The sequence below is a fragment of the Schistosoma mansoni genome, chromosome 2, assembly GCF_000237925.1.
Source record: "Schistosoma mansoni strain Puerto Rico chromosome 2, complete genome".
Taxonomy (NCBI): Eukaryota; Metazoa; Platyhelminthes; class Trematoda; order Strigeidida; family Schistosomatidae; genus Schistosoma; species Schistosoma mansoni.
The window spans coordinates 24,365,657-24,509,835 of NC_031496.1; the positions used below are offsets into that span (position 1 = coordinate 24,365,657).

The 144,179-nt window shown below is 36.5% G+C and overlaps 6 protein-coding genes and 3 non-coding genes across 10 annotated transcripts in view; 5 read left to right on the forward strand and 4 right to left on the reverse strand.

The window, feature by feature from the left end:
- Positions 1 to 3,554: 3,554 nt before the first annotated feature.
- Positions 3,555 to 26,998, forward strand: Smp_135140 (putative high voltage-activated calcium channel beta subunit 1; the record flags this gene model as incomplete). Its single annotated transcript, XM_018796168.1, has 12 exons — positions 3,555 to 3,563; positions 4,025 to 4,135; positions 5,786 to 6,092; positions 8,562 to 8,637; positions 10,790 to 10,869; positions 12,647 to 12,774; positions 14,158 to 14,297; positions 17,151 to 17,269; positions 20,508 to 20,755; positions 22,973 to 23,203; positions 24,916 to 25,594; positions 26,718 to 26,998. 12 exons carry the CDS (start codon positions 3,555 to 3,557, stop codon positions 26,996 to 26,998), a joined length of 2,409 nt encoding a protein of 802 aa, XP_018650407.1.
- Positions 26,999 to 28,587: 1,589 nt separating this feature from the next.
- Smp_tRNA_01789_Pseudo_TTG.1.1 lies at positions 28,588 to 28,654 on the reverse strand. Its single transcript has one exon. It is a non-coding gene (tRNA).
- A 2,568-nt stretch (positions 28,655 to 31,222) lies between these two features.
- Smp_135130 (hypothetical protein) lies at positions 31,223 to 37,703 on the reverse strand (the record flags this gene model as incomplete). Its single annotated transcript, XM_018796169.1, has 4 exons — positions 37,601 to 37,703; positions 34,771 to 34,872; positions 33,037 to 33,286; positions 31,223 to 31,413 (listed from the first exon to the last, which is right to left on the reverse strand). Exons 1-4 carry the CDS (start codon positions 37,664 to 37,666, stop codon positions 31,223 to 31,225), a joined length of 609 nt encoding a protein of 202 aa, XP_018650408.1. The 5' UTR covers positions 37,667 to 37,703.
- Positions 37,704 to 47,553: 9,850 nt separating this feature from the next.
- Positions 47,554 to 67,591, forward strand: Smp_135120 (putative ribosome biogenesis protein bop1 (block of proliferation 1 protein)). The gene is made up of 12 exons (XM_018796170.1): positions 47,554 to 47,627; positions 47,661 to 47,963; positions 47,995 to 48,096; positions 50,440 to 50,841; positions 52,094 to 52,365; positions 55,451 to 55,801; positions 61,048 to 61,192; positions 62,510 to 62,707; positions 63,831 to 64,158; positions 64,735 to 64,819; positions 66,194 to 66,301; positions 67,348 to 67,591. The coding sequence occupies exons 1-12, from the start codon at positions 47,571 to 47,573 to the stop codon at positions 67,508 to 67,510; spliced, it is 2,514 nt and encodes an 837-aa protein (XP_018650409.1). The 5' UTR covers positions 47,554 to 47,570; the 3' UTR covers positions 67,511 to 67,591.
- Positions 51,733 to 51,805, forward strand: Smp_tRNA_02127_Pseudo_GTC.1.1. Its single transcript has one exon. It is a non-coding gene (tRNA).
- A 1,337-nt stretch (positions 67,592 to 68,928) lies between the features above and the next one.
- On the reverse strand, positions 68,929 to 116,310 carry Smp_023940 (hypothetical protein; the record flags this gene model as incomplete). Its single annotated transcript, XM_018796171.1, has 18 exons — positions 68,929 to 69,057; positions 72,072 to 72,158; positions 74,109 to 74,156; positions 76,404 to 76,640; positions 77,878 to 77,965; positions 78,624 to 78,772; positions 79,209 to 79,385; positions 80,742 to 80,881; positions 82,363 to 82,517; positions 84,182 to 84,444; positions 87,655 to 87,936; positions 89,948 to 90,769; positions 92,789 to 93,343; positions 100,201 to 100,577; positions 100,938 to 101,289; positions 102,654 to 102,857; positions 104,856 to 105,200; positions 116,263 to 116,310. The coding sequence occupies 18 exons, from the start codon at positions 116,308 to 116,310 to the stop codon at positions 69,028 to 69,030; spliced, it is 4,359 nt and encodes a 1,452-aa protein (XP_018650410.1). The 3' UTR covers positions 68,929 to 69,027.
- A 12,826-nt stretch (positions 116,311 to 129,136) lies between these two features.
- Positions 129,137 to 131,472, forward strand: Smp_023930.1 (hypothetical protein). Of its 2 annotated transcripts, none has more exons than XM_018796173.1 (2): positions 129,137 to 129,425; positions 130,932 to 131,472. In XM_018796173.1, exons 1-2 carry the CDS (start codon positions 129,190 to 129,192, stop codon positions 131,017 to 131,019), a joined length of 324 nt encoding a protein of 107 aa, XP_018650411.1. In that variant the 5' UTR covers positions 129,137 to 129,189; the 3' UTR covers positions 131,020 to 131,472. The 2 variants fall into 2 exon arrangements, with proteins under 2 accessions (XP_018650411.1, XP_018650412.1); XM_018796172.1 differs by having other exon boundaries at positions 129,146 to 129,425; positions 130,958 to 131,472.
- A 6,934-nt stretch (positions 131,473 to 138,406) lies between these two features.
- Smp_tRNA_02254_Gln_TTG.1.1 lies at positions 138,407 to 138,476 on the forward strand. The gene has a single exon. It is a non-coding gene (tRNA).
- Positions 138,477 to 139,029: 553 nt separating this feature from the next.
- Positions 139,030 to 144,179, reverse strand: part of Smp_135110 (putative at-rich interactive domain 3, arid3) — a gene marked incomplete at both ends in the record, with an annotated part of 37,712 nt that continues 32,562 nt past the window's right edge. Inside the window, one exon of the mRNA XM_018796174.1 lies at positions 139,030 to 139,127. Within this exon, the coding sequence (XP_018650413.1) occupies positions 139,030 to 139,127 (98 nt within the window). The remainder of the gene's footprint in view (positions 139,128 to 144,179) is intronic.

Here is a 144,179-nt window from a genome sequence, read left to right on the forward strand (position 1 = left end):
GACCATTTTAACTATATATGTGCACGCAGAGGGTCATATGTATTGTATGTTTATCTAGTAATATGTGTATCACATGTTCACTGGAAAGGAGATTTGTTAATAAGAAATATGGTGGAAAAAAATAGAGGGAAAAATATTTCCCTTTAAACTTTGGGTAATTGAGTAACATTTAGTTCAGAAGGGGTTTTGTGGAGAATTTAGAATTTTCATAGTTGAAATCATGAGTCAATTGAAGCTAGACCACCATGGAAAACCTGGAAGCACTGGACGGCTGTTTCGTCCTATTATGGGACTCCATTTCGCCGTCTAATGAAAACTTTCCTGATAACGGGATTTCATTATCTTCATATGTAATTGCGTAGCTAATCTAATGATATTTGAAATGTACATTTTCTTCACTAATATGGCAACTAAATGAATGATTGTGAAATACCTCGAATTGAATGAATTTTGACTTATACACTAATGAATTTCGACTGAGTGATCTAGAGATTAAATGCTCACATACGAGATTAAAATTCTTCTCTTCGATCTCCAGTGGTTTCGTGAATAAACACTCCTGAGGTATCTCATGCTAGGATAGAACAGATTTTGATCGCTTCACGGTCTTTAGCGATTATCTTACTTACTTTCTTACTTACGCCTGTCACCCCTCGTGGAGGAGCATAGACCGCTCACCAGAATTCTCCATCCAACTCTGTCCTGGGCAATCCTTTCCAGTTCTTTCCAGTTGTTATTCATCCTTTTCATATCTGCTTCTATTTCCTGGCGTAATGTGTTCTTTGGCCTTCCTCTTTTCGGCTTTCCTTCCGGATTCCATGTTAGGGCTTGCCTTGTAATGCACATTGGTGATTTCTTTAATGTATGTCCTATCCACTTCCAACGTCTTAGCGATTGTCTAGTTAACATCAAATTGTGATGTAATTTTAAAATTCAAAGATTTCCATAAACCCTTAAACTTTTTTTGAAAAATCGAATGAAAAAAGACAATACGCCCACTATAATACGTGTGGTATAATATCTCCGATGTCAGAAAAATGAAAATAATTTTGAGAAATCTATAAATCAATATTTTGTGCTTTTTAGTCAGATAAAAATTATAACAACAATATAAATATTCACATAGATCATAGAATACTAACTAAGAATTAATGATAGATTTTGTTTTTAGAAGGGGGTTTTGTGGAGATTTTAGTAATTTTATATAGTTGAGATAATGAGTCAATTGAAGCTAGACCACCATGGAAAACCTGGAAGCACTGGATGGCCGTTTCATCCTATTGTGGGACTCCTCAGCTATATAAAATTACTAAAATCTCCACAAAACCCCCCTCTAATAATGATCATATGCTCACTAGTGACTGGCTCTATGAGGTATCTCCTGGAGTTCTAGTGAGAAGCAGTAACCAGTGGAGTTCAACCAGGTCTTTTGGGAGATATCAACTCACTGAAGACATTGGTGAATGGTTGATCAATTTCGTGGGTTGTTTGAAGTTAGACATTAACACCGTCGGATGCCGGCTCAGTCGTTCTAGAGGTTAAGTGCTCTGGCGCGAGACTGATAGGTCCTGGGTTTGAATCTCGCGAGGTGGGATCGTGGATACGCACTGCTGAGGAGTCCCACAAAATGACGAAACGGCCGTCCAGTGCTTCTAGTATTTCCATGGTAGTCTAGCTTCAATTGAATCATGATTTCAACTATATGAGATTTTGTTTTTACAAAAGATAAAATTATTATTAGCTTGATTCAATATTATATTTTTGGTACAATACAGAATTCTCAGCATAAAGTACTTCAAAAAGTTTCCATTTCTTACTTCTTCGTCTATACTGACGATAAATATTGAGTGATCGCCAGTTAGAAGTTAGCGGTCTAGTCAATTGGCATCTGAATAATATGCGTTCTTTTCGCCGCATATTGCCTGCGAGCGACCACAATATCTCTGATTAGGCCTTTTGTAACCTAAGATTGTGCACTTTTTAGAAACGCACCTGAATAGGTAGTGCGATTGATAGGCATAATGATGCCTTCAAACAAACAAAGAGATAACTTGTTGAAATATCTAGATGAGAGGAACAGGTATCCCAGATGTTTAAGCAGGCCGCCAGTCTGATAGTTAAAACTTGCAATTAATTAATATATTTCTTTGAATAAAAAAATATTACCACCGTCTGTTGATTTCATCAACGTACTGCAATATATGTTCATTATTTTTATGTTAAGTAAACAAGCCTAGAGTTTGGGATAATATTGTAAGAATTCAAAATGTCGTTTTTAGAAATAAGGTGACAGTGAAAACTTACAAAAACGGAAAACAAAAACAAAAATAAGCAGAGATGGATAGTGGCTAGCAGTGGAATCCAAGACGCGCGTTTCGTCCTATTTGGGACTCGTCAGATGGATGTACCTGCATCTCAGAATTGATGTTCACTCTGGGACTCGAAAATATTTGATTGCATATACAAGAATGGTAGAGAATGGTATTTGAAATTGCGAGAAGTTTAATAAATGAATATACCAGTATAGCTATGTCACCATAAGCTTAGAACAATTAAGTTTTAGTACATTTAACTTGTCGTTAGCAGTGGAATCCAAGATGTGCATTTATTCTTATTGGGGACTCATCAGCTAAAAGTATGTGCTTCACTTTGTAGTTATTACTTCAAACAACAGGCTAATACAAACTCTTACTTATTAATATTGCAATTACTGATCAAGTTGAAGGTTATCTGAACTCAGTAGTTTTATGCATAATGGGTCGGTGTTCGAATCTGTACAAGCATCAGCACTGAGATTTAGTTACACCCATTTGACGAGTTCCAAGTAGAACGAAACACTCATCATAGGTTTCACTCCTTACCATAATTTAGATATACCAAGACCTGTTATAAATGGTTAATTTCAAGAGATTCACACAGAATCCCTAATGCTAACAATGACTGATCAAAATTCAGTCCTGATTACCAACAATGGGATAACACAAAATCTCACACATTGATACAATTAACTTCTTTTCGACTAGAAGAACTTTATCCAATAAAGTTACAGATCTCTATCAGTTCAACAAGAATATTTAATCATTTCCGGAACCAATAATCAATCGATATAAGTAATTATTACAAAGTAATTAGTCTTAATAACTAATTCTTCGTGTGTTTATCGATCATTTTCCTAAAAATAACTCGGACCAAATAGTCAAACAAAACACTGAAGCCCTTTTAATTTCGATAGTTAGAATTTTCTACAATGGACTTACTATTATATAGTTGAAACCATGAGTCAATTGAAGCTAGACCACCTGGGAAAACCTGGAAGCACTGGACGGCCGTTTCGTCCTATTGTGGGACTCCTCAGCAGTGCGCATCCACGATTCCGCCTCACGAGATTCGAACCCAGGACCTATCAGTCTCGCGCGTGAGCGCTTAACCACTAGACCACTGGGCCGGCATCCAGCGGTGTTACTATTATTCAAAAACAGGGAATATTTGACTGAGCAGTTATTTTGTGTGACTACATTATGAGGTTCTATAAACCTATAATAATTGTATGGCCAATGGCTAAAGTGAGGCATAAACAAATAACTGAACAACAAGATGTTTTACGTTAAAATAATAAACGTTCGCATCGGCTACAGCGCGAAATATGTCCAATATACATTATTTGTAAATTTACAAGATCATTTAAGGAATGGATGAAAAAGATTCATTGTAAGTTGTCGATTTACAACCGTTTTCCAAATCTTAACAAAACATTATATAACTTCATTTTTAAATGAAAATGATAACCAGAAGAGGGTTTTGTGGAGATTTTATTATTTTTATATAGTTGAAATCATGAGTCAATTTAAGCTAGACCATGGCACACTGCTGAGGAGTCCCACAATAAGACGAAATGGCCGCCTAGTGCTTCCAGGTTTTCCATGGTGGCCTAGCCTCAATTGACTCATGATTTCAACTATAGAAAATGATAACCGTTTAAAATGTAGAATGTATTGGATTTGACTTTAATTTTTTTTGTTTACAGAGTTCAAGACGTTCCAGTGAAAGTACTAGTTCAGTTGATAGTGAAGTAATTTTAGAAGCTGAACGTTTAGAATTAGAACGTTTAGCTTTAAAAGAACTTGAATTAGCAGTTGTAAGTTAAAACAATTCATATTTATTTTTCATTACTTTTCTTTCCTACTTAATTGTACGTATTTATTATTGATAACTGACCACCAAATAAAAAGCCAATTATCATAGCAGGGAGTATAAAAAAATCATCCTCTTTTAGCTCGAAAATTTGATTTCAGTAAACTTATAGTTGACACTTTAGATGAAATTCATCTTATTCAATGTTATTTCTGTATGTCTGACCAGAACTGCTGAGGAATTAAATAGTAATATAATGTGGTTGGAGGTAGTCAGTAAGAAACCCTAATTTTATAAAATGAGTTGTGTACCTGTTATAGCCGCTTCTCAATGTTGTTTTCTACGGGATGGTGTTGCCGACCTCACTCCCAACCCTCCTACTTTACCCGGGCTTGGGACCGGCAGTAGCCCTAGTAGGGCTACACTGCTCCGAGAATTATAAGCAGACATAAATAGAATGAATAACAACTGGAAACAACTGGAAAGGATTGCCCAGGACATAGTTGGATGGAGAATGCTGGTGAGCGGCCTATGCTCCTTCATGAGGAGTAACAGGCGTAAGTAAGTAAGTACATGCTCCATATTATTGCTGAGCATAGTTAACATTAATTTAATACAAGAATATTGTATCTTAAATAAACATCACACTAAAATAAATCCATATGATACTGATACCACACTGCAAAATAATACATATTATTACACTGAGTAAACAACGTAATTTTACTTTTTCATCTCTCCATATCAGTACTTAAAAACCTTTTATTTGATATCTGAAAGTAGATCGTCTTATAATTTTAAATCTCATGCTGTTTAGTTTGTATGATTGATCGAGCTGACCTAATCCATAAAATGTATCAACTTTGCTGAATAATTTGGTATTTTTGACAATGCAAAATTGTCTTTAGTGAATTTTGGCAGATAATATGATTTCGTGAAGATAAATTAGCTTGTATTCTTAAACACTTCTCTAAGATATGCAATGATCGCAAACAATCTCAAATACTATAAGCAAAGATGGATAGTGGCTAGCAGTGGAATCCAGGACGCGCGTTTCGTCCTATTTGGGACTCGTCAGCTGGATGTACCTGCATCTCAGAATTGATGTTCACTCTGGGACTCGAACCCAGTACCTTTCGCTTCAAACGCCATCGCGTTATCCACTGAGCAACTGAGTCCTGATAGCCACTTGCTCGTGCGATGGAGTGAAGTTTAAATTCACTTGGTATTACTTGTTTGAATCTTCCCATTGATGTTTAGGACTGAAACTAGTCAATCTCTAATTGGCATATGTGCATACTGTGTGTGTTGCCTATCCGTCCTTGCTTATAATGCTTGTGAATTAAGGCAATATCGAGGCAATACGCACAGTATGCACATATGCCGATAAGAGACTTACCATTTGCAGTCCTAAACATCAATGGGAAGATTCAAACAAACAATACTAAGTGAATTTCGAAAACTGTTTTGATTTTCATAAATCAGATAGAGTACAAGTCACTTCAAAGACAAAATTTAATCATTATTGACGCGTATTAATCAAAATGAATTATGCAGCTTTATTTTTCGATAACATTAGCCTTACTTAATTTCTTTAAATTCCTCTAAAGATTTTTCTTCCTTAAAATTACTTTTTCTTTTTCATTATATCTAGTCTAAACCTGTAGCTTTTTCAGTTAGAACTAATATAAGTTTTGATGGAGCCTTATATGGTTTGGATGCACCATCACCGACTAGAGTTGTTAGTTTTGGTATAAAAGATTTCCTACATATTAAAAAACGTTTCAATCAAGATTGGTGGATTGGTCGTGTAGTTCGAATAGGTAGTCCAATTGGTTTTATACCTAGTCCATCTAAACTTGAAGTAATCAATAATATTATTTTATCGGCCATTACCACTGCTGCTAATACTAATGTGGTACACTTTGCCAATGAAATTCAAAATCCGACAACTAAACCAGGTAGACAGTTTGTTTTTCTTTATTTCCTTTGTCATTTTACTATTGTTATTGCCCATATATGTTATTCCTTTCACACACACATAATTTCAAGATACTTTACATCATGAATTGAGTACAGCTCGAAGAATACTGAAAACTAGATCATTTAAACAGTTGATTCTTTTTAGTTTACCGCTTCATAGTTGTGTACATAAGTGGCTCTAATAAGGAACTAAACTAGGCCTTGGGGTAGTTGCATTACTCTAAGATTACTGAGTTGGGAGTTAGAGATGTGAACTACTGAGCTCTGACGCAGTGACCTACAGATAATGGGCTCTGCACAAAGTGTCAATCCATTTGGTTAGATACCTAAAGCGTTAGTGAATGACACTGTCAGGGAGTCTCAAACTATGTGTAGTAATCTCCTAGTCCCACTCAGCCTAAATCGCGGTCTTATAACCCTTAATTCAACCAGCTATGCAAATAAAAAGACTGGGAATTCTTAGAAGGCTTTATTTCAAAGGTCTAATAACAATCTACACAGCCCACGAGTATATATATGGCATTGGAACGAACCGCCAAATGATATGTTGATGTTTACTTACACTTGAAAGCCTACTCAGGCTTGAATTTTTCACCTGCTACGTGGACCTGAGTCATCATGTGATTTGTCTGACCTTGTAGTAATATATTTGATGTCTGAAATCGCAAGATCTGTCGCCTTTACCTCTAGCTGCTCGATTTCAGAAGAGGTCAGAGTAGGTCGACAGGAAAAAGTAGTTACTTATCCAAGGCTTTCAACTTCCCACTGTTTTTTCATATGATATCATTCCTCGAAAAAATTCATCACAAATATCACATCTTGATACACGATTTTGTTTATCAACTCAAAACTATTCAATGTAGCAGTTTAAACTGAAAAAACAGGAATGAATTAGAATCTTGCTAGATTCTCTACAACCTTTAAAACTTGTAATATTCAATTATATATACAATAAATGGAGTTTAGCTTAGCTTTATACTTACTTACTTACGCCTGTTACTCCCAATGGAGTATAGGCCGCCGACCAGACCAGTAAGTAAGTAAGTAAGCTTAGTTTTATAGTAATGCAGTTGGTCAGAAGTTAGTTTAAACATACTTCAAAATATTTAGTAAAGGTTTATTTGATCTCTCGTTGCTGATATTCAGGACATGTAACAAAAGGCTACATCGAAAAAATCCATTCAGGATACACTTATACCGAAAGAGAAAGACAGATTGTAGTCCTGAATATCAACAACGAGAAACTACAAATCCTTATTTATGACTTCAAGTCTACTGAAAATGTTAGTATTTTATTGGATAAAGAGTTGGGGTTTGAAGTGAAATTACATTGTTCGAGTTCCAATATGAACACTAATACAAGAATATGAATATATACAGCTGACTAGTCCTAATTAAGACGAAGAGTGTTGATCATGGATTTCACTACTAGCTAAGATTTAAATGCACTAATGCATATCGAAATACTTTGGTGAAAATTATTTAAACTCAACTGACTTCGAAAAACGTTGAATACAACTTTTTCATTAAAACAGTAAATTCTTTGTTTGTGTTCAAATGACGTTTGTTACCAGTGCAATTCCAGTACATGCTGTAAACAACGACTGATAAGGACTTAAAATATAGAATGGAGTTGTCATTTTATTTTGTTCATACCGTTCTTTTTTTTAAGCAAAATAAGAACAACGAGGCCTGTAGAATAAAATGATTTCATCATTCTATTTGAGTGTTGTGACATTAACATTACTTCGGTTGAGCTCCGCTAGTTACGGTTTCTCATTGAAATTCCAGGAACTGCATCTGAAATCTAGTCAATAGTGAGAAAAATGATTACTATCAGTACAGAGTTTTGTGGAAATTGATTTGTTAGAGAAAAAATCTCAGAAAAACAATTGATCGCGTAAAGTGTTGAGCTTTTCAAGTCAGTTGAAGAGGAATAGTGTTGATGAAACTTTGCAAAAAAGACTGATACTTTGTCTTAAATGTGCTTACAATAAAAAAACTGGATGCCAGTCCATTGGTCTAAAGGTTAAGCGCTCTATACGAAACCTGAAGTTTCTGGGTTTGACTCGTGGCTAGCTCCTGGATGCGCACAGTTAAGGAGAATCATACCGGGATGGAACAGGTGTCCAGTGTTTCTTGATTTCTGGTGGTTATCTAAGAGAAACCAGTACAAGTTGCAAATTAGAAATATTCAACAATTTGCATAAACATATACTAATAATTATTTGTGTCAACTTTGTTTAAAAAGGAAAACCTTATCTGAAATTTGGTTTCTTTTTTATCATGAAATGTGATTACATCAGGAAAACTTATAAACTGTAAATGATTAGATGACCGTTTCTTCCCACGTTTTTGGGACTTAATAATAATAAACATCAAAATTTCATTTTATGAAATAAGTGATTTATATTTTTCACAATTTTATTTTTGTTTGCATAAACCAGCTCCTGTTGGTGGATTCGGATCTGCAGACACAACGTTAGAACGCGGAGGAAATCGTGGATTGTTGTTGTCTAGCGAGTAAGCATTATATATAGTGAACGAGAACTGAGGCGGTCTAAACCAATTTATTGTTTTACTAAAACTTACACAGTGTTTCCATAGCATATGAAAATCATACATTAAATACATTTGTTTGCACATCTTCCTTTAGTCTTCACATAAATAATTCTTCTTCCTTTCAGTTCGATTGTTATTCCGACTGCTCTCTGTTTGCCTACCTGTTCTCTTCAATTCGCCCTTACTTTCGGAGGCATTCCACTTTCGATTACTGAAACATACTACTTATCTGTTATCATATGTAGCATATACCACACTGATACCTTGACACAGTGACTTGACATGTTAATTCTTGTTGATCCACATAAAATTCCTCTGTTCATAAACTTTAATCAGGACATGGGGAAAAGAGCCAAATGTAATCTTTCCCTCCTCATACGAACTCAATAGAGCTCATATTACAATTTACATAGATTACAAGTTCACAACGAATTCTAACTAAGAAATTACAACTAGGAAGATTACAGTCCAACCTTAGATAATAGACTTACAATTAGCTTACTACAATTTGGTAACGACAAACTATATGATAGTAATTAACAGGTAAAATGAAAACTTACAATTAGGAGAATCTGAAAATCGTACAGATTAAATAAACATCGAAATCATAAGGGGTTTGTGGAGATCTCAGTATTTTTCATAGTTGAAAACATGAGTCAATTGAAGCTAGACCACCAGGGAAACCCGGGAAGCACTGGACGGCCGTTTCGTTCTGTTATGGGACTCCTCAGCAGTGCGCACCCACGATCCCGCACTCGCGAGATTCGAACCCAGGACCTATCAGTCTCGAGCCAGAGCCCTTAACCGATAAACCACTGGGCCGGCATCCAACGGTGTTAATGTCTAACTTCAACTAATCCACGAAGTTGAGCAACCGTTTTACCAATTGTCTTCAGTGAGTTCCTATCTCACAACAGACATGGTTTGAACTCCACTGGTCCCATAACAGGACGAAACAGCCGTCCAGTGCTTCCAGGTTTTCCATGATGGTCTAGCTTCAATTGACTCACGCTTTCAACTATGGAAATCATAAGTATTAATTTCACAAAAAGTAGCTTCCAGGATAGTGATTCTCATTCCTTCATTTCATCCTAACAAAAAGTCTCATTATTATTAATCGTATGCACATCTAATTATTTGAACATCTTATGGAATTGTCAGTAAAAGAATTGAGCTTATATGTTTATTTCAATTACTAGTCTTTAAGTCCTAGTACTGTATTTGTGGAATTATTACCAACGAAGAGAATAGATTACAATTCATTTGAACAAATGCCACAATTAAAGAGTACACATTGTGATTGGAATGACTTTCATTACATTAACTGTATTCCTACTTTCTTGAATTATTAAACAAACTATATTTATTTAGTTGAAGGAGTTTTGTAGAGATTGAGCTAATTTACAGTTAGTATTTTTCACGGATTTATTTCAGTTGAGTTATCATTGAAAACCCGGGACAACTAGACAGCTATTTTGTTTGCGAGTGATGTTTCTCAACAGTATACACCCATGACTTAATCAGAGATTAAATCCAGGACATTCCAAAGTCATTGGTGAGCTACTGACTGATATTTGATATAACTGACCTCCACTGGTCACAACTTCTCATAGGAATCTCGGAATTACGTCTGAAATAAACCAGTAGCGAGCACATGACTGTTAATATAGAAGTTGTTTGCTAAAGCTCATTTTTGTTATATTGGTGATTGGCAACTGATTAAGTCAAGTTGCCATTTGACTAGTAATTCGGTTGAACACAATATAAGTTATGTTAACTGGTGGTCATTTTAATTCAATTATCATTTATTACGAATAAAGAGATGTGGAGATTGTTGAGTTTCATTAAAATCATAAACCAGTCAGTGTTAAATCAACATAAAAAACCAGAAAGCGCTGAACTGCCGTTGTGCCCTAGCATGAGAACCCTCACAATGTGTGTCCACGACCTTAAAAGCCGGAATACAACCCAGGACCTTAGGTCTTGCATGCGAACCCCTCAACTCTAGAGCACTGATCTGACACCCAACTGTATTAATGTCTAACTTCAAATTATTACGAAATATAAATGATTGTTTTAATTGTTAGCTATTTTAATTTTCAATATTTACTAGTGTAGATCATCGTGGACCAACTTTGAGTGCTAATCGTCAAAGGCAATCGGAATCACCTCCAGTTCATAAAAATTGGAAAGGTAAATTTCAAATTACGAATGGTGTAATGTTCGTTAAAATGAAATGATTTTATCAGAAGGAGTTTTGCAGATATTATAGTAATTTCAGCAGTTGAGATCATGAGTCAATTGAAGTTAGACTACCATGGAAAACCTCATGACTCATGATCTCAACTATTGAAATGATTTTCTTAAAAAGTAGTAAATTATTTGAACATCTAATAACAGCAACCATAAGCGAATAATGTGATTTCAATAAAATTGCTATTAGGTTTTATTTCCCAGTATTAGCTTGCATCTCTGAAAAATGTCAACTTATTCAAAGCTTACAAACTAGTCACTAGTGACGACAAACTAAACTGTACAACTAATAATAGTAGAATATACTTACAACAAAACAGAACCAAATAATGCTTCTTTTCAGATATCTTACTGATGAAATATAACACCAAAATAAAGAGGGAGGAAGCTTATAATGGTTTGGAAAAACAGTATATCTGAATGTGAGCTGAGTTAGAGGAATGTGAGTCTTATGGTCTGGTTATTCATAGGGCCAGGGAGAATTTCATATCTGATGTACCTGGGTATGATTACGGTAGTTGACTGAGCATCTTCAGCTCGTAGTGTTCGTCATATCTAAGAGTATCAGTAACAATGTTAAGTGTTTATAAAATCATTTATTTTAGGCAGTTATTTACCACAACAGATGTTGGAAGATTGAGTCGACGATCAGCTGACTGCATTATAATTTTATGGATCAAATGTTTGCTACTAAAAATAATAATGAGTAATATAAAACGATAAAATATGATAACAAGCCAACTAACTTATGCTTCTAACTATCTAGTCTGAAAATAAGAAAATAGAATTGTTTCAAATAAGTTCTAACACCTGACAGTATATGTCATATTCTTTCGGTGTCAATTTTTAAATTTTGCGCCCTATATATGTGTTCAGTAATGTCAGCAGAATTCATTATGAGTTTGAAATACTGTAATATTTAGAAACCCAATTATCCTAAGGTTCAGTTGCTATATAGTTGCACGGGGACAAAAAATATATTTAGGATGAAGATATATGATTTGTAGCTTTTTCTTATGTATTACAGTCAATCACCTCAAGGCCAAATGAAAAGTGAGAGATGCCAAAGGGTGGACGTTGTTGGTCAAGATTTGGCCTAACTATTCATGGGATGCAGATACTATCTATTGATTGGAAATCTGCCTTGATTTTCTAGGGACATATATCGTTATCAAGGAAGGGGTTTGTGTACATACTTTGATTCTGGTTAGCTAGTAAAAGCTTTCTAATCACTCTTGGTTTTCTCACTCAAACAGGTGGTTAGGCTAACTTAGATATCAGTATAATGCTTCTTCTTTTATACATATTAAAACAAAAGTAAATCTCTTATTTTGCAAAAAAAGAATGGTTATTTTTAGGCGGCATTATTGATATCTTACTAATGCAGTGTTATTTAAGATGATGCGCCGGTAGAATCTTCATTGTTTTGATGACTGTACACATTTGGTACATATAACAGTTTCTATATTGGAAAAAATTAATCATTGAGAAAATTCATCATCTGTGATAATAAGGCGATAAGTGAACAAAAATCTTAGCTTACAAAATCCTGCCATATTTATGGCTTTAAAGTTGAATGATTCAGATCATAGATTATGGTAAAGCCACCCATTGATTTTGCTGTTTATTAAAACTGCATTCACTACTTATATCTAAGATTAGTAGTATATGTTATAGAAAATTTATTTTGCATGTTACTGAAAACTATGTTATTTAGATGTCGATGCATATGATGAAGATGATTTACGTGATACACCACAAACTGTAGAGGTACCAGGACAACCAACTACCAAGAAACCCCAACCTGTTGGGCCTGGAGTTAAGAAGAGACCATTCTCTAAAAAGGTAACATTATGCTAACTAGCTGTTATTGTTTTTATTATAATTTCTATATCAAAAACACTTGTTTTCCATCAGCAACTTTCCCCTCTATAAAGATTGAGTCAAGATTTACGATTTCATTTTTGCTATTAGTTTATGGATTTATTCATACACAATCAAACCCTGGGCGTAAGTAAGTTAATTCAAGTTGTGACACCATATCAGGACAGCGACGTGAATTATCCACCGAAATACCAGAGCAGTGAAAGTGGTAACAGTGTCAGTGGTAGTAAAAAATGTTAATCATAAACAATATGACCAGAGAAAAAAGGATGGACCACCGTAGTAGAAATGTGAAATAATTTTGGAACCCAAGATTTAATAGAAAACAAAGAGTGAATGCTTCTGTCTTAATTCGACCGATACTGAGCCGTGTCACCCTACATCTCAAACCTCTGATCACGGTTATCCTGTGGACCTGAACCAGATATTCTGAAACGGCCAAAATGGCTTGGACAAGTGGTCAGTGACTGCATGGGATGGTGCCCCGTTTTAATTTGGTTGTCCCTAGCTTTCTTCTAACTTACTTCTATACAAGTTAATATCACTCGTCAAGGTACATGGTAATCAGGTATACTTAAGACATGTCTCAACCAACTGAGTCAATGAACGCTTACTACCTCATGAAGTTATATGGTATATTTGAGTAATACATTGAGTCTTCTTTCAACATTGCCAGCTTGATAATCCTGACGTATGCGAGAGACACTACGAATGTGTCTGTGAATTAATATGAACACCCAAAACTTTTTCAAACGTCATAACATTTATGTTCTCTTCAAGGAACAAGTTATCGTAAGGATATGTTTGGTTATAAACTAGAATCGTTATGACAAACTGCTCATACCCAAGAGGATTTGGGGATGTGTTTCTTACTGATAAAATATGCGATGACCAGTTAAAATTAGAACCTCAGGTTCGTCATCCAGAAAGCTACTTTTCAACCTCAGTTAGCTCACTGCAAAGCATGAATATCATATCGTAGATTCTGTATTGAGTTTCAGACGAAAAGAAAGCCATCTAATGGTACCGAGTTGTCAACTAGAATGCTTTCACCATCAGATCTGTTTTTTAATCGAATAATCTTTTTAAAGACCTAGAATTTCACTGTTGAGGTTTTTAGATCGTCATATCATGAAATCTTTCATTTGGATTATACGTTCCCGTTATTCACCAATGTTATTTTACCGCCTAAGAGATTTATTATTCATTTAAAAACCTTTCGGTCTATGTAAATGAGTACCAAACATGAATATGATTTACATGGCTCTGTTTTGGTATTACAGAACTTCTTATGTTTACAATACTTTAGTTATATTCGTCACTATTTCTTATGTATATTTACAGAATGAATTTGTACCTCCATATGAAATTGTACCATGTATGCGCCCTGTTGTATTTGTTGGTCCAGCTTTGAAAGGTTATGAAGTGACAGATATGATGCAGAAAGCAATATTTGATGCAATGAAGAAACATTTTGATGGAAGGTTTGTATATTAATGAAATATCTATAATTAATTTGGATAGCTATTCTGTTGAGCAGTATGTTTTTACCACAAACAACATCTTATGAGTACATCATTATCATTTGGTATACCTAAATGTAAGAAAGCAATGTGTGTACTGACATCTTAAAGCTATTCGTCTACCGTTCAATATAAAATTAGTACTAATCATACATTGTTATCGGTTGATCAACCACTGAAAATCAGGAGGTACTTAACTCTTGATTCATCTTATCTTGAAACTCCTCAGTAGTGAACATATACAACTCTAAATGAAATCAGATCTTGTAGTAATTACGATATGTCTACACCACTGGGTTGGAATCCAGATGTTCATATCCTCAACTTTAGTCAAATCGTGGGATTGCACGATTATTATTCAATCCCATCAATAACGTTTACCTGATTATTGACAAGATTAAAACCTATGGTTCATAGCTTTTCAGAAGAACTTCTTGAATACATATTGCAGCTAGTCATAACTAAACACACGAATATAATTAAGATTGAGCTTTCTGAATTCTGTTTCCTTTGCAATGTGAACACAAGTGAACCATTTTCATATTCACTCTTTTGACTGTTCAAATAATTCCTAACAATTTATTTCGGAAGATTATATTTCTAAGATTACTTACTAGTCCTCAAAATGTTTGTTATCAGTTGGTCAACCAGAGCATAATGGAATGTATTTCTGTTATATCGATTGAGTGAGTGCCCAGTTAATGTATGTGAGTGATATGACCGCCAATGAGAGAGGAGTGAATTATCAATTAGAGCAATGATACACAAAAGCCGTATGAGCAGTCTGGAGTACTTATAAGTCCTGCTTTCTGCCTAGCCCAGCGAGTTAAGTTCATAACACCAATAACAGCCTCTGTAATATGAATCATTATATTTCAAACATACTGGGTTTATATACCAAACAAACTGACCCCATCGTACTATAAAATAGAAAATAACATTTGTACAATATTTAGCCAAATGTGACTGTGAATAGGGGAAACAGTAATTAATGGAGTAGGGATAACTCAAGAATGGTAAGTCGTATAATAATAGTCTATGGGTCAAAATAAAGCTCATAACAAAAGGAACATGAATATGAATAGTTAAGTTACTTAGTGATTGTACAATAGGAAATATACATATCACATTGGTCCATAAATAGTCCTCAACAGTTACCATTCATAAATCTCCACGGGATACAACAATTTCTGAATTAATATTCAATAGAAAAGGAATTATTTACTATCTGTAAACATTTTATGGAATCAAACCACTTCTTAGTATACACTTAACCTTGCGAAATCATTCATTTGAAGACTTTCTGTGACGATGTATAGTTTTTTTCAACTTTTTGTTAGTTCTATAAACGTATTAAAGCAATGACAAAGATTTGTGGCTCAGGTGGACCATTTTAATAGTGTTTCATCCTCTAAACTGTGGGGTTTAAGCATAAAACTCTAAATCTGAATCTGGACAACACTATCAGTACATACTTTAGACGCATGTGGACTGTTCAAATATCTTCTTATATGACTAACAGTTTATCCTGTTGATGGAAGGGATAACCGAAGGTTTATGAGTAAACCTCCCTGACTAGAGATCAACCTATAATGGAAAAAATATTAAGTAGAACGCTAATGAATACTGACTGAAGCTTTATTTCAACAAAGCAAAAGTGATTATGTTTACAAAGTATAATGAATTTACTGTACTTCCATGTTTTGCTTCCGTTACGTATGAGATAATAGGTTTAGTTCGTTTGAAGTATTTCTATAATTGTAAATTAAGTAACAAACTGTTAATTAGAGCGTAGAAAATTGTTCAACAGATTATTTTTATGTAACTGGAATGGATGGAGATGATCTTGAATACTGTTATAACTGATGATAGTTGTCACTTCTTAAGGAACCTGAAAAAGAAAATGGATTAACGATGATGAGTTGACCTGAGAGCATGACAAAATAACCGGATGAACAACGGCTTAAGGACGGTCAAACATGGCCTTCTTCTGAAGAATTATTGATGTATTGACTTTGTACTTTTCAGACATTTAAGCGAGCCGGGGAAATCCGTGAACCAAGTTAAGATGTGCTATTTTTGGGTTCTATATTTTCTGACCTTATCCTTTTGTTTTAGGAAGGAGGCATCTCTGGAGATTCTGGTTATCTTTAAAAAATTTCGTATTGCTACCATATCCAAGTACATATGGTACTATTGTAGTGAACAATAACACCAGTTGGGGACAATCGAACGTACGTAGGCATAAATTACAGAATATTTCATTAAAATATGAGAACCATATAATGAACAGTTAATTTGCAAAATAACAATCAACTGTCTCAATTTGACTGTTTCTTCTGCAAATATCCATCCATCGTCTCTGATTATAATTGTTCATGCATTTTCGTACCAATTGCGTGCCGTTCCCGTTCTCTCCTTATCGATCTTCTACTGAAATACATTCAATGCTCGACCATCACCATATACTACTTATCAGTAACCCACACCACACTACAACTTCTCTATTGGACCTTACGTTTTTTGCGTTTAGTCTTACTCCTTTCCAACCAACCTGTCTAGGATTGTAGAACTTAAAGGTACAAGCTTTCTAGCTAATATACCTCGATTGAGTAATCGTAATATGTAAACCCATTTACCGTATCCAGGCAGCATCTACGTTCAGAAATCAGAATGCTACTTCTGGTGTCTTAAAAATGACTAACTAATGTTCACAGTGTATTAAAATAGTTTTCTCTTAACAAAATTGTAGATTACTTGGTGTAATATTAGATGATATAAATTCTTCCCTATTAACTATTACATCTATTATAGAATTATTGTTAGTCGTGTCAGTACAAATATATCATTGGCTAAACGTGTTGGAGAATTATTACATTTGGATAAAAAGAATATTTTAGAAAAAGGACGTAGTCGACAGCTTGTTTCCTTAAGTAATTATTCTTTTTTTTTTGAAAAAAAATTTATTTTATAATGAATGTTGAAAAATTATTATACTTCATTCACTTAGTCCCAGAGTGAACATCAACTCTGAGATGCAGGTACATCCAGCTGACGAGTCCCAAATAGGACGAAATGCGCGTCCTGGATTCCACTGCTAGCTACATTATAATTCATTGCTGATTTAATTGAATTAGTTAATGAGCGTACAGATTAAGAATACGTTGTCTAATATAATGAGACGGAAATAATGATTTTACTTATCTAATGAAATCTTAAATGTTTTGTAATCGCTATTTTCGGATTTTAAGCGCTCGCGCACGAAACTGATAGGTCCTGGGTTTGAATCTCTCGAGGCGGGATCGTGGATGTGCATTGCTGAGGAGTCCCATAATAGGACGAAACGGCCGTCCAGTGCTTCCGGGTTTTCCATAGTGGTCTAGCTTCAATGGATTCATGATCTCAACTATTAAAATTACTATAATATACACAAAACCCCTTCTGATTTTAAAATTGTCTATATTCAAAATTAAATCCGTTTCTACTGGTGATATCTTCTAAAGTTAAAACAAGTCTAACACTTGTATTTTGATAATCTTTTCAAGATTTTTGTACTTACTCGTCGAAATATCAATAAAACATCATTTCAAAATAACAAGTAAGGAAATTTTTTTATTGAGCATTCATACCACACAGGAGTTTCTATCATTTACTGTATTAGTAATGCCAGTCAGTTACAACGTGGAACTTCGTACGTACGTACATTAGTTACAGTTACCATACTACATTAACACAGAGATGCAGTTGTTGATTCAAATCCCATAGTGGTAGAAGTAGTAAGAGTATAAACAGTAATGTGAAAGATTAGGGTTTGAAGATGTTATTCAGGGAGTATAATCCAACGAAATAAATTTGAAAAGAGAAAAAGGATAGGGACATGAAGAATTCAGAAGATTAGAATTTGGCAGAACACAAAAAGTGGATGCACCTTTGCCATTGCAAACGATTTTGAGCCATATCATTCAAGGTCTCTAACCATCGATTGCTATCATTTCGCGAATCCCAACCAGGTAGTCTACACCTACCAGCATGGCTCAGTCCACTTGTCAGCGACTTCATGGATTTGTGCCACGTTTTGGTCTGGCCGCGAAGAATATTCAAGAGACTAAAAATTCTATGTGATTTTACTATCATATTTGATCATTTTCTACTTACCGATGCCGCAACAAGTTTATTGTAAGGAATTTATTAATTTATTTCTTACTGATTATTTCATAGACTGAATTGCCATTCACTATTGCATTTTGAATTACTCTCAAAAAACTTAAAATGTCGCTCTTTCGATTTGGAATCTGTCAGGGTTTATTCTCATAATTCGAATAGGAGTTCATTCGCGTAATGAAAAGCCGGCGTTCATCTAAAAACGCAACATATTTATGCAGCGCAAATTTCGAACAATCTAATCCCTCACTTACTTTTCAACGAATTTCAAACAATAATTGAGATAGGTCAAACGTCGATATAGTACGCACGGCGTTGAGTCACTCAGATTTTTATTAGGGAATCGATCGAGATTACAAATATGAACCACTCTACTCAGTATCCTCTTTAGATAACGTGACCTATGCTCAGTTGTAACTCTGTTGCTACAAACAAAACAGTTCTTTAGCGCCTCAAAACTTCCAATGTTTCTAAAATCCGTGGTAGTCTATGATAAGAATTATTTCTGAAGTATTTTAATTTTACAATAGATGGATTGTAACTAGAAGTGAAATACAGTACAAGTGCTTTTTCATCCTATTCAAGACTCATCAGTTGGACGTACCTGTATTCAAATGTCGTTTGTCATGTTCAGACTCAAGCACAGTGTCATTCTCTCCGAAGTTCAACACATTCTCTACTGGGCCAATAAGTCTCGAAAGCCATTAACATGTTCAACGGAACAACTTTTACTTACTTAATTACGCCTGTTACCCCTCGTCGAGGAGCATAGGCCGCTAACCAGCATTCTCCATCCAACTCTATCCTGAGCCTTCCTTTCCAGTTCTTTCCAGTTGTTATTCATCCTTTTCATATCTGCTTCTAATTCCCGGCGTAATGTATTCTTTGGCCTTCCTCTTCTCCGCTTCCCTTCATGATCCCAAGTTAGCGCTTCCCTCGTGATGCAGTTTGGTGATTTCCTTAATGTATGTCCAATACACTTCCAACGTCTTTTCCTAATTTCCTCTTCAGTAGGAAGCTGGTTTATCCTCTCCCATAAAACGCTGTTCCTGATAGTATCCGGTCAGTGAATGTTGAGTATCTTGCGTAGACAACTGTTTATAAATACTTGTACCTTCTTGATGATGGATGTAGTAGTTCTCCACGTTTCATCTCCGTACAGTGGGACGGACTGTCTTGACGTTCGTATTGAAGATTCTCACTTTGAAGTTGGTTGACAGTTGTTTTGAGTTCCATATGTTATTCAATTGTAGAAATGCATTGCTTGCTTTGCCAATCCTCACTTTTACATCTGCATCCGATCCTCCTTGTTTATCAACAATGCTTCCCAGTTACGTGAATGTTTCCACCTCTTCCAGAGTTTCACCATCAAGTGTGATTGGGTTGTTCTCCGTGTTGTATTTGAGGATCTTGCTTTTTCCTTTGTGTATGTTGAGACCTATTGGTGCAGATGCTGCTGATACATTTTTTGTCTTCGTCTGTATTTGTTCGTGTGTATGAGAGAGGAGGGCTAGGTCATCTGCGAAGTTCAAGTCATCTAATTGATTCTGAGCTGTCCATTGTATTCCGTGTTTCCCGTCAGATGTCGAAGTCTTCATAATCCAGTCAATCATCAGAAGGAAGAGGAATGGGGAGAGTAGACAGCCTTGCCTGATTCCGGTCCTTACTGCAAATGCATCTGTCAGCTGTCCTCCATGCACCACTTTGCACTGTAGTCCATCGTATGAGTTTTGGATAATGTTGACAATCTTCTCAAGAAATCCATAGTGCCGAAGAAGTTTCCATAATGTTCTCCTATCCACACTGTAAAACGCCTTCTCATAGTCAATGAAGTTGACGTATAGTGATGAGTTCCATTCCACTGATTGTTCAATTGAGTGTAACTCATCAACTTAGACCCTTTCTAATAATAATGATATTTTCAAATTAATGTTACCCAACAATTTGATAGTTTTATCTATCTATCTATCTCTATATATCTGCTTTATTCTTTTCATTCCTTTTAACAAGTTGAAGTTCAACAAGATTTAGAAAGAATATTTCATTTGGGTAGTAAAATGCAATTACTTTTATTAGATTGTGATACAATTAATCATCCAAATCAAATTACTAAAACATGCTTAGCACCTATTGTAATTTATATCAAAATTACTAGTATACGTGTATTAAATCGTTTAATTAAAAATCGTGGTAAATTACAAAAAAAGAATGCTGGTGTACAAACTGCCGCCGCTGAAAAACTATTACAATGTTCACCAGTAAGTTATATATATAATACTGATTAATTATATAACCACGTTTAAGTAGTATTTTTTAGGTTGTATTGATCACAGATTGATCTCAGTTAGATAGGGGCTATTTGAAAACCAGAGAGCATTAAACAGTGATTTCCTCTCAGTAAGAGATCTCTCATTAGTAAACAATGAAGACCCCACCAGGGGTCAAACTTTGACCTTCAGGTTGCGTTACAAACTCCTGTCCATTAGACGAGTTCAACGCTATGATGAAGCAGCCATCTAATGCTGTTTGATTTTTAATGTTACTCCAACTGAGATCAATCTGTGAGGAATGAAACCTACAAATTAGATCTATTTCTACATAACCTATTCAATTAAGGTAGTCATCAAAAAAAATCAATTTTTTGCCTAGGATTCACTGATTCTCCAAGGGTTGGGTTGTATTAGTGTTCCTAACATAAATGGTATCTATTAAGTCTAAGTACATAGACCTATACTAGATCATTGACTTATACCCATTCATTCATCTGTTTACGTAAATATTTAGAGCCAAGACATCAGTTATACTTTAGTTTCATTCATTTATAACAAATAAAAGCCACATCACTCAGAATTGAAAGTTTATGTTTTTAATTCCGTCAATGTCATCGGTGTATGATGAAAATTATCTTCAAATTAAATTTTTCACAAATACCACCGAATCAAAATTATACTATATGAGGTTAGATAATTCAATAAACACGTGAGATACTGACTGACAGCATTAATGAATCGTTGCACTTGTGTTGGAATAATAAAACAAACCATCTCCAATCACCAATTGGATGATAACATTTAAGCTGTCGTAGGCAAAGTTCATGAATTCGATCACTCACAATTTGGAGATTACTAAGTAAGATCAATGGATTAAGAAACAACTGTCCAGCTCCCTAAGATAAAACAATGTTCCTTTTAGGTAATATCAGTTCATGATGAAAAACAGTGTGAAATCAAAAAATCATCTTTATAGTTCAACATCTTTAAGATAATCATGACATATTGTGACATAATGAATACTAATTAGTTAGAACACGTATTACATGTGGTTAGACTTCGTCTACCTTGATATGGAATAATAGCTGGTTTATAATTTGGTTAAAGGCTAAAAACATCCAAGCAAAGTTATGTAATCAGTCTATGAAATCGATAACCATTGGACTGAACCATTTTAACAAAAGCATACTAACCGGTTGTGTCAACAGGGCGACTGTGATCAGTGGTTGAAGAATTCAGGTGACATGACTAAGAATCATTTATAGTGACCATGAAACATTTACTTTTAACCTAGTTCTAGATCTTGAGCTCAAGTATCCCTTCATGTATATAATAATATATATTCTGAAAATAATAATTACAGTATTCACTCCAGTTTGCAGGCATGGTCAGTTTGATATAAATAGTAACATTGTATCGCTTTGAGCTATATTCATGATGTTTATTATTTCACATTATCACTAGCACTACATTATTTCGGTTAAATATTCCACCAGTATTGTAGTTTGACAACTATTAACCAGTAACACCATCTATAATCGAATCGTTCCCACCCAATTAAAATCAGAAGTCAGAAACGAAGAGGTTGGAAAGATATATTTGATGTGTTATCAATATATATCGAGAAGCGACTGTTCTAATCTGGCTAGTGATCGTAGGAGATGTTTACCACGCTGTGTTGTAACGTGATCTGGTGCGGTTGCATGACCGAAAGCCCTCAGTTAAACAAGTCCACTAAAACTAATGTGGTCAGCATTCCATGTCGAACACCTGAAAAGCTATTGATTTTTGGGAATTATTTACAGCTACACGGTTTATTCGGTATTCATTTTTTGAGTTTCATCTTGTCGTGCTAATGTAACGTAACAACTTTTGCTAAAGCTTAATTGTACCAGGCTCTACATTGATTGTGACTAACATATTGACAACCTTTTCAAAGGTCGAGTTTACAAGGATAACTTCTCTTGGCAAGCATTTCACAATCAAGCCACAAACGCTGATCGGTACGGTTGAGTAGTTGTTAAGTTTTTTTGTATAAATTAAAAAATTTCAGACATAACCAGATCAAACACCTTCTCTCTTCAGTGAACTTTTTTCAGTTACACTTTAAATATAATTATATATATATATATATATATATATATATATCATTACCACTGAAAATCTGGTCAGCCAATATATGTGCTTTACCTTTTGCATTTTTAGGAATCATTCGATTACGTAATAGATCAAAATAATTTATCCACTGCAACAGAAGCACTAAGTCATTTCTTAGAAGGTTATTGGGCAGCAACACATCCTCCTTTAATAGTTAGTAAAGCTGAACGTCTTCTTGGCTCTTTTTCTGCTCCAGTGCCTGAAACAAAAGAAGTTGACTCAGATCGTCCACTTGTACCTATGACACCTGGTCATCCAGGGTTGAGTGTAGTTACCAAAGTAAGAAATAGGGATTTGATTTTGAAGAAATCATATTTTTTTGCTAACAGGAATGCTTCATATTACTGAACTTTTACATTTGTAAGTTTTATATTCTTAGTGTCAAAACTTGGATTTCCTAGACAATTTCAGTTAGAGTTAGACTTGTGCACCAACGGATGCAAGCACAGTGGTCTAGAGTTTAAGCATTTGCACGTGAAACCGGAAGTCCTGGGTTTCATTCCTGTATGTTAAGGGGTTTCATACCGGGACCAAACTGCCGTTCAGTGCTTCCAGATTCGAAAAGGTTGTTTAACATAGATTGGTTCGTGATTTCAGGGTAATTTCAGTACTTAGTATTTATTGATGGCATTTCGAAAATATAGCTCTAAGGATTAGCCACAGAGTTGTGACCAAACTCATGTTTGTCTGCTTCTTAGTGCATGATATTGGTCTAATGTTTATGACATGTTAAGTTAGAAAGGGAATATAACAATAAAATGGAATTTGTTTGTTATAAACTTTTAAAAATTTCAACCTAGAAACACTAAGAAATATAACCATAATTTCTTATCTCAGTCGGAATAGTTCACTGATAAGATTTCAATATACAATACGTGACAACTTGGATTCAAATTCCTGATAGATTACAAGTTTCAGAATAAATTCTGTTTTAAAGACTTATAGTCAATAGTTTATTGTATAATGCAAAACCACAGTGGTTCGGTAAAATATAAAAATCATACACCCCCAAATGCCCTGGTACGGCCGAGAGTGGGGAGAGTCCGCTCTCACTCTCCGAATGTTCTCACATGGCCACGCGTATATAGCCTCTGACAGGGAACTCATACTCACTGCCTTCTCGTGGCGGGGTAGGGTGTTGTTCACGAAAGTGAGAGGACGAAAAGCGAATGTCCGGCGCTCCAACCAGGTCGGTGGACACGGCGAGTCCACCTAGGGGAGTTCGAAAACCCTGATTCCAAACCAATCGTGGACATGAGCTCCAGTATCCTGAAGGAACAAATGGCGTATGAATCATTTGTTGGTCACCGGTAACCATGGGACTGCATCTCCTCACGATGCTCCACTGCTTTGTGGATCAGATCTTTAGGTCAAAGGCTCGGGGTGTGGACCCCTAAGAAAACCACCTGCTTCAGTTTGGGCACCTTGGCAGTATCACAGCCCTCACACGAATCGAATGAGATTTGTGTGGCGCACATGTATCTGGTGCTTCCTAGTAACAATATTTGTGTTTAAATAAATAAATAAAACAGCTTCTTTGAGTTGTCCTTCATATACTCCACTATCCCTTTAATTCTGTTGTTATTTTAAATTCTCTTCGATTTCCTTCCTGTTCTTTTCAATTTAATATTCTGCTACCGGGCATATCCACTTCCGATTGGTGCTACATACTACTTAAGTCTGTCAGCATAAGTAGCAGATACCGCGATAATAATAATAATACTGATAACAACAACAATACAGTTCATTCCGATATACAATCACTTGATCTAATGTTTATATTTTACAAAATTATCTAAATTTGTGAATGAAATCAATCAGTATGGAAAAGTAATTGATTGGATTGAATCTGCACTAGGAACTAAAAGAGATTAAACTAATTACTTTTACCTAGTGACTAGTTAATGTATTTGATACATCATTACCTGTTATTATACACTAACAAAGTATTAATCAAAATTAAAATATTTCCCCTATTTTTTCCACTTCAGTCTGCATTAAGTGCAGGATTTACTAGTCAAGAAATTAGTGAATTAACCGGAGCAAGAGCAACTGGTTGGTTAACAGAAAATGGTGGACAAGTAGAAAATGAACTTGGACTTACTGGTGTACATCATGCTGGTAGCGTTGGTAGTGAATTTCATAATACACATTTTGGCGGAAGAAAACTTAAAACTGATCATAATAATAGTCCTGATGGTCTTAACACAACACATTATTCAGATGATGAAAATGAAGGTTCACGTCCAAATTATCCTCGTAATGGTCGATTACATATGGGTGCTGCAAGTGCAGCGGCAATTGCTGCTGTTGCCGCTGGACTTACACCTAAAGTTCACTCGTTACATCCATCATTATTTCAAGGTGAAAATAAACGAAATGGTTCAGTAATTCGTGATATAAATGGCAATACTACACATGAATCACCTGGTTTAACTATGGGTTTAGGATTGGGTATAGCAAATGGGGTTGCAGCCACTATCAGTGCTGCTCTGTTTCCCAGCCATAATAGTACTAATCATCATCAGCATCATTCAGCAGAGAACTATCATCAACCAACATCAAGAATACCACCTCCAACAATTGCTGCCGCAGCTGTAGCGTCTGTAGTTTCACCACCGTTAAAAGACTTGGGTATTCATCAAGTGGAAGGAAGTGATGGAACACAAGGTAAGCAAAATTATTCCTCATTTTCTTCTAGATATTTTTAAATCTATATATTTACCCTTATATATTAAAATGTATATTATCCTATCAACTAAAAGTCTTTGATGGTAGCATCTGTGAATTTTACATTAAATGACTTAATTTTAAATTCTTGGGAGATTGCGAATTTTGTTAAGGTTGCGTGTTATATCTCATAATATGAATGAAACATGGATCAAACAAAATCTGGACTAGTAAGAAGAGTCGGGATATTTCAAAATAACCGCTGAAAAAACTGTGATAAACATTCAGCTCTTCACCAAGTAGACTCAAAATAAATAAACAGATAAATTATTATTGATAGAGCAGCTTTTAAAGGATTGTTGAATTTTATAATTTATATCAAGGACGGGCCTAAGTTAGACAACAAATTAAAATTAAAAGTCAATGAATGGACTTGACACGCATGACATTGATCACCACCAAGTGATCAATCAATTGTGATTACATCTCCGTCCTATAGAAGGTCGGTCACGACCCGAATAGCTCAGTGGTAACGTCTCTGACTGTGAAGCTGAGTGACACGGGATCGAATCCGTCAGGGAGCACCAGTCCCCTCAAGATTACAGGTACACCTTTCTGATGAGTGCCAAGTAGCACGAAATTCGGGTCCAGGGTTTCCTGTTGACCACCTCCAACCACCATCGTATCTCAACATAGTGTACACAGTGTCGAGCCACCTAGACTAGTGGCCACACTGCGACTTGATCGATAGCATTTGATCAGCACTAAGACGGACTTGACACGCATGACATTAATCACCACCCAGTGATCAATCAATTTTCATGGTTGCTTCTTCCTAGTAAGGTACGAATAGGAAGTGAGCATCCACGACCCCATAGGGTGTCGAACCCAGGACCTTTAGGTTCAATAGTTTGTAGTTCAAACTTTAACGAATTCAGTATACTGCGCAACTATCATCTGTTCTTCTGAGAATTAGAGTTTCGGAAGGTCAACATTCGAAGATCATTACAAATTCTGTCAATCTAAATCCACCTTATATATATATATATATATATATATATATATATATATATACGTAGATTGCACTTTCACACATTCTTATATGGATTTAATTTTTCTTCAGTCTATCAAAGTAGATCAGCTCGTCAAGCAAAGCAACGTGAAGAACAATTAGCACGAGTAAAACAAGAAGTTGAAGCTAAAGCTTTAGCATTACAAGCTACTGCAGGTGGTAGACGAAGACGTCGAGATAAAGAAAGAAGACAAAGAAATCCTGACGGTTATTGGGATTCACATGATGAACGTTATCATGCTCATGGAACAAATGATTTATCACAACATTCTCATCAATGGAATGGACCACCTGTTCGATCTATGGCAAGAGCATGTCCACCTGATGATTGACTGACTGATTATTTATACACTTATTTCAATAAACAAATAACTTCAATGATTGATTCCTGCCTTTTTTTGGTAGTAACTTTTCTATTCTATACATTGCCCATTTACAAGAAGTGTATCAGTATACAATTTAAATCAAAGGCCAATTCAGTGATTCTGCAAATATATTCAAAATGTGAGGAACTTGTTTAGAATATATATCCACAATGAACTCATTTAGTATTATTTGTTTGAATCTTCCCATTGATGTGTTAGGACTGCAACTGGTCAGTCTCTAATTGGCATATGTGCATACTGTGCGTATTGCCTCGATATAGCCTTAATTCACAAGCATGGTAAGCAAAAATGGATAGTGGCTAGCAGTGGAATCCAGTTTGACGCGCGTTTCGTCCTATTTGGGACTCTTCAGCTGGATGCACCTGCATCTCAGAGTTGATGTTCACCCTGGGACTGAAACCCGGTACCTTTCACTTCAAATGTCATCGCGTTATGCACTCGGCCACTGAGTCCTGATAGCTACTTGCTAGTGGCACCTTCTTTTGACATACAACCAACTTTCTTTATAAACTTGAACAAAGGCAGAGCAAAAAACAAGCAAAGTAGAATAAAATCAATTTATTTTATTTTACAGTTTCTCTTCAACTGGATACAATCGTATATGTATGACATAGTAGATATTGATGATTGAAATAATGGAACGACAACGATTAATAATATTAAATATATACGTAAACAGAGATGAATGGGGAATAACAGTGAAATCCTAGGGACGAGCTTTTTGTTCTATTTTGGACTTATCAGTTGGATGCACCTGCATCCCAGAGTTGATATTTATTCAGGGACTTGAACCTAGTACCGTTTGCTATGGACGCTGCTGTATTATCCATTTAGCCACATAGGTACATCCATCTGACAAGTCACACAAATAGGGAGAAAAAATGCGCATCTCTAGGATTTCACAGCTGACCGCTAACAATCTCTGCTTATATATGTATACATGAATAAGCATATATGAATTCATTTAAAGATAAATATTGAAAACATGTAAATGATTGATGATTACGTGATTCAAACAGGCTTGTAAATAGCTGAATAGAAAGTACAAAATAAGATGAATGTATATTCTCCTGCCCCAATTACTGTAGTTGTCGTTGTTGTAGTTTTATTCCTGCATTTGTAATGCATTTAAACTTCCGTTTTTCCTTTAAAAAAATAATGAAATATAACTATTCAAGTAATCTGTGTGATGAACTAATTTAGCAATTGAATAAGTGAGTAGTAGTATGATGATGATGATGACGACGACGACTTACATACACCGTTCATTTTATTTATAAAGTCATGTACAATACAATAATCATTATCGATATTAGAACATTCCAACTAAAATTTATGTATTTGTTCAGGTTTTCTGATGTATTTAGCTTTTTCCTGGAAAACAAATTTATAGAATTAGGATTATGGGATTAGTATGACAATGATAAAAATTATTGTAAGCAAAGATGGATAGAGACTAGTAGTGGAATCAAGGATGCGCGTTTCGTCCTATTTGGGACTCGTCAGCCGGATGTACCTGCATCTCAGAGTTGGTGTTCACTCCGGGACTCGAACCCAGTACCTTTCGCTTCAAACGCCATCACGTTATCCACTCAGCCACTGAGTCCTGATAACCAATTAATATTATATTAATTAATAATAAGTATTTATACTATTACAAACTAAAGGAATATATTATTCTCAGAAGGGGGTCCTGTGTAGATTTTAGTAATTTTATATAGCGAGACTGGTAGGTCCTGGGTTCGAATCTCGCGGGGCAGGATCGTGGATGCGCACTGGTGAGGAGTCCTACAATAGGACGTAACAGCAGTCCAGTGCTTCCAGGTTTTCCATTGTGGTTTAACTTCAATTGACTCATGATCTCAACTATATAGAATATATATTATTTATCAATAGTTAGTGTTGGACAATCTAATGACAATTGTCATTTTTACTGATTCATTTTACTTCATTGTGAGTTGCAGAAAAATAAAAAAAAACTAATCGCAATAGTTTTCTCCATCAAACAAGTAAGTGTTCAACATCTTAAACAAACATCTTAACTTATATTTATATTATAATTCGTAACAATTTGAATTTTCTTGTCGTTCATATTCAGGGCTGATTTCTTGATCTTATATGTATGGCATATGGGTACTTTGAGAGAATGAATGAATTTTACCTGTAATTAGAAGTCAATGATACTTTTTAGACAGTAGGATTCAAGACACATGTTTCAGTTTGTTTAGGATTCGTCAGCTGAGTGTACTTGGATTCCAGATTGATATTCTAACCCAATGCTTAACATTTCAAATTTTAATGTGTTTACCTACTAAGCTACTGAGTTATGATAACCATCATCTTGTTTAGTAGACATGATTTCTATTTTTATTCGTGAAGGTTGGTCTGTTTTCCTTATGTTGATATTCAGAACCGAGCTTAAATTTTTTAAGCAACTACTTAACAAAATTGTAATCTATTGAGTGTATCAACCACTTCACTTATCTTGGAAATCACATCGATGTTGGAAGGTTGGTGTCTGACGAAATCTTAGCATGAATTCAGAAAGCTCTCTTGGCTTTTATCGACTTACATCTTTTGTGCTGAAGGAGAGATGTCCGTTTGTCAACCAAACGGTGAGTATTCTGCACGATAGTCCGCCATCTATAACTCTGGTTGTGTAAATAACCTATGAAGGTGGAGGACGTGCGTACATTGCAGGATATTGGTCATAAGTGTCTTCGATGCATCTCTCACCTATTGTGGAATGAACGGATGGACATTGTCGAGATTAAGTGTGAGACATTAGGTAAAAATAGCAAATCCTCTGGTGAGGTAGTAAGCCTTTATCAACTGGGGTGGTTAGAATATAGATCACATTTCCCCAACTGCCGTTTGCTTTGACGCATGATGTCTGGTCTTTCTTTTATCATTGCTTCTACATCATTTTGGTCTCCTTTTTTGTCTTCATCTCGTCGTGAGAATCGGGAATAAGAGTACAATAAGGCCATTTAATTTTTTAGTACTCATCTGGTGTAATTTCGACAATTAACCCACTATGTAAAAGTATGTGTCAGTCTGAGTGAACGAATGTCTACACCTCAATTTCTATCTATCCTGCCGTCAGTTGTAAATACAAACAATCAATAACTTACCCACATCTGATTAGCTTCATAAAATACTTATGGATATTTCGACTTGTAGCTTACATACTGACTCACTTCCCAGTGTGATTTTCCTCTTGCATGCTTGCGTATTTTATTATTTATTAACAATACACTCTTCCAACAACTAGTGTTATGGCTTTTGAATAAATTCAAAGCACTAATTGGAGAATTGGCCTGCCTAAATATTCAGTTAATGGGATTTCATCAATCGGAATCAAATGGGGAATAATTAACGTCAACGGGAACTTGTACAAACACACATTTATGCTAAGGCTCTAGATTGATTGGATTAAAGAAGCGCACTACATAATAAACTGATGATTTGCACAGTTATATACTTTGCAATTCGGTTTGGAAGTTCATTTATTTATCTATGGTTCATCATGATTTGTTAACAATCACAGTGACAGTTAAAGAAAGTGAGAAATATTTATACAAACAGACATATGTAATAACTATAGAGCCTAGTACAAATGTGTAAGCACAAGTTGCCACACCTGATTAGCAGGACGAAATGCAAGCGACAAAAGATATCGGAATGATGTAGTAGTTATGATAAAAAGAAAGATTACACATTAGGAATATGGTTTGGCAAGACAGAGTGGAAACTATACATGAAGGGATACTGGAGTTCAAGATCTAGAGGGAGATAAAGAGTGAATATATCTGGTTTACTGACAGATTTCGACTCATCACCTAAAATCTCCAACTACTGATCGTGTTTTTCATCCGGACCCGAACCAACTAGTCTGCACCTGTCAATACTGACTCAGACTGTTAGTCAACGACTTTATGGACTGATGCCACGCTTTTGTTTGCCCTTCTCTAATTTTCCTTAATCTACTTTTGAGCTAACAAGCATCGCACGTCGGGATAGGCAGTGGTTAGGCGTTCGTAAAATATGTCAATAAAGATTTACAACCTCATTAACGGATCTGGTACCATTACCAAGTAGCCCACACCTAGCTTCAATATATTCATTCAGTCGTTCCAAAAAAAATATTTGGAAGTTGACTGGAAAAAATTATCCATCGGTATTATTATTTTCTCGATAAATGATCTTGTTATATGCGAAAATGTGTATTTGAACCGGTATTTCTATATAATTAGCAGATGGACTCACTCTTTCTTGATAACGACGTTCATAATAGTCTAATTCTGATTCTCCTGGACGACGCATCTGTGACTCAACTTCATGACGCTCACGTTCAGCGCCTACAATTTAATAATGTAAAATGACTATTTTACTATTTATTAAAATGACTAGACTTTTAAGACAATCATCACCAATTTTTTATTGTATCATTGAAAAATACAATTCAATAAGAGTGTTACCAATTAAACGATAACAGAATAAAGTTGATGACCAACATACATGTTCGATGTTTACTGTACTCTAATATATGATAGTTATAAGCTACCGAGAAGAAACATCGGACTCTAAAATATTTTGTTGGTTAGAACTCATCAACAAGGGATACAGATTGAATAACTATCAACATACCTATGCTTGAGACAATGATTGATAGTAGGTCGAGTTTCATGAAGGACATCAGTCCCATCAAGATTATAAACACATCTTGTTAATGAATACCAATTAGGACAAAAGCCATGTCTATGACATCTTATCGACTGCCTTTACCTACCTAAGCTCTAAGAAAAGTGCATTCCAATGTTAAATCACTCTTTATTTTCCCTTAAACCTTGAGATTGAAATTGTTTCATATCTGTCTTTCTTCCTGTACTATATCCTTATATACAACCTTTCTTTTATATACTGCCACCACTAAATTAATTACTTCTATGGATTCGATGTTTATCTTGTTGTGCTGATGAGATATGGCAACTTGGACCGATGCATATGTGTGCCTGATCCTACGTTGTAGCTGACTGACTGAATGTAAAATCACTTGGACTAAATAACATATTGCAACTTCATGAATGAAATTTTATCGGAATTGAAGATTAAATAACATACTATTGATTATTATTGAATGATCAGTTAGTGTGTACTCGGAAACACTTATACCGTTCTATATTGTTCATTGCCTAGCTTTTAACGTTTCTTCTATTGTGCTTTTCTGTAATATATATTTTACTTACAAACACAAAACTTAGAAGATAACCGTGTTCTAAGATCAGAATGCCTAATAATCACTAAGGTTCTTAAAATCGACAGTTCAAAATGGAAATTTTGCAGGCCAAAATCCTTATAGAACGTTGTTTTTGGTGCTCATTCAATAATTTAAAATCAATGATGCTCACACGCGATTATGCCTGTTTCTTCGAAAGTAATTGGTTTTAACTCTAAAATAACTAAACACTTATAGTTGAAAGCGTGAGTCAATTGAAGCTAGACCACCATGGAAAACCTGGAAACACTGGACGGCCGTTTCGCCCTATTATGGGACCCCTCAGCAGTGCGCATCCACAATCTCGCACTCGCGAGATTCGAACCCAGGACCAACCAGTCTCGAGCGAGAGCCCTTAACCGATAAACCACTGAGCTGGCATCCAACGGTGTTAATGTCTAACTTCAACTAATCCATTTATATGTTGTTTATGTCCTTTTGTTTGTCTACTACATGTCGTTGTTTAGAGTACAGCTATACTCTACATATAACTCTTTCGGTATATCGATTTTAAACAGTTGCTTGGTTATATAGATGAAAAAGCATTTGAGAAGTCTTTAGGTTAGACCATTTTTTATGACAAGATCCTGGACATTAGTGATCAAAATTGTATTGGATTTCATAGTCAGTTTTATCGAATAATCCAATTGGTTTGATGTAAGTGAATAAAATATACTTTACCTCAAAAAAAACACAACTAAATTACCTTTCATATCGTTAACTGCCAACTTGTAATTAAAAACTCCTTGTGTATGACTACGGAGAAATGGATTATCTACAGATGTAATTGATTTATTCATTTCTTCCTCTGATAATAATTTGCCTGCACCACTTGTATCCATACGTATTATACCAGGTGCAAGTGAACTAAATCCAGTTAATCCGCCCATAGCTTGATATGGTGAAGTCTGACCTATTGGTTTACCTCTACTATGACGTTCTTCGGCAGTTTCCATCTGATTATAACAAAGTAAGACATAAAGAAATTATAAAAAAAAGCTAGACATTTTAAAATAACTTTTGCAAATATTTGCTTATCCAGTGCTTAAAGAAGTTTTTCGAATGTCGTTCGCCATTTTTGTGTATGTTAGGATTCACGTACAAAACACATTTAAAGCTTTAATGATACATCTTACATATCTGGATGTGTCTCTTGGGACTGTACTAGAAACAGATTGAGTTCTTAAGATACTTAAGCTTTTTTGGTTCTTCTTCATCTTGTATCAGACATATATGAAATTAAAGTGTTTGAATGTAAAGTGGTCAGTGAAAGTATAAGAGTTTTCAAGTGTCTTCTATAATATCGATTACTACCTCAACATACAACAAGGAGATGCTCTGTATGTATTAACAGCAATCTTCAGTATGATATCACGTGTCGAAATTAGTTTCAAGTTAGAGATTGTTACCTTTCAGCGTACAGTATTTTTCTGTATAATTGACCGAAGTTAGAGATGTAAAACTGGTGAACTGGAAATGGTAATGATAACTTCAAGGGTATAACAAAATCCTATACTCACTATCGTTTTCTTGAGCTGTTCAGAATTACTGGATTCTGCAATAATGAAGTCTATTAAAATGTTCAGTTATTTATTTACTAGAATACCAAATTTGAGAGAACTCAACTTTCACCATTATATCCATAATCCTGGTGAAGCTTTCATGATTTATGTCTATTTCATAAACGAATCAAAAGAAATAGGGATCAAAATTTCCCAGCTAAATTCATGTGTCAGTAAATCATTTGTTCAATTCTTATTAACGCTTAACTTTCATTGGATAATGATAATTGTTTACTTTCCTCTCGAATTGAATGGATGTAAATTTGACATACTGTGGTGTGGGCTACTCATATCGACATAAGTAGTATTTATCGTGAGTAAGGAATAGGATATCTGACAACAGAAGATTGAGAAGATCAAAAAGAGAAGAACAGAAATAGAAAGCAATTAGTGTGGAAATTCAAGAACAATGAAGCCTGAGACAATTAACAAACATTTTTCAAATAGAGTATCAGAGTATAGTTTTTGTATTTTACCGAGTAACTTTGTAATTTATGCTATAACACATAGTTGGTTGTCCTCACCTGTGTTCTTAGTCACTACAAAACCTTTATTGTTATTATCGGTCTCAAGTGAAGCCGAAATCAGAAGGGGTTTTGTGGAGATTTCAGTATTTTTCGTAGTTGAAATAATGAGTCGATTGAAGCTAGACCACCATGGAAAACCTGGAAACACTGGACGGCCGTTTCGTCCTACTATGGGCCTCCTCAGCAGTGCGCATCCACGATCCCGCTCTCGCGAGATTCGAACCCAGGACCTACCAGTCTCGAGCCAGAGCCCTTAACCAATAGACCACTGAGCCGAAATTATTGTCTTCTTTATAGGTGTCAAAATAGAAATACTAAGCAACACTAAACTAAATTAAAATTCAAACTCACAATCATTTCATGTTTATGAAACTCGATACCACAGTCACATCGCATACTTGTTCTGAAACCATTGCAATTGCAATTGGACTTTGAACAAAAATAAGGTGTTGCCTAAAATTAAATAGAAGGTAACTCGATAAAATATTCTGAAAGAGTAGCTTAATTCAACCACAGAATATCCCTAAAGCAATCGATGCTTATTTTAAAATTCATATTCAGCTCACTTTATGCTAAAACTAGATCTTGAGACTTAGTAGGAAGCTATCACTGAAAATACAAGGAAAATCCTACTACTTCTGTAATTGTTCTTAATATCCTGGTGTTGCATCCGGAGATATGACCTTGAGAATATTAAAGCTGAAATAGTCGTGTATGGAAGGAAATTCAAAGAGATGATAATGAACTGTATGCTTTAGTTTTTACAGAAAATTAAGATCTATAATCCTAACTTTCTATCTTCGGTTCGAGTCTCAGTTTAATTCACTCTAAGTACCTATATAGTGTTCTTGACACACGTAGAAGACAAATTTGACTAGATAATTACGAACTTGGATACGTGTCAGAAACATAATTTAGAATTTCATTGTTCATGTTATTCTATAGTGTGCTACATATAGATCTTCCATAGATTTATATGTTTAAAGATAGTTTTTAGCTTACTCTAGCAATTTTCGACGTTTGGTTCTGTGGATCGGACATACATTTAGAAAATCACCAAACTGCATCATGAGGCAAGCCCTAACATGGAATCCGGAAGAGAAGAGGAGAAGAGGAAGGCCAAAGAACACATTACGTCGGGAAATAGAAGCAGATATGAAAAGGATGAATAACAACTGGAAAGAACTGGAAAGGATTGCCCAGGACAGAGTTGGATGGAGAATGCTGGTGGGCGGCCTATGCTCCTTCATGAGGGGTAACAGGTGTAAGTAAGTCTGTTTTATTACTATAACACAGGGATCAACTATAAACTGACAAAATTGACAACAGCTATCATAAAAGCGAAGTAGAATAGTGAAGTAGAAATTATTTCATTAAGTCTACTTACGTATGGAAGTGTAGTTACGATTACAAAGCTGTTATGATTGTTTGGAAGAATAAGTGTTTACAATACCAGTTTTAGGTTTATGCTCCCGGCACTTTTCTCTTTGATATTACTGATGATATGGTAAGTTCAACATCAAGGATAATATATTTTGTAGTCGCTATACGTGATCGGTTTCAAAGAGATACATAATTTGTATGCCTAAGTAAAGACCACTTCATTCCATTGTTTACAATTTTTGAGTAGTATATGAAAAATTATAACAGGTTGCTATTTCTCCAGAACCACACAAATGGACTAATATAAGATATTTTAGTATGGTTATTTTTTTGGAAGACGAATAACCTCATAAGACCTCATAAGAATTAAGTTAATGTTGTTAGATCAGTGGACTCTAGTATGATTCTCGTAAATCAAATAGATGTTGATTTCAGTAACATCACTAAATTCTTCAACATGACAATGAAATATTCCCTAACAGAAAGATAACTATCGTAGTTTGAATCACGAACTGACCTTAGTTAGACCACCTTTGTAAACCATGAAGCACTGAATAGCTGTTTCGTCCTAGTGTGGGACTCCTCAGCAGTGTACACCCACGACCCCGTCGCAGAACATTGAACCCACGATCCTCAGTATCAGTAGACAATTGAGCCGCCGTCCAACGGCGAAAAATTGGACGCAATAATTAATCATTTTAACCAGAATGATATCAATCTCTAGTTTGACTTCATTTATCCCATAGTGATAGGCCTTGATCAAAAAGTGATCAATCATTGTTTATTAAAACTTTACCGAATATTATTATGGTAGATTTTTATCACAGAATCATACAAAATATGATTTTACCAATTCACCTATTTATAATTATGATTACCATAAGAGTAAATCGACTAAAAACAGTGGTGGCTTAAAAAGGAAACTTATTTAATGGAAAGTCTATATTAGAAAATTTGTAACATCAGTCAAACAGTAAACATCATTGGAAATAACTTCATCAGTCTTTAAAATAACTTCGTATAACTTTTAATTCATACGTTTGTACTATTTGTTTGCACGCGTATACTGTAAGCCGTGCTTCGCTAATCGTTCACCTCGATAACCGTTATAATACCAATCTTAACGGTGTGTAAAGTCAGAAAGCAAAGGGTAGCGGCAACTACAGTATTATTGACTAATGACGCAGGCCAGAAAGTTATAGGCATATGAGCAAATATCAGCAAGTGAAGCATAAATGACACACATTGGAGATGGCGGGTAAGCCAACTCGTTTTAATCAAGCGTTAGTCAATATTTATAGTCAGACAAGAATAAATAGGATAAAAAGGGTACACACACCTACGCTCATATGAAAATGGTCAGGGTCAATAAGTGAATAATGAACAAGGTAAAAACATGACTCATGATGGATAGGTGAATTGACTTGTCCAGAAGTAAGAATAAGGTATATGGGCTCAACATAACAACCGATACTACAATACTACACACAGGATGCTTATATTATTTTAAATATATATATTTCACAAATCATTGAGTTCTTAAAAGAATTACCCAGTATTTACAATATTTCATCCTGCAGATGGTAAGACACTCTACACTGCTTACATGAAAACAGTGCCTCTTTAGCAATAATAATATTAAACGCAGAAACATTTGTACTCTGAAGCTATTTTTCTACGTTGTATGCTCACAAATAATGAGGATTACTCTAATAGTCTATAAATTCTTTAGAAAGAAGTCTAGGGCTATTTCTTGCTAGCTTGCTATTTATAACCAATAAAAGTTTGTAAAACTAACCACATTGTGATCGGTTGCATAATGTTTACAATGACATCGTGCAACTTGACTTCCAAATTTTGGCATCACATGAAAACTCAAACATCTACAATGTTTACATGGTAACTGTATGGGACATTGTGTAGGTATTATCTCGAAATCTGTCTTATGTTGTATAAGGCTATGAAAAAAAGAGAAAAAAAGAATGGATACAAAGTTCATAACATAAACTGAGTCAAACTGTATGCATTTATGATACGACCTGTAGTTCACAAAACAAATGTAGAAGTAAAGAATTAACCCAGTGGTGCGCGTTCTAAAAAGAGCAGTGATTTAGTACTTGTTAAAAATTACCTTTGCTTTTGTGTATTTATTGCATCAAAAGCATATTCCATCGACTGTCACTTGAATTATTGTGGTTAGGGTTTGAATTTTTTTCAAACTCGTATTGTGGTACTCTTTTTTAGATGATTCTTATACTAGTAATTACTCTATGTATTTCTGTCAATTTTTCCCCTTTTAATCTGTTTATAATGGTCGATCATACCTATAAATGTGAACAATTAAATTGTTTCTTACCTAGGAATGAGGGAATGCAATGTCATGAGTGAAAAACGTGGTTCCGCAAATAAATGATGATCGAAGCATAACTCACATTAGCTTTGTACATTTTGTTGTTTGAGTAAGACATTACTAATCCAGGGGGCAATGAGCCTTTTGGAGTCGGCCAGCAAGAAAGCTTCTGGTGGCTGCACTGATAACATCAGTACTGATAGCAAAGAATGTTTCAGTGTAGTATGTGCTGCTACTGGACGAGCCAAGCGCCAGACTACAAAACATGGAAAAGCCAAGTCTCTTAAATAACAAACAAAGGGTGAAATACCACTAGATATTGGTGGTCGCCATTCTATAGTAGTACCTGAAGATTCAGATAAAACCATCACCATCCCAAGTAGTCCTGATGTGACTGTCTTGAGTGACAGGGAGCGGACAATATTACGGAAACGAAGAAGAGAAAGGAAATAGCCACAGACAGCACCTATTTGAATTACAAGTCTTAGGTAGACTCACACTCTGAGTCACACAGGACGCTGCAAAAGTCCCCAAGTAAGATAACTTAACCCTAGATTGACTGGAAAAAGCCTAATTTAATCGAATATTGTTGCGGGTAATTCGCTAAAAGCAAACGATTCCGATCTAAAAACTAGACACATATGATTTGGAAAAGGCCTGAGCACTTATTCGTAGCATCTTACTGGATAACGCCGCATTTCACATGAAAAAAAATGATGGGAATTGATAAGAGAACCGACAAAAATGTTGAACTCCGAACATTTAGACTCCTTAAGGTAATCCTAGGGTTAGGGAAACAACGATAACACCTACATTCAAGATCTGACATGTCTCTATGAGATAGAATAAGAAGAAAGGCTGTACTACCTGAACTATAAACGCCTGGACAAAATGGAGAAAAGATCTCCGCTTAGTGGGTTTTTGAGTAGTCAAGTTTTGGAAGCGAATGTTATCAAAGCCTGTACAGACAGATCGTTCCTTTTAGGAGTTTTATTTGAAAATGTTCATATTCTAGGAAATCAATTCCATGAACTAAAGGTATTAGTAGACGGATTAAAGTCACTCATCGTAGCCGTAACCAAAACTTGACTAGTCCATGACTTTGACGTCACTCTAGAATTGTCGGGACACAATTACCTGAGAAGTGCTAAGAACAGATACAGGAAAAGGATGGAATTCGTATATACACAGCCAATCATATAAATATTCGTTCCTTTGTTTGTGAATTACATGATAGTGGAACATGTGAAGTTACTAGCTGTGAACTCACTCTTGAAGGTTGTACATTTATATTCGGTGCAATCTACGGTAGCCAAATCTGCTTAGCTGACAAAGAAATGTTCAGGGTATTATAGCCGACTTTCGTGAGGCCGTATTAGGAATATAGGATTCAAGCAGCGAGTCCTTGTTTCAAGTATGAGGCGGATATTCTCGGACGAGCCCAACGACGAGGGGCCAAAATGGTGAAAGTTCTCGTTAACCTATCTTGTGAAGGAAGACTGAGGTGCCTCAACTTATTTCCGTTATCTTACCGCAGATTATGGGGTGATCTAATATTGGACTATCGTATAGTAAATAATGACCTTGGTATTAATATTTATAATCTCTTTCTTCCGTTTAGGACTGATCATTTGAGAGGACATTCGAAGAAAGTTTAGAAACATAGACCAAATTGTCTATGTCTGGAGTTTCATTTTTCGCACCGAGTAGTGAACTACTGGGATTATCTACTCAAACATGCAATATCAGCACTTTCTGTTGGTATATTCAAAATGAGACTGGACCTTCACAGTGTTACGAATTGTAAGGGTAAATATAAATCGGTTGATCTCTATCCTTACTACTGAAGACAGATGTGTTGGGTTTCGAAGAAGGGGTTGGTTAATTTAAATACTCGGTGTTCAGCCGTTTCGCCTATTGAAACTTAGCGGACCAGGTAGCATAACTAACGCTCCATAAAACGTGCTGATGATAATTCAGAAAAGTGATTGGCGAATTAGTATTTAGTGTTGGTAAGGAAGAACAAAAATACAGCAATTAACAACAGCCAAACAAGAAGAAAGTAAAGGCAGAAGCTGAATACACTGAAGCAGTCGATCAAGTGAAGAGGAGTATTGGAGCCGACAGGCAGAAATATGTGGGAGAACTAGCGAGGACGGCGGAAAAAGCTGCAAGAGAAGGGAATATGAAACAACTATATGATACAACGAAGAAATTGGCAGGGAGATATAGTAAACTGAAGAGACCCGTCAAGGACAAAGAGGGAAAGACAATCACGGAGATTCAAGAGCCGTGGAAAAGATGAGTAGAATACTTCGGGGAACTGCTGAGTAGACCAGCCCCATTGAATCCACGGGACATCGAAGCAGCGCACACAGACCTACCTATAGATGCCACTCCACAAACGATCGAAGAAATCAGGATGACGATCAGACAAATCAATAATGGGAAAGTATCAGGATCTGACAATATACCAGCCGAAACACTGATGTCAGACATGAAGGTAATTGAAAACATGCTCCACGTCCTATTCAAGATGATTTGGGAGGGAGAACAAGTGCCAATGAACTGAAAAGAAGAGTACCTCACCGAGATACCAAAGAAAGGAGATCTGAGCAAATGTGAGAACTAAATTGGAGTTACACTCCTGTCAGTATCAGGAAAAGTTTTCAACGGTGTTGCCCAACTTTGAGGTCTACAGGTCGGATTCCATATGGGTTGGTCGTGCACAGACCAAATTGCGAAACTACGGATCATCGTTGAACAATCATTTGAATGGAACTCGTCACTATACCTCAACTTCCTTGATTAAGAGAAGGCGTTCGACAGTGTAGACAGAACATTATAAACAGTTGCATACGCAAGATACTGAATGTTCATTAGCCAGGTATCATCAGCAACAACCAGGTTCCATCTCAAGAGGAAATCAGGAAAAGGTGTTGAAGGTGGATAGGACATGCACAACGAAAACCACCAAACTACATCACGAGGCGAGCCCTAACTTGGAATCCTGAAGGGCGGAGCAAAAGAGGAAGGCCGAAGAACTCACTGCGTCGAGAATTGGAAGCAGACATGAAAAGGATGAATAGCAAGTGGAAGGAACTTAACAAAATTGCCCAGGACAGGGTTGGATGGAGATCGCTGGTGGGTAGCCTTTGTTTCTCTACGAGGAGTAACAAATTTAAGTAAATAAGTGAATAAATATTGTTATGTCTTCTCATTATAGTAGCATACATACCACTAAAATTGCGGCGAGACTATAATTATAATTATAGTCTCACCAAAATTGCTTAGCAGTGTAAGTCATGGAAGGATAAAAAACTGTGTGAATTTTGTCTGATAGAAACAGTGAATGTAAATTTAATAACAAAAAATTAAACAGGTTAACCTAAATCTGTCCAAAAGTTTTATGATACATTACCGGTGTTGGCAAAAGCATTCACTTTGTGGGCCGGCAAGTATGCAATCCACTCCATTTGGATTCATCCACGACACGAAAATTCTATTTTGCCGTCTCTTAACTCAATACAATTAATCAGTTTTGTATACCATTGGTAAGTATTTGTTCTTGTAAGCTTCATATTGCTTGGGTGTAAAAGGTTTTCCATCATCATCTTCGCCCACAATTCTGCTCTAGATTATAAATGACATCGTATAAAAAGCTACCGTCTGTACTCCTCATACGCATCGATAGATTTAAGATCTTCGCTATCAACTTTAATGGGACTTCCTCCAGGATTCATGTTTGTTCCATACTATCATCATAACAACTAAAGTTGATTGACTGATAAAAACAAATCTATGAAACCATGGATACATGGTGTATTAGTATAGCTGTTTGATTCACTGGCTCCAATACGTTGGTATTAGAGAACTCAAACTGATCTCTGGAAGCGTTTGAAGTAAGTAAAGTGATTGCAGATGACTTCAGATTCGGATTTGTGTAATAAGGACATGAAGCCCACTACCTATGTTATTCCTCTTCTAGTATACTTCTGTGAATGTCTAGCATTCTCTTTGACGAGTCAGTTACAGGTACAGACATAACTATTTCGAGTAACATGTTCCAGGAATTGATGACTCGGTGTGAAAAGCTATATGCCATGGGTATTTCGATCGTTCTTGGTTTTCATTCTGAGACATCCCGATGTAGTTGTAAAGAAAAGAGCAGATTCATTAGATCCAAGATCGTTTCTTAGTTTTCTATAGGTCAAAATCAGATCAACTATTTATCTGCGATAGCACAGAGTAAAAAAGGTTTAGCCTTTTAAGCCTCTCTTTGTATGGTAAACCCCGAAGTTCTGGAATTTGACGGGTTGCTGCCCTCTGTACTTTTTCAGGATATCGAAGTCACCTTTTAAACAGGGTTTTGTGGTCTGAACGCAGTTTCCGAGCCTAATTCTTACTAAGGTTGTGTATATCGTAGTGAAATATGTAGTATCTAACTTGGTGAACGTCCATCTTAAAGCCTAGAGAGTTCTAAACTTCTTATCTGCAGCCTCCTGGCAGTGGGCTGTGGTCTTAAAATCATGACTCATTGTCACCTTAAGATCCTTGTGAGACCGGACCACAGGTATAGGCACTTCCTCTATGTTGTTCCTATCTACGTTTGTATCCACAAAGTGCATGTAGAGACACTTCGTCTCGTTGATAAGCATCAGCCACTCTTTAGACCAGCTAATCGAAATATTTGAGTCTATCAGGAGTGCTCATGCATCTGCGTCTCCTGATATTTATCTCCAGGTTCATACATTATCAGCGTGTAGTAACATTGGGGACTCAACTATACTTGGGAGTTCATTTACATACAGTAGAAAAAGTAAAGGACCTAGGACAGACCTTTGTGGTTCTCCACTAAGTACTGGTTTCCAGGTGGAACACTTGGAATTTACTCTCACTTTCTGTCTACGACCTACCAGGAAGTCTTTAAGTCATTTTAAGAGAAGTCCGGCAATGTTAAGATTTCCCAGCTTCAAGAGCAGACTATTTGTTGCCACCTTATCAAATGCTTTGCTGAAGTCTATGTATACAACATCCACTGATTTTCCATTATCTAAAGCCTTTGTCCATTGCTCCCTTGCTATAAGGAGGTGTGTTTTGCAAGATAAACATTTTCTGAAGCCACGCTGTTCAGTATTTAATGAGTTGTTGGTTTTCACAAATGTCATTACGTTCTTTTTGACTATTCATCACAGTATTTTAACTACGGTACTGGTGGGGTTGACAGATCTGTAGTTTGATGGAAGTTGTCTTCATCCTGTTTTGTGTATTGCAGTCACGTTTTTATCCTTCCAGTCCGTAAGTAACACACTCCGATCAATTGACATATTAAATATTACTGTTATTGGGGCTGTAATATATTGTCCAATTTGTCTCGGGATTTTGTAGTGTAGTGAAACCAGGTCTTGTCGAATTTTCCCTGTCTAAGGTGCTATGATGCCTTAAGTACTTTGACTTGATCAAAGTCTATGGAGAGCGGGCAGTTTGTTGACTTTCCATTTCGGTCTAGTTCTTAGTCTAGAAGAGGATTAATTTGCCGTGGCCTATGCTTTGTCCAAGCTGAAAAGGCCACACGTATTTAGAGTTTGACAACACCTTAACCAGTAACACCTGTAATCAAAACGTACTCACCAAGTGAAATCGGAAATCAGAAGCGAAGACGTTCGAAGATATATTTTTTATAGGTCATCAATATATCGAGAAGTGACTGATCTAAACTGACTAGTGGTCACAGGAGAAGTTGAGAACAGAGCTCTCACTCGTGATCTGGTGTGGATGCGTGATCGAGCAGCTTCAGCTAGGTGAATCCATTAAAACTAATGTGGTCAGCATCAAATGTCGAAGAATTACGGAGCTTTTGGTTTTGGGGCTTTAATTACCGCTACACAATCTTACCCAATGATTTGATATTCATTCCCCTCCATAATTAGTTTGAAATCTAATGCCGTGTTCTTAGGCTGCTTGGTTACAGGTTGTGCCAACTGCATTCCATATTTTCACTGAGCTGCCCAAGTTGTAATTACACACATTTTTTCTACCGATTTGTATCCTTTTAGCTTCAGTTTCGAACAGACAGGAGGCTTGATGGCCTGTGTCAGTCCTGGCAATGATGGTCTCTCAGCTGATCCAACTTTCTTTTGAAAAGGTAGACGGATGGAGCTTCAATCACGTGTCAAGATAATGGATTTCACTCGTCAATAATTCAATGAGAAAGTCAACATTCTCTTGGCAAGTAATTTGTTCTAGGCCTGTGAACTTTTTCAGAGTGTCCTCGTAAATTCTCTGTTTTGAAAGACAAGAAAAATGAGAGCATATCAGGTCCACGTTCATCACTAAGTGATTTGAAAACTGCAACCAAGTCACTTCTAGCTTCTCGATATGACAATGGGAATAGGCTTGGCTTAGCCAGTCGAGCCTCATGCATGAGCCTTGCTATCCCGGGAAACAGCTTGGTTGCTGTTCTCTGAACCCTTTTCAATAGCTCGCTATTTTTTTTAACACTTTCTAGCTGCTTGTATACAGTACTCAAGTTTAGGATGCACGAAAACTGTATAGAAATTCAAAAACATTCTAGCGTCAATATGGTATGGCGACCTGCTTGAACATCTGGGTTACCTGTTCCAGTCATCTAGATATTTCAACGACTTATCTAACTTTGTTTGTTTTAATACATCATTATGGCTATTATTCACACAATCTATTCAGGTGTGTAGTGACCTACTTTAATGGCGAGAACGCGATTAGTATGATGGAAACAATTATTATTATAACTGATTGTACCAGTGATTGTTTTGCTGTGCTTGTTTGTTTAACTGCACTGAAAGCACTTTTCCTTCCGTTGTCTTTTTTGCTTATACGAACGCGCTTACGCTCCGCCGTTTTGCCTGTAATCTTTTGCACGTCTCAGTATTCTTCCGATACAACGAGATCGCAAACAAATCTGGACCATTAACAGCCTTCTGGTTTTTGGCCTACCGAGAGATCCAAGTCGATATCTGGCACGTAATCTTATTGTAGTGGTGACCGTAGTCAATCGCGACTGGACCCCATCTACAAGTGTGGCAAGTCCTTACGGACAAAATCCCCTGGACTTTTCAGTTCATGTCCATTCTGTAAAATTAAGTCCTGTTAATTAGGAGATTTAAATAATACTTTAAGAAGCCTGGTTTGATTTTGTTTTAAGTTCGCTTGGCAACCTAGTCTATAAACTTTTAGCGAGGTGACCCCGACGATATCCTGAAGCACATGCTGAGTTAGTAGCTGTTTTATTAACCCAATGCCATGTTCAAAACGAGTTTTAGGTTCTGAGCTCTCACATTCTCTGATTCATTTCTCTGAAACATTACTGACTTGTCACTGTGATCAGTCTTCAATTTATCGACTACATTTTGAGGGGTTGGATTTTTCTATATCGTCATGTCGTTTCTTGATCATGACCTGTACCCACTGTATTTGCCATGCCGAGGCTAGTGGCGATGTTCCAACATTTCTTCTCTTGTCTTAGTGAACGTCGAATCCCGGTTTATCAAAGGATGGGAACACTTTTTCTTATTTGTGACTGTTCAGGGTATAAATGGTTGAGTTACCTAATAACACGATCACTTCTTCCAATAGGTGGAAGTTATTTAGCTGTCATCATTATCGTATGTGGAGATAATGTCCAAGAGAGGATTTTTGTGAGTCATATCTGGCGGGATCCCTAATGTGCTGGAATTAAGCTAGGGCCATTATGGTTTCTGACGATTTGCAACCAAATAATGTTGCTAATGACACCTCACGCGCTTTATTTAAAAAGGACAGTGGTAAATAACCTCCCTCGTCTACTATCGTCGTCGGTCTTGCTCTATGCTGACGATGTCAAAATATGGAGAGCGATACAAAGTAAGGGTGATAGCTTAGAACTCCAAAATAACCTGGAGAAATTATCTGAATGGTCCCAAACTTGGCAATTGCTGATAATTACTTCCAAGTGTATTATGATGCATATTGGTCACCAGGGTACAGTTACACACACGATGAATAACACTGAGTTACCTATTATCCACACACACACAATGACTTAGTAGTCATCGTTAGTCAAGACTTAAAGACTACAGCACACTATAGCAACCATCCTACAATCAATTTCGATTATAGCCTATTTTGGTTAAGCCCTTTTTTATAACTTACTTAACAGACATCGTTATTTGGATAGTAACAATTTGCATATTCTTTGCACTGCTATACCACTAGAGCACATGACGCTCTGTCCGAAATGTTGACTACTTAAATATCATTCGATGACTCATACTCCTCCCCATATATGTACGCACGCAAATATTATTATCAGCCTTTGTTTTGCTTTGTTGTGCCCTTATTAAATTTGACTATAAATTGCCTGTGTAATTGCTTGCTACTCGCTCGCTTGCTCATCGTTCGTTTCCTTCGCTTATTCGCCTGTTCACTCGCTCTCTCGCTTGCCGCTCACTCGCTCGTTCATATTCGCTCAGGTGTTGTTAGCTTTCTGACCTGAGTTATTCGACAATAAACTGTAGTCGCTGCTATCCTTTGTCTTCTGATTTTACGCACCGTTAAGATTAGAATTATAACGGTTATCGAAGTAAACAATTAACGAATCGCGGCACTACAACACTGCCGTGCAATAGCCGCCAAAGATTTTAGAACTTTATGGTCCATACGCAGGGCTTTTAGTCATCACGACGCTTAAACGTTTCTGACTTTGTATACAGTGTTCGTACGTCCTAAACTTGAGTACTGCATACAAGCAGCTAGCCCCTGCCTAAAAAAGACAGTGAACCCTTGGTAAGGGTTCAGAGAACAGTAACTAAGCTGATTCCCGGAATAGCGAAGCTCCCGTATGGTACTAGACCGACCAAGCTAAACCTATTCCCGCTGTCATATCGAAGAATCAGAGGTGACTTGATTACAGTTTTCAAATTGCTTAGTGATAAATTTTCATCTGATATGCCCTCATTTTTCTTGTCTTACAAAACAGAAATTTTCGAGGACACTCCAAAAGAGTTCACAAGCCCAGAACGAAATACTTATCAGCTGACTACCGACTTTCCCATCGAATCATCAACGAGTGGAATTCATTACCTCAGCACGTGGTTGAGGCTCCATCCGTTGACTCTTTCAAAAGAAAGATGGATCAGCTGAGAGACCATCATTGCCAGGACTAACACAGGTCATCAAGCCTCCCGTCCTTTCGAAACTGAAACTGAAGCTCGTAGGCCTCTCCAGTTTATATACGCCATATCAGCATCTTATGCTGAAACATTCAAAATAAGATCGCGTTACCATAGTGTTACAAATTGCAAAAATTAATATTAGTTGGTTGACCTCGATTCTTACTTGTGAAGAGTGATTGAGAATTCCGGCAAGTACAACCTGCGCGGTACGGGACTTGCTCGTTGCGATGTCGTTGTCATCAGCAAAGGGAGATGAGTATGATTTCGACTCTTCAGATGAAGAAGTAAGGTTGGAAGTGTTCATTAATATAAATTAGGACGTGAGAAATACTGTTGGAAACATACCATTACAATGGTATGATTCCCTAGCGCACATTGGTTATGATACCTCTGGAAGACCTATAATGAAACCAGATATTTGTAATGGAAAACCTGATGCTATTGACGAATTTTTACGTAACACAAATATCGAAGATGGGGGATCAAGTATAGAGTGGCGTTGTATACGTGACCCACAGACTGGCCAGTTAGTGTTGTTAAGTGATGGTGATTTGGAGATTGTCAACAAGGCTATGAAGGGTGAGGGTATTACTGCTGACTCGAAAGAAGGACCTTTTGAGGTAAACCATATTATAAATCCATTACTTTCAGATATGGGAAGAGTGGTTCACTAAGGATGTTATGCAAATGCCACTTACCGCCCATCCCCCTCAGAAAAGAAGCTTCATCCCATCCCTGCTAGATAAAAGACGAGTAAGTAGTCGTTTATTCAGATTGGACTTCATATTAGGTGTTGTACGTATAAATGTGTCTTTTGAGTAGTTTTCCACAATCCACTTAAGCTAATTCCGAAAAAGCATGTCATTATTCTTACGAATTGGTTGTATCTTTACTTGTGTAGATCACTTGATAGTTTACTAATTTTCAATGTTGCGTTTCATTTAAGGCTACTGTTTCAACATGAACAACCTAGATTGGTGTGCAAAGTAATGGCTCCATTGAAATAATAGCACATAAATAAACTCAATATATGTAGTCTATTACATGGTATTGCTTCCCACCTATCGTCAACTTCATATTACTAATTTTCTTACTACTTTATCGGTGAAAGATAAACACTTTACGACAACGTTAATTCTGAGTATTAGGCGCATTTGCTGTAAAGGAAAGTGATCCTATAAATCATCAATACTTGAGAAAAAAGTTCAAGGTAGGCTCAGTAAATGAAGGATAAAGATTTAAAAATTGTCAAATAACTTCACCCGCATAGTATATCTCAACAGTTACGTACATATTATACTAACAATTGTAAGCACTCTACTAATAGATCTTACGTAGCTCACCACTTAGTACTTTAACTGGCTCCTGTTTGGCGTTTAAGCGATAAACCTCAGGAGTAACAGTAAAAGCAAACAGTGGAAATAGTATCTCTACTCTACCGCATAATGATTTTGTTAACAGTAAGATCATCTGTTCCATAAACTCAAGGTCTTTGACTGTTGAGACGAAATTCACTTGTTAGGGATGTTTGGATCTTCTCATTATCGATATTAAGGACTGCAATTGACCAGTCTCTTTTGGCATACGTTCATTCTCTGTGGATTGCCTTGATATTGTCGTTAAATCAGAAGTATTTTAACCAAAGTTGGTGGAGGTCATGCTTCAGTCTCACTAGAAATCATAATTCAGAAATTAACCGCTAACTTGCCATTTAACAATCTACTGGTATTCATAGGTAGTTTTCTAAGGTAGTGCCATTCCAATACCGAAATTATAAAGAATATTGTTGTTTACTAGCCTTATTCCGTTGCTTCCATAATGGTAACAACCAGAATATCATGTAGTAAACTCATTCGTCCCAAAGTTGTCCAGTTTTTTATATCTGTTCATAAATATTGATCATAATCCTTTACTTGCCTAATATATTTCTGTCCTACTACATGTGGTTAAAAATCTGTTTAACAAATATCACCAACGTTTGTTAGTGTATCTGCAAGAAACAATGAAAAGGAATTTCTTTTTGTAAAAAATCTCATCTGTATATCCTATATCTAATGGGATAGTTACTAGTGTTCTAGAGGAAAAGGCAACAAAAATAGTGATTGTCAAATTCCACTCCATAATGAGTTACGTGAAGACTTTGGGGATATGCGTATAACTGGTAAATAAGTGGACATTCTAAGTGTTTTTATCTGATGAGGTCGTGTACAAATTTTAGAACTCATTGTATTAAGCTTGCATCTCGACCAGACACTAGTTCATTCTCCTTATACAATAAGAAAATGACGTTGTGTCTTTTTTTTTCGTAATCGATGACTGAGGAGAAATGAATTGAGTAAAAACTAGAATAAGAATGTCCTTGAATATATATTTCAGTAATTAAACTCACTAGCATATACAATAGTAATAATCAGTCGAAGAATAGTTGGATTAAATGAATACAACTAGACTGGAATCATAGTAGTATTGAATTTAGAACAAAATTAGACTTCTTTGTAATTCAGTTGGATTTATATTGATGGTGGCACCTAGAATCACCAGCAGTTGTATTAGAATAGAAATAACACTGGTAATGGTATCGTGATGAAATAAATCCAGGACTGAATAAGACTGACCTAGTCTGCATTGTACCAAAATAAATATAAACTTTCCTCTGTTAATTAGTCAATGTCTCAAGTATTTGTACATCACTATAACAATAGAATACGATCAACAGGCAGATAGATAGACAGACAACCGAACGAAGGATTATCAGGTTTCATGCATAAGGCTTTCGAATTAATCACACGAGTGAGCACAAGTTAACCAATAAAATTGAACTGATGCATCTGACAGTCACAAGCCCAGTTAGACATCGTATTCCAAAAGGAATATACGATTATGTTATTTTAACATGTGTGTATTAAATATCATACTGGATAAATAAAGAGACTTCTACCCGAAGTTTGTGCTGATGATGTCGTTCAGAAGGACGATGAAAGCTCCACGACCAAACCATCCAGCTCAGAGAACAAACCTACATCAAAATAAAGAGTTCTGTAAATCCTACTCTCTATTTAATTTTTGCAAAGCATCTCATCTATTCATGTATTTCAGGTTGGTAGAATGGTTCATGCTATTAAAAGTGGTTGGCTTGTTCCAAAGTTACCATCTTGGGCATTAAGCGACCGAGATAATCTAGATGAACTCCGGAGGTACGGTGCATATATGGCTTCTGGAAATCCGGATGTTCTGGATGCAGATTACGATGAAGAACCGTTGAGTTTTAGTGCATTTGATGTATCGACATATGTATTTCCTGATGTCTGGAATAATCAAGATAATGAAAATGACCTTGTGAATAGTACGACATCTTCATGGCAGTCGAAATTGCCAATGCTTGCTTCTGATTACCGGCCACCACGTCCACGTCCTTACCAAAAAGCTCCTGAAGAGCCTTTACCTGGACATATAGCCTCCTATAACCCTCCTCCAGAATTTTTACTTTCTAAAGACGAAGTAAGTTTCGTATCCTTTGTTGTTGATAATAAATTGATATGGTAATTTCACCGTTCATTATTTATTCTTAGACTGCATAATGTTGTATGGATTAAGTGTTATAGTATAAAATGATAAATAAATAAAAAAATCTTTTTTTTATTTATTTATTCTCTGAAGAAGTGGCTTACACTGAGTCACGAAACATCAGAAAATCTAATTTTTCTACTCATTGGGATATTACAAATATATAATTTATATAAAATGATAACTTTATAAAAGTCAAAGTGAACAACGAGATATCATCAAAACATAGTCGAAACAAGACTTCATTTATTTTGTTGCTTGCTTTTCTCTGTGGCATGGTAATCAATGATTTCTGTTCCAAGCACTATCTAGTAGCATTTCCAACCAGCAAATCTTATCATTAGTGGTGTATTTTCTAATGAGTTGAAATGAATTTAGAAAACTATCATGTTCATATGGATAAGCGGGATTGTATTAACCGAATTACTATGCAACCTAGTTTTTACCCTCACAAAAAAGTGGTAACGGCATCAAAGTTTACGTGTTCCAATACCTGTCACACAACTAACCAGATAATGAAACCTGATCATCTTGGACGACTGACCATCAAGGGTGTGAAATCAGGTTCTTAATTTTGAAGGGTATTAATTGCCTTGCTTGTTTGGCAAATCTATTTTACCTACGTGTAGCCAATAAAAGAATATTAGTGTAGTGAAAGTTTAACACCAACTTGCTGAACTTTAATTGGATATCACAGTGGATAATGGTTGCCGTAGGTTTAAACAATAAAGTATCAACATCAACGCTCATATTCAAAGTTTACATTGAAGCTATGTATAAAAACCAAAAGCCAGATATGTGCTATCCTACCTTTTAGGCTGCTTTGAGACAATGGCTCAGTGGTTAAAGACTTTTGACTGTCAATCACTAGGTTACAGGTTCGAACCCCTATTTTACCTACATCGGTTCTGGGAAACAGGTTGTTAGTATCACTTGCCCTCATACTCAAAATATGTCTTGAAGTCAAATATCTGGTAGGTGAGTTGTTAACTGGAACTACTAACAGCAAGTAGTGCTCAAAAAGCATGTATACTAATCTTAATTTTCAATCGCGCTGTTTTCATACTTGCCTGGAATGATAGGTCTCCAATTATTATTGTTCCAAATTAGTGTAAGTTTGGCTAGTTATCTTAATACAGCAACACTGATTCTGTTTATCAATTTCCTTTTTCTCGTCAAAATATAGGAAAAGAAAGTTATGAAGGCTTGGCGGGAACGCGTACGTGATGGGCACGTTTCACGTGTTCCACCACAAATGCCTCGAAAATTTTCATGTTTAAGGCATGTCCCGTTTTCCGAACGTTATTTGCATGAACGTGAAGAGCGTGTTAAAGATTTGATCATGGCTACGCGTTTTGAAAAACAGCGTGTTGCAACTACTCCAGAAGCTATGTTGCCACCCATTCCAAGTCTTTCACAATTGAGACCTTATCCGAGTCATATGGGATTACAATACAAGTGAGTTCTCAAAAGTTTAAATGTTACTACTCTCACAAACTTAATCAACCATATGTTCATAAAATAATTCATTTTATCGCTGATATTAGCGTTATTCCCACAACAACCAAGTGGATACCTGTGTCTTGTGAGTCACATCTATACTACGAGGGATGGTGATAGCAACAGGTTAACTAAATTTTAGTCAAGATAGCGGAATGTGTTCTCACACTCCAATGCTCAAAGTTTCAGGGGCTAAACCAGTGGAAATGTGATAATGTTTCCGTTTTATATAGTTAAAATGAAATCTTCGTATTTCAGGTGTATGTATGGCTTGTCATTGTTCTTAAATAATCATATTTTTAAATGGATCGGATCTATAATTTCTCTTTTCCAGTTGTAGTCTGATGAGTTACTGGATGTCATATTTATTATCTTCACTTGTCGAAACTGTGAGATCTAATTGTGACCCAGACACATTCACCCTTTATCTTTCCTTAAATATTGAATTTCAATATTACCTGATATTTTTATTGAGCGGATTTATTCGTTCTTTTCGTGCCATATTCTTTGCGTTTAGTATATTGAATATAGTAGATGCCACTTTTATTCGAAGTCATTTGTCACTTAATGTGCATCAATTCAATTTGCCACAACACAGCTAGATAAACTTATCAAGACAAATTCCAGAGTGGAAGCAGTAACAGCATCAGTAGTGGTAGAAAGATTAAGCATAAGAAGAAGAAAGATTTTAAGACTTAAGACCTAAGGAAATACAAAGAGTGAACGCTGTGCACCATTGTGAGTGATTTTAAGCCATGTCACCCAACTTTTTCAACTACTGGCTACAACAATCGGACGGACTTGAACTAGACAGCCCCTAGTTTTCTTCCAACCTTTTACACCTGAAGGAACAAATGGCGTATGAACCAACTGTTGGTCACCGGCTACCATGGGACCGCATCCCCTTACGATGCTCCACTGCCTTGTGGACTAGACCTTTAGGTCAAAGGCTCTGGGTGTGGCCCCCTAAGAAAACCACCTGCTTCAGTCTGGGCAGTATCACAGCCCTCACACAAATCGAATGAGATGTGTGAGGCGCATATGCATTTGGTGCTTCCTTGTACCAATATTTATGTGTTTAAATAAATAAATAAATTTACACCAGACAACATTGCCTGCCAAGGTTGGCGATCGTTAGTCGTAACGGATGACTGATATTCGTAGTAACGAAAGACAGTACATGTACGTAAAGAATGATTTTGCGAAATGCACATGAATAAAATGCTAGTAATGAAAAGTCAATTTGTGACTTTGAGATTTTGCCGTCATTAAAAAAGCATTACTATGTTTGAGGCAATTAGTCCTTTTGATAAATTTGAATTACTCACAAAAAGGTCGTGTGTGACCGACCTCAAGCAGTTGCCCCTTGGGCACTGTAGTCACGCTCTCAGGTCACTAAGACCACCTCTAACCCAATATCTTTTTCAGGTTCCTCTAGAAAAGCCTTCCCTTGAACCGTGAGATTAAAATTGCTTTATATCTTTCTTTCTACGAACTAATTCTTTCTTGTATTATATCCTTATATGCAGTCTTTCTTTTATATATTGCTACCATTGAAGTAACTACTTCTATGAATTTGGTGTCCATCTTGTGGTGCTAGTGAGGTGTGGCAACTTGAACCGATGCAAATATGTGCCTGATCCTACGTTGTAGTTGACTGACTGATGTGGGTTTTAAATTTTCGTATGGCCGAGGCTTCAATAAGCCTTGGTATACCCCCTTCATTACTTTTGTACACCACCACAAAAACCGTGTTAAGATAAATATTATGACCTGTTTCAACTATGTTTGCGGTAGAGGCCGATGGTTGTGTATCATCTACTGGTCCTACGTTGTCGCTGACTGACTGATCATCTACTCTTATTGAGTCATTTGATTTTAATTGTTTTTGTAACTATTTAAGTAAATGTCCAAACACCCTAATTTGTAGTTCACGGTTATTCCTCCTTATGTTCATGTGGCCACACACACAAATGCTAATTGGTAAACACAGTGGAATGTGACACAATCATATATATGTCATTTAGGTTTTCACTAACGCACGGACCTTTGTTACATAGTACGTTTACTTACAACTGATTTGAGTCCTCGTTTCAGTACAAAACCATTTGACTAACCTCTGAATGTTAGGGTAATGTAATAAGGATTTTTTGGTGCCAAAGTGTAGTAGGTTTCACTAGTGTTTTTTTGACTGAACTGATATCAATTGATGACGAGAAGTGTCATAATTAGAAAGCATAAAGGAAAGTATCCATACAGAAACCGCTGAACAGATAACTACTTTAGCCTGGTGCTATCGCTTTAATTTGAAGCATTTGTTCCCACCCTTCATCTGCCCTAATAATATTGTTTAATTATCCAGCGTGATGAGTTTCACATTATTTTTTTACTATCTTTGTCTTCTCTTACCCTTTATTTGTCTAGTTGATCTTTTATTTTTATACATAAATGTTCCTAAGTATATGTGTGATCAGATTGTTCAAAATATATTGCACCAATATAACATCAGTCAGTGAGCTACAACGTAGGACGAGGCACATATATGCATCGATCCAAGTTGCCATACCTCGTTAGCACAACAAGATGAACACCGGATTCATAGAAGTGGTTATTTTAGTGGTGGTAGTATATAAAAAATAGGTTGTATATAAGGATATAGTATAGGAAGGAAGACAGATATGAAGCAATTTTAATCTTAAGGTTTAAGGGAAGACAGAGTGTATACACCTACGCCATTGTGATCGATTCTGAGCCATGTCACCTAGTGTCTCCAACCATCGGTTACGATAGTCACGCGGACTCCAATATAACATAGTTCTGATAATATTCGTCTTCTTATTACATTATCCAGATTACTATATTATTTTATTCATACGAATATCTAATTTATAGGTGATAACTAAGTAATGAATTTAGAATAATGTGATGATATTTTGGTCTTGATAAGGTAACGTGTCATTTTCTTCAAAAAAGACATTAATGATTTTACATTGATCCATTGAATTCACTTTTCGGTTTGCTTATCTGCTTTTTTACAACTAAGTGGTCATTCAGGACGTGTAACCTCGTTATCAGTTTCACCGTGTGGACAATGGCTTGCTAGTATTTCCCCATCTGATGGTTATTTACGCATATGGGAAACTTCTACAAACTATTGTTTCCGCGTTTATCGTCTTTGTAATCCATGTGCAAAAGAAAAAGTTAAATTAAAACAATATAACAAAACAAGGGAGGTAAATCATGAAGATTTACAATTGAATAACAATAATGATAATGATGAAGAGGAAATAAATCATCAACCGAGTGACGATGAAGAAAACTGGTCTCCATCTTCTCCTTCCGCTAGTGTCTCATGGAATCCTAATCCGGAATTACATCTTTTAGCTGCAGCTATGTAAGTAATGTTTATCATTATTAGTAAGAATTTGAAATAACCTGTTGTTGATATTAAGAGCTGAATTTAGATTAATCTCTGTATATATATGCATTCCGTATGTATTGTCCCGACCTAACCATTTTGTCACAAGTTGTATCGAATAGATGAATGGTAGCTATAGGTGGAACCCAGGATGCGGTTTTCATCCTACCAACAAGTCCTAAATAGAATAAAACTCGGCCACCCGAAGTTCATCTATTCTATCTACATTTGAATTATTATAATTTTCTTCTCTCGCTACTTTGGTACTTTAACTTTGTCTCATATGTTTATTATTTTCAACTCGTTTCTAGAAATAAAGGTATTGAGTCACTTTCATGATTATTCTCTGTCTAGGTTTTTATTAGTATAATAACTCGAACTAGAGACTTGAAAGCGGAATCGGATATAACAAATGAAAATTGTAATATGACAAGGACTAGAACTCTCTGTCAGAATTGTAATATAACTTCTCATGGATCAATAAATACAAGATAGTGAACACTTTTGGAGTGGAATTCAGGACTTCCATTTCGTTCTATTTGTGACTCGTCAGTTGGACTTACCTACATCCCAGAGCTGATGTTCACTCCAGGACTTAAACCAAGCATTGTTCGCTCCAAATACTATTGCGTTATCCACTTAGCTACTGAGTCCAGACAACCATCAACTCGTGCAATAAGGTGAAGTCCCGGAATGATCATCGACTCTCAGACGCAGGTACATTCAGATGATGGTTCGCAAATAGGACGAAATGGGCGTCTTGCACACCAATTCTAGCCACTGTCTATTTCTACCTACAATGCTTATGACTTAACGGCGGTATCGGGGCAATCTGCAAAAATGCACAAATACCAAAAAGAGACTAATCAATTGCAGTCCTAAGCATCGACCGTAAGATTCAAACAATCAATGTAAATTAATTAGAAATCTACTTTTCTTATCCAAAACTCAAAGGGTTTCTTTGACTACACACTTACATGCATTAATTATTAGCAAGTTAAGTATGACACTGCACTGATATAAATTAATGTCACACAGAATTTGTTGATTATAAAAAAGGGTTATAATAAATTTAATAGAAGATTTGAATGTTGGGGATGCTAGTTCTCCATGAATCACTTGGTAAACTTTTTATTGTTTTATGAGTTAATTGTGGGAATTTGGATTTCTCATCTTCATACGTAAAGCGCCGATTATTACCATCCGTTTGTATTTTCCACCTGAAAGGACCTTAACGTCATTGGTACGTTTTTTTCTTAGTGCTCTATTTTGTAACGCTTTTCAGGGACATTTTTGTATTGTATATATCATTAATAAACTGAGTGCCGGGTATTCGTCCTTCCGGGCTGTTTGTGGAATTAGATATTCTCCCAGCTGAACCTAATCTTCCTCTGGTTAGCACGTCCTTGCGCTCAGAGGAATAACTTAACTTTATCCTATCATTGCGTTTCTAGTTTTCTTTCCGTTCTCCGGTCCAAGTTAATATCATAATATCGCGAACATAGCGACGAAACAGTAAATTAATGCACAATGAAATCCGATACAAAGGATGGAAAGGTGGTGCTATTCTGAACAAAAATGACTCGCTGAATTATCACCTGACATTACACTTATGTCCTTCCTAACAATTAGAATGTGTAAATTGAAATCCTATTGATAGTTTCTGTCATCGTGGACACCGGCACTAACTGAAGAATTAGTGAAATATAGTTGAAAAGGCACTGTGGGTTTGCTTTCGTTTGCTAGCCCACTAGTGACTCGCCTCGGAAGTTTTTTGAAGTTTTGGTGTTTGGTCGTAAGTGGTAAATTATATCTATATTAGAAGAGAAACAATTGTCTGCAATTGCCTTAGATGGCTCGTACATGTCATTGGACACCGACCCAGTATTTCCAATAGCCCCTTGTTAGTAAATGCAAATTACTTAGTTGGCATTAGTGCGATGACTGAAACCAAAGGTTGGAGACTATGGATGACATGGTCCAAATCCATTCACTTTGTCATCCTTTAGACTTTAAGTTTAGAAATTATCTTATACTGTTTATTCTATGGATTTATTATTTCTTGTCGAATCTTATTGTCTATTTTTAATATTTCCTACTATTATTACTTCTGTTACCTTGATATCTATCCTGATAATTTTATCTAGTTGTGGTGATGTGCTGAGTTGATGATAAACATTTCCCAACCACCGTCTTTTTAAGTTTTGATCGACTTACATCTCCACAACTAAAACGACTACGGAGGGTAAAAGAAAGGATGTACAAGGAGAAAAATACTACTGAAGTTCGTAAGTTAAATGGTCAAATAAACCAAGAGATTAGACGTCTCAACTCTGTGTTTACTCAAAAACTCCTATCTTGTAAAAGCTCTCCAAGTATGTGGAAACTCTTTAAAAAAATTACAGGGAACAGAAAGACTAGAAGCGATAACCAGCTGAATGTTCGTGACTTAAATAAGTCCTTTATACGTCAGTCATCTGACATAATGCTCCCTATATCCAAGAGTCTGAAGAATAATTGTGTTTCCAGTTTCATTGAAAATGATGTCCGAAAATGTCTCCAGTCACTTAATTCATCCCAATGTTTAGGACCTGATGGTATCCCAAACCTCCTTTTTAAAAAATGTGCTGATGTTTTATGTTATCCATTAACGAATATCTTTAACAGATCCTTCTCAACTAATGTCTTACCGAAAATGTGGAGAAAGATAAAGATAATCCCTATACCAAAGAAAGCTTCTGGTGATAAAAATGTGAAACTTAGACCCATTGCAATAACTTCACCTTTCCTCAAAATAATGGAAAAATTACTGATACAACCACTTCAACCTGCAATAAAAGAGCACTGTGATCCATATCAGTTTGCTTACAAATGCAAAAGAAGCACATTAGATGCAGTTGCTGTTCTGCATCACAATATAGTGTTCGGGTTGGAAAAGGGTAAGAAGTATGTTAGATGCGCTTTCCTGGACTTTACTTCTGCTTTTGATTCTATTCCAAGACACCTCTTACTTAACAAGCTAATCAACGTCGACACTGACAGCTGGATAACCAATTGGCTATGTTCCTACCTTTCTGGAAGAGAACAGTACACTGTATTTGAAGGAAAGTGTTCAACATCTCTACTGTCTAATGTAGGTGTGCCACAAGGAGCTGTTCTTTCACCTTTGCTCTTCTCTTTTTTTCTGCATGATCTGCCATCTTCCACAGAAAACACTTTTGTAAAATATGCGGACGACCTCACTGTATGTATGCCGATTTCTACCTCCTTACATCCTATGGAAATGAATGACTTTTTATCTCGTATTGAAAGGTGGTCTGTTGGTAATGGTCTCTTACTCAATCCATCTAAATGTCAAGCTGTTAATTTTAGCTTGAGACATGGACAGAACCTACACTCTATTTTGGGATCACATAATGCTTGTGCTATTGGAGACTCCTTAACAAACACAGTGTTGAAGGTCAAATATCTTGGTGTCATTTTTTCCTCTGATCTTTCGTGGTCTTCTCATGTTTTACTGTTATAGAAAAAAGTTTACCATTTGACATACTACATAAAGAGGCTGCATGCTTTTGGGATTACTCGCCATTTACTCTTACAATTTGTAAATTCCTGCATATTACCTATTATTCTATATTGTTTTCCATTATTCTTTCCCGGGCTTTTGAGAAAAGACTTTGCTGTTTTTGCGTAGAGTGCTGAAGGCGGTTTGCAAGGTATGTGGTGAATCTTTTGAAGTCATTATTAATATGCTTGTGGATAGACGTCTTAAGTCTTGCAAACTCTTGGCAGGTGTTATCTTATCAGGTACTAACCATCCGCTCCATTCATATCTTTCTCCTTGTATATCTTCTGGTAGAACGAGACGTAAATACATTAAAATCCATACACGCAAGCAAGTCTATAAAAGTTCTGTAATACCTTACTTAGCAAATTTACTTTGTGACGAACAGGCTGTTAGAGTTGACCTAGTAAATAACCTGTCTTCTTAAGCATGTTTCAAATTTCATAATTTGTATAAACGCAGTTTTTCTTAAACCTTTTTCATTCCTTTTCTGTTTTTTTTGTTTTTTTTTGGTAAAAAATTGTTGAAATAACTCGTGCTGAGAATTCTATATTGTATCAGATTATAATATTGAATAAAGCCATTAATAATAATAATATCCTTTTTCTCTTTCCAAATTTATTTCACTGTATTATACTCCTTCAATAACATCTTCAAACCCTAATCTTTCACATTACTGCTTATACTCTTACTACTTCTACCACTATGGGATTTGAATGGACAACTGCATCTCTGTGCTAAATGTGGTATGGCAACTCGAAGTGATGTACGTACGTACGAAGTTCTACGTTGTGACTGACTGATTTCCTAGGTTCTACATTGCTTTCGATTGATTGGGTTCGGGATATCTTGGCTTCGCACAAAACCCAACTAAAATTGGAAATATAGTAACACTCTCGTACTCTTTGGTTCTACAACTCATGTTAATCCCTTGAGTAATAACATGTTTATGAAAATCTCGTTAAGAGAAATTTGTTAACCTTGATTTCTCAATAATCTTATGTCGTTATTGCGTGAATTGAAAATCTCGTGTTTTTTTTTGACAATACTACTTTTGTGTAACAATTATATTGACTTATTTTTTCTTAGTTGAAATCATGAGTCAATTGAAGCTAGACCACCATGGAAAACCTGGAAGCACTGGACGGCCGTTTCGTCCTATTATGAGACTCCTCAGCAGTGCGCATCAATTTATGCAATATTTACTATTTCATTCAGTTGTTGTTCACCATCAAAAGTTCTCATTGAATCTAATGTAACTTAAAGTTATATCTGTGTTCTACAACTTGATTGTTATGTGAAAATGATTCAGTGGATCCATCAAACATTGACCAGATAATAAGTACACTCAATTGGCGAAGACTTGACTACCTTTTCTAAGGAATGAGATAATCAATTGATGAAAAATGCGGCCTAACTTTCTAAGGGACGAACACACATATACACATAAAGAGTATGTGTACAGTAGTACTTTGATTTCGCTGGTCAGTAAAATGCTTCCTTATTCGGTAGCTGGTTGAGGACACATGTAGGAGGCTTGTTTATCAGTATCAGAATTGGGCACCACACGTCACAACAATAAGTTATTATTTACTATTATTACTATTCTTATCATTCTTGAAAATAGTTGCTGACTTTTTTGTTGCTCTTTCCACAGTGACACTCAACTATTCATCATTAATCCAGCTTTAGGAGATCGTGTTCGTGTGTCACACACTGAAACAAGTCTTTTAAAGTGGTGGTCAGATATGAATGACAATGTAGCCAATATATCTGTCCAGATACCAGATGACAAGGCTGAAGTAAGTGTCATTTTCTTCCTGTTAACTTATCCATGAATAATGCATCATCGTATAAATAATTAATCCATTCATAATATTCCACTTAGGTGTCTGACAATAGCTAAGATAAATAGTCAGTGATCTTGTGGACTAGTGCAATTATTTTCGTCTGATGACTACGCCTGCTTCTGCCACACAACTTACTCTTAACCTAGTAGTCAGTAGCTTAGACTGTATGTTACATACAGTCGTTGATTTACGAAAATATCTATTGACTTTATCCAAAATTTTCTCCTAAAATCATTCTGTCGTAAATAACTGGAAATATAGTTGAATGCCTGTACCATCTTTGTTAATACAGCTTGATTATTTCATTTTAAATGTTATAGGATTCAGATCAGTAATGTGTTGAACTTTGTACACGACTTAATGGAAAGATGATTACAACTTCTCATTACATCGTGCACAATAGTCATATGGATTTCTATCTTCATATAACCTGATGGGAAGAATAATGTGGACAATATAGTTAAATTCGGAACAGGCAATATGATATGCTTGAACTAAATCGATTTCCGCGGTAACGAACGAAAGCCAATGACACAATGACACGATAAGCTATTCTAATCTGTTGTCCCAGGCCCCGCTAACTAGATGAAGAAGTCCAAGGCAAGTATGGGAATATATATATTCCGTAAGCAGCCGAGTACAAGCAAACAAATAAGGGAAAAAGTCAAGCGTATATATACAGCAACAAATTGTCCTTGGGCATCATTAATAAATAGCTCACACAAAGAAACAATGGACCAATAGCGTTTAAGATAGTTTACAAGTGGGAAATATGACGTGAAGGTAAAAAAAGCGCGTTTGGTGCGAAAACAGCTAAATTCAAATTTTCAAAATAAAATTACAAAATTAAGCCACTTATCAAGTAAATTCTGGGGATTGGACATCCCCAACACAATATTAGCGTTTACATAGCACATCAATAGATATACAGATTATTTTTCAAAAGTAGCTTATAATTTAGTTCGTAAAACGATACTAACGCAACTTACAAAGTCCCGGTTTATATATCCGATTTTGAGCAATTTGTCTATCTGAAAAACTGCATTAGATGGGACCGGGTTCATATTCGCAACCTTATGGTTGAAAGCCAAATATTGAAATAATCAAGTCATCCCTTTAGTTGGTATGACCATTTTCCGTAGTGATTGTTAAGTCAGTGAAATCCCAATTATCGGGTTGCCAGATTCATTATCGCCTTACTTAATTCAATTTGATCAGTTTTGTAGTATAACTAAATGACTTTAAGTGACATATACATTTTCTTTGTAGGATATTGATGATACCGCCGAAACTATTCCAAGCAAACAGCTGCGATTGGATAACCAAATGACTGTCGATGATGAACAATCAGAAATTGAAATGAAAACAATGGCTAAATGGACTATTAAAATACCGCCACAGACAATGAATAAAGTGGCTAAATCCAAAACATTTGAACGTCATCGGATTATCATCACTGTGACTGATGTAATTTCAATTTTTAAAATACCATTTTATAACTTGATTACTATTACTTATCTATTCATTCGAAAGTACAACTAAATTCTTAATCAAGCATATCTAACGATATAGATTCGCAACCTCATCAACGGATTTACCATCATTTCCTAATACCCTGTCTCTAACCTCACTATTACTTACCCGGTGATCCCAGCAGATGCGAGCAATATTTCTAAGACATCTGTGGTCAAATACTAGTAACTTACGAGTATCTTCTACTCTTAATGTCCATGTTTCACAGCCGTAAAGTAGAACAGAGCGAACCGCTGCGCAGTATACTCGTCCCTTAATTGATAGACGGATATCTTGCCTTCTCCATAGGTGATGTAAGTTGGCAGAAACCAAATGAGCTTTCTGAATCCGTGCAGATACTTCGCCAGATACCAACCCATTAGGGCTGATCAGACTTCCAAGACAAGTGAAGTTGTCGACGCATTCGACTATTTCGCTCCCTACCCTTAGTTCAGGTGTTGGCGCAGGCCAGTTCTGAAGCAACAATTTTCATTTAGAAGGGGAGTAACGCGTTTCAAACATTCTGGCATTGTTGTTCAGTGCTACCAAAAGACTCTGCATTTTATCATCATCTTCACCAAACAGGACTATGTCATCTGCGTATTCTAAGTCGCTTAGTGGTCCCCCTGGTAGTAGATCAATTCCTGAAAATTCAGTCGACGAGAACGTTATTTCCAGAAGTAGATCTATGATGAAATTAAACAGAAATGGGGATAGTGGACAACCTTGTCGGACAACTCTTGAGTTTGCATAATCCGATGACAATTCGCTATAAGTTTTGACTCGACTGGTATTGTTCGAGTAAAGAGCCTTCAGAAGGTTTATGTACTTCTGAGTTATACCTTGCAATGACAGACACTGCCACAGAACCTCTCGGTCTACAGAGTCATATATGAATGTTTGATAACTTGATATAGAAATTCATAGGTTACTGCCCATAGACATAAGTTTTATCTGAGCGTTTATAATTCTCAGTCTTACGCCTAGCGCGGAATTCTCCTATGAAAAATGAAGTACACTATATATGTGTACATTTTACTAAATATTGTCTGTGTTTTAATCTTCTATTTGTTTATAGCCTATAATTAGTTTAGATTGGCATCCGAAAGGTGATTATCTACTTACTTTATCTCGTCCAATTCTGTCTGCACATATTCGTTCACGATCAGCTAAACGATTATTACTGCATCGTTTATCAAAAATGTCTAGCCAAGCTCCATTCTCTGACACTGGTAAGCCAGTAGAATGGAAACAAGCTGGATTTCATCCAACTGGCAAACCTCATTTATTTGTTGCTAGTCCACGTGCAGTACGTATATATGATTTAGTGGAACAAAAGGAATTACGTTGTTTACGATTGGAAAGTTCATCGAATATCATCAGTTGCATGGCACTTCATCCATCAGGTTATTTATCATTTAACAATGTCACTTTTTATTTTATCGGTTTTATCATTTTTTAAATAATTATCAATCATTATATTCGTGAATGAGCTTGGATATTGCCCAGGCACCCAGAAACAAGCGATTTTCTTGTAGATTTACTCTCTGAATCTTTGATTTAGAGGTCTAACCCACAAAAAAATGGGCAACGTTAAATGTAGTCTTTTGGTAACTACTGATGTCCAAAATGGGTGCATACACTATTCGTTCCCACATGGCCCCGGGGTCTATGGACACCATTGATTTATAATCAATGTTTCTCAACTTTTAAGTAAACCACTCGTGTCCATTAACCCGGTCCAAGATCCGGGCATTTGCTTTTCGTCCACAGACTACAAGCATGCCTCGCTTGACGCGTGTTAACTTACACAACACCTAGATTTACGGTTTCTTTCTATCTATCTTCAACTGTCTAACAACTGAAACACGACTTCTAAAAAAACAGCAGTTGCTTGATTCCTACGCTATAGCTATGTTTAATCCTTATTCAATGTTACTGTAACCTCCATTCATACTGAATTATTTTTTTCGTACTTATAGGAGATCATTTAGTTGTTGGTAGTTATGACAGTCGTTTTAATTGGTTCGATATCGAATTGGGTAATGTTCCATTCAAAAAGTTACAGTGAGTTTATTATTGATTTAGTCAAGTATGGATTTTAGTTTAAATTTATTCATTCACCAGGTGAACTTAGATTTGAGTCACGTCTCAATTATGGGGATCAATGATACTAACCCACCTGTTCAAACTAAATTACGTAGATCTGAGTTCGAACCAGGATCTAAAAGTCAAAAACCTTAACCACTAAACCACCGTTCCACAACTTAAGTATGTTATGTATGTCATTACCGATTTCTTAACCAGTCGTTGTGAAGGAATCTATTTTTGGGTATATGTTGAATGGTCTTTAAAATGTAGAACATTCCTTAAAATAATAGGACTCAACTGTACAATACGGATATGTGTATTCATCTTTAAACCAAATTTCTGGTTTAGGCTACTGATACTACTAGTCGTTAGTAATGAGCTCTTGAACTTACAACTGGACGGTTTTAAGTTGAGTAAATTTAAAAATAAACCATCACTCCTACTTTTTCTACTTTCATTCCTAATGTGGTATGGCAACTCGAACTGATGTACGTACGTACGAAGTTCTACGTTGTGACCGACTGACTGACATTCCTAATGTTAACAAACAATGCTTTTATGAAGCCATGCATGAAATGAATTTAAATATTTTAAGTCGTTGCTTAGGCTGTCACCACTAATTAAACGCTGGTCTACATTGGACTTTAGTATTACATACACAGTGTTATTACTGATTACAAATAATTTTTGGAAGATATCAAAAATAAAATCGAATACTGATATTATCATGATAATACGGATGAATCTTAACCGTCAGTGACTATTATAAATAATCAATGTAAATAGATCTCTCTGATTTTTACTTGAAAATAAACTTTCGGCATGTTGTCTCTTCTTGTTAGCTGATTGGTCACTACACTACGTGGTTTTGTGCAGATTGGGGAATTCTCATGGTTTGAATCACTAAATTATCTTAGCTATTTGACCATTGAAAAATTGGAAGTACTAGACGGTCATTTCGTCCTTGTATTGGACTACTTAGCAATACGCGTTCACGACCCTACAACGGGAAATCAGACCCCAAACTCTTGGTTTCGTGTCGAACACTTGACTTCTAAACCATCAAGCCAGCGGTGTATATGCCTAACTTCAATCAATTCACATTTCACAACCCTCATATATTGCCTAAGGTAGATAACTGTTATGTACTCAACATTGTTGAACTCCACTAACCACAGCTCTCAACTTATAACTTCAGGGATTCCATCTTAATGAATAATTTTTTTATAGAGTTGAGATCATGAGTCAATTGAAGCTAGACCACCATGGAAAACCTGGAAGCCGTCCAGTGCTTCGTTGTTTTTCACTTGTAATACATAGATTTCTGGAACTAATGAATTGTTTTTTCAGGCTTAATCATGGCGCTGTTAGACAGTTGGCAGTCCATAACCGTCGTCCATTAGTTTCTGTAGCATTGAGTGATGGTACTGTTCTCATAATTCATGGAAAAGTAATCGAGTAAGTAAAATCACTTGCTTTGTTTTATTAATACTGTCCATATTTATTAATGCATGAATATTAAAAACATTGAGTTTTCTATGATAAATGCTCTTCAAAAGCACCGATGATCGAACACAAAGTCGCCGAACACTCAACTCGGTGACGTTAGATATTACAAGCATAACAGCGAAATCGCTCTCGCCAACACGCCGTAAACTCGACTAACACCACGACGGTGCCAAACGTGACCTAGGTTGGCATAAGCCGTTTGGTCTTTCACCCTACCAACAACACTAAAAAAGCGATCCAGAAACACAAATGCTACAGCTACTAATGGCTCACCAGGAAGAGTACAGTCAGAAGCTCCCACCAGTCTTGTAAAAGTACTTTGCATCTAGGTGCAAATTACAATTCATACTTGCGGGCACTGAGTTTTAACCAATTAGTTGCGAACTGCATAACTTGAGCATTGCATAGTAAGACGATCCCATCTCATTATCAAGATTGCAAAGTCGTTCTTCAAGTAACAGGTCTATAACACCACCACTTCATTCAGAGCCTTTTCCAGAATGTCATCGATGACAAGGTTGAGGATGATTAGTAAAGTAATGCAATCTTACGTTACATCACTGCTGAATCGGGTGGTTGGATCGCCTCACTGTCTACAAGGTGTTTATGTACAGAGCCTTCAAGATGTTGGTAAACTCTTCAGGTACATTTTCCTTGAACAGACAACCGCAAAGCATATTCCTCTTCCAGAGGCGGCTGTAATATCAAGAAATACAATAATAGTCTGGGGGTAAATATGGTGATGCTTTAGTATTTGACGGAGAATGAATACCTGTTTTAAAACCATTATGTTTTCCAATGGTTCTGCATAATAATCGAACACCAAGTATACCTAATCTAGATAAATGATATATGTAGATCATTGATGTACCATCAATCAAGTCTCATTTAATTACTTAGTTATGATTATATTGTTTTTCTTCTCATACATTGACAAACACTGATTGATTTGACCTGCTATTTCTCCCCTCTTCTCCTCTAAAAATACATTGCAGTGATTTATTATCAAAACCAGTTGTTATACCAGTTCAATTGATTCGTACTGGACAACCAGCAAGTCATTCGAATGTATTTTCCACTGTATTTCATCCACGTCAACCACATGTGTACAGTGGTGGAGAAGATGGCAGTGTTAAACAATTTGTTGCATGGAAATAACACTTTAATTGATTAAATCTATTATGATGAGTTACTTTGTATTCTCATAGTTCGAATCTGTAATTTTTCTTCTTATTCTTGTATATATATTATGTATAAATAGAGATATGTAAAAAAGGAGTGTAGATAAACACTTGGTTTTAAAGTGAATGGAAATAAAACAGTACTGACATAAAAATAAGATTTCTATGACCAGTCTCCAAACACGTATGGTGTAATCTTAAAATGTAGATTTCTGACAAACAAAAAAACACCATATTGTGGCTTTGTACCCCTAACCATCCAGCTGCTTAATTTACTTAAGTTAGCACAACCCGTTGAAGAAATCCATAATTGACTAGTTAGTAACTGAAGTTCTAGATGAAAATATCCAACCAGACACGGTTATAGACAAATGTTATGTCTTAATTTGTTAGCTAGCATATGAAGGCAAATGTTGATGAGTATCCCTAGTGAGCACCTCAGGACCAAGTAATTTGGTTATTATTCTAAAATCAATCTAAACGAACGTCACTTTTTGTAAGACGATACGCTATTAAATTATGATTTTTTCCTCGGAAAACGTACCATTTTATTTGTACATCAACACGACAATATCGTATTCCCAATTTCTCAAGCACAATTTGTGGAAAAAAAGATACTTTAGTAATATTGGTTCTCAACCACACGATCCTTAGTGGCAAACGTACGATAACTGAGATTTACATTCAGCACTTAGCATCATAGATGCCAGAAATGGTGAACGTGTGAACACTTAGTCAATATGTCCTGGCTCGCCCACATAGGCTTCGTCACTCTATGTAACTTATTGCTTTTCATATAAGATATATTATCCTATCCCCAGCCCAAATATGTTCTTCAAAAGTGCTGAACATCATATTGCTGACCGTCAAGATAGGACAAGCTAGTAAGGACAACGGTATGATTTCCACGTAAGATCGTATAGACTAAGTGGTCACTTCATCACAAACCTACAATTTTGGGATTAAGTCCATTATTATGCTAGCAATGATAGATGCACTGACCTAGACAATAATCTTACGATATTACCCACCGTTCCAACCAAAATGAGATTTTACCTGTACGACAGATCATTTAAATGATATATTAAAAAGATTATTACAACTTGTTAATATCACAGCCACATACACGTCTGCATTTTTTTTGTTGAAAAAAAAATGCGAAAAAACAAAAAAGCATTACAATATATAACGAAGTAATCAAAATAAGGAACGAAACAACGACTGATGTAATGATGAAATCAAGAAAATAGCAGTAAAAAGTCCATACTTTATCCTAAATAGGATAAAAAGGCAAAATAAAGCATATAAAGAAATCAAAGACACAAAAGTAACGAGTAGAAAAATGTACAATAACTCAAGTAAACCCAAAAAAATCGTCTCTAAAGTGTGTGTCACTGTGTATGAGGAGAGAGAGAGACAAGAAAGGGTTGGTTAGTAGCGAGGAAAGCGCTTGTTGTAATGGAGAGTTCCTGATATCATCTTGCCAGTTTCACTTCATTCCATAGCAGTGCGAATAGTCCATGTCTAAAATTAAATAAACATTGCACAAGAGCAATACATTTTACAGAGAGTAATCACACAACTGTGTTTTCTTTGACTGATTTGTTTTAAGCATCATACGCAAAGAGAGTGCTGACAAAAAACTTTTGTTAAATGATAAATGTGTATAAATAACAACGGGAAATACCAACTTCCCAATTGAAAGCCTTAAATATATGAAATACACGCAAATTTGCACATACGAAAAACATCAATCCATAGGATTTGAAGTAAATAAAGAATTTGACAGGAAACGTATTTCCACTATAACACAAAAACTATATAACCGTGTATGATTTAACTTACATTTCAAAACAGATCATTATTAATAGTAATAATAATAGAGATAAATGATGCAGTGGATTGATTGAAGTTAGACATAAACACCATCGGATGCCGGCTCAGTGGTCTATCGGTTAAGTGCTCTGGCGCGAGACTGGTAGGTCCTGGGTTCTAGTCTCGCGAGGCGAGGTCGTGGATGCGCACGGCTGTCCAGTGTTTCCAGGTTTTCCCTGGTGGTCTAGCTTCCATTGACTCACGCTTTTAACTATGCAAATGGTTTTACTTTATCAAATTAGGTTTACAATAATTAGTTGTTCGGGTTATTGAAGTGAACATTTAAGTTATCTATTTAAATCAGTGTATTGTATTATAATTAAGGAAAACAGTGAAGTGATATTATTTGATTAGGACACACATTTTTACAACTTACCCTATATGAATTTGTGCTGTAGTTAAACGATATTGAAATTATGTTTAAAACAAATTTTCAACCGAGTAAGTTCATTAACTACTAGTCGGTACCAATGTAACTTTTTTTTTTACCAAGAACAGAGATTATTGCAGTCGACCTCAAAACAAGTGATCCCAACTGAAGTAGTAGATGAAGTTTCGTCAAAATATATGTTCTAATGTTTTCAAAGTTAACTGTCTTAATTAGGTCACTATTTCATTTACTCATAATTTTGGATTGAGATTCTGAAGGAAATGACTTGATTTTTTTTTAATATTATGTTGATAGATGAAGGTTGTCTGGTTAGTATTGGAATGACAACCGCGATTAGTGTTTGGAGATTTTGGGTAACATGACTCGCAATCGTTCACAATGGTACAAATAATATGTGAACTATTTATCTACCCCTCTATCTTAGATTCTGGTTTTTTATTCATACATACCTTTATTTATTTAAACACATAAATATTGGTACAAGGAAGCACCAGATATATATGCGCCATACAAATCTCATTTGATTTGTGTGAGGGCTGTGATACTGCCCAGGTGCCCAGACTGAAGCACGTGGTTTTCTTAGGGGCCCACACCTGGAGCCTTTGACCGAAAGATCTGATCCACAAGGCAGTGGAGCATCGTGAGGAGATGCATTCCCATGGTAGCCGGTGACCAACGATTGATTCGTACGCCATTTGTTCCCTCAGGATACTGGAGCCCATGTGCACCATTAGTTTGTAATCAGGGTTTTCCAACTCCCCTAGGTGGATCCTCTATATCCACCAACCCGGTTAAAGCGCTGGACATTCGCTTTTCGTCCTCTCAATTTCGTAAACAACACCCTCGCCACGAGAAGGCAGTGAGTAGGACTTCCCTGTCAGAGGCTATATATTCGCGTGGCCATGTGAGAGCACTTCGAGAGGGAGAGCGGACTCTCCCCACTCTTGGCCGTACCAGGGCATTTGGGGGCCCTATCACTGATTGTTATCATCTTCCTGACAACTCTACACATGAGAAGTCTACAGCTTCATGCATACAACATTAGATTGGTATCCAATATCTTTTAGGATCAATGTCACCAATTGATATATTAATCTTAGTTTTCTTTACATTTAACCTTATTTTAACCATTTATCGGGGAAAAACTTCAGTATCTATGATTATATATTTTAATATTATGTTAATTTCATTCAATGCTTGTATTACACATAAAGCGAGGCATTTTCTCACACATAGAAATATTTAGGCCTTCAGTAAATTAAACTTGCATTAGTATTATTCTGTTCATTATTTAGATCAAAAAACACCATTGAATTCCGCTTCAATGGTCTAGAGATTAAGCATTTGTGTGAGACAGATGGTCCTGAATTCGATTCTCGGTTGGGAGGTCATGGATAAGCACTGATGAGAAGTCTCATAGTACGACGACACGGTCTTCCATTGCCTCTAGGTGTTTAATGGTTGTCTAACTCAGGTCGAATCATGATCTCGATACAATTCAACAACCTCCACAACTCAATACTGATGTAAATAGCATCAGTCGGAGAAAATGCACCTTTGAAAGTCACATATCTTAATCAATACAGGTCCATAAATTTATCTTTTAATGAATCTGCCTGAACTGCAACAAAACACTTAACCTCAACAACGTTCGATTATTCATATCAGAAGCATTTATATGATAATTATGGTGTACCACAATGCTATTGTGTATAGAATACATAGATTATTAATGATTACAGTCAGTGTATGGAGAAGGAAGACGATCATATACAGTTAGTTGTTAAATACTAACTCATCTTTTCTCCACTGTCTTTACATGCTGCCATTCGGTTTCATACTAGTTTTAATGTCGATATTTCTGTAAGAAAATTTCAGGTTCAGTTGGTAACCAATTCACTACTACGTGATCTGAATAGTTTCATTGGATAATTTATTTTGTTATTGAACTAATCGGCACCAACTATTCAGTTATTATTTTAATTTTAATTTTCGACTGCCTAGAAATGTATGTATGAAGAGTTGGACCTACACACGGAACTAGAAATCACTAGCGTTATTGAAGTGACAAAGTTTCAGTGAGAATGGAAAATTTTGATGGAGTTTTGTTTTCTGAGCTGGATGGTTTGGTCGTGGAGCTTTCATCGTCCTTCTGAACGACATCATCAGGATGGAAAATATATGACAGTATCCTAAAAGACTCACAAATCACGATTAGATGTTTATTCATTTCGTATATAAGGATAGGATACAAGATAAAACCGAGACTGACCTTGGATTTTTGATCTTCATAGGTTAGTACTTTACGCGTTTGATCTGCATTGAAACGCATTAGCGAGCACAGAACCTTTGACAATGTCTACATTTGAAAAGAAATTTGAAAAAAACATCACTAAGACACAGTAATTATTTAGTATATGAAAACACAAACAAATGTTTGGTCAATATGACACAACAACAAAATATACACACTACATAAGCACACCAATCGAATTACACTTGACAGAGAAGCTTTGGAGGATGTGGAAACCTTTACATATCTGGGCAGCATCATTGACGAACACAGTGGATCAGATGCAGATGTGAGGGCGTGAATCGACAAAGCAAGAACAACATATCTATAATTGAAAAACATCTGGAACTCAAAACAATTATCAACCAACACCAAGATCACAATTTTCAATACAAATGTGAAGACAGTTCTACTGTATGGGGCAGAGACGTGGAGAACTACGAAAGCCATCATCCAGAGGATACAAGTGTTTACTAATAGTTTTCTACGCAAGATACTTCGGATCCGTTTGCCACACACTTTCAGCAACAAGTTACTGTGGGAGACAACAAACCAGATCCCAGCGGAGGAAGAAGCACTGGAAGTGGATTGAGCACACTTTGAGGAAATCATGCAATCGCGTCACAAGACAAGCCCTCACATGGAATCCTGAAGGCCAAAGGAGAAGAGGAAGACCAAAGAACACATTACGCAGAGAAATACAGACAGACAAAAACTGGATAGAACTAGAAAAAAAGGCCCATGACAGTGTGAGTGGGTTGGAGAATGCTGGTCAGCGGCCTATGCTCTATTGGGAATAACAGGCGAAAGTAATAAGCACACAAGAGAGAATTTTATGACGAACAATAAAATTAAAAATGACATAGAGCATTAAAGAACAATAAGATAGGAATACAACCGAAATGGGTTCCACTCCTCTTAAGAAGGAAAACCTCAGTTCTTAAAAAATACCCATAAAGTAAACTACAACTCAATCCGAACGGTGGTGTGTGTGTGAACATCTTGAACCAGTGGAGTTGTGTAAACTCAGAATCTAGGTAGTTTCTATGGATAAATAGATAATAACCTAGTGATACAAATAACTTTCAGTTTAGTAGATGAATCCACACAAAAAATGATATTTCAGTGTTTTAATAATTAATATTAAAAATTAAACATCATAAATTTCTACATACACTTGGATATAATAATGATGACAAAATTGTTCACTTTCAAGTAAACCGTAGGAATTACTGGCAGATGTTTTTTTACAGCTGGACCTAACTATCTTTAAATTCATTTAGTATTGTTTGTTTGAATCTTCCCATTGATGTTTTAGGACTGCAACTGGTCAGTCTCTAATTGGCATATGTGTATACTGTGCGCATTGCCTTGATATAGCCTAAATTCACAAGCATTGTAAGCAAAGATGGATAGTGGCTAGCAGTGGAATCCAGTTTGGCGCGCGTTTCGTCTTATTTGGGACTTATCAGCTCAACTCTGAGATGCAGGTACATCCGGCTGACGAGTCCCAAATAAAACGAAACGCGCGTCCTGAATTCCACTGCTAGCCACTATCCATCTTTGCTTACTAACTATCTTTAGTGAAGAGTTGTAAAGATTGTTGAATCTCGTTGAAATCATGAACCTATACTAGGAAGAAATGGTTGTCCAATGCTTCCAGGTTTTCAATGTAAATCCAACTTAGATCGATCTATGATTTTAATGAAAATAAATATATTAGCAGTTAAGTTTCGTTGGGAAACATCAAGTGAACAACTCTTTTAATAGATATATTGACACTATCTGATAAACACATTACAGTACTGACTGATGCTAAACAAATCATTCATATTAAACGGATTAGCTAAGTAGTAAAAAAAGACTTATTTCGCTTGGTCTTATATATTAGAAAGAAGAGGTTGGTTCATCGACCCCCCCATGCAACAACTTGGAGAAATTGAACAAAGAATTGTAAAAAAAGACCTAATTAATATATATATATATATATATTTAGCGATAAATATCTTCACAAACTTGAGTTTCACGTCCTTGCATATATTCGAAGAGAACATTTTTCAAATACTGGAAAGTAAACATGAAAAACAATAAGTAATTGAATAAATAAACAGTCGTTAAGACAAATTTCCTAGAATAGTTTTAATGAGAGAAAAAAACACAACTATTTACAGTAACTGAACTATGATGAAATTAAGTTTGAATTAATGATTTAATGGTTAATGGAATTAAGCTGTTTAAATTATTAAATTCCAATTATAGAGCTAACTTAACTTACGCCTGTTACTCTCAGTGGAGCATAGGCCGCTGATCGGCGGCCTATGCTAATAATGAATTAACAAAGTCAACTGTTTACTAGAAATTATCTGTTCAGGATACAATAGTTTAGCATCATGAGCTCTCAAAACATTACATAAAATACTGAACACAGCCACTCATATTCATTAACCACTGAGTATTAACTCATGTTAATCTTATCTGGTTCTTATTACTGGTTGAATCTGATCGATCGAGTTAAAACATGATTGGATGTTAAATGAATGCCATTGATAGGAAAGCATGGAACTGCAGTTTATACCAGTTGTTACTTGAACAATTTGCCACCAAATGCCCTGATACGGCCAAGAGTGGGGAGAGTCCACTCTCCCTCTCCGAATGTTCTCACATGGCCACGCGTATATAGCCTCTGACAGGGAAGTCCTACTAACTGCCTTCTCGTGGCACTACTGTTGTTCAGGAAATTGAGAGAACGAAGAGCGAATGTCCAGCGCTTTAACCGGGTTGGTGGACATGGAAAGTCCACCTAGGGGAGTTGGACAACCCTGATTCCAAACCAATGGTGCACAAGGACTCCAGTATTCTGAGGGAACAAATAGCGCATGAATCAATCGTTAGTCACCGGCTTCTTCTGGACTGAATCTCTTCACGATGCTCCACTGCCTTTTAGGTCAAAGGCTCCGAGTGTGGCTCCTTAAGAAAACCACCTGTTTCGATTTGGGCACCTGGGCAGTATCACAGCCCTCACACAAATCAAATGAGATTTGTGTGGCACATATATATCTGGTGTCTCCTTTGTACCAATATTTATGTGTTTAAATAAATAAATAAATACATGAACAAGTGTCACAGTAGCATAGATATTGTTGAATATACATCTTGCTGTTGAATGTTAATTAGTACGAAACCCGGGTCGAGGGTTTATCGCCAACTGGTTCCAACCACTTAATAGTCGATAACAAGAAGTACTCATAATGTTTAATTATGTCACTCTGATCAGTAGGATGAGACATATAAGACAATAATAGAAAGAGAAAATAATGATGAAAAACAGAAACAGAAATGCTCTATTGCTTTAGTCAGTCACTCGAAATTCATTAGCACCGCCATCGATCTTCAAGTTCGAAACCCGTTTTACTTCAGTAGTCAGTTGCCATCATTTGTCATCCCATAAACAAGAATGGTGCTCAAAGCTAAAAAAAATGAATTCGAGCTTACATTTTATTTCAAAATATCATTATTATGTGATAGGTATTTTAAGACATCTTGGACATGTGTTACAGCAAGAGACTTTGATCCTATCTATTGCTTTGATACAGTGATCAGGTATGACTATTTTGATAGTTCAATATAGCTACGATGATTGGAGGTTTTTTCATGCCACACATTTTGGTTACAGACTGGTACAATTAAAAGCAATGCACGAAAATCTCAAAAGCAGTCATATTGAGGTGTGATGACAGTAAAGAAGTTTCTCATGTGCCTGGTCCTACATTGTAGCTGACTGACTTCTCAGGATAATTAGGACCTCTAGAGATGCTATCATCTTACAACGTAAAGAAATTAGGGAGAAAGTCGACCTTAAGAATGACAGCCTAATCTGATCTAGTGAGTTTAACCACTAGTAATAAGGTCTAAGAATTAAAAGGTCAAACATCAACTGTGACTGGAGGTTTTCTACTCCCTTAGACGATAAGACCACTAGTAACCGCGATTTGTTTTCAGGTACCACATGAAGAAATATCCTTCCAACTGGGTAATTAACAGGGAAGTGTCAACTGTTTATACAACCTTAGCAACACTAGGGATCACTTGACCAGCCTAAATAAATAATTGGAAAAATGATTAAAAAACAAAGTGCAAGTTCTAGTGACAATTGAACGAGAAGAGATGGCGATTCCTGAAGTGGTTTAAACAAAAAGTAACCTGTTAAAAGGTTAGTAGTAAATTAATAAGTGAATCAATGAAACTTATTCGAAGGTTAAAAAATGGACGTTTTATTTTCGTTTCCTTCCAAAGAATAATCAGTACACTTACTTCATATTCAACTAATTCATGTAGACGATTATCACTTGGACTAGTCAACAAGACATGTTGATAATCAGGTGGAATTGAATTAAACGATAAACTATAATTATTTGATCTAACTGTATTATCCACTGTATGAATATGTAATGATTCAGATAGGGAATTTTTATTACTGGCACTACTGCATGCAGCTGTACATTTGGATCGTAATGCCTCAAAATCGGCAGAAAGTTGTTGTAATTGATTCTAGGTAGAAAATGAACAGAGAGGAAAAAACAAAAAAAATTATTATCTTTGAGTAGGTAACTGTATTTTGTTGCAAAACCAGTATTTACTGATGGTATTTGAAAATCAATGAGCTCTGAATACATCTATTATTTGTTGTTTTCTAAATTTGGAACATAGCAACTACAACAACCATACGAAATCGATACTTTCAGGTCTCACGAAGAACATAATTAATTTAGTTCAAAAAATCCACAACAAATAGTTCATATATTCCAAGTCCAATCATCCTATGATACCAAATGATCCCATCACCAACGTAATAATAATAAAAGACATGTTATTCATTGTTGGATGTTTGCTTTCAACCAGGAAATTTTACCACAACAATGGGAGGATAGTAATATATTCCGCTTTAACAGTTTTTTAAAATTGTAAATACATTCAACCACTGATTAAGCTGCTATTTATCTTTATCTGCAAAATTATTTTAACAAGACTCTCTCCCTATGTACTTTTGTCGCATAAATGATAAATCTTGTTACTGATTGCTTAGGCATTGGGATTTCTAACGATTTGTTCCTAGTCCGAAGAAATTTACTTTGAACGCTGAACAGAGAACAAACAACAATATATATATAAAAGGAGCTTTACTTCAAAAGTTATCTGTTCATGGACGGAAAACAGGGGTATTTATATTGTTTTACGTGGCTCTAGAAGCTTCTGGAAAATATGCTAAAGTTGATAACAGAATCAGCAGACATCTAGTTGGATAATGACCAAATTCGTTATCTCTAAGAATTATCTTGGAGACTTTCAAAAAGCGCTGATTATTCGAAGTCTTCTATGAATTACCAAGGGTTCCTAATAACAAATATATCTGATGTACGAATCTCAGTGTCATCGTCACTTGTTTTATTAAAGGGAAGGAAAATATACCAATAGTCATGGTGTTTTCGGCTGAATTTCAAAATATTCAACTTCGCAAGATCAAAGTTCTATTCGATTACATAATCAGTGGAAAAAACAAAACGGCAACATTGTAAAACAAATTACCAAATCAAAATCATACAATATTCAATCCTTCTGGATCATGCAGATACCTTGTACAAATGCATATATACGTTATACCCATTATTTAACACCCAAATAGTATTGACTAAATAAAACTATCATTTGTATTTATACAATAAGTTGGAGATATACATATTTTCTCCACTATAATCCAATACTATATCAGAATAAAAAATAAACTTACTTGAAGATCCGTATTGTGTAATTGAAGCGCTTCATAATCACGTATAGGAACCGAAGTAGGATACCGAGATTGACGCAATGCTGGGTGTCTGTAAGAAAACAAAGAGGTGAGTAAAACGAAACGAATGTTATAACACTTTTTGCTGCTAACTTCCCAGCTTTACCTTATATGTAGAAAGGTTTTTTCATGGACTGAAATCGGCTAGACGAAAATTTAACACTAAGAAGCAGTGGATGATAACTGAGTTGACGTGTTTAAGCAACACATTAACAAAGTATACGCTCTACATATCAAGGAATGGGAACTCAGAGTCTTCAAATAAATCATGCTACCTACCATTTAAACCACTGAGTTAGTCATCCAATCACAAACAACGCAGAACCAGGTAAATTTGCGTATCGCCACAAAATGTCACACCACATAATCGACAGTAACAGAGATAGTAGGAAACATTCAGCGTAAACAATATGACTCAGCGAGAAAAAATGAATTTATGGAATAAAAAGTTTATAATAACTTAAAAATTACGAGTCGATTTATGCTAGACCACCAGTGAAAACCTGGATGCACTGGATAGGCGTTTCATCTTAGTACTAGACTCCTCAGTACTGTGTACCCACGAACCTGCAAGCGAAACTTGAAGCCAGGACCTTCGGCCTCGCGCGCGAACCCTTAACCTCTAAACCAACCTGCGTATTAAATACAACAAAGACGATAACAACAAAATCCAGCTTTTTCCAACTTACAAGGAATCAATAGAATCTGACTGAAGTATTTCTTGACGTACTTTTTCAATCCAATCATCATGCTCATCATTTGACTGTAGATGAGTGTTATTATTTACTTCAGAACACAATTTAGTTGATGAAGCAGTTCCATTCTCATGATTACAAATCTAAAGAACAAATATAAAAAGAAATTAGTTGGAGTAACATTGGACACCAAATACTACTCTACAGTTTCTCTTTATCCTGGTCTCAAGTTCCTCAACGGTACTCATCTACAACCTCATCAGTAATGGAACTCAGGACAGAACGCTTAAGTAATATAACTAAAGTGAATATCTGCATCTAATCGTATATTTTAAACTCCAATCAATTAACAACATAGAATAATGATTATTCAACGACACTAGTGATGACCATTCCACTCCCGACATGTCAAACACCAATCAAAACTTCTCACTTAGAACTTTAGAGACATCTTGAAATAAGTCACTAGTGAGCTGACTACCCATAGGTTACTTGAAGGAATAGTACTACGAATCAATGAAATTATTACTTATCAAAAAAAGATATTAGAAAAAAAATAGAAATCTTAACAAAACCTACATTAGTATTGGTAGTAGTGTTAATAAGCGCATTGTTTTCATTGAGTTTTATATCACATTGTACATCGACATCATGACGAGAAACCATTGATTGGGTTGATGTTGTAAGAGGTGTATCGACCACTTTAATAGGTTCATGTCTAGCTTCAACTGTATTATTATTATTATCTGTTAAACGCTTGAAATATATGTAGAAGAAGATAATATGTGACAATTTAATTTTTTTTAAAACAGAAATAATGCAATCCATAAAAAGAACACGAAAAGGACTGCTTTTTTTAAAAAGTACAAGTTAGATAGGAGATGAAGATGATATTGAAAGAGTTGGAAAACCCTGATTCAAAACCAACGGTGCATGTGAGTTAAAGGGTCTTAAGAGGACAAATGGCATATGAACATATTTCTGATCATTGGTCAACATGGGACTGCATCTCCTAACACTGCTACACCTCCTGGTGGACTAGATCCCTAGGTCAAAAGCTTAGGGAGTAAAACCCATAGAAAACTACCTGCATTGGCTTGGGCACACGAGCAGTATCCTAGCCCACACACAAATCAAGTGACGAATACTGCTAGAAAATTTGGGTATCTTGTGTGAGCCATACTCAAAATGGAGACCGTAGATAACCCTTCTGAAACTTTCTGGTAACATGATTCAAAGTTGTTCAGTGGTGTGGATGCTTTTTACTTTCCATCTTGAATTCCCTTCACATATATCTTTCCACTTTATTTTCACAAACTACATTCTCAATGTTTAGTCCTTTTTCTTGTTAGTGCTACTGCACGATTTTGATTTCTTGGTATTTACAGTTAGTTGTGATAATATGGTACGGCTACTTGGGTCAACGTATATCTGTATCAAACTTTATGTTGATGATATCTGTGTCTGTCTGACAATCTATTTTTAACTAGTAACTATCGTGAACGTAGTAGTTATTAATGTATCCTCAAACTTGATGTTTTCTTCCATTCTTCGAGCTGCAGTGAACATAACATTTTATTAAGTTATTGAGGCTTTTTACTAAGGGCTTAACTGAATTTTAACCCGTCCTTAATGCATGTCTAACTTATTCCATAGATGTAGACGAATATTCACTACACTTACGATATCACAAAAATAGTGAGTACAAACGGAGGATAACGACACTGGATTTTTACAAAGCTCCTACAACTCTTTGATGTTAATCGATCCAATACATTGTATAGTGAGTACAATGACGCATAGGTCTTTACAGTGTAAAATTTCACAATGATAATGCAAAGGTACTGTAATGCCTGATTGACAAAATGTGAAACTACAATAAAGGTAATGACTATATATCTGTCTCGGAACGCAGATATGTGAAACGTTATTATCGAAACTAGTTAATACAAATCAATAGTGAATCATGTTATCGATTCTTTATATAATTCGAATTGCAAATTACACCTAGGATCAAGAGCATTCGACATTCAGGAAAACAACATTGAATCCTCATTTTAAAAAGTAGGTCACTAAACTTGATAATGATAAAATGAAATACTACCAACTCACTTTTAACTCCAATTGTAATTCACTAATACGATTCTTAAGTCTTGTATTCTGACGATCATAGTCTGAGATAGTTTCCTCGAAATATGCTAATTTTTCAGAATGACTTTGTTCCATTTGTTTTAACTTTGTTAATGTTTGATCTATGAATTTTAGAACAAAAAATTACATGCAAGTAAAACTGCTTGAAGGGTAATTTTACTAAACAGATGGCTAATCATTGTGTAAATAATCATAAGTCTGGTCTATCCTTACTCCCTTTTAGATCAACTATAAATTTTAGAGTAAACAAAAGATATTGGATTGCGAAACATGATATTTCCCCCCCCCCAAAAAAATCTCAACTAGAATCAATAAGAAAAGGAATTATTAAAACCATCGAAGAGGATTTGTAAACAGCGCGCAGAAAGTTGAATTTGACTCTTTGAAAATTGGATTCTCGATGGTTTACTTTCAAGGAAACCATTGAATTTCTAATAAATCCGAACAAATGTTTTTACTATATCATTATCAGCTAGAGATGCAATGAAGTATCTCATGTTGTCTTTGTTTTTTAAATTGCCATAGGCTACTGTTATGGTGAATTGAACTGTAATGAAATAAATGGGGTTATCAAATAGTCTTAAATGTTACCCATACAATATTAATGTGGTTACTGGTAATTATGTGTCAGAGTTCCACTGTAACATTTTAACCAAAAAGTGTATGTATTACGTATGTTCATCCAAAAAAACGTCAACGAGCGAAGTTGTCTGGTAAAAGAGTAGGTTGAGGGCAAGAGGGAGCCAAGCCTAAACATGGCATCAGCCCATGAAGACACTAATTGTAGGAACTGAGCCATGTAGGCAGGTTCAGACTACCTGGTTGGAGGCCGGGTCATTATCGTGGCTAATGGTTAGAGACTTTGGAATCACTCTTTAACTTCCCCTAGACCCTATGCTTATAAATCCCTTATAAAAAATTTTCAACTTTTTATTTCACTAAATAATGTTTTCGCGAATCCCACCATCGATGTCTGATCACTTCTATTACCAATAATACTGTTACTACCTGTATTATTCTGTGAATAACCCTTACAATTTCATCACACTGTACTAATGGAGTTTGACAACTTGAAATGATGTACATATCCGTCAGGTTCTACGTTGTATATAACTGACTGACTGACTTAATATTTTCAAAAGCATTTATTACGATGGATTGTTCGGAACTCAACCATAAAGTTTACACAAATCACCAATGTGACGTAGTTCAAGAATTGATAACTTTATAGACCGATAGACCACTGAGCTGGCATTCAACGGTGTTAATGTCTAACTTTAAGCAATCCACGGTTAAGTGCTCTGGCGCGAGACTGGTAGGTCGTGGGTTCGAATCTCGCGAGGCGGGATTGTGGATGCGCACTGCTGAGGAGTCCAATAATAGGACGAAACGGCCGTCCAGTGCTCCCAGGTTTTCGATGGTGGTCTAGCTTCAATTGACTCATGATCTCAACTATATAATATGGAATATTTATTAAACATGCAAGTCAATAAAAGTTCACAACCACGTCCATCAAATTACCATCACTACTTAGTGTCATACACACAACTCTAATAATAATAATAGCTAACGATAAACAAACCATTTTCAATTTTTTGTTGTGCAATCACTTCACGTTCCTTAGTTGATAACTTCTGTCCAAATTCTCTTGTCATTTCTTGAATACAATTTGCTTGTTCAGTTTTTAATAATTCTATTTGCATTTGATAATTTTCGTGAATTTCTGATATGGAATCACTGAAAAAGAAATTATTCGAAAGGTAAGAAAAAAAATCTTTTTTTTTCTTAACAGCACCAGAACGCTTTTCCAGTTCCTGGAAGGGTGATTCTTATCAAAAAAGATCTGAAAAAAAACTGAATAAATAGAGATCTTGGCAACTTGGAAGCGTGACCGCAGAGCTCAACAGACAACTGTTTGAGGTCAGTCACCTACGGACATTTCGTGAGTAGTTTTTGATGTATTAGCTCCATATTTTGAAAACCCTAGAACTGGCGATGTAAATCTATAGACACTTTTTGGTTTGTCATTTTTGTGATAACCTTTTATAACCTGCACCCATTGCTGTGACGACACAGTATCTCTGCAGATGCTACTTATCGGAGGAAGCTACTTTAGGGTAGTCACACCCATATACCGTCAGTAATACGACCTACGACCAGAGGACGAGTTTATTGAGCGGTAGTTGGCTCCGTCCTACTTTATGAGTGCGAAACATGGCCATTAAGAATAGGGGATATTCGTAGTTTATTGGTATTAGATCATAGGTATCTATGAAGCATTGCTTATGTATTTTGTGACCACGGAGTAGGCAATGTCTGAGTTAGGAATAAGGTACTAGGTAAATATGATAAATCGACTGATGAAGTAGTAAATCTTCATCGATTGAGGTGGTTGGGACATGTTTTACATATGCCCAACCACCGCCTACCTTGACGGACGACGTTTGTCAGTGTAAGAGTAGGCTGGAAGGGAGCTAGTGGTGGTCAAACCAAAATATGGCATCAGTCCATGGAGCCACAAACAGTTGGACCAAGCCATGTTAATAGGTGTCGACTACGTAGTTGAGGTTCATATAACTGTCGTAACCAACGGTTAGAAACTTGAAATGATATGGCTCGAAAATTATTTGGGATGGTGCAAGTGTATCTATTCTTCGTCTTACATGTTACGTATGCCTGAACACCGATTACCACGACGCGCAATGCTGACTAGTGTAGGGAATGGTTGGAAAAGAGTTAGGGGCGGCCAAACCAAAACGTGGCATCAGTGCTTGAAGTCACTAACCTATAGTCTGAGCCATGGTGGCAGATGCAGACTACCTGGTTGGGGTCCACGTGAATATCGTAACCAATGGTTGGAGACTCTGTGTGACATGGCTCAGAATCGATCACAATGGCGTAGGTGTATACACTCTTTATTTTCCCTTAAACCTTGAGATTAAAATTGCTTTATAACGTTCTTCCTTCCTATACTATATCCTTATATACAACCTATCTTTTATATACTACCACCACTAAATTAACTACTTTTATGAATCCGGTGTTCATCTTGCTGTGCTAACGAAATATGGCAACTTGGACCGATGGATATATGCGCCTGGTCCTACGTTGTAGCTGACTGACTGACTGACTTACCCCAAATTCTGAGATTGTAAATTCGCCATAATTCTTTTTTACTTTTATTCTACTAATTTACATCTCAACTCGTATCTTTGGTGCCTAATCTTTCCTATTACCACCTCTACTATTCAGAGATTTGGCCTGACAATTTCATCTGTCTGTGCTAATGGGGTATGTCAACCTGAACCGATGTACATACATACCAGGTTCTACGTTGTGACTGACTAACAATCTCGGAACATAATAAATAAACGAATACCAACGGTATTTACTTTACTCACCAATTGTGATCCCACAAATCTTGTTGATTCTTCTTAGAATTATCATTAATTTCCATATTCATTGATTCTAATTCCTCAATTTTTATTTGTAATTCTTCAAGTGATTTACATTGATCTGCATACTCTAATTGTAATTGTTTTAATTTTTCTTCAGTTCCATGTAGTATATTTTGTAATTCAATTTCACGACGTGATGGAGTAGCTGATAATTTTTTACTAGTTTCTAACTCTTGCAAAACTTGTTTTAAACGATTTCTCAATTCCTATTATTATTTTACCCCAGAAAAAAACAGAAGTGTTTAGCGTATTGATGTAACTAGTAAAAGGGTATCAGTATAGTATATTTTACTTAAAGAATTGAATGTTATTTCATTGTTTAGACAATCACTAGGAAGGACAGGAAGTTTTTAATTTATTCGAAAACTTGATAATTGACTATGCAGGGAGGTGTTTTGATGTAGGTTTGTTCTCTGAGCTGGATGGTTTGGTCGTGGAGCTTTCATCGTCCTTCTGAACGACATCATCAGCACACACTTCGAATAGAAGTGAAGTGTTTGAATTTCTCCACATGTAATTCATAGCTTGTCCTGTGCACATCGATGTTAATTGGTTCTTATTGACCTTAAATCTGTCATTGTTTATTTCTTTGTCTTGGTTGTATCTCCTATTGGTTTGATTTTTGCTCCTATGTTTCTGAATAATTTTCTTGATTGGTTGATAAATTGGATTGATTTCAATGTGTTTGTTTATTGCTGGCTGACCTGAGTGCCAAGCTTCTAAAAATTCTCTGGTGTTTCTGGAATTGCTTCTGTCCAAAATCTCCACATTTTTCCAGTCGAATGTATGTCCGTAGTTGTCTACGTGTATATGAGTGATATGAGTGAAGAAATGTCGTGGCATTTGACTGCTAATTGATGCTCATGCAGGCAAGGTTTGTGCTGATGATGTCATTCAGAAGGACGATGAAAGCTCCAGGACCAAACCATCCAGCTCAGAGAACAAACCTACATTAAAATCACCCACCTGAGCTACAAATCTTCTCCACCATCTCAGGGAGGTGTTTTCTTTTGAGGAATCTCATATACATATTCTCCTTTATTGAGAGAAGGAACTATTTTAAATAGCGCAATTATTAAACATCTCTTGGACACAGGAAAGCCAATCGATAGCTTGAAATCTTTTAAGATGATGTTTACTGAAGCCATGGCTAATAGGTGTCAGAAACTTGATTTATGTTTTCGAGAGGAGATAGTTGTTAATCTTTCTTTGTCTTGGTGATAAAGATTTCTTCATTACATCATAAAGTTTTGTTAAACTCTTTTCTTTAATTGATTACATCATTACGTCTTTTCATTTAGACTGTCTTCTAGATTAGTAATCTTATTTCATCAGCGTTTATTCATTACGTAGCCACTTGTATAGAGCCCTTTGAACTTTTGTTACTATAAATATTGTAAAATATTCTTCCACGTAAAATATTATGCTAAGATATTTTATTTATTCTATAAACTTTATTTATACCCTTGCTATACTATACTGATATATGATCATATCAACTTCCAACTAAATGATTTCATCACCAAAGCAAACCAATCCACCAATTATGGACTAGATAGACGATTAGGTTATACATCATTTCCGATTCAACTCCAAAGGGTGAATTTTTTTTCCCCTAACTACTCTTCAAGTCATTTTCGATAGGTAAATTTACCTTGCTCAAGTCATTATCTTTCTGGTCTACAGAAATCTCTGGTCTCTCTTGAGCTAAAGCTTGACATTTATCTGTTGGAATTGATTTGATGAGTAGTTAGGAAACATCCGCTCGTCAGTGTTGAAGCGTAGATGGTGCATAACCTTGGATACTCAGTTCATACATCAACAAGATATCCTAGTCCCCTTACAAAGAATTAATGGTTTCCAAAAAATCCCTCTCATTGTTGTAGCCCGTGCAAAAAATGCATTCATTCCCTAAACAATTTTTGGATGATAACGCTTCAAGTAGTCTAAAATTATATACCTGTCTTTTACATGTAACATTGCTATTTGTTCAATGTGGTCATCCCTGTAAATCAGCATACATTCTACAATTATTTTCCGAATATATCATTTATTTATTTAACTGTGCTCAATGTCACTATATCTGAAATATTATACACAATGGTCTTCTCAAACAAGATAAAATGCTTCATTATTTATGAAGCAATGTAGTTCATCATAGCTTTAAGCCATTTTATGAGACTTAATTCGGAGTTACAGTGTTCGCCAAATAAATACGTTATTGGGATCATTATATATATATATATATCGCTTCGGTTCTCTGATTGTCTGTCCAGATCAACGGCTGTACAAAACATATGTATTTAAAAACCCATTCTGGTATTGGACTTATATAATTCCGTTATCCACCAACGCGACTCAAATCGATGATTATATACGAGGATTCGCGACATAAGTTATTTCGACAGCAATCATTCAACAACTATCATTCATGGGCCACTAAAAGAGTACCCGTTATCTAGATATCAACGAAGAATCAATAAATCTCCGGACCTGCTCTTTTCACTATTGTAGTCAAGTGAACTTAAAAGAAACACAGTATCAAAAAGGGGAGGTGTTGGAGATATGGAGACCTAAAAAAACTACATTTATGAAGAAATAAATTAAAGAATTCACAAATTGATTTAAAGTGAACTTCGTTCATTGAATTGTTCAGTGTATTGCTAAATATATCGATATATCCAGTATGAATCTCGTTATTTTATATTCAATGTATTTTCATTGCATTAATTAATACACTGCAATTTGTAATCACTGAAAAATACCTCATTTATAAATTATATTATTATTCTAATTAATAACTGATCAAGTTCAGTTTTGTCCTTTCAAATATATTATCATTACTCTAAAAAATATGTTTGATTTTAACACCGATCGAGTAAATAGTCTAGTAATGTTAGACCTACTGTACGGAGCTGAAACGTGAAGAACTACTACATTCATCGTCAAGAAGGTACAAGCATTTATAAACAGTTGTCTACGCAAAATACTCAACATTCACTGATCGGATACTATCAGCAACAGTGTTTTATGGGAGAGGACATACCAGCTTCCAGCTGAAAAGGAAATTAGGAAAAGACGTTGGAAGTGGATAGGACATACATTAAGGAAATCACCAATGTGCATTACAAAGCAATCCCTAACTTGGAATCCGGAAGGGAAGCGGAAAAGAGGAAGGCCAAAGAACACATTACGTCGGGAAATAGAAGCAGATATGAAAAGGATGAATAACAACTGGAAAGAACTGGAAAGGAAGGCCCAGGACAGAGTTGGATGGAGAATGCTGATGAGCGGCCTATGCTCCTCGGCGAGGGATAACAGGCGTAAGTAAGTAAGTAAGTAATGTTAGACCGTAGAAAAAGACACATCATAATACTACTGTTTGTTTGAAATGAAAAAGAAAAGAGAAAACTTACTGAATTCTGTTGTTTCATTTGTTTTTCTTTGGTGAAAACAGCAGTATCAACAGCATTTTTTAAAGCTGTTTGATGTTCAACATTCAATTGTTCAATACATTGAGATTTTTCCATTTCATATTTTTTGTTTAGATCGTTCAATTCATTTGTATATTTAGTTTTGTAATTTTCCAACATATTTGCATGTTCTAATTGTACTTTCTGTAATTCACTTTGTAATTGTTCATACTTAGTATTTAGTGAAGACACAACTTTATCGGATTCTTCTAATGTATTATTAAGCTGAATTTAGTGGATCAAATAAAATAATGAATAAACTAAGAATATTACGTATATTTTAAACTGAAAGGTAGTGTTTGATAGGAAAAATCCTATGAAAATCAAATCATCAATTAATTGCTATACTGACCGAATAACAAAACTGAGTGGTTAACCAGATTTAAATTTCGCAGTAGGTTAGAAATCAAACAGAGGTTCATGTAGTTGGCATTAAGTTGAACGATGTGAGTGTATGGGCTAGACAATAATACAATTACATGGTTCAGTATCGATTGCAGTGATGCATATATATAGGCTTTTTATCGCAAAATGCTTACATTTTTCATTCTGTGAATGTGTTCACTTTTCCCGAATCACATTGCGTCTTACATTTTCTACTACCACTGATATTTTTATCACCTCTAAGAATCCGACAATTGTTAATTTTATTTGGCTACCTCGGTATGATGTGGCAACTTGAGGCGGTGCACGTACGTCGTTTATGACTGACTGGTTGACTGAATGATTAAGTTAGACCATGTAGTTAGCTAAACTAAAGCATGAAAGTAATATGATGACCAAGAATTAGACCTAACAACCAGGTTATAAGTTATTGGAGGGTGAGTGATTAACATAAATGGTGTTCCTCTACTCATTTATATGATTTAATAATGTTTATTTTATAGGTATTATTATCAAGGTTCAACTTGATAATTTCTAATAAACTGATTGTTGGGTAGATTGTTAGTCCTCTAAATAAATAACTTAAACTGAGTCATGGAATACCAGAAAATTTAATTTTCTACTCATTGGGATATTACAAATACATCATTATGTTTATTTTTGTAGTGATGATTCACACACGACCGTGTTATTTTACTAGATAAAAAAAACTGTTCTTCTGGTTAGTGGTTACTTCATTTAGAGGTTTGAACCGAAAATCTGATCGCGTGAGTTTTCATCATTCGACTACATCATACAGCTTCATTAATCCATTGAAATAATCGAAATCTCATTCATAAAATCATAATTCACAACAGTAGGACCTAAGAATTGAAAGTTAACTCATTTAATCAATAAACAATTGGCCCATAGAACAGTTACAACCGGTTTAAAACCATACAAAGGTGTTCTTATTATTTAAGATCATTTCGTAAATGAACTATCTCGGTTCATGGTGACAGTTATTGATGAGACATTCACAGTGAGCTGTAGAACATCAGGCAACACAAAACTAACAGCATTTATTTTAAACTGTAAATCTAATATAATACCACAAAAATTAGTCTTTGGATTCAGTAAGTTCATAATTAGTAATAAAGGTTGTGAACAACAGATATGAATCAGTCTAAATTGCTACAATTTATATCGGCATAGCTTCAAAAGATATCTTTTTTTAACAGTTGGATTCACGAGTTGATCTAAGCTGGACAACCATTGAAAACCTGGAAGTACTGGACGGACGTTTCATGGATCGATTGAAGTTAGACATTGACACCGTTGGATAGCCGGCTCAATGCTCTAGAGGTTAAGCGTTCGTGCGCGAGACCGAAGGTCCTGAGTTCAAGTCCCGCGCGCGTGACCGCGGATGTGCACTGTTGGGGAGTCCCACGGCCGTCCACTGTCTCCAGGTTTTTATTGGTGGTTTAGCTTTAATCGACTCATGAATTCAACTATTAAATTACTACAATCTCCACAAACCCTTATTCTGATAAAAATCATACAGACAAAAGTTCTAGTATTAGTCGGATAGCCATTGACAACTATAAAGGGGCTAGATAGCTGTTCCTTTCAATTAAGGGACTCCTCAGCACCCCGCATTTACAACCCTATTGAGGATCGAACTCAGAACTTTCAGACCTCCTGGAGAATGTTTAGCTTTTAAATCACTGAACCAACAACCAATGCCTTATGAAACAGGTGCCCAGTGCTCTCTGGTTTTCAAAGGTTATCCAACCAAGATCAGTTTATGATGTAAACTATGAAATTCAACAACCTCTACAAAACCTCCTATAATAAAAAAACAAAAACTAACCACAGTTTCTTTTTCTGTTAACTCCTTAGAAAGACGATTAGATTTTTCTGTAATCAACTCCAATTGTTTATTTAAATCATATATTGTTTGTTGACTCTCTTCAAATAATTTCAATTGATTAGTATAATTCTCTTTTAAAATGGATTCATTCCGTTTAAGCTCATCAATTGTTTGATTTGCTTTGATTAAGGATCCTTCAATTGAATTGAATTTTTCATCTGTCGATTTCTGATCGGCTGCCAATTTTTGATTATCTAATTGTGCTTGAATCAATTGACTATTTAATTCATTACAATGATTCTTTAATGAATCTAGCTGAACATGAAGTTCATTTGTATTTAATCGATGATTATGTACAATGGAATGTTTAAAATGATTTATACATTCTTTATGTAACGTCTGTGAACGTATATCCAATATATCTAACTTATTAAGATCCTTAAAAAGATGATCTGTAGATGTTGTATAAGATTCTGAATTTAACCAATTACAGAATAATTCAAGGGAGTTTACATTGTGTTCAGCATTGAAATCGGAAAATATTAAATGTTTCATTGTATTGAACGATTCATTTAAAGTTTTAGCATCTAGCTCAATTTGGTTGTATTCATTGTATAGGTCTTGTTCATTATTATTATTTTCGATGTCAGTGTTGTTCAGATTTTGTTTAGATTGATTCATTTCAGTTAGTATCCAAGTAATTTTAGACTGACATAGTTTGATTAAACTTTGATATAATTGACGATGATCATTACATATGAAATTATGAATTGTTTGATTGAATGAATTGTATTTATCCAATGTTAAATGTAAGTTATTTATCTGTTGTACGAAAAAAAACACATAAATGAAGTTTGTCTGTTAAAATGAGAGAAATGTTTATGTAAACTCAGTCAGTCAGCTCGACTGTTGCCGCTACCTTGACGTGGTGGTCGGGCTTGCCTATCATGATGAACCAATCGAGCTATGCTGGCTGAAACAATCGTTCATCAAGGTCCTACCATGCCAGATAGGTCGGTTGAAGAGCGGTAAGACTAAAAGCAGCAATCCCAAGGTCCGAAGGCGAAGTCGTACTGCTGACTGTACAGAGGTGTGATGGCAGTAAGGTGTTTTCTTCAGACAACCAGCATAACAGCGATGCTGTCTTCCCACAATGAGGGGTGGGGTTAGGAAAGGTCGACCCTAAAAATGCACACCTCGCCTTATCCCACGGATTTCCGTCTCCAGCGGTAAGGTCCTTTGAAGAACGGAGCTAACACGTCGTATATCGACGGCCTGGCGGCCTGTTTAAACATCTGGGCTACCTGTTCCTGTCATCTAGATATTTCAACAAGTTATCTAGTTTCGTTTGTTTTGATACATCATTATGCCTATTAATTGCACAACCTATTCATGTGCGTTTCTGAAAAGTGTAAGACCTTTCGCTGTAAAGGTTACAGAAGGCCTAATCGGAGATATCGTGGTTGCTGGCAATATGCAGCGAGAAGAATGTACATTATCCAGATGTCAACTAACTGGGCTGCTAACTTCTAACTGGCGATCACTCAATATTTATCGTCAGGAAGGACGAAGAAGTAAGAAACGGAAACTTGTTGAAGTACTTTGTGCTAAGAATTCTATATTGTACCAAAAATATAATATTGAATAAAGCCAATAATAATAATAATAATAATAAATCCCCCGCAAAAAGGTCGTGCGTGACCGGCCTCAAGCCGTTGTCCCTTGGGCACTGCGGTCACGCTCCCAGGTCGTTAAGACCAACACTAATCCAACTTCCTTCTCAGGTCCCTCAAGAAATACCCTTCTACGGTGTGAGCAGCCGGGAAGTGATATTAGCCCTCATACCCATAACTGCATACGAGACCAAGTTAGTCACATTCAAATCCTTCCTGCTTATGTAAACTAGGTGTAGATGAGTCGTTTATCGAGGAACATTTCCCGATGCATGATGAAACATTTCTCAGTATGACTTAATACATTACAATGAAGAAATAGGAAATGGTCTAATATGTTGCATGTAGTAGGTTAACTTCGCCACATGTAGTGTCAGATTCATAATCAAACCGTACCTACCGAGAAGTGTACGCAAACATTCTACTTTTCTATTGCAAACGTTTTGGTGAAAAGCAATATAAAGTCAGGTCCATGTTTACATTCATACCCCGAATAACTCAGTATAAGCTTCTCGCACTGTGAAAATGGTTGACAGGAATTTTAATACCGTAAAGAGCGCCAATTCCCTCAGGACTACGAGTACAGCTTGCTGAAAAATGTCAACTAGCACAACATCAAGGTTGAACAGGGTCTCCTGCCGACTACCTTTAACCATCTAACGTGCGAAAACAGCTTGTTAAGTCACTTTTTGTGTTACGATTACTAGAACCCTTTATATCTTTGTATTTTTTCTCAAATTCTGTTTTCTTTATTATCCTCGTCTTTCAGTTACTTATAATATGGTAATTTAGACCACTGTACTTTTTACCAGACTCCACGTTGAAAATGGCTGCCTGGTAATTATAAAGTTATGAAGATGTTTAAATTTTTAAAACTCTTTTTTCCTATAATTGACAATTTTGTTATTTTCCTTCTTTCTAACTTTTGAATGTGTGTCTGTTAGCCGAAATTCCTCTACCCTTGAGTGAGAGATATCTTTTATTTCTGAAGTAACATAACTATATACAATAATTGCTAGTTTGAATCAATCTCCTTCTTCAGTCTTTAATAAATCGTCTGACAAAGATTTATCTTTTAAGGGTAGGATTACTGTCAGAAAATTAACTTAAAAAATTACATAAACAATACAGTACTAAAGATGAACACTTTTTGTAGAAAACAACTAACCTCATCTTGTTTCTTTTCTAATTCCATGTTTAAATCATTTACAACATCATTGCGCGTAACTAAATCACTTTTTAAAATTGTCAGCTCATTTTGTAACTGTTCAACAGAAGTTGCGTAGGTTTGAAAACGTTTACATGTTACCACAAGTACTGAGTCAATATTGGTATTGATCAATGCAAGTCGCTGATCAGCAGTTTCAAGTATGTTCCAGATAGGATTTAATTTATTGCTAAGTTGTTCAGACTGCTTAAGAAGTAATTCACAAGCTTCATTTGACAATTTTATTAATTCGTATACATGTTGCTGATATTCAGATAAAGTATCAACATGTTCTTCTTCCATTGTCTTTGCAAGATGTGTATTTTGTTCAATTGATGAGTACAACTGACATTGTAAATTCTCAATACGTTTATAAGCTTCCGTAAGTTCCGTTTGGATATTTTGTAGTTCCGTATTATGAGAAACTGATTCTGATTCACATTTATTAATGAATTGAGTTTGTATACTTTCGAACTGATTTTTAGTGGTATTCAAGGTTTGTTGAAGAGATTGAATCTAATTTTTACGGAAAAATATATATGGTACAGTTGGGTTAACACATAACCAGACCGATAATAAGATTACGAAAAACTAATGATAATAACACTTCAGAATACACCACTACTATGACATTTTGCATAGATACAGAGAAAGTAAATAACTAGAGAGGAAGCATTGCATCATCAAAAAGAACAAGTTCGTAAGTTGTATTGAGGTCTATGTGATCGACACGTTACATTGGGAGCGATCATATTTTCTAGTCTGATTACTGACTAAATTCGCTCTATGCCTGTAACACCAATGAGCCAGAGACTGATGAACCACGACAGAAAGATTAACCCCTATAAGTCCTCGAGCTATTTTCAAAACCAGTGTCCCATCAAAAGACAAAGTTAGCAAGCGAATACCCACTCCATTATACAGTAGCTTCATGACTTAAACTCACACAATAACACAAAGTAATTTCTTAACAATACATCAATACAGACAGGAAATTATGAAACTGGTGTAATTATGCAATAAATGAAAGAGAAACTAAGCAATGAGTCCATAATTCATTAGCAATAACCTTAAGAAGGTAAAACATACAACGATAGTTCACATGCCGAACGAAAGCATACAACTGGCAGAATACAAGAATATAATACCTAATATTTACACAAAAAAAACATCACAATATTTCTTCAGAAGACAGTCCCGAAAGTTACTGCTTCCACGGTATTTGCCTCATTATAACAGAAACAAAATAATGAGAGTAATTACGTCAACTAATATTGAGGAATTAAAAGGAAAGAAAGACATTGATTTGAAGAAAAAAATTGTCCAAGATTTTTACGGAAAGATAAAGAATTTGATGCGTCTAAACAACTGGTATCACTTTTTAGCTAAACGTCACCTAGTCTTTTCAGTCCATTTGACTAAAGTTCAAACAACTATCCGTTTTTATTATCCACTACTTCAAATTGAACTCAAGTACTGAAATAGATTTGAGGGCAGTTATCACTCAGTTTTCTACACCGTATAAGGATACTTCTTCTTGAGCGGGCTCAAAATGAAACTAGATTAGGGATGAGCTTGAAGACTTGGTTTATGCTGACCAGCGATTATAACCAACGTTGGAGAAGATTTGCAGCTCAGGTGGTTGATTTTGATGTGGATTTGTTCTCTGAGCTGGATGGTTTGGTCGTGGAGCTTTCATCGTCCTTCTGAACGACATCATCAGCACAAACTTCGGGTAGAAGTGAAGTGTTTGAATTTCTCTACATGTGATTCACAGCTTGTCTTGTGCACCTCGATGTTGATTGGTTCTTATTGACCTTAAATCTGTCATTGTTTATTTCTTTGTCTTGGTTGTATCTCCTATTGGTTTGATTTTTGCTCCTATGTTTCTGAATAATTTTCTTGATTGGTTGATAAATTGGATTGATTTCAATGTGCTTGTTTTTTGCTGATTGACCTGAGTGCCAAGCTTCTAAAAATTCTCTGGTGTTTTTGGAATTGCCTCTGTCCAAAATCTGCACATTTTCCCAGTCGAATGTATGTCCGTAGTTGTCCACGTGTATATGAGTGATATGAGTGAAGAAATGTCGTGGCGTTTGACTGCTAATTGATGTTCATGTAGGCGAAGATGCAGGGGGCGTCCGCTTTGTCCGATGTAATGTTTATCGCAGTTGGTACAATTTATCTTGTAGATGATGTTTGTTTTGTCTTCTTTTGCCATTTCATCTTTTGGTTTGCATAAGATTGAGTGGAGGGACTTTGTTGGTTTGTGGGCTACACCTATTCCGAAGGTTTTCAGCAGCCTTGTTGTCGTTTCCGATATGCCTTTTATGTATGGTAGGGTGATCCTTTTGTTGATTTCTATACTTGATTTCGTTTCTGATGATGTGTGCGACTGGTATTTTTTGATGAAGTTGATTGGATAGCCTTTCTTTTGAAGAATGGTTTTCAGGTGTTTTTCTTCATTTTTTCGTGCTGTGATTGTGTTGCAGTGTGTCCTCGCCCTCTTGAATAAAGTTTGTACACAGTTGATTTTGTGAGTTCTTGAGTTGTTGCTATTGTAGTTGAGAATTTGATCGGTGTGGGTCGGCTTCCTGTGCACTTGAGTCTCTAGTTTTCCTGTGTCGGTTCTGGTGATTAATATATCTAACAATGGTAGCTTGTTGTTCGACTCTTGTTCCATTGTGAACTTGATGTCGCTGAAGACGTTGTTGATCTGCCTGTGTGTCGTCTACATAACGAATCCAAATTTTTGGTTTGATCACTGGTAGAATCGTGGTTTCTAGTCTTTGCATTACTACTTCTGCGATAAGTCCTGATATTGGTGATCCCATTGGCGTCCATTTTGTTTGTTCGTAGATTTTGTTGTTGAATTGGAAATATGTTGTTAGACATAGATCTATCAGTTCAAGTAGGCTTTGACTTTGAAGCTTCATGTATTTCGCGAGGTTTTCGTCGTTGGTTAGAAGCAAGGACAGAGTTTCTTTTGCTAAGTTTGGTTCAATTGAAGTGAATAGTGCCGTTACCTCGAAGGATATCATGTAGGCCAGTTGCGGTCGAGTGTGACACATGTTTATGCCCCCCCGGGGATCCCAGGCGTGTGTTTACAAGCGGAAGTCTTTTTCCTTTCTAGCCGGGTTCACAGAGTGATTTGAGTTTACCACCGGGGATGGGCACCCCCTCTGCCTAAACCTGCCAGGGTCGGCGTACCTTGTACCAGAAGGAAATTTGGTCTTTAAGGGCAACTGTTCTCCCTTCAGTTCTCCCTTTCGGAAATACGGCCAGTGTACCAGGCGAGCCTTCACGGCGATGTTCGGAACGTAAGCTTTAAGACACTCTGTTTTTTCCGCATTTTGCCGCGATTTCAAGCATCTTAAAACACATCAACAGCTTCAGCCCGTAAATCAAGGCGTTTTGATGCCCGAATTCCTAGGCACATGAAATATCCCTCCTGAGCTACAAGTCTTCTCCGCCATCTCAAAATCATACGAGCGTAGTACGCTTCTCGTTGTTCGAAAATGGGAGAATTTCGCCAAAAGGCAAGCTTCCACTCGAGAACAACTATATTTTCTCCATGAATGCATTCGCCAGCATGTTCTACCAACAAGTGTAAGATACAGACCTCCAATCAACTGCCCATTAGGATGAAAAATAGCTGAGCAAAGTGGAAGAAAAATGGTACGTCTAATGATAACGGACGCACATTACAGGATCCGCAAATACCAACATGTCATAGAGGACCAAAAGATGAATCTACAACAGACACTCACATCAGAACACTTCGAAATCTTGACAACAGCCATCGAAATATCATGCAAACGACACAGAGAAAAAAGAAGAAACATCCTTAAAAAGAAAATAAAATCTCAAAACCAACTATAGAAGAAAACACAAACAACTGCGTGGTCAACCTATCAAAACAACCACTAACAAACATAGAAGAACAGCTACTCCAAAAGGGATTAAACTACAATACAAGCGATGCCTCAAAACTAGAATTCTACGCAGCACTAGAGTCATCACTCAAAACTTCCGGAATAAGTGAGGAAACGCAACAGGAAATAAGACAATCTATAGTACCACTAACTCAACGGATGAAGGGCAACAACCAACTGACTTCACAAGAACAAACAGCTTTGAAGAAACTCAGAACCAGAAAAGATATCGTCATCGTTCCAACAGACAAAGGACGCACCACGGTGATTATGGACAAAGAAGAATACATCAAGAAAGCCGAGGAAACACTCGAGGACAAAAGCACATACAAACCGATGGACATAAATCCAGTCAAAAAGCTAGACAATCGTATTTCAAAAACTTTAAACAAACTCGTCAAAGCAGGAGAAATAACGAAGCAAGATCAATGGAGAATGAAATCCAATGGACCAGTACTCCCTCGGTTCTACGGCAGACCAAAGATACACAAACCAAACATCCCACTACGTCCAATTGTAGCACTACCAGGAACACCAACGTACAATTTATCAAGAGAAATCTCAAGAATACTGAAACATTTAGTGGATTCGTCGAACCACTCCATCAAATCAGCCACACAATTTCTTGATCAGATTAAGAACATTCAAATCAACGACGACGAGCTAATGATATCCTTCGACGTAACGGCACTATTCACTTCAATTGAACCAAACTTAGCAAAAGAAACTCTGTCCTTGCTTCTAACCAACGACGAAAACCTCGCGAAATACATGAAGCTTCAAAGTCAAAGCCTACTTGAACTGATAGATCTATGTCTAACAACATATTTCCAATTCAACAACAAAATCTACGAACAAACAAAATGGACGCCAATGGGATCACCAATATCAGGACTTATCGCAGAAGTAGTAATGCAAAGACTAGAAACCACGATTCTACCAGTGATCAAACCAAAAATTTGGATTCGTTATGTAGACGACACACAGGCAGATCAACAACGTCTTCAGCGACATCAAGTTCACAATGGAACAAGAGTCGAACAACAAGCTACCATTGTTAGATATATTAATCACCAGAACCGACACAGGAAAACTAGAGACTCAAGTGCACAGGAAGCCGACCCACACCGATCAAATTCTCAACTACAATAGCAACAACTCAAGAACTCACAAAATCAACTGTGTACAAACTTTATTCAAGAGGGCGAGGACACACTGCAACACAATCACAGCACGAAAAAATGAAGAAAAACACCTGAAAACCATTCTTCAAAAGAAAGGCTATCCAATCAACTTCATCAAAAAATACCAGTCGCACACATCATCAGAAACGAAATCAAGTATAGAAATCAACAAAAGGATCACCCTACCATACATAAAAGGCATATCGGAAACGACAACAAGGCTGCTGAAAACCTTCGGAATAGGTGTAGCCCACAAACCAACAAAGTCCCTCCACTCAATCTTATGCAAACCAAAAGATGAAATGGCAAAAGAAGACAAAACAAACATCATCTACAAGATAAATTGTACCAACTGCGATAAACATTACATCGGACAAAGCGGACGCCCCCTGCATCTTCGCCTACATGAACATCAATTAGCAGTCAAACGCCACGACATTTCTTCACTCATATCACTCATATACACGTGGACAACTACGGACATACATTCGACTGGGAAAATGTGCAGATTTTGGACAGAGGCAATTCCAAAAACACCAGAGAATTTTTAGAAGCTTGGCACTCAGGTCAATCAGCAAAAAACAAGCACATTGAAATCAATCCAATTTATCAACCAATCAAGAAAATTATTCAGAAACATAGGAGCAAAAATCAAACCAATAGGAGATACAACCAAGACAAAGAAATAAACAATGACAGATTTAAGGCCAATAAGAACCAATCAACATCGAGGTGCACAAGACAAGCTGTGAATCACATGTAGAGAAATTCAAACACTTCACTTCTACCCGAAGTTTGTGCTGATGATGTCGTTCAGAAGGACGATGAAAGCTCCACGACCAAACCATCCAGCTCAGAGAACAAACCCACATCAAAATTATAACGAATGCTAATATTGAAAACAACGAATTCATTCAATAGAATTCAAAATACCAACTTATAGTACTTAGAATGAAGTGAGTTTACCATTAGAATCTGTCACTTAATCAACTCTTAGTAATATTCATAGAACCATGTTTTTAATCAGCATAATTACTAGCACAACTGGGCATTGAGCTAAATATGCGTTATATAAATAGAAAAATAAGACTGTGAAGAGATAGGACTAGAAGAATGAGTACAATCGACCACAGTTCTATATCCAACGAATAGATTATAATTAACGTTAGGCCCCCAAATGCCCTGGTACGGCCGAGAGTGAGGAGAGTCCGCCCTCCCTCTCGAAATGCTCTCACATGGCCACGCGTATATAGCCTCTGACAGGGAAGTCCTACTCACTGCCTTCTCGTGGCCACGGTGTTGTTCACAAAAGTGAGAGGACGAGAAGCGAATATCCGGCGCTATAACCGGGTTGGTGGACACGGAAAGTTCACCTAGGGGAGTTGGAAAACCCTGATTCCAAACCAATGGTGCACATGGGCTCCAGTATTCTGAAGGAACAAATGGTGTATGAATCAATCGTTGGTCACCGGCTACCATGGGACTGCATCTCCTCACGATGCTCCACTGCCTTGTGGATCATATCTTTCGGTCAAAGGCTTGTGGTGTGGCCTCCTAAGTAAACCACCTGCTTCAGTTTGGGCACTCGGACAGTATCACAGCCCTCACACAATTAAATGAAACTTTTTTGTATGGCGCATATATATCTGATGTCCCCTTTGTACTAATATTTATGTGTTTAAATAAAATAAAATAAATATTGTATTTTGTAGATAGATAAGTCACATTCATAGTCAGATGCACATTTTCAAAATGAGAGTTTATGGAGAGTCTTATACTAGAACAAATAGAAGCAGATATGAAAAGGATGAATGAACAACTATAAAGAACTAGAAAAGATTGCCCACGACAGGGTTGGATAAAGAATGCTGGTGAGGGGCGGCCTATACTCCTCCTCCACAAGGGGTAACAAGCGTAAGTAACAACTCATAAATACAACTATTAAAATTCATATTTCTCATCTAAAAATTGTTCTTACTTCTTCAGATTGTTCATTTAATTCTATTTGATAATTATTTTGCATCTTACTCATGAATTCTTTTAATTGTTTTAATTCTTCATTAACAATTATTAATTCATTGGATTTATCCATTAATTTATTTTGTTCAATTTTCAATTGTTCATTATTATCTAATAATTGTTTATTTAAATTATTATATTCATTGAATAATTGTGAATATTTTTCATTTTGTTCATTTGTTAAATGTTTAATTAATTGTTTATCTTTATCATGTAATTGTTTATTATTCGATACCATAGTTTCTAATTCTGATTGTACTTTTAATAAATCTGTTATTTTAACCTCTAATTCTTCTTTTAATGCATTAGTTGATTCTAAGTGATTTTGAACAGTATTTAATTGTACTTGGACTTCATTATATTTTAATTCTAAATCTGAATATTTTTTTACTTCTTTCGAATAATCGTCATGGAGATTATTGATTTGTTGATTAAGTTGATCAGTCAATAATTGTTGTTCTTGTTGCTGGTGTTCCTCATTTGATTGTATTGTTGTCAATTGAGATTGTAAACATTCTATTACAGATTGTTTATCATTACAATTACATTTTAATTCCTGTATAGTTTTTAATGTATCATAAAGTAATAATTCAATGAATAATTTGAAATTTTCTAAATTTTGAATATTGAATAATGAATTCATTGAATCATTAAAAATAGGATATAATTCAATTAATTTTTTATTATTTAAATTAAATATATCTGATTTGAATTTGTGAATTTGATTGAATAAATTTTGATAATATATTTTTAAATGTTCATTTTCTTGTTGAATATTTTGATAGGAATGTAATTCTGATTCCAGATGATCAATTTGTTTTAATTGTTCAATTTGATTAGATTCAAGGTGTTCAATTTTCAATTTGGATTCATTTAATTGAGTAGTTAGTTCATCGTTTAATGTTTGTAAATTAACTAATCCTGGATTACATTGATTGTCAGATATTATGGTTGGATTGACTTCTGATTTACTTGAACCTAATGCTGATTTCAATTCATTCACTTCTTTATCTAGACGTATTCTGATATCTTCGGAATCAGCTAATTTTTGATTTAATTTTTCTAGTTGACAAGATAATGACTTGATTTCATTAGACTGTTCATTAGTTTTGTTTATTATTTCATCGGAACGATGAATATAATTTGACTCTGTACGTACTAATAGTTTATTAGAAGACTCATTTTGTAGTAGACCAGTCTCTTCCGTACTTGAATTACTGTAAAACTGTGCTTTTAAACATTGAACTTGTTCTTGTAATGCTGCTTGAGATAGTTTACTATCAGCTAATTCAGATCGTAATTTATTGATATTCTGTTGATCACACTGTAAAGAAAGAAAAAACAGACATTGAAAGAATATAGATTTCTAACAAAACATAGTGTATAAGATGTCAAATGAATTGAACATGTTTCATAATTGAAAGCATGAGTCAATTGACTCATGCTTAATTGAAGTTAGACATTAACACCATTGGATGCCAGCTCAGTGGTCTATCGGTTAAGGGCTCTGGCTCGAGACTGGTAGGTCCTGGGTTCGAATCTCGCGAGAGCGGGTTCGTGGATGCACACTGCTGAGGAGTCCCATAATGGGACGAAACGGCCGTCCAGTGTTTCCAGGTTTTCCATGGTGGTCTAGCTTCAATTGACACATGCTTTCAATTATAAAACATACTAAATCTCCACAAAACCCCTTCTGATAATTAAACATATGTCTATATTGTAAGATGATCGATAGGATTCAATCAGCGCTAAGGACTAGACAAACATTGACGTTGATAAATACTAATATTACTATTCAATGTGAAAGCCAGAGCGACTTATGCCAATCTGGGCCATCTTTGGCGCCTTCGTGATGTTAGTCTGCCTGTAAAAGGTCGGATCTACAACGCGTCGGTGAGAGCAGTTTTGCTCTATGCTTGTGAAACCTGGCCTCTCCGAGTTGAGGATGTTAGACGTCTCTCTGTGTTCGATCATCGTTGTCTCCGAAGGATTGCTGACATTCAGTGGCAACACCATGTTAGTAATGTAGAGGTTCGGCATCGTGTGTTCGGGTGGAGAGACAATAATTCAATTGGTGTCACCATCTTGAAACACCGACTTCGGTGGCTTGGACATGTTTTACGAATGTCGTCCCAGAGAATTCCACGTCTTGCATTATTTGCCGACTCTGGGACTGGTTGGAAAAAGCGGAGAGGAGGTCAGTGTATGACATGGTGTCGTGGTATGAAAGAAAGCTGCAAAGGGCTAGCTTCTGTTGGTCCTTCACGACTCCCTGGCTGGGGTCCGAGAGATGGTGCAACACAGTGGCTAGAGAAGTTATCAGATATGGCTCAGAATAAAAGCCAATGGCGATCCCGCTGTGACCGTCTTTTACTTTCTTCATAAAGAGTGCTTCTAACTTTCTTAACTGAAAGAGTCTTCTGGTTGTACATTTCAGTTCCCCCCATCATTACTCTTCTCCTTTTCTTTTTTTCCTTCTTTTATATATATACATCTCACCCCTTTCTCTTCCCATTCTCATTGTTTTTGTGTGGCGCATATATGTCTGGTGCTCCTTTGTACCAATATGTATGTGTTTAAATAAATAAATAAACTGATTAATCAGTGTAAATAAAAATTTATTTACTTTAATAACAAATATTGGGATGTAATTTACAATAAATAGGAATATCAAAAACTCTAACATACCTGCAATCGTAATGATTTGATGATTTCTTCTTTTTCAGATAAAAGTCGACGAAAATCTCGTTCCAATTCATCTTTGGTTTGTTTGTCTAGTTCAAGTTTCTTGTACATCTCATCTACAGATTTGGATGTTTTTGCTTGATGTGATGCTAATAATTGTTGTAGATTATTTCTTTCTGATTCCATAACTTTATATGCCTCTACAAGCTGAATCGCATATTTTAAAAATGTGAATCAAATCAACAGTGAATAAATAAATATATCTCAAGATTCTAAACCAGAAAATCCTGGATCTAGATTCCGTACTACTTAATACTAGTCAGCAAGAAACCTACATGGTCCACGATATCCTGTCAACCACCTTCACCCCCTTAATATCTCAACATAGCGGACGCAGTGTTGAATCACTCAAACTAGTGACCACATGTGACCTGGCTAACAGGATTTACTCAGTACTAAAGAAATAGACAAAAAACATTGGGAACTATGGAGTGATCAATCAATAGTTCATTTATTAAACATTATAACATGCATTATGGAAACCAAACGATCACCTAATTCGATACGCTAAGCTCGTCAATGTGAGGTAAGTTGAAGAAACGATTACATAGAATAGTGAAGTAGCATTAGTTAATGAATTTATTAATTACTGGTCTATCACACTGATAGGTTTAGACTTTATGTGAAGTTTGCATGAAAATTCTAGACTATATTTAGAGAAATAAAGTTACTTTACCACATAAAAACTCATTGTTTTAGTTAGAGGTCTTGTCTTTGAAGTCAGTTCGTTCGCCAGGTTTGAGTCAATAATTTTGCCACGTAACAAGCCATCACTCGATCACATCACATCATTACACTCATCTATTGATTAGTATTCTGTGCATTTATTTTAAGAATTAAAAGATTGATTCATTAAATCCTCACCCATAACAAAAGATCATAAGTCCTGAGAACGTTACATGAAGAAATCGTAATTTTGAGGACACCTAAGACAAAATTAAGTTAAAAATGAGGAGATTGAGTAGTTCTGACAAATACTATTGGAGGTTAACAACTCTGATGACTGTTCTTCATAAGGTCTGACTGAAACAATAATTTGAGTAAATCGCTTACACAAGGTCCATATACTTCTTCGTTACGCCTTTTAATGACAAGTATTTTAATAACACTTTTAAGTAGACAGATTCGAATACGGCCTTAGGGTCAGGGAGTACAACTATAGTTGAGTACCCGTAAATATCTGTGTTCTAAAACCCTAAAGATGAAGGTTTGTTCGACACATAAATACCCAAGTCTAAACACATCAAAACCAAATTGATGTTGAGTTGTCATATTAAACACTATCCTCTTATGCTTAAAGTTGGTGGGACGATCACTATTATCTGTTCGCTGAGCTCGGATGCCAAAAGACCCGCACAAGTGTCTTTCAGCTTAGTAAAATCCACTTACTTGGGCGTCGGAATCATCATCTATGATTAGTACGTCAGAACATCTACGGTTCTGAGGCAGGTCAGAAAGTCTTCCATAAAGCTCATCTATATTTTCATACGGAGGGTGCAAAAGAGACTACGAAAAGGAAACGGGGTGTGCCTGATTCCTATTGGCCACGCCGTAGAAGGATACTTCTTGAGGGGTCTGGAAAGGCGCGACTAAAGCACTCGAAGGACAATCACTTGAGGCCATACAGTCATACAGCTTTTTCGTGGGTACTTTTTGATACATTAAGTCCTTACTTTAAAACCCTTATTGTCAGCGATGGAAAACTGTAGGGTGAGGTGTGATATTTCAGATCAGGGCACTTTTTAACCCCTTCTTTTTTGGGAAGGGAGCATTACAGTAGATGCCAGTTGTTTAAAGAAAACGCTTTACTCTCATCATATCTCAGCGTGATCTGCAGTACAAATTTGAACCCGGACCTTAAGTTGATACTTTTCGTTTTCTCGTTCTCCAACCGACCTGTCTACCACACTAGGAATTCAAGGAACAAGCGTTTCACTTAATATAGCTTTATTGGTTCATCTTGATGAGTATTCCTGACCACTGCTTCAAGATAGCAGCTGTACCTGGTACCCAATTTAGCTACAATCTAAACATATAACAGGGTTTGAAATTGTAGTTTAACGATTAGAAAAGTCGATCACTTAAGCCATTAGTCTACAACAACATCAAAATAAAATATTTATACTCCTTTTGAAATCAACTAACCTGTTGATATTTGATTTTATAATTACGTGCCATTTGGTAAACACGTTGACAACGTGATTGAATATCAGATGTTTCTGTAGATAACCGAAAAGTTGACGACATAACAGAACCACAATCAGAATCATCCAGTTCCCCAAATGGACCAGTACACTTTAACAATTTAACATTATCTGTTTCTTTTGATGTTGGTGATTTGTTTTGAAAGGCATTACTATCACTGTTACTCTCAGTGATGTCATTAGTGCGCCCATGATTACTTGCAACTGATGGTGAAGTTGGTTTTAATTGTACGGATGATGTTCGTGTTTCAAAAGCAATATCAGCATCAGTTCTCTCTGACTCACCCTATTGTTCATTAATTTAGAATAAGGAGAATAAAAGATAAAATAATTAATAGGAATTCGTTATTGTTATCATTCTTAAAATTACCAAGTTTTCGTGCAGTTTGTTATCATTATGATTGAAAAAGCGTTTATTTATGTCCTTAACTCCTATTAGTTATTTAAATTTTAATTGTCCCATTCGAATAATTATTTTATTTTCATAGTTGAAAGCGTGAGTCAATTGAAGCTAGACCACTATGGAAAACCTGGAAACACTGGACGACCGTTTGGTCCTATTGTGGGACTCCTCAGCAGCGCGCATCCACGATCCCGCACTCGCGAGATTCGAACCCAGGACCTACCAGTCTCGAGCCAGAGCCCTTAACCGATAGACCACTGAGCCGGCATACAACGGTGTTAATGTCTAACTTCAACTGATAATTAATATAATCATATGCTCACTAGTGACTGACTTCGAGAAGTACATCCAGGAGTTCTAGTGAGAAGCAGTGACCAGTGGAGTTCAAACCATGTCTGTTGTGAGATAGGAACTCACTGAAGACAATTGATGAACGGTTGCTAAACTTCGTGGACCAGTTGAAGTTAGACATTAACACCGTTGGATACCGGCTCAGTGGTTTAGTGGTTAAGTGCTCTGGCGCGAGACTGGTAGGTCCTGGGTTCGAATCTCGCGAGTGCGGGTTCGTGGATGCGCACTGCTGAGGAGTCCCACAATAGGACCAAACGGTCGTCCAGTGCTTCTAGGTTTTCCATGGTGGTCTAGCTTCAATTGACTCACGCTTTCAACTATGAAAATACTAAATCTCCATAAAACCCCTTCTGATAATTATTTTATTATCTGTTATTCAATATCATGTAAATAGTAACTAATTAATAAAGTTTATCTCTATTATTGCTCTTTTCCGAAGCATAATACACCTACAAACGCTAACCACTTTTCCAATTCTGCGTTTTGCGTTTAATAACGTTTGTAGCTACATCTCAGTTTTCTAGTAATCACATTAGATCTGTACCCATGTTAACAACAATCATCAACCCACAATACGTCTCTCTAGTACATACACTCTTGTTTAAAAGATCGAATAAACATTAATGAACGAAAAGAGAATAATAATGTACAGATTGTGAGAATTACTCCATGTTCACTTCAGAAAATCTCATTTATTACCAAAATTAAAAGTGGTCACATAAATACAGATAAGGATTCAGTCAGTCAGCTACAACGTAGGACCAGGCACACATATGCATCGGTCCAAGTTGCCATACCTCGTAAGCACAACAACATGAACACCGAATTCATATCATTTAATTTAATGGCGGTAATATATAAAAGAAAGGTTGTATATAAGGATATAGTATAGGAAGAAAGACAGATATGAAGCAATTTTAATCTCAAGGTTTAATGGGAAGATAAAGAGTGTATGCACATATAATGAAAGCCAGAGAGGCTTATGCCAATCTGGGCCATCTTTGGCGCCTTCGTGATGTTAGTCTGCCTGTAAAAGGTCGGATCTACAACGCGTCGGTGAGAGCAGTTTTGCTCTATGCTTGTGAAACCTGGCCTCTCCGAGTTGAGGATGTTAGACGTCTCTCTGTGTTCGATCATCGTTGTCTCCGAAGGATTACTGACATTCAGTGGCAACACCATGTTAGTAATGTAGAGGTTCGGCATCGTGTGTTCGGGCGCAGAGACGATAATTCGATTGGTGTCACCATCTTGAAACACCGACTTCGGTGGCTTGGACATGTTTTACGAATGTCGTCCCAGAGGCTTCCACGTCTTGCATTATTTGCCGGCGCTGGGACTGGTTGGAAAAAGCGGAGAGGAGGTCAGTGTATGACATGGTGTCGTGGCATGAAAGAGAGCTGCAAAGGGCTAGCTTCTGTTGGTTCTTCACGACTCCCTGGCTGGGGTCCGAGAAATGGTGCAACACAGCGGCTAGAGACGTTATCAGATATGGCTCAGAATAGAAGCCAGTGGCGAGCCTGCTGTAACCTTCTTCTACTTTCTTCATAAAGAGTGGCTATAACTTCCCTAACTGAGAGAGCTCTTCTGGTTGTACATTCAGTTCCCCCCATCATTACTCTTCTCCTTTTCTTTTTTTCCTTCTTTTATATATACGCATCTTCTTCCTTCTCCCATTCTCATTATTTTGTGTGGCGCATATGTATCCGGTGCCCTTTGTACCAATATATATGTGATTAAATAAATAAATAAAAGAGTGTATACATCTACGCCATTGTGATCGATCCTGAGCCATGTCACACACAGTCTCCAACCATTGGTTAAGATAGTCGCGCGGACCCCAACCGAGTAGTCTGCATCTACCAACATGGCTGAGACTAGAAGTTAGTGACTTCATGCTCTGATACCACGTTTTGGTTTGGCCGCCCCTCACTTTCTTCCAAACATTGCCAATACTAGTCAGCATTGCGCGTCGTGGTAATCGGTGTTCAGGCATACGTAACACGTGGCCCAACCATCTCAGTCGATGAAGATTCATGACTTCATCAACTGATTTACCATCATTCCCTAATACCCTGTGTCTAACCTCACTATTACTTACCCGGTGATCCCAGCAGATGCGAGCAATATTTCTAAGACAGATAAGGATTACATTTATCAGTTAACTTTTACAGGCTGTTTTCGTGATATTTAAAGAAATTGACTAATACATATGATTATAAATACTGATTAAGATAACAGCTTAAAATGGAATTTTGTAGAGACGATCGATGTTAAGTAGGAATCATATATATATATATATATATATATATATATATATATATATATCGATTGTTGCCTTGACACGATTTTCTATGTAAACACTAATTTATTAAGAACCCTGGATTAACGATATCTTTTTCAAAATCCAAAACGTTTAGCTAATAAAATTGAGATGATAAACATGACAAGCAGTTGGTTCATTTATTGGAAGCAGAATTTATTGACGGCTTTTCATAAAAATGAAGTTACTTTAAACACGTAAACTGTTTAAATTGTGTCAACTGATCGAGAAAACCCCCTACTTTATAACAGAGATGAATCGAGAAAAATTAGACTTGCAGAACTACTATACTTGAAATTATTTCTATTTCTATTGTATAAAACTATTAAATATTTGGATTATTGTGTTTTCCTGTGCTTTAATAATTGTGAGCCCTTGTTTAATTAATAAATCAGTTTTGCGTTTTACTGTTCCAGAGTCACTATTAATTATCCTCCTATTATCCCGATTTTGTATCACTTATGACTTATTCATGTACACATTGTGATTTATTTTTTATGTATATCACCATATGAGTTTTCGAGTGAAAACAATGAGAGAACAGATGTATCCGTACCCTATCTTCGTCTTCTAATTAGACATTAGGTTAGGAGGAGCTAAAAGACTAAAAGGCGTTAAGATCTCGGTCGTTGAGTGATTGGTTGGGCGGGGGTGTCACTGGTCCTATATAAAATAGGTGAATCTATCAATGAATGGACTTAATAATTAACTACTTTTCTTATTAGTAACCTGACCATGCAAGTAACAAAAAAACTTATTTTCCGAATATATAACAAACCCGCTATCTAAACAATGCTTGGTGGTTTCATCATACGCGAACAATTATTGAAGACACTTATTATTATGTTATGTACTGTTTAAACGCTGGTTACTGATACTGGTATGGCTGTTATTGTGGCTGAGAAGTAAGCCACCATTTTATTCTTGTCTAATGGAACAAGGCTGAAATGCCTTGACGTTAAGAAGAATGACAGATTATTAGATGACTTATGTAATCAGTCAGCTACAACGTAGGACCAGGAACATATATGCGTCGGTCCAAGTTGCCATACCTCATTATCACAACAAAATGAACACCAAATGCATAGAAGTAATTGCTTCAATGATAGTAATATATAAAAGAAAGATTGTGTATAAGGATATAACACATGAAGAAGGAGTTAGTTCATAGAAAGAAAGGTATGCACCAAACACTGATTCGCAAATAACCAAAATATCTAACGTTACATATCATTTTAAATGTCCAATCATTAAATACATTTCAATGTATTATACTGTCAGTATAAAATATTAATTAGTCAATAATCTAATGTGAGTATGCAATTTGCAAAATCAATAGACTAGGTGCTTTAACTAACACAAATATCTAAATTACTGGGTAGTATATTTTATTTTTCATAATAAATTAAGTACTTGATGTACTTAGGCATGTTCCGCTTTTCCAAACCACCTCGCAATGTCGTAGATCGATGCAAAGCAGATTGTTATGAAGTATACTCACTTCTTAATAAACAGATAAACATTACGCCTATGTTGGATAAGGTACAAGTTGGGGAAAGCTGGACAGACTCTTGTATTGATTACAAGATCTCGTCTACCACCGATCTACTAAGAAGGATTTGACATCCAAGATAAGTGAAGCAGCCAATATATTCAGCATGCATCACTATCACTTGTTGCTAGTAAATAAATTAACTATAAACAGGTAGTTAGGTTGACAAATATAATGATTGGGTTGATTCGGTAGTATATTATGCTGTTTGATAATGTCTGTCAGTAGGATTACAAAAATAAGCGCGTCAACACTCCAGGTTATCTTGACGCGAAAGGGTGGTTATTTGTACAGAACTAATGTTTACTGATTTAATTCCGGGGTGCAATTTATCCCTATTGTAAGTATCTGGTAAAAATATAACCCTTCAATTTTCAAACAAAACTCACTAGGAACCGTGAATAAGAAACTCGACTATCAGTGCTTCCACAATCTGATCGACAGCTCTGAAAATCAGAAAAAAATTAAATGAATCGAGCTGAAGGAGTGGTGTAGATGATATACTTCACGTTGGTGAAGTATGTGCTAGTCTGATTGCCCATATTTTGAAACACCACAGAAACTTATCACGTGAATTGAGGTAAGTCCGCAAAATATTGATGATTTTAAAAGTAGCAAATAAAGGATTTAAAGTAGAGAAAAGTTTCATTTATTTATTTGTTTGAACACAAACATTGGAACAAGGGTGCAACAAATACACATGCGCCACACAATAACAGTGAGGATGTAAAGTGCGTATAATAAAAAGAAGAAGAACAATGAACAGAAACTAATATATGTGAGTGAAATAATAATAACAATAAGAAGAAGAAGACAAGCAGTTAAGTAAGGAGAAGTACGACCAGAAAAAATTCTCTCAGTCAAGGAAGTTATGTTCATGTTTATGAAAGTAAAAGAAAGTTACATCAAGATCGCTACTTCCTTCTATTCTGAGCCACATCTGACCACATCTCAAGCCATTGTATTGTACCATCTCTAGGAATCCAACCAGGGAGTCATGAAGGACCAACAGAAGCGAGTCCTGTACGGCTCTCTTTCATACCACGACACTATGTTATGCACTGACCACCTCTCAGTTTTTCCAACCCGTCCCAGAGTTGGCAAATAATGCACGATGTGGAGATCACTGGGATGACGTTCATAGGGCATGTTCAAGCCACCGAAGTCAGTGTTTCAAGATGATAACACAAACTGAAGTATTGCCGCTATGACCAAACACAAGTTGCCGAAACTCGGCATCACTAACAAAGTGTTGCCACTGGATGCTAGCAATCCTTCGAAAACAACAATGATGAAACACAGAGAGTCGTCTAACATCCTATAGTTGAAGGCCATGTTTCACAGCCATAGAGCAAAACTGCTTTCACCGACGAGTTGCAGAGCCGACCTCATGCAACCAGACTAACATCACGAAGGCTTCAAAGATGGCTCAGGTTTGCATAAGCTTTTCTGGCTCTCGCTATACGTGAACTGATCTCATCACTCACGCCAATATCAGCACTTACGCAATCATTCAGATACTACTTCTATCTGCCCACTACCCAGAGTGAGCGTAGATTCAGAGTCCCGCCAGTCTTGTAAAAGTAGTTTGCACTTTGATGGTAGCCTGCTTCGGTTTGGGCACCCGGGCAGTATCACAGCCCTCTCGCAAATAAATGAAATGGAACATTCAGCTGACAATTATATTCTCGTTCATCCAAGAAACAATTCAATTTGCATTATTACTATTATTATTATTATTATTATTATTATTATTATTTACCATATCGCTAATTCACCCCCTTTTATCCCCAATTTGTGTAACCTTACTTTTCAACTTATGCAGCAGCTCGCTCTTGGTGGAAAATCTGTCCTATCTAAACGATCTCCAGTCACTGTCTGGTTGAAAGTAAGTGAATGCTTCCACCGATTATGAATACTGAAGCAGTCTTTCTGAAACCACGTACGCCGTTCAAGCTGGCTTCCTTCAACGTTCGCACACTGATGCAGATCAGACAACAGATAGGGCTGGCTATGTCTTTGGAAGGTCTTAATGTTGACGTTTGTTGTCTATCCGAGACCCGTATTCAAGACTCTAGTGAAGTACTACAAATCCGCTCTCCATCTGTCGCCTCGAAAAGCTTGTTTCACGTGCACTTATCCGGGGACTCTGTGGCATCTTCGTCTGGTCTTGCTGGCGTTGGTATCGCACTAAGCGCTAGAGCTGAGGCAGCACTAATCGATTGGATCCCCATTAACAGTCGGTTATGTGCTGTTAGATTAGAAAGTTCCATCAAAGTGAGAAGAAACCGGCGAGAGAAACGGTGTCTTTTCGTCATCTCCGCCTATGCCCCGACAGATTGCAGCCCGGATGCAATCAAGGATGAGTTTTACCACCAGTTAACAGTTCTCCTCCAGAAAGCGCGTTCGACAGACATTGTAGTATTAGCCGGAGACTTGAATGCTCAGGTCGGGCGTCTAGGCACAGAAGAGAGTCGTTTAGGTGGCCGATGGGGACTTGTTGGTCGCAGGACAGATAACGGGGACCGTTTGCTGCAACTGTGCACAGACCACAACCTGTTTCTGGCCAGCACTAACTTACGGCACAGTCATCGCCGGTGTGCCACCTGGCGTCCTCCCTCTGCATCCCAAACCTGGACTCAGATTGATCACATCGCGATCAGCTACCGCTGGCGTGGTTGTGTACAAGACTGCCGCTCCTTTTGGAGTACCTATCTGGAGTCTGATCATGCCCTGGTCTGCGCCAATCTCACCTTACTTTTCAGTGGCCGAAGGATTGACCACCACCAACGGATCGATGTTAGTAAACTGGCTGCAACTTCTGTTGCAAGTAAGTATCGAGCTGAGCTAGCTTCTAGGCTAGCTACCATCCCACCGAAAAGTATAGATGAGCATTGGTTGCATCTTCACGACGCCATGAAAATGGCGAGTTAAGCCACTTGCGGCTTCGCGAAACGTCCCGCTTACAAGCACTGGGTTTCTTCTGGCTCCTTACAACTGATGGAAGCCCGTCGGTCTACTCCGGGTGACCGTGAGTATGACCACAAACGAAGGCTGTTACGTAATGAAATTGGGCAAAGCTTGCGTAAGGACCAGGAAGCCTGGTGGTCGGAGCGTGCTAATGAGATGGAAGCAGCAGCTGCGTCTGGTAACTGCCGGAAGCTCTTCCAACTCATCCGAGCCACTGGCAGCAAGAAGTCTGGTGTGAGTGAAACAATCTACGAGGATGATGGGATGCCAATCACTAACATCTCTCGACGTCTTGGACGATGGGCTGAATTTTTTGAAGGGCAGTTCAACTGGCCTGCTGCTCCGGCAACATCGACAAGTTTGTCCTGCCCCCCATGGCCGGTGACAACTGATCCACCAAACGAGGCGGAAGTCCGCAAGGAACTCCAACTCTTGAAACGTTACAAATCACCGGGCCCAGATGACTTACCTCCGGCTCTTTTTAAAGATGGTGGTGACTTTCTGGCTAAGGAACTGACGGTGTTGTTTGCAAAGGTTTGGGAGGAAGAAAGTGTTCTAACATCATGGAATGAGTCGATAGTCGTCCCTATCTTTAAAAAGGGTTCACGTTGTTCCTGTAATAACTATCGGGGGATAAGTCTACTTCCGATTGCGTCCAAACTATTGGCTTCTGTCATTCTTCGTAGGTTAAAACCCGAGAACGATTGACTCGCGAGGAGCAGGCTGGTTTTCGTTCTGGTCGAGGATGCATTGATCACATCTTCACCCTCCGCCAAATGTTAGAACACCGTCATGCTTATCGCAGGCCAACAATCGTAGTGTTTCTTGATATCAGGGCGGCCTTCGATTCGTTGGACAGGACTGTTCTCTAGGATTGTCTATTGAAGAAGGATGTGCCTGAGAAGTTCATTAACATCTTAAAGGCCCTGTATACGAACACCTCAGGCAGAGTGAGGGCATACAACCACCTTTCTCCCTTGTTTCATTCGAGCAGTGGGGTTAGACAGGGTTGCCCAATCTCACCATTCCTCTTCAACTTTGCCATCGACGACATCCTGGAAACAGCTCTGATGGATGTAAGTAATGGCAGTGTGGATATGTTGCCTGGAGAACGACTTCTCGACCTTGAGTATGCGGATGATATTGTCTTACTGTGCGATAATGCCCAAGGCATGCAATCAGCACTTAATCAGTTGGCAATCAGTGTCCGCAGGTACGGCATGTGCTTTGCACCCTCCAAGTGCAAAGTACTCCTACAAGACTGGCAGGATTCTCATCCTGTACTCACCCTGGATGGTGAGGAGATCGAAGTAGTTGAGAAGTTCGTGTATCTAGGTAGCTGCATAAGTGCTGGTGGGGGCGTGAGTGATGAGATTGATGCACGTATAATGAAAGCCAGAGAGGCTTATGCCAATCTGGGCTATCTTTGGCGCCTTCGTGATGTTAGTCTGCCTGTAAAAGGTCGGATCTACAACGCGTCGGTGGGAGCAGTTTTGCTCTATGCTTGTGAAACCTGGCCTCTCCGAGTTGAGGATGTTAGACGTCTCTCTGTGTTCGATCATCGTTGTCTCCGAAGGATTGCTGACATTCAGTGGCAACACCATGTTAGTAATGTAGAGGTTCGGCATCGTGTGTTCGGGCGCAGAGACGATAATTCGATTGGTGTCACCATCTTGAAACACCGACTTCGGTGGCTTGGACATGTTTTACGAATGTCGTCCCAGAGGCTTCCACGTCGTGCATTATTTGCCGACTCTGGGACTGGTTGGAAAAAGCGGAGAGGAAGTCAGTGTACGACATGGTGTCGTGGCATGAAAGAGAGCTGCAAAGGGCTAGCTTCTGTTGGTTCTTCACGACTCCCTGGCTGGGGTCCGAGAAATGGTGCAACACAGCGGCTAGAGACGTTATCAGATATGGCTCAGAATAGAAGCCAGTGGCGAGCCTGCTGTAACCTACTTCTACTTTCTTCATAAAGAGTGGCTATAACTTCCCTAACTGAGAGAGCTCTTCTGGTTGTACATTCAGTTCCCCCCATCATTACTCTTCTCCTTTTCTTTTTTTCCTTCTTTTATATATACGCATCTTCTTCCTTCTCCCATTCTCATTATTTTGTGTGGCGCATATGTATCCGGTGCCCTTTGTACCAATATATATGTGAATAAATAAAAATAATAATAATAAACTTTGATGGTAGAAAGCACATTCCATAATTACGGACACTAATTGCCAGCTGATTAAGTGCGTATTGCATGACTCGGATATCATTCCATAGTATAACGATAGCATCCGCATATTCACGTCTTAAGTCTCCAGGCGACAGATCTACACTACCATTACCCACATCAACCAGAACTGTTTCCAGAAAGTTATCGATGGAGAGATTGAAGATAAATGATGAGACTAGGCAATAATTCACTGCTGATCAATGCTGAAAAATGTGCAGGGGCCATGAATTAATGTATGCTCTAATTGTCTGTCTCACAAACTGTATAAGAAGAATCTACTTAAATCTAACAATGAAAATTATTATGCAGATGGATAATACCCAGTATAAATAAAAATTCCGTCAAATGAAGGGTAAAAGCAAATTAGTCGAAAATAGTGATTGAAGGGATAATGTCAAGTGGAATTGCCTGTGCTAATAAGACATGGAGACTATGGTATGATCGTACTGGGTTAAGCAATACTAATAGTTTAGTAAGAACTGGAAATATCCCGGTATTAGAAATGCGAGTTATATTTAGGAGGTTTTAACTCATTCTTATAGAGACCATACACATTTCACCAACAATTTTTGACCACTTGATAGAATTAATCAAGTAGTTGTCATCCTTAGATCCACTAATGCTACAGTCTTTTGTGCAAATAATTGAGCTCGTTTTAACGTTCAGAGCTTTAAAACTTTTAGCTACAGACAACGACCGGATGATTATGCGACAAATATGTCCAGCTTACTAATTCAGTTGCGTGGAGCGTCAAGTAATAACTTCGAAGCTGGAAAATCCTTTAAAACAACAAATGAATCAAAAAAAATACGAGCTACATGAAAATGATTTAAGACAGAAAGTCCTGGACTTTGGTAATACATTCACTCACCCATGTGGCTAAATAGCATCTTGGCATTAAAGCTGGTGCTAGTTCATGATAAAAACCCTAACTTGAATTCTTAACCCTCACTCTTAACTTTAAATCCTGGTAATATTTACAACCCTCTTTTTACCCTAAGAAGCAGGTGAATTTTCTCAGTCACTTTAGCATCGCTTAGCGGTCGTTCATGAATTATTAGTCAGTCAGTTGCAACGTAAAACGTTGTACGTATATACATTCACCCAAGTTGCCACACTATGAATTATAATCATACCCAATAGATCTAAGTGCCGGTACGATGAAACTAACGGGGTCACTGCAAATATTTAGTATTTTTTCGTCAGAATAAGAATAGCATTTCAGATTATGAACCAATTACTTCGATAGCACTTACAATAATTCAATAATCATAAGTATCCGACTACAAAAAAAGCATATTACACGACATTAAGTACACGTGGAACGGATGGCTTTAAGTAAATATCTATATTTTACAAAAAAAATCCACGGACCAATAAAATTCAGAGATTATGTTAGTATCAATTTATGCAGAAAATCATAACGTCTCGTATTCAACCTGAAATATGGTATTCAACAACTTTTATTCATACTTTGATGAATAGGTCAACCACATATGCGACAACTATAAGTGAGATACTATTTACCTTCTTTGTTCCTTCCTTTTTAACAAGACCTTTGAGATTACTGAACATTACCAACTGAGTAACACAATTTACGAAATTGGCGGGTTCAAGTTCAGTCTTCAGTAATAAGGAAAGGAGGTCTAGTGACCTATTTTAATCCTTGCAGTTTGTTACACTGTGGAGGTCCAATCTCGTCTTGAATATATCAACAGAAGGTTCTGATATTACGTGTTTTGGTAGAGAATTCCAGTAATTCACTACTCGGTGCGAGAAACGAAACTCCAGACGTAGACGATTTGATCTCGGTTTTTGGACTTTCTTTGAATGTCCTCTCAAATGATCAGCCCTAGATGGGAGGAAAAGATAGGACATGTTAGTACCAAGGTCATCGTTCAGGATACGATATGCCAATATTAGATCACCCCGTATTCGTCGTGTAGGGTCACTGAATATCGAACAGATCATTGATCCCTGCCAAGGTCAAGGATAGTCAACGCGCACAAATCAATCGTACGCCATGGACTGGCCCACGCGGCAGTGGTTATTCTTTCACTTCTGTACTTCCGTAGTTGTACCTTAACTAATATATTATTGTAATAACGTCCTTTGTGTTGTACAGTCTCCATAGCGTCCACTATCCTTTGATGCGTCGATGGTTCAATCCACGTAAGGGCTGGTCGCGAGGCGTGACTTCAGCGTTAGTTGGTTCGTCACCATTCTCGTCTAACTCTAGTAGGCCCCCAATCATTTCGACATAGAACATCAACGTTGATGTTCTACAGTCGGTAAGATAACGGAAATAAGTTGAGGTGTCTCAGTCTGTCTTCATAAGATAAGCCAAATAGGCCTTTTACCATTTTTGTCCCGCGGCGTTGGACTCCTTCCAGCATATCCACCTCACATTTGAAGCAAGGACTCGCTGCTTGAATCCCACATTCCAAATGTAGTCGCACGAAAGTTGGGTATAATAATCTAAACTTCTCCCCATCCAGATACCGGAAATATCTACGAATAGACCATAATACCCTATAGCCTTTTGCAGCAGCAGCCTTACAGTGACTGGTTGTTTTGAGATCATTACTTAGTATGACTCCTAAATCTTTATAGTTTCTTACTTTGGGCAACACTAGTCCACATATTGTGTAGTGATACGAATCATCGTAGTTATTTAATTGCATCACAACACTTTTATTAGGGTTTACTTCTAGTGACCACCCGTTCATCCATGCCACTAATGAGTTAAGATCTTCCTGTAATAATATTCTGTCTGACATGCTATATATGGGTCTCCAAATCTTAATGTCATCGGCGAATAGTAGGACGGATGACTTAGCTATAGCTGGTAATTCATTTATATAAAGTAAAAAGAGAAGAGGACCTAAAATTGTGCCTTGGGGGACTCCACTTTTTACTAGTTCCCACGATGAGAGAGCCCCATTTACTCTTACCCTTTGTCTCCTTTCATGAAGAAAGTCACTTATCCAGTCTATGACTGCATAATGAATTCCAAAACTTTCCAGTTTTAATTTAAGACTAGAATGGGAAACCTTATCAAAGGCTTTACTTAAATCTATCAAAATGACATCTACAGGAATATTTCGATCTTTTGCCTCAGCCCAAGCTTCTCTTGCAATGAGGAGATTTGTCAAACATGATAGACCTTTTCGAAAACCATGTTGTTCCTTGGACAAAAGATCATGTCTTTCCACGTAGTTTATAACAGCCATCCTAATAATTTTTTTCATTAGTTTTACAACTGCACTAGTTAAGCTGACGGGTCGATAGTTACTAACTAAATCTCTACTCCCAGCCTTATACACCGAACTGATTATTGCGTCTTTCCAGTCTCTGGGCAATTTGGACTGCCGCAGGAACATGTCAAACAGTATCTCTAAGGGTTCAGCAATAACATCTGAAAGGGCTTTCATAATCCTTGGATGAATATCATCAGGACCACTAGACTTATCAGGTTTGAGATGCTGAAGTAGCCTTAAAACAGTTTCTTTCTTAATAACTACAGGGTCCATCAACAAGTCGCCACAATCACAATGAATAGGTGATCGTCCCTCATTATTGGTAGAAAAAACTTTACTGAAATATTCCGAGAAAGCTTCCGCTTTTTCGGTATCATTTCTTGCCAAACTTAACGGATTTTCTTGTACCAAAAGTGATGGGATTCCATCACTTCTCTGAGTTCGCCTCTTTATTTACGAGAATAACCGTTTTGGACTATGTTTGCAATCCCTAACCAATTGTTTTTCGTATGACCGTCTAGTCCTACTAATTAACGCTTTACAATTATTTCTAATCTTACAATAACTAGATCTGTACTGTTCTAAGCCAGTAGAGATGAACATGTTCCAGTGTTTTTTCTACGCCTAAGAAGTTTCTTAACTTCTTTATTTATCCACGGTGGACTATTGTTCGGTCTACGTGGCACCAAGTATGGTATGAACGGGGACGTGACTGCACTAAACTTGCCTTTAAATATAGACCATGCATCTTCAACTGATGAGCTAGTATATACTGGTCAATTTCTCTTAGCAGCACACTCCTGAATGGCTGGTCTGTTAGCTCTCTATATGTTTGGGCGAGGCTTAATCTGATCGTATATCATATCGCTAGCTCTAAACGTGAATGATAAAACAGCGTGATCGCTATTTACTAACGGGGGAAGAATATTTAGGTTGGCAATATCCTCAGTCTCATGGGTAATTACCAAGTCCAACAGAGAAGAACCTTGGTTTACACCAAAACGTGTAGGTTTGGATACATGTTGTACTAATGCATGTTCCATTACTGTTTCCAAGAGCCTGCTATCAAATGAGTTTATAGAACATTTCGTGGTCATCTCAGTCCAACTAATGTCAGGAGCATTAAAGTCTCCTAATATCAAGCATCTGTTATTTGCACTCCATAGCCGAATGTGCTCTAAAATAAAGTCATCAGCTAAGCAGATTGGGCTGCGATAGATGACACCGAGTGCAAATGTACAACATCCGACAGTGAGCTCACAGCTAATGACTTCACTAGTTCCACTATCATGGGATTCGCAAACGGAGAAGCGGATATTTATACTATTGGCTATGTATAGAAGGATGCCACCTCCTTTCCTGCATCTATGTCTATCACTTCTTAAACAATGATATCCGGATAATTCTGGGGTGAAATCGAAGTCATGGACTAACCATGTTTCCGTCACAGCTACAATGAGTGGCCTTAATTTGTCCACTAATGCTCCTAGCTCGTAAAATTTATGTCTTAGACTACGGGCGTCGGCATATAAAACTCCTAGGGGGAACGACCTATCCACACAGGCCTTGGTAGCATTCGCTTCCAAGAGCTGACTATTCGAAAACCCACCAATCGGAGATTTTCTTCACCGTTTTGTCGACGGGTTTCTGGTTCAGCTAGTGCCGTCTTCCTTTTTATTCTATCTTCAAGAGACACATCCGGTCTAATTCGAATGTCAGAGTTGTCGTGACTTTGAGCGTTACTTAACAGAAGATTACGTTGTTTCTCCGACCCTAAGATTACCTGAAGGAGTCTACACGGTCGGGGGAGAACACTGTCATCGACCCTTTTACCTATTCTAACTAATTTTTTGACCTGAACACCTTTAGTGTTATCTGGTAATATGCTACGGATATATTCTCCGAGCCTCTCTAAGTCATGGGTGTGTCTAACCTTAGGATCTGGACCGTTAGACTCTGGCAATTTACTCGCAATAATATTCGATGATATTAAATTCCTCTCAGTCGCACTAGGATGATGATCTGCCGTTCTATCAGAGTGCGATAATGCATTGAGTGACTCAGACTGTGAGTTCCTCAATGGCTTGTCAACCAAGTGTGCTTTATCTTTAGCTTTTTCTCCTTTTCTTTTTCCCCTTACTGTGGTCCATTTTTCATCATTCAGGACAGCTGCATCGGGACTATTGGGGACGGTGACGGTTTTATCTGGGTCCTCAATTTCTACTAAAGATGCATGATTACTCATGTCAATACCATGTGGTGATTTACTCCTCGTTTGATGTAACGGAAGTTTCACTTTGTCATTAATTAGAATAGGTTGTTCAGCGCGTTTTGTAACGGCACTTACGACACTGACACAGTCTTCACTGTCAGTGCTTGCGTCACTAGCGCACCCACTATCGTTCTTTTTACAGGCTAGAGCCAATAGGCTCATAGACTCTTGGATTAATATCGTCTTGTTAGTACAGCAGAACATACAAAGCCAGTGCGAGTTAGGCTTAGAGAATCTTTTGTATGCATCTGGACTGAGACGGGTACACATCTTGTGGAACCATTTTTTGCACTCATCACACTGCATCCCTTCATCTACGGGGAATAAACAGTTCGGCTGTCCACATTTGAATGAACTGCCAACCATTGTAATCAGATTAGGTTTAAAACATAATATGATCACAATAATAACACAAGCGTCAGAGTATATGCAAAAGAAGGAACCACGAGACAAAGTTTTCAATAAAATTTCAAACCTTAACTGAATTAATTGAAGTTAAAGTAGACTAAGAATGCTTTTGATACAACAAATACACAAAAGCAACGATAATCACAACAAGTATGAAAGTCACTGCCCTTTTTGAAACAAGCGTTCAACAGGAGGACTGTAGCCTACGCTGATCCTTTTCTAGTAAGCTTCTGAGAGTGTCCATCTTAATCTGCGGTAGGACAGAGTGAAGATGTCTAGATTTTCGAATCACTCTTTACATGGTAAACTCTAAAATTCTGGAATTGCATGAGCAACTGACCACTGTACTTTTTCCAAAATGTCTGAGTCACCTTTTAAACAGGAGATTGCAACCCAAACCCAGTCTTCACGTTTGGGCTTCATTCGCACTGTGTATACTGTAGTGAAGATATTAGTGTTGTGGTGCCGGTGAAATGTCCTTCAGCCGTAGCAAAATCATTCGGCAATTGGGTCAATGAATGTCGAGCAGTTCACTGATCGTCATCCAGGTAAAGAGCAACCAATAGGCATCAATTAAGGAAACGGAGTTAAGATAACCATACGAAGTAGTAGCTAAATAATGCCAATTATGTTGACTGTAGAAATCAAACTAAGGCAACTTGTGACTCACGTACCTTATGAACCTCATAAATATGTAATCCAGTAATACACTGTTATTATTTGCTTGTGGATACGTACAAAGAGGTGAAATGTATCCTTAAGTTTTAACAATGAACGACCTAGATGGACCTCAGTTAGAGGAAGTAACACCAAGATTATCGAATTTTGACACTGTGTTTATCAAGGAGTCTCCAACTTCCCACACACGCCTGTTACCTCTCGTTAGGGAGTACAGGCCACCCACCAGCATTCTCCATTCAACCCTGTCCTGAGCAATCCTTTCCAGTTCACTCCAGTTGTTATTCATCCTCTTCATTTCTTCTTCAATCTCTCGGCGTAATGTGTTCTTTGGCCTTCCTCCTTTCCGCTTCTCGTTAGGATTCCAAGTTAGGGCTTGCCTGGTGATGCAGTTTGGTGATTTCCTTAATGTATATCCGATCTATTTCCAACATCTTTTCCTAATTTCCTTTTCAGATGGATACTGATTTGTCCAATGACACAAGCATTATGAGATCCTCAAATAGTGTATTGGTATTGTCCATGTCTCAGGCTAAAGTTAACAGTTTGACATTTAGATGGATTAATTAAGAGACTATCACCAACAGACCACTGTTCAATACGGGACAAAAACTCATTCATTTGCGCGAGACGTAAAGAGGTAGAAGTCAGCATACATACAGTGAGGTCGTCCGCATATTTCACGAAAGTGTTTTGTGTGGAAGATGGCAGATCATGTAGAAAAAAAGAGGAAAGAAGAGGTGAAAGAATAGCTCCTTGTGGCACACGTTCAATAGACAGTGGTGACGTTGAACACTTTCCTCCAAACACAGTGCACTATTCTCTTCCAGAAAGGTAGGAATATAGCCAATCGGTTATCCAGCCGTCAGTGTTGACGCTGATCAACTTGTTAAGTAAGAGGTGTCTTGGTAGAGAATCAAAAGCAGAAGTGTAGTCCAGAAAAGCTCATCGAACATACTGCTGACCCTTTCCCAAGCTGAACGCTATATTGTGATACAAAACAACAACGGAACCTAAGGTGCTTCTTTCTCATTTGTGAGCAAACTGATACGGATCGCTGTATACTTTTATTGCAGGTGTGAGTGGGAGTATCAATAATTTTCCCATTATTTTGAGGGAAAATGAAGTTATTGCTATGGATCCAAACTTCACATTTTTATCACCATATACTTTCTTATGTATAGGGATTATCTTTATCTTTCTCCATATTTTCGGTCTGAGATTAGTTGAGAGGGATTTGTTGAAGATACTTGTGAATCGATAACACGGAAAATCAGCACATTTTTAAGAGGGAGGTTTGGGCTTTCATTAGGTCCTAAACATTGGGATGAATTAAGTGATTGGAGACATTTTTAGACATCAGTTTCAGTGAAAATAGGGATGAAACTATTCTTCTAACCTTTGGATATAGGGAGCATGACATCAGATGAATGACGCACAAAAGACTTATTTAAGTGTCAAACATTCAGCTAGTTATCGCTTATGGCGTTCCCGCCACCTGTAAGTTCTTGAAAGTTTCCACATACATGTGGAGTTTTTACGAGATAGGAGTTTCCGAGTAAACATAGAGTTGAGACATCTTATCTGTAGGTTTACTATGATATGATTATTGTTCATTCCCTTCAACGCATAATGCCAACCAACAAAATGTCTAATTGTGTTTTTTTGTAACTTGTGCAGCGAAACGTTGTAAACTTTTCATAAGTGAGCCTGTACAGTTTATGCGATTAATAGACATAATGAAATGTTTAAAAAACAAAAGACATAATTTGTTGAGACATTTTGATGGCCGAAACAGATAGCCCAGAAACTCATGCAGGCCTCTATCAAATGCTTTCTCATATCCAAGGAAGTTGATGTATGAAGACTAGTTCCATTCAATTGATTGTCCAACGACGATCCGTAATGTCCTTATTCGGTCTGTTCACGACCGCTCCTTATGGAGTTCAGCCTATTGATCTTCAAGCCAGGTGTGTACAGAACACTTTATCCAGTTCAGTGCTTCTTTGGTCCCTTTACAGTTGGTCTCCATAGAAGTTTCCTCTTCTTTGAGTAGGTCTGTAGAATGATGGTCTACTTTGTTATTAGTACTACTCTAATAATAGACCTAATCCTAAAATTCCATACTTGTCATGATGTGACTACCTAATGTGTAAGATCTTACGTAAAAGTCACAGCATTGTCTTCACTGACTCATCCTGTCGTAATCATCACCAGTATATGATGGAGAACACATTTAGACTTGAGATAGAACAATATAGTTAATATGAATAGAAGGGATAGCCACTTGCAAGGCTGAGCCATGCCATCCGATCAATTGAATTAATTGAATTCCTTCTTCCTGCTTCCCCATTGTTGGGTTTTTCTCCGAGTCAAATACTGAACATCTATTTTACCAGTTGTCTCGTATTCATCTTTAAGGATTGTGTGGTTAGGTCCCAATGAATTGAGTTGAATTAGTATCAATGTTTTAGCATCCTCCATTCTTGACCTTCTCTTAGTGTTATATGATGAAAGTCTATTTTCCCAGTTGTCTCATGTTCAGCCATTAGGATTGTAGCTAGGATCAATACAACTACAGATCTTGTAAGTCTTCGAACCTGTTGTTGAGAGTTACCTTGAATTCGTTGAGTTTGTCAGTATGTCGAAGGAAGGTTGTATTAAACCTTCGTAATTCTGTCTCTCCAGTTGTTCAGTATTTGTCTACCTTCAGTTTCATCTAGACCACAGCCACCAGCTGGTGATCTGAAGCTGTGTCAGCTCCTCTCCTGATTCTCTCGCCCTCCACTGACCTGAAATTTTTAGTGTTGCAAATTTGACTGATCTGGTTCTCTTGAGTATATTTTGTGTATGCGTTTGTAGGCTAATATAGGAGCGCTAACTGTTACCATTTTATTGAACGTGCATAATGTGCAAATTTGTCACCACTCTCGCCCCTTTCCCCCAGATACTCTACGTCGTCCCATGATAACATTATACCCGGTTTCGTCCATTCCGAGTATGGCATTCAGGTCCCTCATCGGGATGGTCAGATCCTTTTCCGGACACTTCTCAATAATTGGTTGCAGCTTTTCATAAAGCTAATCATTATTATATTTATTGTTGTCATTGTTGAGTGCATAACACTGGATGACATTCATTGTGATTCCCTCCTCCTTCCTTTTTAAGGATGATTTGGCGTTTTTTGGGTTCATGAGATTTCCATCTCATTAGTGCATTATGTGCTTTTGGGATAGCATAAGTACAGCCCGTTGTGTGCGGAGCATTTTTTTCTTCGTGACCAGAGCACAACAGCATCTCTCCCGAATCTGTTTCTGTCCATCTTGTGTCCAATCTGTTTCACTGGTTCCGAGCACCATCAAGTTGTATGTCCTCTTTTCCTCAGCTATTTGATTGATCACCTTGGTCTCACACATTGTCCAGACATTCCGCGTACCTATATAAATTGTTACCCTGATTTCTAGAAAGGACACTGGCCTCCTAACTCCCAAAGGATCTTAGCTTTCACCACAGGGTGTCACAATGGGGGTACTGACTCCATGTCCAACTCTCATAAGTTACCCGTGCTTGTGGCCGTAATAAACTCTAGAAGAGCTACAAGAAGTATTAGCTTCCAAAATAGAACAAATAAATAACTCTTTCTGCGATTTTTGAATGACGTGAACCAGTCACATTATTCCCCTTTAAACTCTAGAATCCTGGAAAATCTGGGAAGTGATCAGATGGAGACATAGCGGTAGATGAATCCTAAAGTCAAATAGTTTTGTAAGTCTTTAACATTGGTGCTGACCTCATTACTTTTACTGGAAACGCCCTGGCTGAAGGTATTCACTCAAGCGTTCGCACATAGTTGGCCACTCTGTACGTTGTGCTACACACCCCTTGCTTCAACTAGTCAGCTTCGATCCCATAGCACCCGAAATATTCACCGTCTTTCAAATATATCTTCAAACTCCCCACTCCTGATTTCTGGCTTGACTGAATTTGTGATCCTCGATTAGAAAATTTCTAAGAACAAGAGCATTATGAAGCCCTGAATATTCGTGACACTGACAAAAATGAAGTCTTGCATCAGGGACAACGTTGTTGAATGTAGTTGATTTTCAACACCATGCTATACACAACTTTTATGGTGGAAGTAGCACAAAATAAAGTTATCCCCGACTTATACCTGTCCTAGCTCCAAAGTCAGCCATTATGGTAATCAGGGTGCATTCCAACTGAACATATATCATACAGAAATACAAGACATGGTATTTTATCAAAGCTATGAAAAATTTAAATTTAGGTGTCATTAAACTCTCCAAGAAGACTTATATAGGAGGCACAATTGCAGTACCAGAAAACGTCCACTTGATACGAATAAGTTCATAATGCTGATGCTGCCACATAGTACCGAAGACTGTTTTTATTGTCTACAAACAACGTTCATCCAAAAAACGTCCGAGTTTTGTTTCGTGCTTTAAGAAGGATATTTCTGTCCTGGAACGTGTTCAAAGAAGGGAAACTACGAAACCACTCGTATTAAATGACATTAATCAGCTCTCTTAAAAGTTTTGCGAAAAATAGGGATTAAATGGAGTAAGACCAAGAAGTTTCAATTCGCTCATAATTCCCTTCATCATAACAGGATACTAGTTCACTTTGTCAACAAATAAAACTTGAATATACATATGTTTAAAAAATAACATGGAGAATCTGCACAAAGTTCTTTGCAAGTCTTCTGTGGTCAGAGTCACGAAGCCATGGAACTCATTACCAAAGGCGATGACAAGGACACCTCCTTCCAGTCCTTTCACAAAATACTCTACATGTTCCGCAAGTACTGAGATGGATACGCTAGATGTTGCCGCACCATTACTTCTGTTATTAGCCGATTTGTTTACATTCTTCAGTTTTTAGAAGGAAAATAAATAATTTATCAATCACCAAAGTAGGTCAACTGTGTGGATGATTGAGATAAACTGTAGTTGGTCGGGATTGTTGTGATCTCTTAGCTTACATCGGAGTCACAACCATCGGCTAACGAGTAACATGGACAGCCCTCTCTTCATATCTAGGTACTGTGGCTACTTTGATGACTATGCAGAACAAACAAGACGTTGTAGAAGGACTGTATTAATTAGAATAGATTAGAGAAACAGAGCGCGATCACTGCCGCATGAGCCTGTCCATGACATGAGGTTGATTGATGAGCGTTGGTCGTCCTTGACTTCGACAAGGACTGATAAACTGTTGAACATCCAAAAATCTGTGACATTTTACTGGCCCTACAAAAATAATCACAAATCATTGTTTGCAAGGACGGTCCCCTTAAACTCAGATGCGGATTTGAAGGGACAAACCGTTCCGTGATTTTGCTAAGTTAGATTAAAATGAAAGTTAAAATCACAATAGCTTGTTGTCGTTAAATTGAATATTGGAAGTCTGCTTATTCTTTGGACGGTCTGCTTCAAATATGTGCGGTTCGTGTAGATGTGTGAGGCTCGTACGTCAATTGGAAGCTTCTTGTAAAGCGAATTCTTATGGACTCTCAGACTAAGCAAGCAGCGAGTTATTCTTAATTTTTTCTTCACTTGGTTTGTAAAGTTACTTAATAACCATGTCGTACCTCATGATTACAGATGCTATTCATCAGTTGTAGACAGTGATGTATCACCGTTTCTTGCAATAAACAGACAGTCCAGTATCTTAAACTCCTAATACCGTTTGAGGAATCATGTCAATACAATGTCATGCCAATTTAATGTGTCTCAAACATGATTCAGTGACGTTATATATTTTTATAATAATCTAACAGCTTACTAAAGCAACTAGTCCACTACTTTCTAGTCCATCACCGTATAAGTGGTGTGATGAGATTTCACGTCATCTATTCCAGCAATTACATTTAACAGAAATGTAAGACTACTGAGTATTCATATCCAACTAAGGTTCATCTAGGTCGTTCATTGTTAAAACTTAAGGATACATTTCACCTCTTTGTACGTATCCACAAGCAAATAATAACAGTGTATTACTGGATTACATATTTATGAGGTTCATAAGGTACGTGAGTCACAAGTTGCCTTAGTTTGATTTCTACAGTCAACATAATTGGCATTATTTAGCTACTACTTTGTATGATTGTCTTATCTCTAATTATTTAAAACAAGGTTCAGCATACTACGTACACACAATATAATTACTTTGTTAGGACAAATCCTGTCAACTACGTAGCCCAGTTAGTTCCTATATAGTTTTCCATGTTTTATTTATTAATCCAAGAGAATTTTCGACCGAAACGTGCAGAACAGAAAGTATGGTGTGAATATATTCATTCAGCCTTTGCTGCATCTACCTCATACATGTACTGTAGATTAAAGACCAACCATTTATAATGGTATGACGACCTTATAAGTATGGTTCGCACTGCCGAGCTCACTGTTGTTACAAATCTCACTTTTAAATTCAAGTATTGACTTGTGAAGTAGTTGAGCGTGTTGACAGCTTCATTTATCTTGGGAGTCTCATCAGCCCTTGTGGTCTGGTGTGTGACGAAATCTCAGCACGGATACAGAAGGCTCGTCTAGCTTTCGCCAACTTGCGTCATTTATGGCGTAGGCGAGATATCCGTCTAGCAACAAAAGGATGGGTTTACTATGCAGCAGTTCGTTCCGTCCTACTTTATGGCAGTGAAACATGGCCGGTTAGAGTGGAGGATATTCGTAGGCTACTAGTATTCGATCATACGTGTCTTCGACGCATTGCTCGTATATCCTGGGACCACCGGGTAAGTAATGCAGATGTTAGGAAACGGGTACTAGGTAAGGATGGCAAATCGATTGATGAAGTAGTGAAACTTCATCAGTTGAGATGGCTGGGACATGTGTTACGTATGCCCAACCACCGACTGCCCCGACGTGCAATGCTTTATGGTGTAGGAGTAGGTTGGAAGAAAGCTAGGGGCGACCAAACAAAAACGTGGCACAAATCCATGAAGTCACTGACAAGTGAACTAAGCCATGTTGGTAGGTGTAGACTACCTGGTTGGGATTCGCGAGATGATAGCAACCGATGGTTAGAGACCTTGAATGACATGGCTCAAAATCGTTTGCAATGACGAAGGTGCATTCACTCTCTGTGTTCTACCGAATTCTAACCTTTTGAATTCTTTATGTCTCTATCTTTTTTCTCTTCAAATTTATTTCACTGTATTAAACTCCTTCAATAACATCAAACCATTATCTTTCACATAATACTTATACTCTTACCACTATGGGATTTGAATCGACAACTGCATCTCTGTGCTAATGTGGTATGGAAACTCGAACTGATGTACGTACGTACGAAGTTCTACGTTGTAACTGACTGATTGACTTGTCGGGATACAATGAAAAATATTAGGAGATATAAGAACTAATACAGTAACTTCTAAGTCCAAATTTTGATACTATGCATCGTTATAGAAAAACTTTCCAGAAGTGACTAATGAGTTGACGAAAAGTAAGGTAAATATAGATCTAAGTGCGTACTAGGTTTGATTCACATTTAAGCCATCAATGCACGCTGCTGGGAAGTCTTATACTAGAACGAAACGGTTGTTCATTGCTTCCTGGTTTTCAATAAGTATCTAAAATCAGTCTGCTATGTAAACTATAATATTCAAGTCTCGAGAAACCCCCTATGGTATGATCATCCTCCTGATTATAAACGGCCACGTAGATTTAATTGTTTTATTACTGACTGATCACGAGTTTTATTTTCACTGTTGTATTGTCCTAATTTTAATTTGCTTTTGTGTTAAAAATAGTACAAAAGGCTCAATTTTCTCATCACACTTAACGTCGCTTTTGGATGATAGTTATGGACGTCAGTGCCGATAAATCACCATTAATTCAACCTGAAGATACTTCGAACAAACCCAGTCTTCCTTCTATTACAGTTATCAAACCAAAACATCCAAGGCGCTATAAACTTTTACCAAAAGATAAACTCCGTTTCCCTAAAAATGATACTTCAAATCAATTTTGGCGTACAGGTGATTATACGAAACATATGCCTCTTATCAATGTAAATTGTGATGACGATAGGTTCGTTCTCTCATTTTCCTTACTAATTGTTCATTTATAATAGTAGGTACCACACAACCTGTTCATTTACATAGTCCGTGTATATTAGACCTGATGTCTTGCACATTTAGTAGCAGTGTACATAAACCATCATAATAGATCTCTAGACAGTAATTATATGTAGTTGGGAACATAGATTTTGTTTGATATGAATACACTTTCCGTTCCCAGACAACTCCACATGAATAATATGTTAGGTGACACTTCCTTAAATATTTCTCAACGTGATCACTCAAATCACTAATGCTGTGTTTACTAAGATAAGAGAAGAAATTATGGATCATCGCGACCAGTGGAAACTTTCTTGATGGAAGTTTTCGGAAGAGCATTATCAACCCATGTAATGCATATTTAAACAGCGATCATTAAAACCCCAGCTCTGGTGTGTTTTAACGGTTATCTGATGTATTTCATTTGACAACCGTGGTTCACAACCGGGTTCAAGTACTTTCATTTGGTCATTAATGTCTTTTATTGATTTATTTATTTGAACATTTAAATATTGGTACAAGGGGGCACCATATATATATATATATATATATATATATATATATGCGCCACACATAAATTGTCTTTTCATTTAATTGTATGAGGGCTATGCCACTACTCGTGTGCCCAGACCGAAGCTGTACACGCATGGTGTGAGAGCATTTTGAGAGAGAGGGCGGGCTCTCTCCACTCTTGGCCGTACCAGGGCATTTATTTAGACACTGCTAAGTTTATTTGTTTGATAGAATGGATATTTGTTGATTGCACAAATAGACGTCTAATAATCCATATTATTAACTATTCGATAAATGTTAGTTAACATGACCTACACTAAGTATCTTAGCACAATAGCAACACATAGTTTGCGCGATTTCAGGTTTCTATTATTCAATACGAGATTTTCGCTGTTCCTTGCTTCATTGACAGTCCAACTATTCTGATTAACCAAATAGAAAATAAATTATCAATCAATAAGATAATTTAAATGGCTTTGCCAAGAGTTAAAGCATAGTCTGACCTTCACACTTATTTTAGCAATATCCAGTCCATAAAATTCACTTGTTTACATTTATACACTCGAGGTCAATACATTACAGTGTTAGTTAGTCTTTTACATAACACCTTTACTTATATATTGTAATAATTTTTATGAAGAATGATTTTGAGTTTCTCATGGGGACGTTCCGATTGTTAACCTGATAGACATAATGGTGATCGATAGAAAAGGGATGTACAGTGAAACAATGTAGCCGACTAATAATTATTCATGAGACAGTTATTGACTCAAGCAGAAATAAATAATGTTAAGCGATAACACAACTGGGCAACAAACAAGTTTCAACATAACGTATTTATGTAAAAGTGCTTAACATAATAATAAACATGATTAAAATTCATCTTCTAATCTGAAGAATTGTTCAGTGCAGATTTCATAGATCACTCACTCCCTAGTTAAGTATATATATATACGTAATATAGTTATCATATTCTTTCCGTTTTTACAGTGAAGAGTTTGATGGCGCATTATTTCAAAAAGTTGCCAATAAAGGCTTATGTGATTATTTAAAAAATGATCGACTGTCGTCTCATAATCGATCAAATTTAACAAATACTCATACTTATGATGATTGGGATTTGCATCTTTCAACACCCGTTCAACGTAGAACACAAATTTGTTGTCCATTCAGTTGTACATTATCATGAATTTTTTTTAGGAGATAATGCTTTGGAGATTTCCCTCTTTCTTTAATTTATTAGTTCTTTCCTATTATTTTGTGTTAATCATAATGCATTTTTGTAACTTTTCCATTGTGCATTTCCACTTTGCCCATGTTTAACATATTTCTCGGGCTCTCTATTCTCAACTGCTTTAATGCTTTAGCATATTTTATCGGTCTTAACATTTTTTTATATCTACCAACTAACACTGATAATATATGAAATTATAGAGAATCAATGTATCATTTCTCTTCGTTGCATAATTAACTTGTAGAATAAAATTACCGATATTTGATACTCGAAAATAATTTGTGATTAATGTCTTGTCTTTTGATATTCAACTAGTAAGTAGCTATAGATAACAAAGGCATAGAAAATTAGAAATGGCGATGATGATCGGTAACACTAGACAGTTGTTTAGAATTATTAAAAGAAACAATTTAGGAAGTCATTCATTAGTAAAGGTCATAGAAAGATTCTGCATAATCATTTTATGGACTGTAAAACCCCTTGGAAAAGAGTTTAACTGACCTCCAGTTTATCTCTAATTCCTTTCGCATAAGCTAAAGGTGATATCAACATCTGGCTACAACAAAGTTGAAACATGATAGGGAAGAAAGATTTAATGAATTGATTCTTAGGTTCTTTATACATGATGACAGCATTATCAGTATTCTTGACGGAGATAGTAAGTAAAACCTGGAAGTTGAATGTAATTCTGTCTGTCTAGTTGCAACCGTTGTCATTACGGTTAGCAAAAAACGTCAGATATCCTCTTGTAGTAACCACAGGGGAACTAAATGGGTCAATACAATTTGTAAAATATTAGCTTCTCTACCTATCTGGTACCACTTTTAGTTTTTACTTGTCAATGGTCAAATATGCTAGACAGATACCCCTCTTCCGTATTGTTTTATGGCTGTGAAACTTGACTTTTGAACGTTGAGGATATACATAAATTGTTAGTGTTCCATTGTCGATGTTTCCAAAGCATCACTAATGTTTGGTGAAAACTTTGGGTAAGTGCCTCTGAAGTTAGACGGCTTTTGAGAATATAAATCTTCACTGACTATTTTCCAAGTTATTTTTTCTGCGTGTGAGAGGGTTAAGTATAGTCCGTGAGTCTATTGAACATAAGATTTTGCTATGTCAAATAGTTTATAATCCTTTGTTGAGGTCTATGAGATCATCATAATTTGTATAACTGGGAAAGTTATATCACATCTCTCTCAAATTCAGTTTCAGTGGACCAAATACGCTTATTTAATACACAAATAAGGAGGTGTGATTGCAAAGAAATGGAGAGAGAAATATAGTGAATAAACAAAAGTAAGTGAATGGGAGTAGTATATATTCGAAGAAACAGATAAGGTAAAACGCAACCAGAAATAATCCTTTTAGTTGTATGGATTGCCTTCACTTTTATGGAGAATGTAAAAGAAAATTACTGTAGGGTCACCATTGGCTTCTGTTCTGAGTTATATCTGATAACATCTCAGGTTACTGAGTTGTTCTACCTCTCGAACCCCAACCAAGGTGTCATGAAAGACCGATAGATGCTAGTCTAATACAACTTTCATACCACGGCCCCATGTCATAGACTGACCACCTCATCACTTTCTCCAACCAATCCCAGAGTCGGCAATTAATTCCTGACGTGGGAGCCTCTGGGATTACACTTGTAATACATGTCCAGGCCATCTAAGCTTATGTTTCAGGACGGTGACATTGAGTCATTGTCTCACTGTGTTCGAACACATAACCAAATTTCAACGTTACTGACATGTCACTGACCGCCAGCAATTCTTTGAGGACACCGATGATCGGACGCAGAGTTCCCGAACGTCCTCACCCCGTAGAGGCCAGATTTTGTAAGCATATGCCAAAACTGCCCTCACCAGTGCAAGACTTACATCAAAAAGGAGCTAACGATTGCTCAGATTGGCGTTGAGTACCCTAGATGTTCTCAGAATTATTTCATACTGTTTATGCCTCGGGTTTGATCATTCTGATTTATATATTCTCCGCGTTCTTGTTTTCTTTAACAAACATTAATTTTATCCATTTCAACTTAATTGTATTCCACCTTATCAATGTTTTGTTTCATTCACTGTGCTGATATAAATTGTAGCAACTTGATGCATATATTTTTGCTAGTACCTACTTTATCTATTGCTAACTACATCATTCAACCAGTCAATATTCGATTATGGATGTAAATTCATGGTATTTACCATTATTTTCGTAATAATTGAGTGGAATTCCAGTTCGATCTGTCATTATGAGAAGATTTTAAACGAAATGATATATAATTTAAACCACAGACAAAAGTATCCATACTAAGGTTGGACTTGATAGTTTCAAATAAATTGAGCATTCGATAGAGAGTTAATAATATGTATTCTTATTATATCCCAATGAGTAGAAAAATTGCATTTCTGATGTTTCATGACTTAATGTAACTACTGTTTAAACTTGTGTTGATTTAATGTCAGTTATTTACTTCAGTCAGTCAGTCACAACGTAGAACTTCGTATGTACGTATATCAGTTCAAGTTGCCATACCACATTAACACAGAGATGCAGTTGTCGATTCAAATCCCATAGTGGTAAGAGTATAAGTATTATGTGAAAGATAATGGTTTGATGTTATTGAAGGAGTTTAATACAGTGAAATAAATTTGGAGAGAAAAAAGATAGAGACATAAAGAATTCAAAAGGTTAGAATTCGGTAGAACACAGAGAGTGAATGCACCTTCGTCATTGCAAACGATTTTGAGCCATGTCATTCAAGGTCTCTAACCATCGGTTGCTATCATCTCGCGAATCCCAACCAGGTAGTCTACACCTACCAACATGGCTTAGTTCACTTGTCAGTGACTTCATGGATTTGTGCCACGTTTTTGTTTGGTCGCCCCTAGCTTTCTTCCAACCTACTCCTACACCATAAAGCATTGCACGTCGGGGCAGTCGGTGGTTGGGCATACGTAACACATGTCCCAGCCATCTCAACTGATGAAGTTTCACTACTTCATCAATCGATTTGCCATCCTTACCTAGTACCCGTTTCCTAACATCTGCATTACTTACCCGGTGGTCATAGGATATACGAGCAATGCGTCGAAGACACGTATGATCGAATACTAGTAGCCTACGAATATCCTCCACTCTAACCGGCCATGTTTCACTGCCATAAAGTAGGACGGAACGAACTGCTGCATAGTAAACCCATCCTTTTGTTGCTAGACGGATATCTCGCCTACGCCATAAATGGCGCAAGTTGGCGAAAGCCAGACGAGCCTTCTGTATCCGTGCTGAGATTTCGTCACACACCAGACCACAAGGGCTGATGAGACTCCCAAGATAAGTGAGGCGGTCAACTCAATCCTGAAGTAACATTTTGCACTTCGAGGGAGAGAATCGCATCCCGAACATGCCTGCATAGTTGACCACTATAAGCAACTTATTGGTCAACTATCAAATACTTGTGACCTGTATTCTCGTATATCAATCCGGATATACTTAGTCTTATAGATGAAGAGTAAAGCTCAATACTTTCGGCACCGCGAAGCTTTAAACGTTCAAAAGTACACTGTTATAGAAAAGTCATAAGGTTTTGCAGCTAAAGAATCCGAGATGCCTTTTTGCGTATTTAAAACACTACTCATAAGTAGCTTATGTGGTCTAGTCAAATTTCATCGAAGTATGCCTGATAAACCATTGAACTTAAAGCCTTAATTAAATGATCCACCATGGATATTTTATTCCCACTAGTTCAAACTGGATGTTTTTGGAACATTTTTGTTAAGACTGAGGAGTTGCGTAAAACTGTGAAACTTTTAAATCTGTGGATTCGGTATAAATATATTCCTCTTATGTATTGATGAAATACTCGGTTTGTGAGGACTTTATATTTCTAAAATCGAAAGCTTATTTAGCTGACTGACTGTTGCAATTTATTTTACAGCGAATTAATCGTAAATCTGTTACTCAGCTTGGTACATAGTAAACTTCGTAGTGTAACACACCCTTGCTTTGTATGCATATAGTCACATATGTTTTCTAGTCTGAATAACACGGAATAGTGTAAGATATCTTCCTGATCTTTCTAGCATTTCAATTAGTAGTTTAGAGAATAAGTTAGAGTTCTGTATGATCAAGTCGGTCCTTTAGCATATACGGTAGCCATGTCAGTAGACTTATTGTCAATAGGCATAAGCAAATTTATTTATTTATTTAAAAACACATAAATATCGGTACAAAGGGGCACCAGATATATATGCGCCACACAAATCTCATATATATATAATTTTGTAAATAACACCCCCTTTACGAGAAGGCAGTGAGTAGGACTTCCCTGGTAGAGGCTATACACGTGTGGCCATATGAGAGCATTTGGAGAGGGAGAGCGGACTCTCCCCACTCTCGGCCGTACCAGGGCATTTGGGGGCATCATAAGCAAAGGAAATTCACGACAATAATAATTGATCATATCTTACCATGCCTTTCTTTAATCTCTAAATGAGTTCAGCTGGTAGACAACCTATCAAAGTATTCAGTCACTTAACTGTTTTAACACTAAAATAGTTCCAAGAATTTTAAAAAAATACATATATCTTTATCCTCAAGTGGATTTCAAGAGATATCTATCTGGATCATCGTATAATTATGATACGTTCTAAACGGATGACCGTAAATAAGTACACTGATAAAGGTAAGTGAACAGAACAGTGCTTTACAAAACTTATAAATGTTTAGAGGAAATAGTTTGCAAACAAAATAATATGGTCATGGTTAGAGCATATAACCATTTACTAATAATCAATTTCTTGCCATCTATTCTTTAGTACTGATTGAAGCCTAGTCATCTATTTTCAATAGTAAGCTTTTTCATAGTTGAAATCATAAGTCAATTGAAGCTAGACCACAAAGGAAAACCTAGAAGCGCTGGACAGCCTTTTCGTCCTATTGTGGGACTCCTCAGCAGTGCGCATCCATGACCTCGCCTCGCGAGATGGTAGTCTAGCTTCAATTGACTCACACTTTCAACTATGAAAATACTAAATCTCCACAAAACCCCTTCTGATGGTAAGCTTTTTGTTAAACATAGTCAATGCAGAATCTTTTACTACATTGATACCATTATTGTTTTGACAGATTGGATTGTAACAGGTTGAACCGACACATATTTATCTCTGGTTATACATTTTGTTTCTGATCAACTGGTGGACTAAGGAATATTTACTAAATTCGGTTGATTTTAAAAATGAAAAGAGAGTAGGGGGTATCGTGGATGCGCATTGCTGAGGAGTCCCATAATAGGACGAAACGGCCGTCCAGGTTTTCCGTGGTGGTCTAGCTTTAATTAACTCATGATTTCAACTATGAAAAAGAGAGTAAAATTAAAACCGTGACGGTTGATATAATTAGAAAGTTATCTGTACTTAAGTATTATTTTTAGTCATAATTCAATGAACACCATTTACTTGGATGTTTCCATTATTGAACTGTGTGAAGAGGTATAAAATGTGTTATTAAGTTGACTAAGCTTCATCTCTACGAAGTTGTGGTGGATTCATTGAATCATTCCACATTTCACGATTATGTTTGACTTTCAGACTTTGGTTTTTCTGATAATGATTTAAAGACAGATCAATACAACGTAATAACAATCGTAACACAAGTATAACTGATCAAGATTTAGCAAAAAATAGATAGCCTCCAGATGCCCTGGTACGACCGAGAGTGGGGAGAGCCCGCCCTCTCTCTCCAAATGCTCTCACACGACCACGCGTATACAACTTCTGCCAGGGAATTCCTACTCAATGCCTTCTCGTGGCATCACTGTTGTTTACGAAATTGAGAGGACGAAAAGCGAATGTCCGGCGCTTTAATCGGGTTGGTGGACACGTAAAGTCCACCTAGGGGAGTTGGAAAACCCTGATTCCAAACCAATCGTGCACATGGAGTCCAGTATCCTGAATGAACAAATGGCGTATGAACCAATCGTCAGTCACCGGCTACCATAGGAGTGCATCTCTTCACGATGCTCCACTGCCTTGTGGATCAGACCTTTAGGTCAAAGGCTCGGGGTGTGGCCCCCTAAGAAAACCACCTTCTTCAGTCTGGGCACCTGGACAGTATCATAGCCCTCACACAATTAAATAAAATGACAAATTTTTGTGAGGCGCATATATATCTGGTGCCCCCTTGTACCAATATTTATGTATTCAAATAAATAAAAATATAGAGCATTTAATCTACAAACTTTCAACTTAATGAGCAGTTCAATGTTTGTATTTATCGTAAATTAGTCAATGGTTGCACTGCTGCACTTAAAACTAATGAGAGGAACTCAATAAGATGAAACACAAAGAATAAAAAAGCAATATCGAATAGAGTGGAAATCTGAACATGGAAAATAAAGTCCGAAAGAAACAAATGGGATCGAAGGATGAAAGGCGTGAAATAACACCAAACGTAATAGTTAGAGTAAGGCATAGGATGATAGCAACTGGTCCACTAAGATTTATTTTTCAACTTGTCACCAATATCTTTGAAAACAGGTTTCAGCTATCGCGCGAGCTTCTTCCGAAAAGTCTTCACATTCAGATGTGTCTCAGATCGTCGATCAAGTATTTCATGTATTGACGTCATATCTTGTACTCCAGTGTCTCTAGTTTTCTTCCTGCTTGTCATTATAGGTCTGGGTAGGTAGTATGTTGGTATTCTTAACACATATATCAACCAAGTTATTTGATAAAGGTATTTTCTTTTGTCATTTGGCTTGGAGATTTTATTACAACCTGTGTGGCTAATCTTAGCATTACTACCATGCTTAGCTAATCCTTCAACGACACCAATGAAATAATCCTTATAGCTTGTGGATATCTTTCACTTTCATAGCCGACAGACACTCCACCTGAACCATATGTGCATTACCTTTTCTAGTATGAAGTCTTGGTTTATTCACTCCAGTCTGAATATCACTTCACTTAACATGATTCATTCTTGCAGTCAGTAATTCAAACATCTTACAATAGAAATTTTACTTAATCAGTAGTACAATTTTTCTGTTGGTTACATTAACACTACTAGCAAACACATTCTCTTTATGAATTTAGATAGAAAAACTGAATTTTTCTATTCACTTAGTATTGTTTGTTTGAATCTTCCCATTGATGTTTAGGACTGCAACTAGTCAGTCCTCATTACACAAGCAAGTGACTATCAGAACTCAGTAGCTAAGTGGATAACGCGATGGCATTTGAAGCGAAAGGTACTGGGATTCGAGTCCCAGAGAGTAAACATCAACTCTGAGATGCAGATACATCCAGCTAACGAGTCCCAAAAAGGACGAAATGCGCGCCAAACTGGATTTCACTGCTAGTCACTATCCATCTGAACTTTTCTAATGGCATATTTCACCTTTATGTTGTTTTAAGAAGAAGAAAAGAAACAACAATCGGTTTTATATAACTAAGTATAAACTTATATTTATTTGATATTATGTATAAATTATATGTACAACAACGGGCAATTAAACTAGCTAAACAAAATAATACAGCTAGCCTATATGAAATGAAGTAGCAAATGGTAATAATATTAGTATTATAGAAAATGGAAAAAAAAGTTGGATTCCATGTTGTTTTTGTATTTTCATTATGATCGATAGTGATGATTGTCGGTTTTTTCTAATTTTTTTGATTTTTCAACTTGATTCAATGTATGGGAAAGTAATAAGAAGTAATGAAGGGTCAATTTGGGGAAAAGGAGTCAGTAGAAGAAAGATTAAAAACAAAAAAAAATAAAACAATACAATACAGGGAATTGAATGAATTCTAATGCCTATCACAAATTATCGTTTTAATTGTCCAAATAATACTCCTTGATATAATATATTTCCCATTTCCATTGTAACAACTATAGCATTTTGTGGTAGTCCCATTGGAGCACCTGAAGTTGACGTGGAGAAAAAATTGGGGATAAAATATATACTATTGAATAATTTTTAAGTAGAACATTTTATTATTGAAAAAATTACGCAATTTGTGTAATCCATTTGTGTGTAAAAGTTAAAACTTACTCCCTGAAAAGCATGAATAGGGTACTTATCCAACAAAATAAACTATAAGGCATCAAAAGTTCATCAGCTCTATTCACTGCTTAACATCATTGATAAAAACCAAATTATTCAAGTACCAAATGGTTTTTATCATTTCAAAATGAACAATTTATTCCTTTACATCATAATCAACTGAACTTTGAAAATTTAACAGTAAAAACTAATCAAGATGTGAAATTATTATACATCAAAGGCTCGGGGTGTGGCCTCCTAAGAAATCTACCTGCTACAGTTTGGGCACCTGGACAGTATCACAGTCCTCATACAAATCAAATGAGATTTGTGTGGCACATATATATCTGGCACCCCCTTGTACCAATATTTATGTGTTCAAATAAAATCAATAAATAAATAGCCACTTAAAAAATTTAACCAAAGTAATGAATTAGTTTACAACTGAAATTTAAATTTTATATAATTGAAATCATGAGTCAATTGAAGCTAGACCATCATGGAAAACCTGCAGGTACTGAACGGCCGTTTCGTCCTATTGTGGAACTCCTCAGCAGTGCGCATCCACGAACCCGTATCGCGAGATTCGAACGCAAAACCTATCAGTCTCGCGCCAGATCACTTATCCGATAGACCACTGAGCCGGTATCCAAAGGTGTTAATGTCTAACCTCAACCAATCCACGAAATTGCGTGACCATCTTTCATTATACTGAGGTAGATACCTGTCTCTACCTGATATGAATTAGCTCCACTGGTCACAACTTCTCACTAGAACTCCAAGAATTACCTCATGGAGCCAGTCACTAGTGAGAATATGATCATTATCTGAAGAAGGTTTCATAGAGATTTTAGTAATTTTCTATAGTTGAGATCATGAGTCAGGTTTTCCATGGTTGTCTCTCTTCAATTGACTCATGATTTCAATTATATAAAATTATTAAAATCTCCATGAAATCCCCTTCTAAAATTTAAATTCTCACTCATTTAACTATTGAATCAAATCTACAAGCATTATAAATACCGTTTGTTTTATCGTTTGATTCATCTATTCACCTATTCAGTTTGATATAAATCAACTCGTTTCTATTTATTTTATTTATACATGGGAACAAAACTCTAGTCGTTAAATGAATCTCTTCTTTGTTTATTTGCTTGTTGTTATGTCAATTACTTATCATGTTTTTTTTTCTTTACTGATTAATTTATTTACATTTTTCAACCACTAATATAAATTCTATGATAGATTATAAATGAACAATATGTAAAACATATAAACCGTTTTGTGTTTTACATTGACATATGGATATATATATATATATATATTAATGCTGGTTGGAGGCCTATGCTCCATCGGGAGTAACAAGCGTAAGTAAGTAAGTAGGTAAGTAAGTATGTATGTATATACATTATGATAAATATTCATTAACAAGTATCTTTAATCTTAATAGATGAACAATACAGGAGTTCAGTTTTCTTTTTTCTTTTCTTTTTTCATCTTTTTTTCTAAGGTTGTTTATTTTTATTTACTAATAGTTTGTGTTTTTTTGTTTTTTTTTACTTTATTCAGTTTAAAATTGTAAAAAAATACACAAAAAAAACATTCAGTTCATGTTTGCTTGTTTGTTTGTTTTATTTGTATTTTGATTTTTCCGCTTTTTCCTTTTTCTTTTTTTCTTTTTCTTTATCTTACTCATAAATAACAGTAATATTGAATTATCAATAGTAAAACCATATTTGGGGGGGGTTTTAAAGTAACTAATTAATAGAAGTGTATTTGTTGATGATTATTTAAATTTATTTTTTGGTCTTTTTTTTCTCTCTCATTCAATCTGTTGTACCCCCCTCTCTCTCTATGTCGCTCGTTCGCTACCCCCCTTTTAAAATATACCCATACATTTCCCAGTTTTATCCCTATGTAATATAATATACATAATCCATATATGGCTTTTTAAAAAAAACATAATTTTTTTAATGTATAGTATTCTTTGCTATAAATAATGTTGCCTTCATGTATTCCATTTAAATATGTTAAATAAATGAGTGATTTGTTTACTATCATTATTAAATCAATCAACATTGGTAACATTGTGTTTGTTCATTTGTTTTTTTTTGTGAAGGGTTTACATTCATAATCATTATAATTTTTATTTATTTATTTGAAAACATAAATATTGGTACAAGGAAGCACCAGATATATATGCGCCGCACAAATCAAATGAGATTTGAGTGAGGGCTGTGATACTGTCCAGGTGCCAAAACTAAAGCAGGTGGTTTTCTTAAGGGGGCACACCACGAGCCTTTGACCTAAAGGTCTGATCCACAGGGCAATGGAGCATCGTGAGGAGATGCAGTCCCATGGTAGCCGGTAACCAACAATTGGTTCGTACGCAATTTGTTCCCCCAGGATACTGGAGCCGGCCCATGTGCACGATTGGTTTGGAATCAGGGTTTACCAACTCCCATAGGTGGATTATCCATGTCCACCAACCCGATTAAAGCGCTGGACATTCGCTCTTCGTCCTCTCAATTTCGTAAACAACAGTAATGCCACGAGAAGGCAGTGAGTAGGACTTCTCTGACAGAGGCTGTATACGCATGGCCGTGTGAGAGCATTTGGAGTGGGAGAGCGGACTCTCCCCACTCTCGGCCGTACCAGGGCATTTAGGGGAATAATCATTATAGATCTGATCAATGGCTAATTATTATCTATCGCTTATATATAGGTGGGTAGATAGATAGATACATAAATAGATTACAAAAGTCATATTAGCCTATATCATTATAAATGGTAGTAATAATAGGAATAATAGTAGTATTTGTGGTATCCTCATAAGAAATTACTTGTTTAATACATTACTCATTATTATTAACAAATGAATAGAACATTACAACATCAATGTATCATTATCTTATTTTAATAGTAAATTCGTTGTTGTTATTGTGGCTTTGTTTGGTGATATTGTGGTATGGTCTACTTATATCCATATAAATAGTATATGACGATGGTCAGACATAGAATGTATTTTGGCAGAAGACCGATAAGGAAAGAACTAAAATGAAGCGCAATTAGTAGGAAAATACATAAACAATGAAATTAAAGAAGATGGATTGATATTTACAGAAGGAATAGTGAAGATTGAGACAATTGATTGTGATTTTGCAAATTAACTGTTTACCACTGTATGGTTATTAGAATTTAGTGAGATCGTCTGTAATGCTATGCTTAAATATATTCGATTGTCCCTAAATAGTGTTTTGTTCAAAATAATAATAGTGTCCTATTGAACTATCCTACTTATAACAATTATAAGTAGTAATACAATATTAGTTCTTCAATATTTTGTATATTCAATATGAAAGTTTAAAATATATATATATATATCATCACTATCAGGAATCTTGTTATATAGCACAAATACACACACTCACATATACACATGGGCATACATCTGACTGTACTACTTCGTAGGTATATATATACATATATGTATATCCTTTGTGTACAACACTATCAATCAAATGAATATACACAATTTATTTCTTTTTCAATTTTCATGTATTTCAATTGTGTTTTAATCTTATGTTCACAGAATTATTGCCACCTATCTACATTGTTTCTATCCTATCACACACACACATATATATACATATAAAATAATCTTATTCTCATGTTAACTACAAAGCATAATAAGAAAAGAAATAAAACTTATACACTAAAGCAAGAAAAGGACATTTTGTTGATGTTTCTTCTACGTTTGTCGGTATATACATGACCGTATTAGTAGTAGTAGTAGTAGTAGTAGTAGGAGTAGTAGTAAGAGAACATGACAAAGTTGACTGTTGTTAATTACAATGTTGATTACAATGGTTTAACAAATATAGATATATAGATATCAACCATAAAATGGGGGGTAAAACAACAATAACAACAACAACAACAACAACACACAACTCTTTCTAGTGGTTCTTTTTTGGAATAAATAGGTAATATGTTTAAATGAATAACAATAAAGGGTGACGTTTTGTTTGTTTGTTTGTGGTCAAAGTTAGTTATCATTGAAGTAAACAGTTGTTTACATTTATTAAAATCTTTTTTCTTTTCTCTCTTTTATTTTTTAACCCTTAAAATGAAAATAAAAATGTGTGTGTATATATGAAAAAAAAACAAAAAAAAAGAAAAGACCAAAAAAAGAGAAAAAAGAAAAGAAAACGACATTGTATGAAAGGATGTTTTATACAATGTCCCAAATGTTATTTCCTACTACTACTACTAATAATAATAATAAGAAGAAGAAGATGTTAATGAATATTGAACATTGAATAATAAAAAACTTGTCAATTGCCCAGGTAATTTATAATCCTGATATACACATTCTACATATGTATATATGTTTACCCAAATATATAAGGTATATATACATATTTATCCTGTCTATACAAAGTATCTAAGATTGTTTTCATTAAAGGTTTTGAACAAAATATGGACTATAAATATTAATGATGAAATGAATGAGAACCCAGGACTTACCAGTCTATGAAAATACTGAAATCTCCACAAAAAACCTCTTCTGATAATAATAATAATCATATGTGCACTAGTGACTGACTTCGAGAGGTTAGTCTTGGAGTTCTAGTGAGAAGCAGTGACCAGTGGAGTTTAACCAAGTCTGTTGTATAGATATCAACTCACTGAAGACAACTGGTGAACGGTTGCCCAACTTCGTGGATTGGTTAGAGTTAGACATTAATACCGTTGGATACCAACCGGCTCAGTGGTCTAGATGTTAAGCGCTCGCGCGCGAGACTGATAAGTCATGGGTTGTAATCTCACGAGGCGAGGTAGTGGATGCGCACTACTGAGGAGTCGCACAATAGGACGAAACGGCTTTCCAGTGCTTTCAGGTTTTCCATGATGGTCTAGCTTCAATT

Coding starts and splice junctions, on each gene's coding strand:
- Smp_135120 (XM_018796170.1), top strand. CDS start 47,571: ATGTCGTTGTCATCAGCAAAGGGAGATGAGTATGATTTCGACTCTTCA. Junction 47,964..47,994: donor CGAAAGAAGGACCTTTTGAG/GTAAACCATATT, acceptor CATTACTTTCAG/ATATGGGAAGAGTGGTTCAC. Junction 48,097..50,439: donor CCCTGCTAGATAAAAGACGA/GTAAGTAGTCGT, acceptor CATGTATTTCAG/GTTGGTAGAATGGTTCATGC.
- Smp_023930.1 (XM_018796172.1), top strand. CDS start 129,190: ATGATAGTTATGGACGTCAGTGCCGATAAATCACCATTAATTCAACCT. Junction 129,426..130,957: donor GTAAATTGTGATGACGATAG/GTTCGTTCTCTC, acceptor CCGTTTTTACAG/TGAAGAGTTTGATGGCGCAT.